The 134,275-nt window shown below is 36.9% G+C and overlaps 1 protein-coding gene and 1 pseudogene across 2 annotated transcripts; both read right to left on the minus strand.

The window, feature by feature from the left end:
- Positions 1 to 3,598: 3,598 nt before the first annotated feature.
- LOC124965392 (39S ribosomal protein L42, mitochondrial-like) lies at positions 3,599 to 5,491 on the minus strand (annotated as a pseudogene).
- A 32,219-nt stretch (positions 5,492 to 37,710) lies between these two features.
- Mbd2 (methyl-CpG binding domain protein 2) lies at positions 37,711 to 119,458 on the minus strand. Of its 2 annotated transcripts, XM_047526547.1 has the most exons (7): positions 118,828 to 119,454; positions 101,297 to 101,456; positions 83,106 to 83,243; positions 47,908 to 47,998; positions 46,495 to 46,672; positions 41,615 to 41,753; positions 37,711 to 38,182 (listed from the first exon to the last, which is right to left on the minus strand). In XM_047526547.1, the coding sequence occupies exons 1-6, from the start codon at positions 119,370 to 119,372 to the stop codon at positions 41,627 to 41,629; spliced, it is 1,239 nt and encodes a 412-aa protein (XP_047382503.1). In that variant the 5' UTR covers positions 119,373 to 119,454; the 3' UTR covers positions 37,711 to 38,182; positions 41,615 to 41,626. The 2 variants fall into 2 exon arrangements, 1 of the variants encoding a protein (XP_047382503.1); XR_007105193.1 differs by lacking the exon at positions 47,908 to 47,998 and having other exon boundaries at positions 118,828 to 119,458.
- Between the last annotated feature and the right edge of the window lie 14,817 nt (positions 119,459 to 134,275).

The following is a 134,275-nucleotide window of genomic DNA, read 5'->3' on the forward strand; positions in this document are numbered from 1 at the left end:
ACTTTGGCTTATATCAGAACATTAGTATTTCACCTTAGGAAAAACCTTAAATAGCTTTAGCTGTTTTACATACACACAACCAACTTAGTTACACACAGACTTGTTGAAACTTGCCCTTTGTTACACACAGACTTTTTTATCCAGAAACATTTTCTTTTCCTTTTTATTAAATACATTTTTAAACCCAGAACCTTTTATTTTCTCTTCCCTTTTTGTTGACCCCTTTTTGTTCACATTCTGAAACAACTCTTATGAAATTTCTGAATTTAGATAAATCACCCTATTTTAATAAGATTAAATATTTTGTTGTTTATAGTACTCTTAATTGAAACACAGTTGAAACTTTTGGGACCCTTTGTATATAGAATTTCACTTGTTAGGACATAACTCTTAGTAACCTTGTTTCTAGTTTAGTGAGGACATAAAGTAATTGTAAACCCTTTTTATTTACCAACCTATGAAAACACCAATAATGTTTAAGTATGTTACCCCATGTAATTTAAGGAGTTAAAAGTACTTGATGTTATTTAACAATTAGCATTTCAACTTTGTAAATTAACCAGACGTCTCTACAAACACATTTGAGTAATCCCATACATGTTAACTCCAATTTATTTATTTTATAAAAACCAAGATATCAGACAAGTGTCCTGAACAGGATCCGTTGCCTCTTTCCTGCTGAAGAAAAGTCCTAGAAGCAATTGATATTAGACATTGTTTAACATTAACATTTCATTAGTTTGACCACCTGGAAACTTGCAAGTTATTTTTAAAAATATTTTACTTTTATTAGTTTACCCAATTTAAATTGAACCCTTTTAAATCATGTGAATAAAAGTATTTGGATCCATTTTTAAATTTTAATTTTAAGAGCTCTCAGTTTTGATGCAGATAAGACATAACACCAGACAGTACGACATACAAATAACACAAAATCAAAGGCCTTGTAATTTATAGGTAAATGTTCATTGCAATGAAACAGCTGTTTAAAAACTTCAGTTGAATAAAAAATAGAACTGATCAAAAATAAAATCATTAACCTAGGTATGTAGGATTAAAATTATGAGCTCAAAAATACAGCATTAAAGAAAAAAAAACAAAACAAAACAAGAATCCTGAAGAATAAGTCAGTTTTTTGTAGCGGCCCAGGAGTTAAAACGGACACCTTTTTTTTTTTTTTTTTTCTTCTTTTCTTCTTATCTTTAGGTTACCCCCCTTTTCTCCTTGAGACGCTGTAGTTACATTCCAATGTGGCAGGGGGAGGGAGGATCACCCAGGACTTTTTAACCCCTTTTTTGCCTGGTTGAGAAATCAGGTTAGGTTTGAATGCAGAAAATCAGAAAACATTATTTTTTACTACTTTTAAGGAATGGAGCTGCTGAGCTCTCTGCCTAGGGGGACCCTCCCCTAAACTGATTTTTCTCTTTGTGCTCTGTTTGTGGTTTTATTTGTACTTTCTCCCTTTTTTTTTTTTTTTTTTTTTTTTTTCCACTGCGCCACTGCATATTTTTGTAAGCTCAACTCTTTTGAGTAACTCTTTTTTTTGTAACGCCTTTTTTTTGTCTTCTAGCTGCTGCCCTATGCCCTCCAATTCCCTTAATGCCTGTTGACTAATTGAACCAGCTTGAGAACACTTTGTTTCTTTACTAATTTTATTTAACTCCATCTCTGAGAGTCCCTCTTCGCTCTCATCAGAATCTGACTGAGTGCTAACAGAGCCCTTTTGTGACTCTTCTTTTACCTTTTCTAACACTTCCTCTCCCTGCGCAACTGCCTTTTGTAAAGCCTCCCGAGGGGAACGCAAACAAGTTCTGACTAATGACCAAACTGCTAACGTCCCTGGGAGCGTTACCGGACAGCGCTTTAAATCTTCCCCCGGGTGTTCCCACTGTGGGATAGTTAACAATCCTTCTTCCAGAAACCAAGGTGAAATCTCCTCTACCTGCTTTAAAAATGCCCAAGCAGTTTGTCTTTAAGGAAGTGCCGTTAACTTTAAGAATTTCTTTCAAGGGACCTTCCATTCTACATCTAGCAACCTCGTTCCCCATTTTTTGAGGAAACTTTCACCTCTCGTTCCTAGGAACTTTATCACAATCACAATATTATCGTCTCTAGGAAACCTCCCTGTCCACTGACAGATCTGGGTGCACACTTTCACCGATCCGTTGCTCACCTCACTCACCTCTCCGCGGCACGTAAGATTCCCGGGTTTCGGCACCACTTGTCGCTCCCGCCAGCAAGAACGACCCGGAGACGTGATGGGTGGCAAACTTCCCTATTAACAGCTGATTCTTCTTTTTATTTCTTCCCCTTCTGGGAAGTTATTGTCACTTATATAGGTTATATCAACTAATTAGAATATTCACGATATGTGGGGAAAAGATAGACGTATATGGGTATAACTTGAAGCACCTAAGAATCACGCAAGAATCATGCAGAGGCCTTGACCAATTACTGAGACTTCCTCAAGGTGAAGTTAATTGTATACGTGCAGAATAGCAGTTTTTCAACTGCACTGGCAGCTTGCCAGGCGCCATCTTGGCCAGGCTCCACCTAGGGCCAGGGGTCCGGCCGAAACCCCGACATTTTTTTACATTTTTTTTTAATAAAACAGATATAGTTCCAAATGTGTACAAGGGAGAATGCAGACAGAATGGACTTTGATCAAGATCCCGTGGTGCTATCTTAAGTGACAGGACGATTTTCCACTGAAGTGACCAGAGGTAAAAGAACTGAGCACCTCAGTGCTCACCTCTCCCTGCTCTCTGGACCCACAGAGCAACCGGGTTGTTTAATATGTCAGAAAGGCTTTGTGTAAATCACTTATAAGGCCCTGACATAACTCCAATAAAAGCTCCAAAACCAACACGTGTGTTTCAAATATTTGCTTTGAATTCCATTATTTGCTGCTAGACTTCCATTTTCCATTAAAAAAACAGTGTGACATTCATCATCATCATCATCACAGTTGAATATTCATGAAGTACTTCCCCATGCCTGTCATTCTTCTGATCGCTCTACGTTTTAACCCATTTGATTTTCACAGCAAGTAGATAAAACAAACGAAGGTGAGTTCCAAATGGGCAAAGATTTTTGTCTATTTTGTCCACGATTCTATATCCACCATTTAAAAGAGCATCTGGCACATAAGAGGGCTCAGAATATGTGTGCTGTTGGAATCTCCAGGACACAGAGGAGAAAAGTGGGGCAGAGAGAAGGCTCCTGCCCAAGGTGAGGAAGGTCAGAGAGGTTCTAAAATGGTCTATGACCCACACTTCATAGCTGGTAGTTTCATTCAGTGGTGACTTGCTAAATTAAAACCTAAATGCAAGGTTTTCCAAAACATTCATTTTAAAAATATTCAGGCATTTCTAGTTTTAAAGTTTTCATCATAGAAAAATTCGAAGATACAACAGAAAATAAAAAATTGTCCTTCACCCCACTATTAGGAAAAAAAAAAAAAACAGTTAGCATTTCTTTCTTTTTTGTTATTATTTTACTGTATAGCATAACAGTGAATACACCAGATGACATTTTCTCAAATGGCACATGAGCCATGGGGTAACAGTTCTGTTTGATTCTCCCAAGAATCTCAGTATCATCTGTCATTTGGAAGATTGAGTTTCTTAGGACATCTGTGATGCTCTCCAAGAGGATATTGACAATGCCTTTTAGTAAAGAATATTTTGCTAAGCTTGTCTATCACGGATCCTTGCTCAAGGTTTTCGCCTTTTTATTCTAATCTGTTTTTCAACACTTGATCATGTGCACAGGATCTGGTTGAGAGATAGGTTCTGTTTGTTCTTATGGGATGTCCACAGAAGGGGCGACAGCATATTATCATCCTACCCTTAGATGTCAAAGCCAGCTCTGCTTTGTAATTATAGTCATCTGGAAAAGAAGAATATGCAGATCTACGACAAACACCAGATAAAACTCTGGTTTGGGACTGGAAATAAATGCTTCAAGATAGTTCTCTTTGATATCACCCATATCAATACTGTGGCTGCCACAGTGTCATAAGATGATTATCAGGTGATACGATAAAAGATGTTTTAAAAAGAACCTGCCTTTGAAAACTGCTTCTAGGCACACCAATTTTTATTCCTGCACCAGATCACCATGTTGCTTCAATCCAGGTCCTACACGACACCACTCCACCCCAGTTAGCATTTTAGAGTGCTTCGAAATCTTTGACCAATTTGTATGTATTTCATTACTGGAGGGAAAGATGTGATCCCAAAAATTTGCATTGTGAACTTGGAATTGACATGACAGAGCATTCTGTCTGCATTAAAAAGTGAGAATATCTCTTTGTGGTTTTGACTTGTAATCCTCTGATGGTTAATGAAATCTGAGTGTTTTTTCATAAATCTGTTGGAATGGCTATTATCAAAAAGACAAAAAAATAAATGCTGGTGAGGGTGTAAAGAAAGAGGAGCTCTTATAGATTGTTGTTGGGAACATAAATTAGTACAGGCACTATGGAGAACTGTAAGAAATTAAAAACAGATCTACCTATGACATAGCTAGTCCACTTCTTGGTGTATGTCTATTTGAATTTATCCTTTGAAGAGGTATCTGTTCATATCCTTTGCTCACTTTGTATTTGAGTTATTTGGTTGATTTTTGTTGTTGAGTTTTTGAGTTCCTTATATATTCTGTCTATTAATCCTTTGTCATGTGAATAGCTTGCAAACATTTTTCCCATTCTTTAGGCTGCATCCCACTGTTGAGTATTGCCTTTGCTGTGCAGAAGTGTCTTAGTTTGATATAAACCCATTGGTCTATTTTTGTTTTTGCTTCCTATGCTTGAGTTCTTTTTTATTTTTCCTGCATGTACAACAGTTTATTTATCCAATCTCTCTCTCTCTTTTTTTTTTTTAGTTTGTCTTTGTTCTTTTTAGTTATGCAGGACAGTGGAATGTATTTTGACATATCATACACATGTGGAGTATAACTTCCCATTCTTGTAGTTGAACATGATGTGGAGTTATGCTGGTCATGTATTCATATATAAACATAGGAAAGTTATGTCTGATTCATTCTACTATCTTTCCCATTCCCATCCCCCTGTTCAATCCAGTGAGCCTCCACTCTCTCCACCCCACTGTGAGTCAGCATCTGCATTTCAGAGAGAACATTCAGCATTTGGTTTTTGGAGATTGGCTTACTTCATTGCTTTGATTCTTATCCAAAAATATATTTTTTTAATATATTTTTATATGTATAAAATTATATATATTAAATATATATAAAATAAATAAATATATTTTAAATATATAAAAATATATATTAAAATATAAATATATATATATAATTTATATATAAATAAATATATATTAAATATATTTATTTATAAAAATTATATATAATATATATTTTTTATATATATAATATATCACTGATATACCAAGGTCTTGAGGTGTTATCCCCATTTCCTTCTAGTATTTTCATAGTTTCAGGTCTTACATTTATGCTGTTGATTCATGTTGAGTTTTTTTTTTTTTTAAATAAAGTGAGAGACAGGAGTCAAGTTTCAATTTTCTGCATATGAACATCCATTTTTTTAAGAGGATATCCTTCTTAAACATATACTTCTATCATCTTTGTCAAGAATCAGTTGGCTATAATGGCATGGGGTTATTTTGGGGTGCTCTACTCTGTTCCATTGATCAGTGTGCCTGTTCTTATGCTGATAACATACCTTTTTTTTTTAATAACTGCAGTTTTGTTGTGTGTTTTGAAGTCAAATAGTGTGATATCTCAACCCAGTTGGAATAGCTATAATCAAAAACATGAGAAATGATAACTGCTAATGAGGATGTAGAGAAAAGGGAACTCTCACACACTATTGGTTGAAATGTAAATTAGTATGCTCACTGTGGAGAACTGTAAGAAACTAAAAACAGATCTACCATATGGTCCAGCTATCTTACTTCTGAGAACATATCCAAAGGACATATCAGCATTTCAAAGATTTTTCCTGTATGCCCATGTTTGTTGCTGTCCTAAACACAATAACTAAGATATGGAATTAAGTTAAATGCCCTTGGACAAATGAATGGATAAAGAAAATGTGTCATATTTACACAGTGGAATATTATTTGGCCATAAAAAGAATATGTCCTATCATTTACATTAAAGTGTACGGAACTGAAAGAAACTACATTAAATAAGTCAAACACAGAAAGACAAACAGCACATTTTTCTTTCATATGTTCTCATCAAAATGAGAATTTAAAAAAAATTTTTTTAAGTTTATTAGAATAGAAAAGTATGATTATTTAGGCTGGGAAGGATTGGGAAAAGGGAAGGTTGTTGACTACCCTGATTTGATCATTAAACACATATGAATGGATCAAATTATCACAACATACCACATAAATTAATTAATTTTAAAAGGCAGTCAATGCCTTGATCAGTGATGTTGAATAGATATATAGTTGTCAATGGTTTGCTGAATGTTCATTTGTAAAAGCAAAGTTCTTTTCTCTTACTGTCAACACAGTCTTTGAACAACTATTCATGTGTAGGAGCTGTTTTGTACAATTATTTTTATATGGAAAACTATTTTTTTTAGAAAATTCAAGTAATGTGGAAATGTTTTAAAGCCCTGAAGAAGGACCAGGAAGACCAGATAATATAAAGAGATGCCTTACAGATGAGATCATACTGGAACACACTTTTTGACTCCAGATGCAATATTCCTTCCCTTCTGTATTGCTTCACGTCAGTATAGAACCATAAATGCACTAAGGGAATGGGGCCTAGGTACATTTTGATGGGTATCAAAGAAGTCAAAAGTTCTAGAGCTTTGGGAAGGTTAATGAATGGCCAAAAACATGAGCAGAGGTCTGGGAAAGATTAAGGTAAAGAGGAGAGCTGGAGAGAACAGGGGAAATATATTGCTTTGTTTCTAAGCACTGATGGTCCTGAGCAGGGACCTGAAGGTACCTAGCAAATGAGCAGGATGCCAAAGTAACTTCCCAAGGCAGAGACAGCACCATGCCACATAGTTCAACTGACAAGGGCCAACCTAAGGAAGAAGAACTGAAATCGATTGACCATGTAACAGGATTCAAATTACCTAGACATTAAGTCAGTATCAAAATGGGCACCAAAACAAAAGAAATACATGATGATGCACAAGATCAGATCACCTGGGACAAAATCAAACTCGTGGTCTCCAGATTTCTTTTATTATTTGCCACTATCAGGAAAATATTTTTCAGCACATCCTTCTAAATAGAAGTATTTTTATTTTAATGTATATGTATGTATCACCGTATAATATAAACATCATAATCCATATGTACAAAACAGATGCTTTCAATGAAATGAAATCAGTTTGAAAAGAAGCATTTGCCTATAAAAATCATTTTTCCTTAGAAGTAGATTTTAATATGAAAGGAAAATGAGATATGAGCCCCTGATAATACAAAGAGAGAATGCTATAAATCTCCTCTAAATACCCCTCAAAAGGGGACAAAAATAAATAGAATGATGTCCTGTTGGTCAAGGTAACATATTTCAAGAGGAGAAAGTTTCAAGATTATCAAATGCCCCAAAGTGATCTTGGAACTTAGCACGACCTTATTTGTCCACTTCAAAGAGCTATCCTTGCCTTGAAAGCATCACCTTAATTTTGCTCTTGATAATTTTCAAATTACTTTTTTGTATATCTTTCTTATGCATTACTTTAGAATCCTGTAATCAGAATCATTTTACAGAATAAGAAACCTGACAGTGTTACATTATGTTATGACTTTAAGATTCAAATACTGAACTACTCATTCAGAATTCATTACTTTTCCTACCACAATCAATTGTATTTTACTTACAATGTTTAATAAATTTGCCTTTAGTTAAAACAAGTGATAATATTCTTTCCCAACTACCAATGGATCATTGCACACCCTGGATTATATTCCCCCTTCTATTGACTGATACAATGTGGGTGTGTGTTTTTGTTTTGTTTGTTTGGGTCACAGCTGAGATTAAACCCAGGACTTTACATGTACTAGGCAAGAGCTCCACTACTGAGCTGTACTTCCAGTCTTTGTGTTTAGTTGTTATGCCTGCTTCTTTCCAACTCATGCCATCTGTCTTAAGTGGCCTTATTCATGGTAGTAAGTGAAGTTTATTTTTCTTTTTTTCTGTTCACAACCTTGCATGCTCTAGAATTTTTTTTCCACACAGAAGTAAATTAAAGAGCTGGAGACATAGCTCGGTTGGTAGAGTGCTTGCCTAGTATATACAAGTCCCTGGATTCAATCCCCAGCACTGCCACCAAAAAAAAAAAAAAAGTAAATAAAAGACAAATAATGCCCAAAGCACTGTGCTGGATCACAAGTTCATTTCATATCATTCCCCTTTCCCCCAAATCAGGAGAAATTAAGAAATATTTCTTCTTTCACAAAGGAAAGAAATAAGTAATTAACTGCTGGTTCAAAGAGGCAATTCAAAAGAAAACTAGAAATAGTCAATCACATCATGAAAAGAATAGCCAAAGCAATATTGAAAAAGAACAAAGTTGGATAACTCATATGTCCCAATTTCAAAACTTACTTTTATGCTACAGTAATTAAGAAGTGTGGTGCTGGCCTAAAATAGAGGTACTAAGTATCTAACTAAGCATTCAGAAGCAAACCCTTATGTTTATGGTCAATTAATTTTCAACAAGGGTGTGAAGACAATTCAATAGAGAAAGAACAAATTTTTCAACAACGAGTGTTGACACTAGATGTTCACATCTCAAAGAGCAAATTTGGACCCCTCATACAAGATATGAAAATTAACTCAAAATGCATCAAAGGCTTAAATGTAAGAACCAAAATTATAAAAACCCTTTAAAATAATAGAAAGGTGTTTAAAATTACTAATAATCAAAAAATAAAAGTCAAAATAAAGAGAAACCATTTATCATATCTCTGTTGATGAAAGAAATTCTAAAGATGGGGATGGGCTACAATAAGTAAAAAAAAAAACTGAAGTACACTTGTGACCTTCACATAAGTTGACTCCTTCTGGGAAAGTCTGCAACATGAATCAGTATTGGAAAGTGCATACACTTGCCTCAATAATTCCACACAAAGGAAATTGTCCTTAACAATAGATAAGGACAAGAATACAAGCAATAGTAAGTGTTAGCGTGGATATGGGGAAAAAGGCACACTTCTACATTGCTGGTGGAGTTGAAAATTGGTGCAGCCACTCTGGAAAGCAGTATGGAAACCTGGAATGGACCCACCATTTGACCCAGTTATCCCACGCCTCGGTTTATACCCAAAGGACTTAAAATCAGCATACTGCAGTAATGCAGTCACATCAATGCTTATAGCAGCTCAATTCACAATAGCTAGATTGTAGAACCAATCTAGATGTCCTTCAACGGATGAATGGATAAAGAAACTGTGGTATATATACACGAGGAAATATTATTCAGCCATAAAGAAGAATCAAATCATGTTTTGCAGGTAAATGGATGGAATTGGAGAATATCATCCTAAGTGAAATAAGACAATTTCAAAAAACCAAAGGCCAAATTATTTCCCTGATAAGTGCATGATGATACATAATGGGGATGGGGGTTGGGGGGTAAGAGAAGAATGGAGGAACTTTGGATTACACAGAGGGAAATTAAAGGAGGGAGGGGACATGGGTGTGAAAGATGGTGAAATGAGATAGACGTCATTATCCTATGTACATGTATGATTACATAAATGGTGTGAATCTACATTGTGTACAACCATAGAAACAAAAAGTTGTACCCCATTTGTGTACAATAAATCAAAATGCAGTCTGTAAAAATAAAAATAAAATGGATAAGGATAAAAAGTTGTATATATAAAATTTTCCCTCTGAGTATTTTGAAGAAAAGCAGAAAAAATAAATGCCCATTAATTAGAGTTTGGTTAAAACAGATATATAATGGGTAATAATCAGAAATTAAAATTATTGATTTATATATATATTTTACTGCCATGAAAAAAGATTGAGAATTTATTAAGGCAAAAGAGTTAGGCCAAAAAATGGTACATTTCGTATAGACCCATGTTTATAAAATGACTGAATCTATCTAAAATCTCAATATGTTAAAAATGGTCACCTCTGGATTTAACAATTAAAAGTAATCTAGATACTCTCCACCCACCAACCTTGTGCTGAGAATCAAACCCAGAGCCTCATGCATGCTAGGCAAGTTCTCTACCACTGAGCTATATATCCCCAATCCCTAAATTTTCTTCTTCTACACATCTTGCATTTATTTAAACGTATGTTTATGTGTGTACATTTAAAAATTCATATATACATACACACATATATATTATGTATATATAAACACACAATATATATGTACATATGTATGGATGTCATTTGGAGAAAAATCAAGACCTTTCCTTAATAAATTGGTATACAGCTATACTATGTGTACATGTACGATAGACAGCTACTAATTCTTACTTGGTCCCATTTGCAAAACTAACATGTGATTGGAAATATCTCCCTAATATCAACTGAGCCTGAAATTTCTTTAGGAGGAGACAAGACCCTCGAGCTAGATATGAAAATAAAATTACATTTTCCCAGGAGAAGTAGCATACAACTCTTATTCCTGCCCATCCCTCTTAACCTTTTTTCCTTATACTTTGTTCACTGATTATCTATTAAAGAAATTAACAAACTCAACCTCTATAATCAATTTTCTAAAAACTGATTTTAGAAGGAAAACATGGGCAGAGCGCAAGGACATTGCATACCTAACACAAGAACAAAGAGAGACTCTGGCTGGGGTTGTGGCTCAGTGGTAGAGCACTTGCCTAGCACAGGTGAGGTGCTGGGTTTGATCCTCAGCACCACATAAAAATAAATAAATAAAATACAGGTGTGTCCATCTACAACTTGTAAGATCAGACTGGGGTAACTTAATCAGACCATGGTAACTGGAGAACAGACAGGCCAGATGTGAATCAAAAAGGAAAACTTTATTGGGACCAGTTCACCAGTCCACCAGGGTGCTGGGTTGGAGAAGTCATGCGTGGCCCCCAAAAGGCAGTGTTTTTATGACCTGGGGTGGGAGAGGGGAAGTTTGAGAACACCATGTCCTCCTGGGATTGGCTGGGAGCCTCAGGTTATTGCCAGGCACCATTAGGAGTCATGTGTCAGCGCCTGATTGGTTGCTCCTTTGGGCATGCACTGGCTACGTTGTTCTCTGCGCATGCGCAGGCTGCTTGATGCCCTACCCCCATCCAGTTGCCTTGAACTGCCTAACACAACAAAAAATCGGTTTTTTTTTTTAAAGGAAACAATAGAATATTAAGTATATGTTAAATTAATGAATGTGCATATTTTATTGTGATTAAATGAAATGTCTACAACTTATTATTAGAGTTAAAAAAAAAAAAAACTTAGAAATTCCACACAAGGGGAAATTAGCATCCAGTGGAAACATTGAGGTACTAAAGTTGAATTTTGTGTCCCTCTTTGCTTTTTCATGTATCAAACCTGTCTGTGGACTTTCTCCAATATGATACAGTTTGATTTTTCTCTTAAAAATATTTCCAGGAAGTACATCCTGTATTCCAATCAGTTCCTTGGATGGAAACAATCTGAACATTAAGACCAACAATTAAAGGCTAATGCAATAACTTTAGATTGGCCAGTAGACGTGGAAGCGTCGCAATGCATCATTACACAGTTTCTTCCTCCTGCTCTAGCCTGTGGCAAGAGGTTCTAATCTTTGGATAATTGGAATTGATGACCCTGAGTTATTGGATAATCCCAATGACTCTAAATCCTTCGATGCAAAAGAAATAATAGCCAACATTCTCAGCTAGCTGGTGGTAATCTTTTGTAGTATAAAACATGAACCAGAGAAATCTTTTCATGTCCACTCTTAGTTAGAACCCTCTGGAGATAGGGCCTTTCTGACCCAGAGAAGAGATATATTTATTCCTCCAAACAAGTTCCCTGGGGACAAGCATCTGTCAATGCAACTAAAGCCTAACTTACCCCAAATGGAGCAAAAATCAATAGCTTTTTTTCCTCTCTCCTTCAAGAGAGTGCTTAGAGCATTAAAACAGCCCATAAAAGATTAGAGATCAGCTATTTTATTACGTGTCAGCTGCTTGAGCTACATATCATAATTATTTTGGTCACATTTCCAACAGTCACATAAAAAGGTCCCTAGATGTACCACATTATACAGGTGTCCAAAGGATCAGGCAGCTTGTAAAGCCTCAGAGTTAAAAAAATAAAAATAAAAATGCCAAGGACTCAGTCACCTGTCTCAAAGCTCCCCTTTCTTTCCCCTCCCCACTTAGGCTACAGTGGGCTCTCTCACCAACTCTCCATCATCAGGAGAGCACAAAGGAACTGACATTCCAGAAACTCAGTCAAGTTCACTTCCAAAATGCTCAGTTAGATGTAGCTGTAAATAAAATAAAAAAAATATTTTTAAAGCTTGAGTATAGTGAATATTCTCATTGTTTCAGTGGGCTTTTTTGCTGCTGTGACCAAAAGACCTGACAATGACCATTAGAGGAGGAAAAGTTGATTTTGGCTCATGGCTTCAGAGGTCTCAGTCCACAGATAGCTGACTCCATAACTCTGTGCCCTAAGGGAGGGTGGAGAAAGAACTCAGGACATGGAAATCCGGAAGCAGAGAGATAGCTCCACTCACCAGGGACAAAATACAAAGGCATGTCCCCAGTGACCCACCTCCTCCTTTCACACCCTACCTGCCTGTCGTTACACCCAGTTAATTAATATCAGCAGACTAATCCACTGATTAGGTTAAAGCTTTCCTAACCTGATCATTTCACCCCCATATATCCTGCAACACATGGCAAGTGGCATATATCTGAGCATCAGGCTTTTCCCAAGGTGGAAGAGGAAGACTGCTTGCCATGTAATTCCAAAAACCACTAATGAGGATGCCTCAGCATTCCATTCTATCCCATGCATGAGAAATCTAGGGCTTCTAAGTCATTGCTTACACCAACTTGATCATCTTCAAAGATTTGCTGCATGATATTTTATCTTCTTCTGTATTCTGCCCTTTAAAAATCCTTTTTTGCCACCAACTCTATTTTTGAAATCCAATGGGATATAAGGTATGGATTTTTTAAAAGAGAAGCACGACTTACCAACTGCAAGCCAGAGAGGGAAGTATTTAATAAAGTTGCAATGGAAGCACCTGGTGCCAATGTTCTCTCTAACAGGGGATATCCTTTTTTTAGCCCTGACTCTAATCATAAAGTCACTTTTTCTGTCAACAATGATGGACGTGAGGAGTATTTTATGGGGAAAAAAAAAAGGCAACTAGCCAAAGTCTTCAGAACCCTGGAATAGAGGAGAAAAGAGCTATAGGAACAAATAGCCAGTTACCTGTTCTTGGGACCATGAAAATAAATAAGAGTCTTCAGAGCCTGCTGGAGGTCATAGGCTTCATTAAGAATATGGCGGACACCAGGTGAAGAAGCAAGAAAGCAGACCCTCACCAGACACTCAGTCTGCTGGCACCTTTATCTTGAACTGCCAGAACAGTGAGATACAGGTTTGTTATTTGTAAGTCAGGCAGTCTGGGGTGTTTTGTTGTTAAGAGAAGCCCAAACAGTTTAAGAACAGAGGAGCCCAGAGTCTGTGTATATTTGTAGGTAGGAAACCGACCGTGGTTGCTGAGGAAGGAAAAAGAGGGGACTTGCAGATGACTCTGGCTTATGACCACAGTTGAGAGGTAGAGTGACAGTGAGATTTTCTGGGATGGGACAGCCTGGAGGCCTGGCAGGGTCAGCACCACAGAAGACGTCAAAGTAAGAACTCTGCCTCCAGAGTTCTGGGGCCCAATCTAATGACAACTGCTGACCCGTTCTGCAGCCCAAGGGTTCCCATCCTTCCCGGACATCACCCCAATCTCTGCCCTCAAAACCAAAATCCCCAGGATGCTTAGAGGAAGAAGGGCCTTGGGTGGAAGCAGTGTTAGGAAGCAGCACTTTATTAACCCAAATATCAATTTCCTCCTTCTATCTTTGTATATTGTTCAGACAATATCGTTCAAAGTACCTTATCTCCCTCTTACTCTATAATAACAGGGTGGAGGAGATACAGTCATCTCTCTGTACCTGTGGGTTCTACATCCATGGACTCAACCAAACACCAAATAAAAATATTTGGGGGGAGCAGGACTGGGATTTTGGCTCAGTGGTAGAGTACTCACCTAGCATGTGTGAAGCCCTGGTTTCCATCCTCAGAACCACATAAAAATGAAATAAAGGCATTGTGTCCACCTACAACTAAAATATATATCCATTATATACACACACACACACACACATATATATGTATATGTTTATTTGCGGGGGGGGGGAATTACATTAGATTTGAACATGCACAGACTTTTTTCTCCTTGTCCCTATTCCCTGAACAATGCAGCATAACTATCTATGTAGGATTTACATTGTATTAGGCAGTGTAAGTAACCTAAAGATTGCTTAAACTACCTGGTGGAATGTGCATAGGTTATATGCAAATTCTACCTCCCTTTGTAAAAGGAAATCGAGCATCTGTAGATTTTGGTATTTGCAGGGTTCCTGGACCCAACCCCACAGATACTGAGGGAAGACTGTACTTCTTCACAGTTTTCATTTGAAGATGGAAACAAAGCTACATATGGAAAGCACTTTTCAGAATGCCTACAATATGTTAGGTATTAAACATACATTGGATGTCATTCTTAGCATTTCTTTCTCTTTCCTTTTTTGAGTAAATGTATTACCAGGCACAAATTTGTTGCTTATCCAGAGAATCTAGAAAGAAGTTTTGCTTGTCTTTAGCTCTACAGACTAGGAATGTGTTGTAGAACTGTAATTGTTCAGGTAAAGAAAAATCGTCCACCAGGAAAATAGGTATTCAACTGCATTTTGCCAAAGTACAAATGAAAATGAATGAAAACAAAACAAACAAAGAATATGGTGGAGATAGACTGTAGGTGAAAGGATATTTCGCCTCTTCATAAACACAAAAACTTAGTATTTTTTACCAACTGGGGCCATGATAAAAGCAAGTGAAATCTCCAGATACCACAGAATGGGGGAATTAAACAGGTAAGAAATTCTTTAGGCTAACCATACTTTTAATGGTGGAAAACGAATGGCCGGCCTCCACCAGAGCAGACCCTAATCTTTACTTGCACTCATCAATTTCTTAGGAAGAAGGAGGCATTTCTACCAGCACCCTAACCCCTATCACCTTGGATTTGTTGTGTGTAGAAAACTTGTGTGGCTTTCATTCCAAAGTAGGAGTTCGATCACACCAACTAGTAGGTCCTCAAGAATTTCTGAATTAAGGGCTATCTTCAAATAGCATGGAGGGGAGACTTAGAATATGGCAGACCCAAGCATCAGGATTCTAGTGCCTACAGGGGAAGGCCCCAGCTACAAGTGGAGCATCACATCACTCTATCATGTCACTCACCTCCTATTATGCTTCCTGGGCAGGTTTTCATCTGTCTGCAATGACTCTGTGTTAAGGTTTTAGATGACAAAGATGTGATTCTTTTTAAGCAAAACCTAGAAAAGGCTTTGTGTGTGTGTGTGTGTGTACTGGGGATCAAACCTAGGGACACTCTACTACTGAGGTATATCCCTAGCCCTTTATATTTTATTTTGAGACAAGGTCTCCCTAAGTTGCTGAGGCTGGCCTCGAATTTGCAATCCTCCTGCCTCAGCCTCCCAAGTCGCTGCAGTTACACCTGTGTGCCAGTGCACCCAGCAGTAGGGCCTATTTTTAAAAAGCTGATCTGTCTGTGCTAACAAGCAATGTTTCCAGCAGAGCTGAGTTCTTTGTGCTGACCTAAGAAGTGACTCAATTTACAATCAGAGTCAGCCTTGAAGATAAATAAGACATACAATGAGAGAGTCAAAGCATTGCAATGGAGCAGCCTTAGTTTTCTTTGTCCTCCTCCCCTTCCTCCTACTCCTCCTCTCTCTCTCTCTCTTTTTTTTTTTTCTATATTCTTTTAGTCATTGATGGACCTTAATTTTATTTATTTATTTATATGTGGTACTGAGACTCGAACCCAGTGCCTCACACATGCTAGGCAAGTGCTCTACTACTGAGCCACAACTCCGGCCCTCTCTTTCCTTTTGTTCTCCTCCCCCTCTCCTCCTCTTCCTACTTTAATGCTTCCAGTGCTTCATGGTTATTAATATTCAAATATAGCCACATTTCCTCAGCCAAATACTAATTTTTCTATCTGATATTTTGGATGAACCCTGTTACCACCGCATCTGTGAACAGAGATAACAGATTGGTGTTTCACCAGCTTTTTGTAGCTGCTTTGCTCAGATGTCAGATTGCTGCACCTTTCTAAAAGGATCAGTAATTGTGCAGCAGAGTTCTAAATTTTCCAACAAGCTCGTGTGAAATGCTGTGAGGTACTCCGCCCTGGGCACTTGGAAATGAGGAAAGCAAAGTCCCTGCCCTCCGCCAGCCCTTGTAGAGGCAGTCACAAGCACGGTTTGCATAACGGAAATGGAAGTATTGTAACAGAAATAGGAGCAAAGGCCGTGGGACTTGCAGAGGAGGTGAGGACAGTAATAGCTGTTCCCAGTGCAGTTCATCAGTGATAGATAATATCTGTGACCCAAGAAATTGTTCTGTCCTGTGACTCAGTGTTCTGTGAGAACATACCTACTTTCTCTGGCATGGTTTTCTTACCAGAGAGGATTTCACAGGCTCAAATCCAGCATGATACCACCCTTACTATTCATAAGACTGAAGGGTCCTTTTCCTAGAATTCGTCCTTAGATGTCTCCTTGGTTAATTCGAACTCTGTGAAGTCTTTGGCTTCATGGCTGTGTGAAGTAACAGCTTTAAATAGGTTGGTAGATGAATAAAAAGAAGTGATTCCAGATTGTAGACTTAGAAAGACGAGGATGGAATGGGAAAAAGAAATGAGGAGGGTGGTCAAGAGTTCTTTCAGAATTCTATTAATAACATGCCCAAAACTACTATCTGTGTAATCAATTTATGTATTCTATACCTTATATGCCTTCTTAAAAATTGAACTGTGAATCAACATTTGAGTCAAAATTCTATTTCAAATGTACCCCAAGGCAATTTAAAGAAATAATTTAGGAATTTTTCCTGTAAGCCAGGTCTTTTATAATGTGAATTATCTCTTTCTCACTTTCTGTCTTGTAAGTTGGATTTTTATCATGTTTGCTTAATGAAAAGCAAACTGCACCTTATATTATAATTTATATTAAAAAATAAGCAGTATTGAGAAAAGGGCAGTATGCTGGCTTACTTTATAGGTAGTTTTATTTTATCACTAGGTTCATGAGAAGAGTAATTCTAGTTTTGGATAACTTGCACCAGGTAGTCTAGTCGCCCAGAAAATAACCTGATTAGGAAGGGATGAACTCTGCTCCCTGGTTTAAAGAAATATGTATATCATCTAAGCTGACACTTCTCAAACTTTAACGCACATGAATCACCTGGATTTTGTTAAAATACAGATTCTGATTCAGAGGGTCTGGGGTGAGGCATGAAGTTCTATCTTTCTAATAAATTCTTAGTTGATGGTCCCTGGACCATACTTTAAGCAGCCAGGATCTAAGATAAGGTGCTGAAATAGGTGGTTAGACGCAGGTATTGTACTGTGTGGTTTCTCAGCAACTTGAATGTCCAGGCAAAATGTCTTCAAGGTCGCCAGGCACAGTGGCCACACCTGTAATCCCAGCCAGTCGGGAGATTGAGGCAGGAGGATCAAGTTCAAAGCCAGCCTCAGCAAAAGTGGGGCCCTAAGCCACTCAGTGAGAACCTGTTTCTAAATAAAATACAAAATAGGACTGGGGGGCGGCTTAGTGGTCAAGTGACCCTGAATTCAATCGCTGGCACTCCCAAAATTGTCTTCGAAGTCTCCAAATCTTAACACTGAGGGGGGAAAGATAGAAAAAAAAGAGGCTTTAGAGACAATATTCGTTGTTCTTCCTATTTCCTCCTAAACATGCCCATCCCTACCCTGCCTTTGCTGGGAGGGCTGTTGGCATGAGGAGTTGGCTCCCATACCATTTCTGGCACAGGCTTCGTATTTCATAACATCTGTGAAAAAGCAGGGGATACAGGGAATGGTCAAAGGTTTCAGCTTTGATCTCATGCAATATCGTGCCACTGAGCTATCCGTACTCATTCTTCACAGTAAAATCAATGCAACGCCTTTTATTCTCTTTTCCCTCTTGAGATGTCTCTAGAACAATAGTGAGGTGCCGGATATGTAAAGTTTTCCTTTGAACTGAGGCAAAGGGAGCATATGAGCCCCAGAGTACCTATGAGCTCTAAGCACTGTGTCAACTTTGAAACTATGAAACTCTAGTTCTGCATTTTTAGAAACACACATTTACAGAAAAATTGCGGATATGACATTGCACTGAAATTTTAAATGCCAGGCTGGGGTTGTGGCTCAGTGGTAGAGCACTCGCCTAGGACATGTGAGGTGCTGGGTTCAATCCTCAGTAGCACAATAAAAAATAAATTAAGTTACTTAAAAAATCTAAATGCCATGGCCTAAATTAAGGCACATGAAGAACTTTCCTTTTCCTGAGGCTTGGCATAATGTCTATACCTTGGTTTTCTAAATAGTCTGAATAACCCATAATAGGTTGTACCTAACATTGCCATTATAAGGTTTCCACTTCCACATGAGTTAGAGAACTCCTTAAAGCCACAAATCAGCCATAACATTCACCATGATTTAGCTTCCAATCAACAGAAATCAGTCAGCAAAAAGAATACTCAAAATCAAAATATTTCTACTTAAAAATTGCAGATAGCTCTTCTCCAAGCAGGGGAAGAAATCTTGAAGTGGGAAGAAAAAAAATCAGTGGATTCAAATTGTTCCTTCAAACTATATTAGGCAAAAGTAGCACATAAGGGAAAAATTTATTACAGATTAATTCTACATTTATTTCTTCTTAAAAATCCCCTTTTGTATGATAAGCTGTTTTTTTCGTCAAAGAAAAGTCAGGATATACCAAAGAATTTCTATTGCTAAATACCTTTCTGAATCCATAAACCCACCTTAAGGGAAAGTATAACTATTACAAGAACATATATATATTTGCTTAGGATATTAATATTATTTATACTAATAAAATGTAGCTGCTTTTAAGTATTAACACTATGCAGAGAAAAACACAGGAACATAATTTTTAGGTTCCATTTTTACTAATGTGGTCTTTATGTAGAACATACTCTGAGTGTATTGCAACAGACGTGACGTATCTGCCCTCCGCTGGAAAGATGGGATTAGCATTTCGGGCTGGCTATTCATGTTCCTGGAGAGAAATTTTCCTGCAAATGGAGAAACATCTCTGCCAAACTGGCAGAAGAGTATGATTCTTCCCTGACTGGAGATTACATTCATGATAGAAAGAAGACTCATCCGGGTATGTCTTTCAGGTTTGTTGGGTAGACACTGCAGAGATAAAGGTGTCGGAGACAGAGGGAATGTAGAACACTTGGGTAAGAACTCATCCTCCAGGAAGTCACTAGACCCATGTATTTGGTTGCATGACAGAGTCCTAGAACTCACTGGGAGGGATAATTTTGAGTACTATGGGTACCGTCATCCAGACTTCCACAGACACCATCTTTCTGTACTCCTCACTCCAGCAGGCAAGTGGGAGGAAGGGCCCACTGGGCCTTGCAGAGCACAGCTCTACACTTCTAGATTCCAGACATCTTTACTAGGGATTGGCCTAATACAAAAATATGACAAATAGTTTGTCATCAATGATGCTCATTCCCTCTTTCGGCACATCCGTTGCCTTCTTCAATATTGTTTTAGTCAGCTTTTTTGCTGCTGTGACTAAACAACCTGACCCCAGCACTACTGTAGAGGAGGAAAAGTTTATTGGAGGGCTCACGGTTTCAGAGGTCCTACTCCATAGAAGGCTGGCTCCATTCCTCAGGGCTCTAGGTGAGGCTGAACACCGAACGTCATGGTGGAAGAGTGTGGCAGAGGGAAGCAGCTCACATGGTGATCAGAAAGCAGAGAGATACTCCATCTCCAGATACAAAATATATACCCCAATTAACCACTTCCTCCAGCCGCACCCCACCTGCCTCCAGTTACCACTCAGTTAATCCCATCAAGAATTAATTCACTGATTAAGTTCAGGCTCTCAAAACCCAATCAATTCTCCTCTGAACCTTCTTGCATCGTCTCACATGTGGACACCTCATATCAAAACCATAACAATTATTAAAATAATTAATGAACACATGCCGTGTGCTGGACACTAGGCAATTCCGTCTTTGCCTCTAGGAACTTGGAGTCTAGTGGCAAAAAAGACACCCAAATAATCAAGGTGTACACGACACACACTTTTGAGACATATGTCATGTGCTAAGGGAACACCTAATTTCGATCAGTCTGCTTGGATGAGTTGGGGAAGGTTTCCCAGAAGTGACATTGAACTGAATGACCCAACAGAGAAATAGGAAGGAAAGGTACGACAAATAAAACCTCAAGAAAAATGTCCTGGAAACATCAACTAATTAACTGTGTACAGATCACGACAGTCAAGGCAGCTGGATGTGGGGGAAATGGAAAATACCTGGTTGGAAAGGTGGGAAAGGAGCCAGATAGAGTCTTGAATAACACGCTAAGAGGTTTGGACTTTACATTACGAACATGTAGAATTACAGGCTGGAAAGGGGGTGCTGGAATTGGGGCCTGTGTGCTTTGACTGAGAGACCTATCAGTGATGGGGGCCGGCAGGACTGAGAGAGAGAAGGAGCAAGAAGAAGGAACTGAAAAGACCTCTGGGACAGGAGCCAGGGCCTCAGGAAATTCCTAGTGTCTCCTCTCCCACACACCGCAGTGTCACCCAGGAATCTCAACAGAATTCCCCAACCCTGCCTGCCATTTCAGCGTGTCCTGTGCTTTTATCCTTCTTTCTCACGCACCTCCACACCAGGCCTAAAACTTAACTCCCCCTTTTTTTTTTTTTTTTTTTCCCATTTCTCAGAATTTTAATGTCAAGGTTTTACAGATTTAGGTTCAAGTACCTGTTTTTTTTATGTTATCTCAGAACTTTAATCCTCTAACCTTATATCAACACCTTCAGCTGAGTGGCTCCTTCTTCTAGCATTTTTCCTAATTGGAAACTAAATTCATCCTTTTTTTTTTTACGTTTACATAGGGTAATGATGTTTATTTTATTTTATGGCATTTGTAGGCAAATGGTCGAAATTGGAGAATATCATGCTAAGTGAGATAAGCCAGTCTCAAAAAACTAAAGGACGAATGATCTCGCTTAACTCCCCTTTGATAGCACAATGAAAGAAGTTAGCAACTTTCATATTTGAAAGACAAAGGCCGAAAGGGCCTAATGGGTAGGAAAAGAATTCATACGCCCCAAACCAAGGGCTCTAAAGGAAATGGAGAGAGCGTGCAGTTAGAGAGGTGAAATGACAGCAGGCCTTTGCCCACCCTAGGAGAACATTCTGGAAGGACAGTGGGAGGGGGCAACCTCTGAGGTTCAAACAGAAAAGGTAAAAAGCATATTTTAAAACAGCACTACCAGTGCTAAATTTCAAATTAGAGCTGCCTTTGATTGCAAATGTTTTAAACTTATATTAAAGGAAAATGGCCATCAAGGGGATTGCTTCTGAAGCCAGGCTCAGCATGAAGTAATAGGACGGTTCCCTCATTAGAAAGAGATGGGGACAAAGCTGTGATTGAAACCTTAACAATCCAACTCCGGCCCTGAGCATTTGGCCATTTTTTGCACTGCACTGACCCCTAGAGGTACTCCCTTTCAGTCACAATCAGCTCTGCACTTGACCCAGGCGAAAATAAATAAAATCTGGGACAGTGTGACTTCACTTTCTTACAATCAAAAGGAGTATGAAGAGGGAAACGTGATCCCAAGGCCAAGTGCCATCAATTAAAACCACCTTCATAGAAGCAAACTTGGTCCTGAATTCCTCAGGGCCCGAGTGCCAGCAGGAAAGCTTTTCACAATAGCAATCAGACAGATCGGAAACAAGAGCTCGCTCGCATTTTGAATGTGAATCTTTGATTTCCTCCCTCATGCCACAGCTGAGACCCTAGGCCCGCTGCCAACACACCCAGGCCCCTCTGAACACAGGGAAGGCAGTGGGAAGTCACAGTCCTGTCTGAAGCCCAGGTGGCTTAAATTGCTTTTTCACCTGTCACCTTACATCATTTCTTACCCAGAGAAGAAAGAGTCCCCAAAGTGCCCTAGGTCACATTAAGTTGAAACACAATGCTATGTGCATCACTGCTACAGGGTAGGGTTAGGTGGGCACAATGTGTTAGGTCCAGTCCTCACGAGAGTCTTAATGGCACACTCTGGCAATGAAAAGCTTGATTTTTAACTCAGAAGCCAACCTTGGATCTGCCTCCACATAAAGAGAGAAGAGAAAATCAGGCACAGGGAAGCTGGGGAAGCTGGGACACCCTGTCTGCAGGTGTGACTTGGGGGCAATTTTGAGGGTGGATATCTAGGATTGCATAAAAGACAGTTCAGAGCAGGAAACGGTCCAAAAGTTTCTGAGACATGTGCTCGAAAATTTAAATGGTCCACATTTATGGTCAGAGAGTCTGCACAATGTCACATACAGGGATGAAGGGAAAATGTAAAGGCCTTTGGAAACAAGAGCTCACCAATGATAGCTCTGTCACTCTCTAAATATCACATATCGCTATTTTTATCCTTGAAACAGCCAACCTACCTAAAGAAGCCTGGTGTCCTTCCAGGACTATAGCTCTGGCTTTGGAATGGCTTTGTTTGTCTGGCCTAGCATAGTGGCTCAGGGTTCCCTGAGTGGAACTGGATGAGTTGGCTGATGGTCATGGAAGAGACACCAGGGGCCATGAAGAGTTCACTGGAGTTAGTGGAGAAGCCAGCTGGTGTCTGGGCACCCCATACCCAGATGGCCTCTGAAGAGGCAGGAGTTTGCTGAGATTCCTCATGGATTTTCCTCTGGGTAGTAACAGTCTCACCTAAAAATAAAGCAACCCTAAAGCTACTTTCCTCTGTCATGGTAATCATTAAATCTCAAAGCCAGCTGGTAAGCCTGAAAAATACAAATTCAGGTAGATCTCTTTCTCTCGGTGGACTCTGGAAGAAGCATTTTTAAACCTGTATATGAATGGGTGAATATGCAACATTTTAAAAGTGAATAATGATGAGGACAAGGAGTTCAGTCTAATCTAGACATTTGATTTGACACCAAAAGTAAAATCATGGAATGTAATTCAATCACTCAGTCCTATGACTAAACCAGTTACCTGTTTCATGAAAATTATAGCTGTGCCTTAGACACTGACCCAACAATAACTTTTCTGGAATTTTTGGCCACCTTTACTGCCAATAATCCAATCATTGATTGGGTGGTGATCTGATTTAATGGGTGAGTTAGCTGAAATAATTGGATTGACAATTTCCATAGATGAGAAGTTCACTCATACACCATCTTTTCCCATTAGGATGTCATGCATTACTCCAATAAATTCAAAGAGCATCATAATTATTCACAAAATATTCCAATTTCCAGCTGCAGTTGTCACTCAGAAAGTATGCCAAGACGCTAAGCAAAAGAAATTCATAAATATGTAAGCCCCTGTCAAATGTTCCCCCCCACTGTTGGCAACTTCACTCTGAGGAGCTTCCATTTTCACTTACTTACGGAATTCTGATACAGTTCCAAAGCATATAGAACTATTTATGCCTTCAAATAAATCTTTTCCCCCACACACACATACTGAGTTTCAAAAAAGTATCAAGACAAATACTGGTTGCAAATTGTAAGACTTCATGTCTACATATGTAATTTCTGAAAAACTAGGAGAATACAAATCTTTTCAAATTACAGAAACTTGCTACTGGTATTCACTTTTCTTTTCAGCTGGGTTTTGTTAGTTAAGCAATTTTTGCCCAAGGGAATAAAATACTTCATGGTCTTCCTGGAGTTGGAAGGTAAAATTAAGTGGAGCAAAGGTGGCCCAGGAGCAGCAGTAAGGCAAGCAATGACTGTCTAAGCACTGTCACCACCCCAACCCAACACGAGGCAAGAGGAATTGCTCCTTCAATTTAATCATTTGATCTAGAAATGACAGAATGATCTATGTAAAGAAGTTCAATGACAATACTACAGTAGCCCTCGGTATACAAGTGGGATTGATTTCAGGACCCCTATAGATATAGAAAATCCAAGTTCAAGTCCCTTATACACAATGGCATAGTATTTGCATATAACCTATGCACATTTTCCTGTATAGTTAAAATCATCTCCAGAGACAAATAATACCAAATACAAGTAAATGCTATGTAAATAGTTGCTATACTGGATTGCTTAGGGATTAGTGACAAGAAACAATGTCCATACATGTTTAGTACAGACACAATTATCTTTCCCCAACATCTTTGATTCAAATAGTACAGATGCAGAACCACAAACGTAGAAAGCCCAGGGGAAAGCAAAAATTGTATTAAGAATTTATTTTGGGCTGGGAAGATAGCTCAGTTGGTAGAGTGCTTGCCATGCAAGCACAAGGCCCTGGGTTCGATCCCCAGCACCAAAAAAAAAGAATTTATTTTATCCCCCTTGAGATTTTGGGTCAACAGAAAGTGGCTATGACATTGTAGGAAGCCTGATAAAGTTTTAAAGATTGTTCTTTATATTATTAAAATGATTACTGGTTGTTATTCAATTTAGAAGCAATTACTATTGTCTATACTCTTAGTCAAGTGGAAGGGCTTAATTTTTAAAAGGTATGATGGTAGAAACACACAACATTTTTGACTGAATGGAGGGAGACAGTAAGCATGACCTGCATACACTGCAAAGGTTTTTATTGAACTTTCAAATTCTTTCTCAATGTAAGTTTTGAGTAAAAATGTAAGTTATGTCAACAATTGTGAAGATCATTGATTCTATAGGTGTGAATAACATGACTTGGAATTTTCATGCATAAGATGAGAAAGGAGAGTCAATGAAGGCTAGTGGTTAGTGCTCTTAAACACGATTACCTGGATATCAATTCTGGCTCTGCCATTTCCTAACACTATTTCCTAAGTTACTTAATCTTTGTATGCCTTGGTTTCTTCACCTGTAAATATTGTCTCCTTCACAGTGTCCATGTGAAGCTCAAATGAGTTCACATTGTGAAGCACTTAAAATAGTGTCTAGTACATTGGAAGAACTGTGCAATGAGAGAGATGATAGACATACACACGCACGGACAATTTATGTTGAACACACTGACAAACATTGGAGTATTCATTATTTATACAAAAGGCATTGTGAGATGAACAATAAGATAACACTTCACATCAGTATATTAGTCCATTTTCTGTTACTATAACAAAATACCTTAAGTTGGGTACTCATAAAGAAAAGATGTTTCTTTAGCTCACAGCTATGAAGGCCAGAAGTTCAAACAACATGGTGCTAGCTCTTGCAGGAGTCCCTTGGCTGCATCATTTCACAGTTCACGATATCATGGAGGAAACACGTGTGGGAAGGTGAAATGGGGTATGCACTGTGCATGTATCCTCTGATTTCTTTCTTCTTACTGCGTCAGCAATGTTCAATAATGGGGAACTCCCCCTCCGGACTTTTTCTAATCCTAAACATCTCCCAAAGTTGATTACTCTGATTAAGACCCTACCCTCTTATACTTCACAATGGGAATTAAACTCCAACTTGAGTTTCTGAGAAGACAAACCATATTCAAGTCATTATAATCAACCGTTAGAGGTTAACTTTTTTTTTTTCCACTGTAAACCTGTTTTAGTTAGCTTTTTCTTGCTGTGACTAAAAGACCCGACAAGAACAATGTAGAGGAGGAAATGTTTCCTTTGATTCACAGTTTCAAAGGCTCAGTCTATAGTCAGCCAACTCCATTGCTCTGAGTGCGAGGTGAGGCAGAACATTGTGGCAGAAGGGTATGGTAGAGGAAAGCTCTCAGGACAGGACGAGCAGGAAACAGAGACAAAATATAAACCCCAAAGACACACCCCCAGTGACCTACCTCCTCCGGTCACACCCTGTCTACAGTTGCCACCCTCTCATAACCTGATCATATCACCTTTGAACATTCTTGCGTTGTCTCACACATGTGATCCTGGGGGACACCTCATACCCAGACCATAACAGAGCCCAGAGGAAAAGTAGGTAGCTCATTCCGTAGATAGAACACAGGAAGTCTGGGAGGCAACTTCGGCACGTTTGTGGACTCCAGGTAATCCACGGGCTCTAGATAAGAAGGCTGGCATTAAACTGAAATCCTACGTGCAGTGCAAATATTCTGTCACAAGCAACTTGTATGTAAATTCCAACAAATGTCCTCATCTAAGATGTGGTACCAAGTATTTAGGATGAGTCAAATTTTGGTTCCCCCAAAATTCATAAGTTGAAGTCCTAACCCCCAGTAAGTGTGACTGTGTTTGGAGATATTTCATTTCTTGTGTCATTGTGGGGATCAAACCCAGGACCTTGCACATGCTCGGCAAGTGCTCTACCACTGAGCTACCGCCCACCCCCAGCCCAGAGTTAGGATCTTTAAGGAGGTAATTAAAGAAAAATGAGGTCATTGTGCAGCCCTAATCTGATCTTAGAAGAAGAGATTAGGACGCAGACAGACACTAAGAGAAGATCATGTGAATCCCCAAGGAGAAGCCAAGGAAGGAGGCCTCAGAACAAACCAGCCCTGCTGACCCCTTGATCCTGGGGTTGAGCCTCCAGAACCACGAGGAAATACATTCCTGTTGCCTAAGCCACCCTGGCATTCCTCCTCAGGGCAGGCCTAGCAACTCACGCCTAAAGTGGGAGCAAGGAAGGACATGTACCCGAGGGCTGAAGGGTACCGAAAGTGAGGATGGATGCTGTCCCTTTATGCTTGGAAGTGTAGCTACTGGGGGGAAAGATAAGCAGTAAATTCTACTGAAATTGCTATTATGCATTTAACTGCGACTTTGCTTTAAAACACACAATCCTAAAATATCACGCTACATTCCTAAAATATTAAAATGAGATAGATACCTTTGAGAATGTCCCAATAAGCCAACAATAAATACAAAGCTTTCCATCGCCTGATAAATTCAACCACGGGAAAGACTTCACAGGCAAGTCCTCACAGCATGATCGATGACGTAGGCACTGACACTGGTGGCTGCCCTTTTGTTAAAAATACTAGTCAGTTTTGACCAGAAAGCAGAGATTGCCTTTTCCTGTACAATATATTTTTTATTTTATTTATTTGGATCGCCACAGGTAGCTGAGGGTAAAGGCGGGCTGCCCCTTCAGGCCGACAGCACAAGAATGTTAAGGCCACATGTGGGATCAAGAAAATCATAACCCGATCCTGTGAGCCAACTCTGACTGCTGCGCCTCTCGGAACACATTCTGGAAGGAAGCGATGCTGCCATGGTGCTGGTGGATGAGGAAAGGAGAAAAGGAGAGAAAGAAGGAAGAAAGGGGAGGAGAAGGGAGGGGGAGGAAGGAGGGGGAGGAAGGAGGGGGAGGGGAGGGAAGGGGAGGGGAGGGGAGGGAAAGGCAGGGGAGGAGAGGAAGAGCATCCCCACCACATAGGGGCTGCCTTTTGATTCCACCTGGGCAATAATCGCATCCCAGGTCAGAAAAAGCATCAGGACAAGATGTCTGAAAGACTATGGTGAATTTAAATGGATCCTCAGAAGAGTTCTGTTAGAAACTCAGCAATGACTTTTTAATGGCTGCTTCTGGGAGCACATTTCATTTTTAAGTATTTCACGGACGTTGATGAATGAGCTCGCAATGCCCATCTTAAATTTTCTTGAATAAAAACAATTGAGAAACTAGCTTGCATACATTTATTTTATATTATTTTTAGGAAGAATGTAGCATTCAGGGAAGATATTAAATTGATGACTTATTCTTAAGAGTAGAGAAAGTTTCCCATTTGCCCTGCCTGGGTCATTACCTCAGCTCGGTCCGTCTGAACCTGAGCTACCCAGACAGCTGGTAAAAAATGAAGGTAATGAGGCTGCCCCTCCAAACAAAGTCGAGAAGTGAGCACTGCAGACACAGAGCAGGCCATCTAAGGGAGGACACAAAATGCTGAGGAAGCAATGTGTTCTAAATTATCTAAGTGTAGCCTCGTGCACCATGGGACTACTGTCCCTGTTTTCTTTCCAACACTGACACAAGCTTTTTTCTTGCATTTTATCATTAAAAAGAAACATTTTCATTCCAAGTCACATTTTCTCACCTTCTCATTCTTTCTCATTCCTGGTTTCCTCCATTTGCCATTGGCTGGAGATTACATTCTCTCTCTGAGTTCTGAGGTGTTTAGAAGAACAGTGCCCTAAAGGTTATTCTCACACTAACACAGCTCATCCCCCTGTAGGGTGACGGTGGTTCCCTCATGCAGTGTTTTTCTGAATGTACTAACCTGAGCCATGCAGAGACTGGAAGGGGAAGATGGGTCCTCCTGCATGGACCCTGGCACCATGATGCCTGGGGTCAAGCCCTTGCTCTGCTGCCCACCAGCTGAGTGGCTCTAGGCAAGGTGCACTAGGACTCAGTGTTCCCATCTGCAAAGGGGACAGAATAACCCTCCTGCGTAGGGTTAGCACCAGTCTAAGTTGAGATCCTGTATCTGTCTAGCATTATGTCACGAGTCAGCCTTCCGAGGCTCTCCAGCTTGGTGAGAACTGATGAGCCTTTGCCATGGAAAGAAATATGAGAGGGAGCAGCACCCATCACCACATTCCACCTCTAGAACTTTTCATTGTCCCAAACTGAAACTCGGTACTCACCGAACACTAACTCCCTGTTAGCCCTTTCCCTCAGCCCCTGGCAATCAGCTTCCTACTTTCTGTCTATACGAAATTGACTGCTCAAGATTCCCAAAAAAAGAAAGTGGAATCCTACAGTATTTGTATTTTTGTGGTTGTCTTATTTCATCTAACATTTAAAGTGCCACTTAAAAGTTAGAAATAAGTGCTTTTTGGTAGTGTTCTAGTCAGCTTTTTCACTGCTATGAATAAAAGACATGACAAGAACAATTTTAAGGACAAAGCGTTTATTTGGGGGTTCATGGTTTCAGAGGTCTCACTCCATAGAAGCTGGCTCCTTTCCCCAAGACTCGAGGTGAGGCAGAACATCATGGCAGAAGATGTGGTGGAAGGAAGCAGCTCAAACAGGAAGAGACTCCACTCACCAGATGTAAAATATATACCCCAAAGGCACACCCCCCCCATGACCTACCTTTTCCAACCACACCCTACCTGCCTTCAGTTAATCCGGATAGAGGGATTAATTCACTGATTGGGTCAAAGCTCCCATAACACATCATTTCATTTCTGAATATTCTTGCATTGTCTCACACATGAGCTTTTGGGGGACACTTACTATCTAAACCACAACAGGTAATATCTGCTTACCATTCATTTAAAAAATAATCTAGTTTCTCCTTTGCCAAGAATTACGTAAATAAAAATATGTTGTTTGGTCACTACAATTTTTTGAAAACGAGTCAAAGAGCTAGGAGTTGTAATGGGAACAAGACTGCATCGAATAACAACTTCAACAACCAGAATCGAAGCCACTAGTGTCATGAATAGTAGAGATAAGAAAAGACCAGAGTTGACTGGTTAAAATGCTAGCAATTCAGGAAGAAAGGCCTTAAAGAGTTGGTTAGTTCTCAGTAGAACCAAAATGGAGAGATTTGGGCCAAGGACTTGAGAAAACCAGTGCAGATGTAAAGGCAAGAGGGAGAAAAGAGGGGCCTACTAGGGATGGAGGAGTGCAGATTACTCAGTACACCCTGTGCTCCCACCCTCCGTCTCTGCCCTGCCCCGTGCCCCAGGACACCAGCCAGCATTTGGTTTTAACACTGTCGACATCCCTGCAAACAATCCCTTCATTGTGTAATTTTTACTTAATCCCATTGAGGATGACACCAAGTTCTGCCTGGCCCTTGGTGGTATGCTGGGATGTGTGTTGTACTTACAGAGTATTTTGTATTTTCTATGAAGGTGAGGGAATGCAACTCTCTAAAGCAAAATATAAAATGGTCAAATTGCTTTGCATGTGTATTTGACTTACACTGAATTTGAGGTTTCACAGTATAGAGAATATGAGGCTGCTCTTTTGTTTGGTCTTGTTAACAATAAACAAATCTTTTAAGATGCGTTGTGGTTATTGAGCTTCAATAGTAAAACAAAACACGTTAAGGTCCTTTAACAGATGAATGGATAACAGTGAATAAACAAACATTCATAGCAGTGAAAGAATGAACTTATTCTCAAACATTGTGCTAAGTGCAAGAAGCGAAATACATAAGCCTATAACTGTATGGTTCCATTCACACAATATGACAGAAAAGGTAAAATTATAGGGACAGAGAACATATCAGTGATTGACAAGAAGAAAGGGGTTTATCACAAGGAAATTGGAGAGTGGACTAATTTCTGTAAATTTATGATAGAAGATACATGACTCTACTCACTTGTCAACACTTAGAACAGTACACATAAAACACTGAATTTTAGTGCATATAATTTTTAAAAGACACAAAATTTTTTTAAAAAACAGAATGGCATGTTGGCCTTTAGGCATACAAGAGCACTTTAGAGTTTTGTACCCCTCGTCCCCCATTCATCTCTAGTGACTGACATTTACAAAGAAAATAAAATCCTCAGAAATCTCCATATGGCCTTACAACTACAACAACAACAACAACAACAATAACCCCTCTTTCTTTAGAACAGAGTTTTGGCAATATTGACATTTATGAGGGATATCCCATGGAGTGTAGGATTTTAGCAGCATCTCTGGCCTTTACCCACTTGATGTCAGTAGCAACTCCACTCCTCTACCTAATGGTGAAAAAACTGATTCAATATTGCCATGTTTTCCCCAGAGGGGAGGGAATATTACCCTAGATTGAGAGTCACAACCTTAGACTAATTTGAGAATTACTTTGTAGAGTTATATATGCCAACCTATTTATGGTGTACTTTATAGGAGCTCAAGAGAATTTTCTAGAATAATGTTGAACAGAAAGAAAGGGAAAGGGATTTTTTTTTCACTTCTATGTTGACTTTGAAACCTCAGGACTTCCAAGATATGATGACTTCCTAAGTGTGAAGACTCATTCCCCTGTCCTACAGCCCCATTACATTGGTTTATCCCTTTTATGAGTCAGAAGATCAGAACCAAGAAAGTTTTAATGCAATGTAAGAATTGGATGGATTTGAAAGGTCTAAAAAGTATTAAAGATAGGGAAGACCTATTGCTTTGAAATTGTTACAATAATTAAGTATCATTGCTAAGGTTTAATGGAGATCATTGCTTTTTCTTACCAGGAGGTAAAGTGTTTGCGAAATTACTCAGTCTATGTCCTTGTTGTTTATTCTTAAACCATTTATCTGCTCCGGATTAAGAAAAAAGAAAGCAATTACATCTTAATTATCTTATATAATTTGTGGTAAAAGGGCAAGAGAGAGATTCTCTCGCTTATTTTATGTGATGTCTGCAAGGAAGTATTCCTGCATAGTAAGAGTAGATTGAAGAAAGCTTCAGTGGGATGACATTAAATGCTAACTGCTCTTTACGTTTCATTATTCTAGAATAGTTAAATATTAATTTGATTATCAACAGAATTTTGCTGAAGGCCCTAGTAATAGCCAAGTTTCTATCGAATACCAAGACTTATCATGACGTGTATCTTAGAGAATTTGGCCCAAGGAGAGTACTGGCCTTTGCCCTTGACCTCTGGCTAGGTATTCTAGGTCATATCTCATAACGCAGTTCTTTTTAGGGTGAGGTCTGGTCACAGTGAATTTTAGAGAAGAACCAACCATATCTAAAAGTAATAGGGTGGGGGCTGCCTGCTCCATAAAGACCAACCCCCTGATTTAGGTTGAGGGTTTTGGGTTAAGTGCTACTAGTCAAACTGGAGACTGAGATCAATCACTTGGACAATCAATCAATCATACCTACATTGTGAAGTCCAGTAAGAAAACAAACAAATCTCTGGACCATGAAGCTCAGGTGAGCTTTCTGGGTTCACAAGACCCCACACATGGCCCACACTGGTGCCAGGAGGGCAGTGCTTTCTCATTCAACAGAGAGAACGGTGGATGTTTCCAGAAACCTCCCAGACTCTCCCTGCTGTGTGTTTCTTCAGTGGATGCTAATCTGTATTCTTTCCCTTCAATAAACTGTAACCATAAATATAAGAGTTTTTAATGAATTCTTTGAGTCCTTGTACCAAATTATCAAATCTGAGGATGGTTTTGGGAATTCCCTACACTTGACATCGGTACCATTTATGAAATGTGTTATCACATGGGGGAACACGCAAGTTCCTTGTTTGCTTTGAATCCTTAAATCAAAATGGGAAGTCAAGCTACAGATGATCTTGATTCGTATGTGGCGGCCTAAGCCAGAATATGCCTTTGTGAACAAAGTGAAATAATTAGACCAGCCTTCAGTGACTTGTTCTTCCTTGGGACACATTCTGTTTAGAGTTTTACAGACATTCTGGGTACTATACTGGAGAAGGGCACATGATCACAAAATTTTGCATATAATGGCAAGAAGTTGGCAGGCTCCTTGATTTCAGGGCCACAAGGATCCAAGATGAGCAGTCCTGCATGGAAACAATGGTCTTTAAACTCTTTTGGTAATAACCCTTTCAAAAACAAAAGCACAGGTCCTAAATTTATGGATATTTTTCTATAAATTATATATGTGGAGTACCCTACTAATAGATGCCTAATAAAACACTTAAAAATTAAGGATGATGTTATGGTTGGGATATGAGGTGTCCCCCAAAAGGTCATGTTTGAAAAAAATGCAGAAATGTTTAGAGGTGATGCATTAGATTATGAGAGCTGTAACCGAATCAATGGGTCAATCTGTTTGACAGATTAGTAACTTGATAGGGGATAACTGGAAGAAGTGGGTCACTGGGGTATGCCCTACCAGGAAGTTCTCTGCTCTCTGGCTAGCATGTCCTGAGCTGCTTTCCTCTGCCATGCACTTCCACCACGATGTTCTGCCTCATCTTAGGCCCAGAACTATTGTCAGCAAACCCTGGACTGAACCTCTGAAACCATGAGCTAAAATACTTTTCCTCATCTAAGATGTTCTTGTCAAGTTATTTGGTCATGGCAACATAACCTAACCAACACAGATGAGATGAAAACAAATATTAGAAGGTCAAGTATTTTCTTACTTCCAGTGAATGGGTGTATACATCCCCTATACATAAGCACCTTATTTTGAATATTCTTTCCCAGGGCCTCTGGTCCAGTTGCATCTTGCTACGGTGCAGGGGCACAAAGCTAAAAGTACTAAAATGGAAAGAGGATGCTTAAATGTCCCCTCAAATAATTCCCAACATTCTGTGATTAGGAAGGTACACATGTTCCTACCTCTTACACAAAATAATCTTTGTAAAGGATTTCTCAGCCGAAAAGTTTGCTGGAAAAACTTTTGACTCTTCATACATAAAGAATCATTCTGCCCTATTGAGGGTTTTAGGCCATAGCCATAATGTACTTGATCAACCAAACTGTGTTGCTCTCTGTACAGAAAAGCAGCTGAAGCCTGGGTGGGGGAGTATTGGCAGACATTCCAGAAACAGAAGACCTCTGCATTCAGATTCCCCTCTCTGCACCTTACTAGCTTGGATAGGTCATTTCACTTGTCTGGGTCTTTGGTTCCTTCACCTGTGAGGAGAAGAATATGTACTTATTGCATGGTTAAATTTCAAAGATGACATTAATGGTAAAAGTATTCTGAAAAGAGGATAATAAGGATATGTACATATTGCATAGTAAAATTCAAAGATGACATTAATGGAGGTAAAAGTGTCCTGTAAATTATAAAATAGTACATAAGAGGCTATGAAAGCTTTTATACTCCTGTCATAAAAATAAAGGTTATTGAAAAAGTAACTCTTACTACAAAAAATATATATAATCTTGTAGAGAAATCCATGTGCAAATTGAAGTTCACTCCGGATCCCTTGAGACACATAGATTGATCCCCCACAGCTCCAAGCCCCAATCCCATCCCACAGTGGTTCCTAGCTAATCCTGATGTAACTAACTGATGTAACCTGCCCTACATGGACTCTGGCAACTGAAGTATATTTTACGTAGGGGTCACGTATGCATCCCAGAAGTGAATGTGGGCAGAAAGACAGTTATGATAGCCATGCTGGAGACTGGGGCCTCATGAGGTCTAAGGAAACCTCCCCCTGATTCTGCGGAGGACCCTTTCAGTTCTTTATGTTCCTTAGGCTTGCCAGAAAAATGACTGAGCCGCTGTCTCTGGATCAATAAAAGTAGTGTCAATGGATATGCTCTGAAGGCTTTTGGGTCCTGCCTACAATCTCTTGGTTCTAGGAAAACCAGATCAAAGAGGTGCTTCATGAATTAAGTCACTGAAGATGACTTACACAAACATTTTTAAAGCTTCAAAATTTATTGCTGTACATTTTCTCATAGCATTTACTATGGAAATATTAATAGTGCAAATATTTATTTTGGATTTCGTAGCATTTGAAATCACAAAGCTTTTGATATCTTTTGCAATCATTGATGAAGATCTATATTATTCAATTCATAGTATGTTTAAATTTAAACAAGTAATTTTATACTCAGAGATTACATAATGCTCTTTAGATCTCCTTTCTTGAGGAAAAAGTAAGAAAAAAAAAAAAAAAAAACCCTGGAAGCCACCGGGCACTCCCCTTAATAATACATACATCTTCCAACAGTTTTCCAACTGTTTGTTCAATCACAAATTCATTCAGCAAACACTTATTGACAAGCTATCATGTGCCAGGCACTGTGCAAGGTCCTGGGGAACATTAGGATGTAAAGATGAAATCTCTGCTTCCATGGTGCTTACAGTATCATAGAAAACAGACATGCACAAAATTTACAATACAATACAATAAAGTGCTTCCACAGAGGTATTTACAAAGTGCAGTGGGAACTTGGAAGAGGGAAAAAGAACATCTGCCTTGGAGAAATTAGAGACAGCATCACAGAGGAGGTAGCCATCGAGCTGAGACTTGACCAATAATCAGGAATTTGCCATGGATGGGCAGGCAAAGGTTGTTTCAGGCAGTGGGAACAACAGGTACAAAGACACGGGGCCCAAGGGGAACTTCAAAGCACAAGTGATATGGCTCTTCTTGAGCCCAAAGTATAACAGGGATAGTGGCAGGATGAGGCTAAAAAGGCATTTATCAGACCATGAAGAGCCTTTTGCCCTAAGTTGAGTGCTTACTATGTGCCAGTCGCCGGGCTGTGCACTGGTGCTCTGGACAAGACAGACACATCCTTGCTCTCATGGAGCTTACATTCTAGTAGAGAAACAGACAAAAAAGTCAACAAATAAATAAAACACAGATTTAGAAATTTCCGACAAAGGAAATGCACAGGGTACTGAAAATAAAGTGGTATGAGTGTAGGGGTTGTTAAGTGTTATCAAGCCTCTTGGAAGTGACATAAAAATGGTATATGCAGGGACAATAACAGCATTCTCCAATGTGTGAAACCACTGTGCTAAACACTTTATACATGGTATCTCATTGAATCCTCACAACAACTCTCTGAGGTAGGCATTATTCCTATTTCACTGAGGAAGAACAGGCTCAAGGAGATTAAACTAACCTGACACGTCACACAAATGGCAAAACCAGGATTCTGACACAGGTTCCTAATTTCAAAGTGTTTGCTCTTAAAAATTACTCTAAACTGCATACAAAGTGAGAAATCTTGAGTGGAGAAGGGATTTGATCACATTTGCCTGTTTTGAGGATCACTCTGATGACTATATGGAGGAGACAAAAGAAAAATTGAGAGGGAAGGGGATGGAAAGGGGTAGTAGACAGGCCCAATAAAGGAAGCTCCTGAAAGAGAGAAGAGGAGTCACATGAAGGCAGTGGTAGTGGGAGGCAGAAGGACCTACATGTGAGAGGTGTGGAAAAAAATGGTAGTTCAAGTGGGACTGACAGATACCTTAACAGGTATCTCCAGCAAGGGAAAGAAGAACATCTGAGATCACTCCTGGGTTTCTGCCTTAGGCAACTGAGATGGTCTGCTTCTGCCCAAGTTGGGGAATGCAAAACGGTGGTAGGTTTGTGGGGATGAGATGATGAATTTAACTTTGGACACACCCTGCAGACATATTGGGAACATCCCAGCTTCAAGGATGGTCCCCAGTAGAACACCATGTAATGGCTTCTTATCTCATTCTCAACCTGAGCAAAGTATACAAGGGGAAAAACACAAAGTTTTATACCATGTATATTGTGTTTTTGCTTTCATAAATCTGTTTTGAAAGCACATATATCTTGATTTAAGTATTATAAAAAGAGTATATGCTCATCAAGGTGAAAATACCCCAATGCCTGATTGGAAATGAAGTCATGGGGTTGGGAGAGAAGGAAAAACACCTTTGGATATTCATTCTAACTAGTGTAATATTAGCTCTTAAAAATAAACTCATATTAACTCCTCACTCCCACCCCACTTGGGACACTTGGATGGCCCAGAGAAAGGACCCTCTGCCCACAGTCCTTCTAGAAACCACCAGTCTCTCTGCTCATCTACCAGCAGCACAAACTGTGGCCTAGAGATCAAACTCAAATATAAATCAGAAATTTCAATAAGTATTTACATAGTTTGGCAATAAAGGTCTGGAAACAGCAGCCACGTTTAGCCAGTCACATTGCTTTCATTAGCCTTCCTCTTCCCTCCCTTGGGGCTAGAGGTTCTGGTGATAAAATGTACAGGTGACACTAATGCAGAACTGGTGTTCACATCTTTGAACACATCATTTTGGGTCTAAATTGTTTAATTTTTATTGAATTTATTTATTTACCTATTTTGTGATGCTAGAGATCAAACACAGGCAAGTGCTCTATCAGGTCTACTTTTAAACAAACTCAAGAGTTAAGAAGTACATATACAATGACTTTATATCTGCTCCATTTCTCAAACTTTGCTTTAATTTGCTTATAAGCACTCCCTCCCTTCCTTGGCATTAGATTAATATAAATATGTTCTGATTTTAAAACTCACTGAATAATATAATGCCAGTTTTAGTAACCAGATATCAAGAAATTTAAGTGGTAATAAAAGTTTGGCTTATGAGCATCAACAGAAAAAATTCTTAGTACTCTGGGGGCCACATAATGATTAGCAAAGTATCACAGCCTGGTTTATGAAGCAACCCTGCCTAGAACCTTCTTCTCACTATGGCCAAGCTTCTGACCTGCACCTGTTCACTCAGTAACCTAGTGGATGTTAGACACAGCCAAAATTCTAGCAAAAACAACAAACGTGGACTTCAAGTAACACTGACAGGGCACTTGTATACCTAATGCATGCCAAAAGAAAGAAATAGCCTGGCTTTTATAGAACTATCAAAAGTACTAGTCAAAGGCAAGAAAAACATTGCACATGCTACCAACAGTGCAATGCTGCCGGTGAAAGCACCTCTTCAGGGGCAGTGCACTGCCCATGCACAAGCTGCTTTCCACCACCTCCAACCAAACCCAGGCCCAGGGATCAAGGCTGCGTGTCCGTAAAGGATGCTAATGAGGGGCTATTCACTGCGTGTGCTTTGACAGAAAAAAATTCCAATCAGTCTGTGAATATAATCATTTATTTGTCTTTACAGTGATGATGGAAGAATGTACAGTTGTCCTCTTTCAATAAAGTATAAAAATCTGTTTATATACAGTGAAGTCACAATAATCTTTAATTGGGAAATTTATTTGGTACTCCTGATCTGTTTATATTAAAACTGTGGGGAAACAAATATTTCACGTAAGTGCTACATTTCCAGTAGATTGCACCTGGCATCAAAAGCTCAGCTTCATCTTAAGGGTCCTGCTTGATATTACAAAAGACTAATTTTAAGTCCTAGGACTCAAAATAAACATCATTTTTTGAATAATAGATATATACATCAAAAATACATCTAAAAAGGCATTGGTTAGTGCTATGAAAAAGCTCTATGTGCTCGGGTACACTTTTTCTTACAGGCAAAACCCAGTGGAAACGTTTTTATTCAATTTCTAGGAATTTGCTCTTGGGGAAAGTCAGTCGAAAGTTACCTGGAAGGAAAAACAAACAAACTTAAGTAATTCAATGATTTCTCAGGTGAGAAGAAATTTGAAGTAATCAGAGCCTAAATTTCATTTAGTCATGTTTGTGAAGTCTCAATTAAGCATTTAGTTACAGTCCATTGTAAATAGTGTTCAACATATTCCCTCATTATTTCAAATGTTTTATTTTGATGATACCCTTTAATACCCATTTCATTTTCAAAGAAAGTATACGTATCCCTTTGCATACTAATGCAAATATTTTCTATCTACAATTAATTAAATCAGCATAAAAAAGGAATTGAAAGAGCATACAAATGAAAAATCATAATAGCAGCCAAATCTAAGCATATTCTGAGAAAACTTCTACTTACAATGATTTATTCTACTTCACAATGATTGATTTTACTTTAGAGCAATTATAGATGATAGATATGTACTTTTTTATTATTTATCCTTTTATCCTGAGTGAGATGGTACTGGGCAACTGCAGATTGAACTATTTGTCTTTGATATATCATTCATTCATAACTAAATATTTTAACACCTTTGTTTTTATAGTTATTTTCTTGCAATCATTCCTAGAATGTTTGATAACCTAGGTACTTCTCTATTGTTGTAAATTTTAAATAATAGTAAATCTAAATCTATTACTTAACTAACAAGCTAAATAAATAAAAGAAAGAAAGAAAGGTATGGTGGTGCACACCTGTAATGCCAGCTACCCAAGAACCTGATGCAGGAGGATCATAGGTTTGAGGCCAGTCTTGGCAACTAAGGGAGATTCTGTCTCCCTTAAATAAAATAAAAAGGGCTGGGGTTTTAGTTTCAGCTCAGGGGTAGACTGCCCTCTGTTCAATCCCTGAAACCACCAAAAAAAAAGAAAAGAAAAGAAATAAATATATATAAATAAATGCAGGTCCACCTAACAAGGAGCATTACAAAGAACTATGGCATGATGCAGTTGACAGGCCTGAAGGGGAACTACAGGTTAAAAGACTCAGGGTCCATCTCTTACCACCCACAAACCATGTCAAGTTGGACATCTCCCACCCTGTGCCAAACCAAGTTCTACCTATTTCACATGTTATTATGAGCATCTAATTAAGTCATGTGGCAAATGCTCCAGTTTCTTAGCATTTAGGTATATATAGGGCTAAATGAGTGAGATAAATGTAATTTTGATAACTAAGAAGTACTTCTAAATCTTTCACAATCTATACATCTAATGGCCTGATCTAATAATATTATTCTCAAGTTTAGAATATGACATAACATATCTCTCCCTACCTAACACACCAAAATAATTGCCAGTTTTAAGAACTGATCAAAGCTCTAATCAATCAACAATTAGTTTATTACTGCTACTACGCATTTGTATAAGGCAACAAGCAGGTGCCAGCTTCTATAAATTGAAAGTGACTAAAACACACACTTGCTTACATAGATTTGAGTGCTGCCTTGATATCAAAATGCAAAGTACTTTGCAAAGAAAGCACAGGTTTAGCCTGCAGCCATACCACCCTGAATATGCCCATTTTCTTCTGACCTCGGAAGCATTGTTTTTAGTAAAGCCTAGACTATATGGACCTTGGTGATCCCAAACTGATGTCAGGAGAAAAGGCTAAGAAAAAACAAAAGCTAAAAGCATAAGAAGGCCTCCCGAGAGTCTGTTTTGACACAATGGTGCAGACCTGGTGCAGGTGCAACAGTGCAGATTCTCTCACTGCACTCCAGAGACAACATGGTGGAGCCTCAGACAAAAGAAACCTGTTCAGACTTCTCTCTGACAAATTTCACAAATACGACATACATTCATTAAAGCCCAAACAACATATCCTTGCCAGTTTGGAAAACAAAATACCAAGTGTAAACACAGTGCCTTCCTGTCCTCGTCAGGAAATTAAAAAGACCTAAAAAGTGCTGAATTGAATTCAAACATTTCTGTATGATCAAAAAATTAGATGACAGAATGGTGCTGCTGTTACTGGACTTGCAAGATGTAAGACGCTATATCTCTTATTTGGTTTAGTTATCATTGTGTCATGAGTCATTCCTGAATTAAGGAAATGTACTCATGCAAAGGGAGGGTCAACGGTTACACTCATGACCCTGCCTCCCTCTGCTCCTCTATCACACAGGACTCCCTCTCTTCCAGACCAGGAAGCGGGGAATAACTCATCCTTTCCACTTTCTCAAGATTGCTCCTGATCAATCACCTGCTCACGCCAATTCTATCTTCAAATATATCTCAGATCTGCCCTTTCCTCCTCTCCTCCTTCCTCACTAACAACACCCTGGTCTTACTAGACTCACAGTAGCATCCTAGCTGGTTTCCCTGCTTCCAAACTGTCCGTAATCTATGTTTTCCTGTAGCAGCCTTGGGGATCTTGTAAATAAGTAAATTTGATTATGCTGTTGACCTTCAGTGGATTCCCATGGTATTAATGATCAAGTTCAAGGTCCTTAACCATGACCTACTAGCCCTCTGTCATCAGGTACACTGCCTATACACATTGCTCCTCCCTCTCCAGACATACAACATTCAGATTATGTTGATTTTTCTTTCTTCCTTAAAGAAACCAAGCTTCACCTTGCTGTCCCTTCTAAAAGGACCGCTGAAATTCCCCCAACATAATCCTACATATCTTTCAGATCCGATGTAAATGTCACTTCCTCAGAGAGGTTTTTTTGACCTTTCACACCATGTTAACTAACCTATCTCTTCTCAATTTGGGCTTCAAAGGAAACAAATAACTGGCTTATAAGCAGCAGAAATTAAAACAAGGGATGCCAAGATACAATATAGAAGTTGGGAAGCAAGATGCTACACTGAAGCCTTGAAAATTTGAGTGTAATCATCTAAAGAAAATATATACTAATGAAACACAGACCATGAACTTCATATGTGGGTTTAGAGTAAGGTCAAAATTTGTATCATATGGTAAATTATGTATTATACTTGTCAATGTCTTTCTTGTTCTCCCAGCATAGGAAAGTCTATATTAAAGAAAGTCTAGAAAAAGTGAAGAATTTTGTCTATATTGCTAACATAAATCTAAAGAGGGAACAACATACCCTAGAGGGCTAATGGGATGAGGATGACAGCCACCTTCCTCTACTATAGCCATTCCTCCCTACCTGACACAGTCCTTTTCTTTTCCTCTGCTTTTCTTAAATGATGCATTGGAGATTTTCCACATGATTTTAATAAAGGAAGCTAAAGGATCCTCTGGAGGTAGCTGCAGGGTTGTGAATGTCCTCACAGAATGAGAACAAACAGATGTAATAACTTCTATGGCCCTTAAATACAGAAGGGCCAGACAGCAGCATATGCATAACCTATGCAAAGTAGCAGTTTTTTCATTCACTGCTGAGGAGGCTGCAGACAAGAAAATAAACATTTGAGTTCCAAGTGTGTCTATGTCTGTGTTAGTTTACCTGATCATATTCTTACGCTTCATCTCCACTGTCCATTTCAATATCCATCTCTTCTGTGTCAGCAGCCCGGGACAGGATGTCTGCCATCAGTGCTTCTTCCAATTTTTTGCGTACTTGTTGTACTCGCTCTTCCTGTTTCCTTTTCAAATACGGAAAAAACACTAAAAATCTGGCATGTAATGAAAATATGAAATTGCTAAAAAAGTCCATCCCTACTTCAAAATCATTAAATTCCTCAGGAAAAAAATACACTTTCCTCTCCTCTAACTTTGCAAATGTTGTTTCTATACTCGTAAACCAAATATACTATAGCCTTGCCAAAAAGAGGGATGGTCAGTTATCTTTTGTCTCAGAGAGAATTCTGGAAAGAGTCACTTTACTTTAGTGACCTCTTCCTCAACTCCAACAATTTCAAATATGGGAAGAAGTAGGTTTATTCCTATAAAGAATAATTAGAAATAATCTGGAGGCGGGGATAGAAGGAGGAGGCAACATGAAGAATGAAGAAAACTGCCTTTCTAAATGAAGCACTGAGAAAGAAATGAAGCAGAGACCGGGTGCGTTGGGACTTGGTCTGGCATTCCCTGGCTACGCTGGGAGAGAGTGCTCTCCTGGGCTCCTAGGTCTGCAGGCAATGGGATCAGCACGGAAAAGCCAGCAATGCATAAGTCTGCATTACCAAGAGCAGACCAAAAAGCACCACTTCAACCAAGAGAAACTGAGTACATCAAGAACATGCCACAGGTTTCTTCTGTGTCTTGGTGATTGCAAGGAGGTCTCAAAAGTGAGAGTTAATAAACAAGGCTCTGAACCATCATATAAAGAGCAAAGACCAGGAGGAAAAGCTGTTAAAAGATACTTGGTCTTAAAAGCTCTGAGAGGGCAAGAGAGAAATTTACACCCAGAACCAAGTAGAAAGGCAAAAGTTGAAGAAATCCAAGGGAATAGTAAAGACTGGTAGGTAAAGGCCCTGGTGAAAGTAAGAAGTGAAGAGAGATGAAAGCAGAGGGTAAGTGTGTTAACTACCAATAGAGAACAGGTCAGGCCCTCTCCTGAGAGCAGAGGGAAAGATGGTCAGGATGGATGCAGAGTGGGAGAAGGAGCAGTGCAATGACCAGGAAGACATAAAAAGGAAAACAGGGTTCTACAGGCAAAAGTGATTTTCTAAACCAACAATTGAGGAAGATGAATTGTAGCACTGCCCGTCTAGAACAGCAGAAAGGTCCGAGCAGCATGTCACAGAGGATCTCCTCCACAGTCACAGTGTCCTCGCTCCCTGGGGGCTCAGCCAGCTGTATTCACATATGCTCTCCTCCAGAGCACATTTCTCTGGGTTCACTGAGAATATGTCCACGATAGGAGGTGATAAGGCAACATATACTATGTAGCCAAAAAACTTTAGATATCTTTATTAAACTCCAAAATAGCACTGACTTCTACTTTTTAAATAAATTTTCAGCTTAAGGGGCAGGCAGGGTGGTTACTGGTCAGTCGAAGCTCTATAGTTTCTGTCACATAAGAAGAAACTGGAGGTGACAGATTTTTATGTAATTTGGAAGGATTAATATAACATATCTGTTTATTTCTTATATAGTCAGTCTCTTCAGGCCCACTGACTCAAAGCTTATGCTAAATGACACATCGGTCTCACAGGCAGTGTCTCACTCTTCATAACAGACCACAAGAATATGTACAGCTACCCCGGAGCAATCCCACTAAGAAGACAGGGAAAATGGAGCAAATGGTGCTTTTGGATGAAGAAATCTATCTCTTAAAAGCTAACAAAGACCACTGATTTTCTTTTACCTTAAGCATTACTTCTCAACTTTACGATAAACGTTGACCTTAGAATGCCCATCATAATAGGCTGAGTTCTAGGATGTTCCCCAAGCCCTCACCACTCCATATACTAATGCCTACGTATTTTCTTCCCTGAAGATGGAGAGAACTTGCAGGTGTGATGAGGTTACTAATCAAATGCCTTGTGTTTTAATCAGTTTTTTCCCTGCTGTGACTAAATGATCTGACCAGCACAATTATAGAGGAGAAAAAGTTTATTTGAGGGCTCACAGTTTCAGAGGTCTTAGTCCATAGATGGCCAGTTTCATTCCTCTGGGTTTGAGGTGAGGCTGAACATCATGGTAGAAGAGTGTGGCAGAGATAAAGGGCTCACATTGTGCTCAGGAAGCGGAGAGAGACTCCACTTTCCAGACACAAACTGTATACCCCATAGTCATGAACCCAATGAACCACTCCCTCCAGCCACACCCCACCTGCCTCCAGTTACCACTCAGTTAATCCCATCAAGGATTAATTCACTGATTGGGTTAAGACTCTCAACACCCAATCATTTCTCCTCTGAACCTTCTTGCATTGTCTCACATGTGAGCTTCTGGGGGACACTTCATATCCAAACCATAACACCTTGAATTAATCAAAAGAAAGATTTATACAGTGGGTCTCACCTAATAAGAAGAGCCCTTAGTGAGGCTGAGTCTTTTCTGACAGATGCATTTAAGGACAAATGAAGGGGGCCATATGGCAAAGAATTTCAGGCCACCTTTAGGAGCTGAGAGTGGCCCATCTCCTATGCAACAAGAGAACATGAGTCTTAGCCCTTCAGCCACCAAGAGTGAATTCTGCAACAACTCTTTTTAAGGAGAATCCTAAACTCCAGAAGGGAAAGCAGTACAGCTAACATTGATTTTAGCCTTGTGAAACTAAGCAGAGAACCTAGGCTGCTGAACCACAGAACCATGAGCTAATAAATGGATCTTGCTTTAAGCTGCAAAATTTGTAAGCATTTGTTATCAAGTATTAGAAAGCAAGTACATGGGTGGATGAAAATATTATCAAATACACTGAAAAGATATATACTTATTATTAAGATCTTTAGCTGGAAGCTTAATATAAGAAGAATATTGGCTACATAAATCAAGAAAGAGTAACAATCATATTTGCTGTCATTTATTTCAAACCTATACTAATTCAACAAGGAATGTTTGCTTAGTAAGTTCTGCTTAATTGTTGTTATGACAATTAAATCAAATGAGTAATTTGATAGATAAATTTGTCTGAAAAGGAAATCATCTAGACCTGGCTTGGAGATGGTTTCCTCTACTATCAAATGATCTAATGTGGAAGCTGTTGTCATTCTCATGATACCACCTAGAGAACCTCAGTCTACAACCATGATGATCTGGTAGAATCTCTGCTAACTTGGTCCTCATTCCAAGATTGAAAAGAACTTATTTCCTTGAGTAGCTGCCTTCCTCAATGGTAAACAGTCCAAAAGCATGTTAATTATACTCAACTTGATTTTATATTTTGTTATTTTAACTTCTTCAGAAATAAAGTTGTTCATAAATCCCATGCAATCAAGGCATATATATGACTAGAACTTTGAGTTGTTTTATACCTTTGCAAAGGGAATTACTTTAAAACTCAAGAGCTCTCCAATATAAATATAGCTAGACTCATGCATTTAGAAATATTTTTGTCAACTTTTTATGATTTAGAAAAAACAAAATACCAATAGAAAACATATTTTTAATTTTATGGTTCAAAAGTGCCATCTGCTGGTTTTGTCTAGGAATAATACTCCAGTAAAGTTTTGATTTACATTGTGAAGACAGAAATAGTGAAGTATACATACTATCATATTTTTAAGCAAATATACTACAGTATCATTGTGATCATTATGTATCCTTAAGTAATGATGCCAAAGTTCATAAATATTAGACAAAAATTTCTTTGAGGTTTTACTATCCAGAATAGTTTTGTTTCTCCTAAGCAATAGTTTGTTCATGCTATCAATCTAAGTTAGAGGCTTTCCTTTTACTATTTGCTGCTAAAAACCCAATTTGTGGCACACTCTTAGAAACAGATGACTTAGAAAACGATGTTAATGGATGCAGCTATGTCTCTTATTCCTGGCTCTATCTTCTTCTTTACTCTGCTCAGTTTCCTCGTGTGCTTCTCTTCTTGCTCTCTTGTGTGTTTGTACATGTGTGTCTGTCTTTGGAGGCACCTTAAATCTTTACTGAAACAAAGTGAAACAGGTAAATAAAGTTCTAAATTGAGCGTAAGTGAGGTAAATACAATCAAGATAACTAAATCATACTTTAAAAACACAATTTAGCTTAATGCAGCATGGCTATCATTTGCTTTAGAGAGACCCTTATTTGCAGACAAACCAATGCAGGAAGCAACCATAAAAGTTATGTCTGAGAGAATGGGGTTTGTCAGAGCAAAAATTCAGAAGCCCAAATTACAAAACTAAAGATGATGTGTACAGGATGTCATTGTTCTGAAACCTGTCCTTTGGGCATGGTCATGATGATCCCCCTTCTACCTTTTACAAGCATGTATTTATTGTAACATTACTTTATCATCATCTTCCATTAGTTTCAGAAAAGCTGTGTTAAGAAAGAGAGAGAAAGAAAGAGAAAAAGAAAGGACTGATTTTCTAGTGAATTAACTTACAAGTTGAGGATCTTTTTTCTGAAATGCTTAGGACCAGAAGTATTTCAGACTTTTTTTGATTTTGAAGTATTTGAATAGCATAACGAGATATCTTAGGTGTGGAACCCAAGCCTGAACACAAAATTCGTGTTTCATGTATAACTTATGTACATAGCCTGCAGGTCATTTTATACAACATGTTTTAATAACTTTGTAAATAAAATGAAGTTTCATGGTATGGATGTTTTCACTCATGTTAGAGCTCAGAAAGTTTTAGACTTCCGAGTACTTTGGATTTTAGATTCTTGGATTCAGGATGATCAACCTGTACTAGACGTGACACTGAACCTAATGGGCAACATAAAATTTATCCACAGGCAAATTCAAGCTTTTTGGGTTATAATAAACCGACTTACCTAATGTCTTCATCTGTGACAATGAAAGCTTTGCAAAGGGGCTGAGATGTGTTAAGCCAAACAGCGGGGTTCTTTTCCACAGCAGCGGAGACTTGTCCCGTGATTGGTGCAGAGCTTGTGTGCAAAGCACTGGCAACAGCAGATAAAAGGGTCTCGTCATTACTACCTGGACCAACTCCTGCAATCAGAAATAAGCAATACTTAAAGGAAAATTCTCAATGTGCTGAGCAAATTATGTGACCTGAAACAATCAACATTTTTGTGTTCATACAGGATCATATGTTTAAAATCAACATGAACCAAAGCAGCAAAGGATGATATCACAAGGAACTGGCATTAAAGACATAGTAACAAGAGTATAGCATTTTAAGAAAACTTTTAAAATACATTTTCTAAACTTTTGAAGAGATGGCTACATTTCCTCAGGTAAAGTCAATTATTTGAACAATCTAAGTTTTTTATGAAGGCATTGTATTATACTCAAGTATCCCTATTAATGTATCCTGGAATAATTTCTCCTTATAGCTTTTAACATTAATTTCTAGTAATATTGCAACACTTATCTTCCTTGTTTCAGGACTTGAAAGAAAAAGTCAAAGCAAGCATGCTATATTTGCAGCTTTAACAGTTCTTTCAAATGTCTAACTAAATATCCAGATTTATAGAATTAATGACTACACACAGCAAAATTAAAATGAATTGCTTTAAGCTCTAAAATTGTTCAATTAGTTAAAACAATAATTCCCAAGAACACAGAGACAAAAGTTCAACAATAAATTATGAGAATTTCTGAGTAACTCATAATCAAGATTCATAAGCTGAAATTCTAACACTTGAAGGATAAAACTTCTCTCAAACGTGGAGTGGCCATGTGATCTGACAGGTAGATTGGCAACTGAGTTCTCCACCCACATGCCACTAGCTGGCAATATTGAACCAGCGTGCATGTTCTCCCACTGCTACTTACAGCAACAGTTTGGAGAGGGAGGGGCAGAAGAAGAGTTGTTAGTTTTTCTTTTGGTAAGAGGATAAGAGAAAGAACAAATATTGGGGCCCGATGCTGCTAGGAACTGGAGGCTTGCGAAATCCTATTGCTCATCTGCACTCAGTACTAAACACAACACACGTGTTAAATTAGATGAAGAACCCAATCTACAGCCAAAGCTTTTACACAGGAATAGAAAATCTAAAGTAATACACTCACAGAGGCATCCCTACAAGGTACAAGTCTTTCATGTATGTCCTCCCTGGATTTACTACAACATAAGGGGTATGCCGTCCATCCAGATAGACACATGATCCCTTAAAGCAAAGACCTGGTATCATTCAATTCTGAATCCACAGCATCTAACACAGTGTCTGGCACACAGTAGGTACTTAATAAATATCTGCTCAACTAAACTTAGATAATACCTTGAAGACCTTTAGGTAGTTCCATGGTTTTTATAATTTGTTCTGTTACATCTGATGCACTAAGTCCTTGTAGCCTCTTCTCCCAGAAAAGCTGTAAGGCAAAATATCACTGTTAATAGATACATTCTTGAGACAAGAAAGTAGCGCATCGATGCTGTTGAATAATGAAATTTAAATCATGTCGATAGTTTCCTACAATTTTCTCATTTTTTCCTTACAACAAGCTAAATGATATTCTAAACATGAATTATTTCAACACATCATAATTCTTTCAGATCAACATTACTCAAAAAATGTTTTGTTGTTTTATGCAAATTATTTATTTGTTAAATTATTATAGATCATTATACCCTGTATACTACATATATTTCTCTATAAGCTATCTTCCAAAGAATATAATTTCAATTTTTTAAAAATTCATTTGGCATGAAATTTTAATGTTAAAACTTATCAGGGGAAAAAAACAAATAATATTATATATTAGCCCCTTTATTCAATATCATTAGGGGAAGAGCTACTTCACATAATTTTTCTAAGAACTGATGTTTATTTAGTCCTTTACCATATTTAAGGGGGAAAAAGACATTTTTTTAATGGCTAAAATGTCTTGGTACCACCTTGGTTTTAAACTGGACATCACGTTTAAGAGTGACTTTCTTCCTATTGCACAGGGCCTGAATCACTGAGTGGCCCAGGTCACCATTCTGGGCAGCAGTAAGTATACTGAAAGGCTCTTCCTGCCTTAGTGGGCTACTGAGGTATGCAACTTATTCAAAGACTAACTGATCCCTGACAGTTATGCTCTTTTATTTAAATCCTTTTTTCCTTTAGTCTTTTTCCTGTTATTATTTCTCATCCATGCCATTCATCTTTTCAGCATATATTTATTGAGTTCCTACTATGTACTGTGGATGCATAGTCAGGAAGACAGACATTGGCCCTGTCCTTGAGCCTTATTTCTTTTCTAGTGTGCTTCGTAATTTCATATTTACTGCAGACAAAGAAAATAAGATTTTACAGGGCTCTCCACCTTTAATCCCAGATACCAGGGCCTTTCACATGGTACTGAAAAAATATTTGTGTTAATGCCCAAAAATGGGAAAAACTGGACTCAGCCTAAGGATGTGAAGGACACACACAAAACTTTATCAAAATCCAACTTTCAACAACCAAGAAATATACGACCTTTGACGTATTCTATAACCTTTACAGAAGCTTCAGTTTCTTCCTCTGCAAATGTGGGACCAATGGGTACCACATTCAATTAGTGTGTTAATTAAATAAGGCAATATATATAAAGCACCTGTCCTAAAATAGGCATAAAGTTCAGTGTATTTACTTTTAACAAATTGTGCTCACTCTCAGAGCTTTGAGGGCTATATTCTCAATTCAGTGTATAGGTAAAGTATCAGATGACTGTCCTCCAGACACAGGAGAAGATATGGTAGTACAACTCTATTTAAGACCAGAACAGTAACAGAATGCCTCTCTCCTCTGAAGACCTTCTTGGAACTTGGCAACAATTGCTATGTCTCCTACAAATCATATCATTAGTAGAATACATGGCCAATATGAACAAGTCAATAACAATAATAATTAATCATCATGGATATCAAGTAATTAGATGAGGTTAATAACTGGTGAATGTGATAAATGTCCCAAGACACCCTGTTTGATTTCTATTTACTCTGTAGTAGAAAAATATCATCTTTATTTTGAATATCATAGTTACAGTAAAAAGCAAAGAAAACAAAACTCAGTTAAATTTCTAATCAGTGCATGCAGAACCCACAGATATGTATAAGTGTGTTCATATACATACATATGTACATACATAGCTCTTTGTATCTCTGAATTCTGCACACACTGATTCAACCAACTAAAGATCAAAAATATTCAGAAAAAAAGTGTCTGAACTAAAAAGTTACAAAAAAAATTTTGCCATTGATCCCTGAATAAAACAGAACAATTTACATAGTGTTTAAAACAATTTATATAGTGTTTACACTGATATTTATAAGTAGCCTAGATGTGATTTTAAACATAAAGGAGAATGTGTATAGATTATATTATAAATGGGACTTGAGCATCTGTGAATTTTGGTATCAGAAGAGGATCTCAGAACCAATCACCTGAGAATACTAATGGATAACTGTATAACTCTGTGTGTGTGTGTGTGTGTGTAAATATTTTTAATTTGCAAAAATAAATTAAAACTAGAAAAAATAAAGCATGGAAATTATGGCCAAATTCATTGCTAATATTTTATATCTAAAAATTCTAATTCCATATATTAAAAGATAATTTTTGAACCTATCATTTTTAATTCTTAACTTTTAAATTTCTATTTATAAGAAGGAGAACAACACAAAAAATTAGAAAGGAAAATTCTGGAAAATAAACCTTGGATTGACACATGGGTATATGGACCCAGATTACATCAAGCCCTGGTTACACCACATGTCATCTGATAGTCCTCAATGTCAGCTGAAATCAGAATCTGATAAGCATGGACAAATTTGTACATGTTCTTTCAATGACAAAAGATATCATCTCCAGAATTCCAGGGCAGGAAAAAAAATTAAATGTGTATGCCATGAAAATGGATGTGTGTGTGTTTATCACACAGGATGGGGGGTAGTGAGTGGTCAAGGACACTTTCTCCCTATCTTTCCACCACTCACCCACTCCTTTCAGTGAGAACTGACAGAGTCCTCTTAAAGTAAATGTCTATTCACATCTCGGTATGTTCCTAACTTATTTCTTTCCCGACATCCATCTTCTCAGATTCTTCCCTGTTTTGTTTATTTAGGGTGGGAGTGGGGGTAGAGAATATTTGCATTTTAAAATGCACTTTAAATGTACATATAGCAGGCCTTATGCTGAGTGGGAAAAGTTAGTCTTCTCCATACCATGTGATTCAACTTATAACAAAAGATAAAGCTATAGGGTACCAGGGGCCAGGGGTTTGGGGTGGAGGAGGGTCTGGCAACAAAAGGTCAGAACAAGGCAGTTCTTCAGAGTGTTGGAATTGTACTCTTTGGTTTTTAGTAAACAAACTTTATCCAGTCAATACAATGACCGTGGTCTTTTTCTTCCCATGCCCATTCCCAAGGAATGACCAACACACCATCTTCCTTCCTCCAGGGCCACTTCACTAAATCACCCCAACCCCCTTTCTATCCAGTTTCTTCTCAATCTACTCTAAAAGCTAGTCAGTTCTTCTCCCCACATTCTATGATCCTTTTTCATTATCTTCGGCCACTTCATAGCCCTCAATGCTTTGGAGGGAGCAGGGAGAGGGAGAGGACATCCTCTGAATTTAAAATTTCCCAGCCTATATTATTTATCAACTCCAGATTTCCTAGGTGATTGTATTCACCTGGGGTTCCTTCCCACCCATCCAAAGCCCTAAGACAATAATATTCAAAAATGAGTCTCCAAACAACTACCATAGCTACCTAGTCTCTTCTAGCACACTTTATGAACACCACTGCTGTCATCAAATCCTAACCTACCTGCTGAAAACCTGACTTCACTTGCCTTATCTCATGGTTTTCTTAGCTTAATCTTCCTATGTGATGTGACATCAAATAGTCACTTAAAGTTTAAAAGTGACTTAATATTTAGAGAAAGCCCCTAAGCATGCAGTTATTCCATGCCTCTCTAATCCCCACAACCAGATCCCTTAAGTTCCTCTAATATGCTATTCTGTCACCCTCCAGAATATCAGAAAATTGGATAGCATCCACATGTGCATCGCCTTAGATTTTTTTTTTTTTTAATGTAGTGTTGGAGATTGAATCCAGGACCTCATACATGCTAGGCAAGCATCCTACCACTGAGCTACACCCACAACCCTGAATCACCTTTATTGCCAATGGCCCGGGCAATGCCCTATCCAAGGACTCAGTTGATTAAAGGGAGAAGCATAGCATAGGCACCAAAGTGCCTAAAATGTCAGCAAGGGTGCAATGTAACTTTGAAGAAAACATGAGCTCATCTCTGTATCTTTTCTCCCTCACAGTTCTCTTTACTAGAAGTACGTGTGGGACATCAGTGGAAGCACAATAGATGTATATCTATCTTAGCCTCCAAGAAGATAAGCATAAGGCATGTCACAAAAGTTGCTTTTTTAGTGAGAAAAGTGAGCAAATATATTTACTGGAAATACAACTAACACTGGACTGTAATTGTAGCATTTTTGCCTTTTAACTGCTGTGGATTTAACTTGGACTTTGGGGGATCTATTTACTTATTTTTTGAAGGATATCCAAGAATATGATAAGGAAGAACCAGGAATCACAGAAAAACTCACTCACTCATAGCCACTCCTATTCTGATGCTCTGGGAACTAAATCTGTTATTTTTTATCATTGTCTTCCATCACCCTGAGTTTATTAACACATACTCTGAACAGACCTGTTTTTTTCAAAATCAGAAGATAATTTATAAGGAAAAAGTAATTAAAGGATCAATTCCAATTCAATAATATTTTTTGTGTGCCCTTTATACACAAAGTATTTTGCTGAACACTAGAGATGGTTATTATTATAACTGGACATCACTGCCCTCCAGGAGCTCTCTATTTGCTGGAAAACAAGCAAAGTTCTTCGAGGCAGACTGCAATAAGGAAGACACAAAATTAACCTTGACTTGGAAAAATTTGGAAGGCTAAAGTCTTTGGAAAAGGTAGCTCTTGAAAAATATGTAATATTCCATAAGCATGCAAAAGAGGAAAGACTATTCCTATTATATAAGCAAAGAACAGTGTTTCTAAATGATTTCTTATAGAACAGTAACCAAGGTGGCTTACTCAATTAACTGCGTATCTGAAGGCTTGCCCTCAAATATTCTGTTACCTAGGTCTGGGGTTAATTAGTTTTCTTTCTTTCTTTTTTTTTTTTTTTTTTTAATAAGCATCTTAAGAGATTCAGATGCAGTTACAAGGATCCCAGTTTGAGTAAGACTGGCTTGGTTTGGGGAGAGTGAAAGATAGTGTATAATAGAGAAGTGGTATTAGTGATCACCAAGATCTCCAAATTTTAATCCCAATTATAAGAGAAGATTAAAAATTATTATTCTATCATCTTCCTTGTGGAATACTGGAGCATAACATTTGCCTTCCTATTATTTCCCTGAAGGAGGACATGTGTTAGGTTTAAAAGTCTTCCTAATTGTTTAGGTGTAGAGAAAGGGCTTACCCCAAGTTCTGTGGGGAGGGGAAGGAGGAGGAGGTGGAGAATAAGTAGGACAACTACCACCTGGCCATCAGGGCTTTTCCATAAGCCTGCACAGTACAAGAATTCAGTTACTCTTTCCTACAGCCTTTTGGAATATTACTCCCCTTTCCAGGTAAGGAAACTGAACCTTAGAAAAGTTAAATAATTTACCAGAGATTACACAACTAGTCAGTAGCACAAGTGGAATTAAAATCAGTCAGGGTTATTACACATGCCTGGCTTAACAGGAAAAACTGAAAGAGCATTTACATGTTTGGTTCTGTTAGATCACATGGTACAGGCCTCAGACCCCTCTCTTCATGACATCAAAGGCTGACAATAGAGCAATAATTGCTAAGAAAACTATCAAGTTATCCTTAATCCATGTAAGGATAAGGATCCAATTAAGGAACCTATGTTCAAATCCTTGCTTTGTTACTAAGTAAAAAGTATCATGTAACTTGTCAATTGTAGACAATCTGTGCCTAGTGCCTGCCTTCTCCTCATGCAGGATTAAGAAGCCCAGGGTTGTGATACATTTAGCTAAAACTGGTGTAGATATTTAAGAAGACACTAAACTGATTTGGGATAGTTCATTATGATAAAAAGCAAAAAATTGGTGTTACATGTATTCTCTGAAAATTAGCTTTCTTAGACTCCACAGCAAATGTCAGCCACATAAAACACCAAATTTTTATTCACTGGATGGAAATAAAAGATTCAGAACCCCCCCCCCTTCAAGAAAACACTTCCAGCTAAGTGACACTAACAATGTGCACAAGCATTTCATAAAATGGAAAAAGAGGGAGTGGCTTACTAAACATATGTAACAGGATTTTTTAATTTTGTTCTGTAAAAATAGTGTCATAGATTAACAGATTATATTAACAGCTACTTGTCATGACCACATTGAAAAGAATCTACATCAAATGTATCAGTTTTATTTTCATCTACCATTGCAATTCAATTCAAAAAGCACTGATATATCTGTACCGTGTTAAAAAAATTTACTAGAGATAAAGATACTGACCCTCCATGTTTACTATTGACCTCAACTTGACAGTCATCTCCAAGGACAGAAATATATGAGTATCAGAGTGAATGGGACTGGCCTTAGACTCAGATCAGTCTATGTTCAAATACTTGTTGTGTCACTAGTTTATAAACTTGGACAACTATCTTAACCTCTGTATAGATACCAGTTTCCTACCCTATGGAATGGGAAAATAAAAACAATCTCAAAAGGTTATGGAAACTAAATGAGAAAGTTTGTGTTTTTTTGTAGTTGTAGATGGACAGTACACCTTTATTTTATGTTTTTTTTTTTTTACTTTCTTTTGTTTTTACTTATTTTTACAGACTGCATTTTGATTCACTGTACACAAATGGGGTACAAGTTTTCATTTCAATGGTTGTACACAATGTAGATCCACACCACTTGTAATCATACATGTATATAGGGTAAAAATGTCTGTCTTAGTTCACTATCTTATGCGGAGCTGGGATCGAACCCAGTGCCTCACACATGCTAGGCAAGTGCTCTGCCACTGAGCTACATAAAGCCCCAGCCCCACAAGAAAGTTTTATAAATCCTTGTACATGCCAATACATAGCAACTATCAGAGTACTTTTTTATTTCACCTCTGGCTGGTAGCACACCATGGATCATACAACTGCACTGAATAAATAGCTGGTCATTCTAGTAAAATTATTTTAAGTACAAACGATGTGTTAATAATTGACTCTGAAAGGTATTAGCAAGTGAAGAGTCTGAGCACATACACATGAATCTGCCCATCTCTCCCAGATTTTCTGCTAGGGATTTCTTGCTATTCTAAGTATTTTGTAACTCTTCCTCTTCTCCCTCTCATCCAAGTAGACTGCCTCACAGCTGGGCTCAAAGCTGGTTGGGAATATTTTGGTAGCAGTACCAGCTACATAATTTGAAAGGCCAGCAGAAAAAAAAAAAAATGTGAGTACCCTTGCTTAAAAAGTATTAAGAAATTGAAAGGGACAACTGCAGAGGATTAAACCAGGTACAGGGTCCTTACTTCTAAGTGAGGGCTTTTCTAAGCACCAGGTCCTCTGCAACTGCACAGTTCACATGCCTCTGCAGCTGGTGTCAATGGTACAGGACAATGTGGAAATGAGGGAAGAGTAGAGCTTAGGGAAATGCCGTAACAGGGAAAATGATCACTGCAAAGCTCCACAGTACTGGTAAGGAAGAAAGGGAAGCCCAGGGGATGGAAAAATCATCCTGGGGAATAATGAATTGAAGCCTAGAAAAGATCAGAATTTGTTCTATTTCAAGTTCAGTGGCTAACATGGATAGCTTTTAATTACGATTTCCCAAAGCTATAATTTTCTTGTTATTTTTAGTCTATTTTCATGTTGTGATGATAGTAAAGCCCTTAGAAAAACCTCAAAAGGGCTCTGAGCTTGTTTCAAGAACAGATGATAGGAGAGAATCAGAGAAACAGACTATACTTCTGTGCTGTTGTGAATCAAGAAGAAAAGAAAAAAAAAAAAAAAAAAAAAAAAAAAAAAAAAAAAAAACCCTAACCAGCCCCAGAGGCTTAAAGCAGGATTTCTTAGTCTTGGCATTACTGACATTTGCGGAGTATTCTTAGCAGCATCTTTGGTTTGTGCATATTAGATGCTAATAGTACGATCCCAATTGTAACAATCAAAAAAAAATGTGTCTGGACATTGCTGAATACCCTTGGGTGTTAGGAAGCAGGAAAGGCAAAAGTAGGTCTGCTTGAGAACTGCTGGTCCACAGAGTAAGAAGGAAGACAGGAGGGTGGGACATACATAGTGGCAGAAGCCCAGACCTCACAACAGAAATAGAAAGGAGAGTCCTCCACTGGCATATGCCAACACTACAACCAGCGGTGCTCCCTTCTTTGAAGAGCCCCAACCCAGCTCCTCCTTTTTGGGTTCTGAGAGCCCCTTAAGTAGCCTGAACTTGATGCCTCTTTTCACTGCCAGACAAATAGGAACTGGAAGGGAATCCAACCAATTGGTCACTAAGGTAGACAGAATTAGGAGAAACATTTTTTACCTTAAATTGAAATTCAATGCATTTCCTGATAAAACAATAATTATTTATGATAATTCAGACATATTTTAAACAGTTATGGGAAATGAGAGGGAGGGGGGTATGAAAAATCATGGAATAAGGCAGACATCATTACCCTATGTACATGTATGATTACACGAATGGTATGAATCTACATGGTATACAACAATGAAAGGAAATGATGTGCCCCATTTGTGTACAATGAATCAAAATGCAGTCTGTAAAAAAATAAATAAATAAATAAATAAAAATTTAAAGAGTTATAGGCTGGCCTAAGATGAAAGAACCATATTGTTCCTATCAGAAGATGCAGAGTTCCAAATTCTGAAATATGAAATCTTATATCATAACCCCTAAGTTAGAAAGTGTATTTATGTACATGCATACATTGGTCTATATGAATAGATTTTAGAAAAGGCTCTCTTATTTACCATAGGATTGGGGATTGTGCACATGTGCCAGTCTGGTTTTGACTACTGAGAAAGGCAGAGCCCTGTGTAGAATGGTTGTAGGTGTTCAAGCACAGGCAGAGCAACAAAGCAGAACTGACAAGTTGGCCTCAAACATGCTGATTCCATAAATGCTTAGTATGTTATCAGTAGGCCTGGCTACTTCCAATCAAAAATCCCAGAGAAAAAGCATCTAGCCAAACAGTCAATGAAAAAGCAAAACTTGCCTTAGCCTTCATAAATCACTTTTGAAATTAAAAACTCCATTAGAACAAAAATAAATTGACCACACAGAAACACACTGAAGTTCCATAATGAAGCTAAGTAAAATTTATCTAAAATTCCTATATATTTAAACTTCTATTTCTTTTTGTTCATTTTAAACACCATAAACTGAATATTAGCAAGCCAACAGTTCATAATAATTGACTGTTGCTAACTAGGAACACCAGATGCTAAAGATCCTGAGCCTGTACAAATCCTCCCCATTCCTCAACTGTCCTCCTACTGCAGGGAAATAAATATTCTTCTGTTTTGCCAAGATTGTCCCCATATTTATGCTCTTGATCTCTCCTACTTCCTCCTGAGTTTCTTTAGTAATTCATAATTTCCATGTTCCCCCTTCTTCTCCTTGGGATTCTCCCCTTAAAGAGCCAAAAACACTTAAACACTGACCACCTAGAACATGTCCTTAATTGTATTACTTCTCCCTCAATCCATCTCTACCACTAGTAAAAATCCTGTCTTACTTCCCCACCTTCCATTCATTCTCTTCCTTTCAACCCAGTTTAGTCCCTACTATTAAATTAACACTGACCTTGCTCCAGGTTCCAGTAACCTTCTCATTACCAACTCTACCTAATTCCTGAGTCAAGCCTCCTCTGTCCTACTTCACTTCTGCATTCACTTGCTATGAGGAGACTTATGAAAATTTGCATTTTAGGTGGCTCTTTGTATATTTCAGTATTCTCTGCTACTGTTAAGCCACAAAGTAGAACATAGCACAGTAATTATCAGAGATAAGATCAGAAGCATTTTTACTTTCTAATGAAAAATACTTAAAATACATAAATTAATTAAGGGAAAAAGTTAATACTTTGTAAAACAAAACAAAAGTGGCCTTTAAAATCTCATTAAGGAGGGGGACAGGAATAGGAAAGACAGTGGAATGATTCTGACTTAACTTTCCTATGTACATATATGAATACCACATCGTGTATAATCACAAGACTGGAATCCTAATTAGAATAAGAAAAAGAACAAAATTTTAAAAATTTTTAAATTTGTTTAAAAAAAAGTCTCAAGAGTTTTATTCTGAATAGTTTCTATCTTATCAAGATAGACAAAGATGGGCTGGGATTGTGGCTCAGTGGTAGAGCACATGTGAGACCCTGGGTTCAATTCTCAGCACCACATAAAAAAATAAAATAAAGGTATTGTGTCCACCTACAACTAAATACATACATTTATATAAAAGAGACAAAGATGCTAACGCAGTTGCTAGCACAGCAACTAGCACATAGCATAGATGCTAACATATAGTTTGCACTCAAATACTAGTGGAATACATTTGTGATTCAGTAGAGGAAGTACAGTATGATAGAAAGAGCACTAGTTTGGCAGCTAAATGCTTTAGTCCTGGCACAACCATTGTATAGCTTTGTTGTCTTAGGCAAGTCATCTTATCCATCTGGATATATTTTCACTAGTAAACTAGAAATACTAATAAATATCACATCTATCACTGAAAGTTATCAAAACACTAATAAACTATGAGGATGTTATTTCAAAATACAAATTTTATTAAGTTGCTCAGAATTTTTTTCTAATGTCAGTATTATATAAATTCAACGAATATCTTTTTCACTTTCCTAAGGCATTTATTAGATCTAATCAATAATAAAGGATCTTGGGCCCACAGATGTAACTCCATGGTAGAACATATGCCTGGCAAACACAAGGCCCTGAGTTTGAGCCCCAGTTATGTAGAGAAAAAATAAAAAATAAAAAATCTTATCACATTCTTGTAGATAAAAGCAAATTCCAGGAAATGTGCATTTTACATTCACTGACTCTTGAAAAGAAAAGTATACAAGATACTAGGTTAGGGTATATAAATGAATGTTGTTTCTGCCCAGAGGGAATTCACTGTCCACTTTATAAACTGCTCTATTTCAAATTAACCCCAAATAATATCTTAGCTGTCTAGTTACAGTCAGCAAAACCAACTTAACTTAAATACCATGGAATGCAAACATCAAAGGTCAAACATGAGCAACCCTTTATTTTGTGTTGGTGTCCTAGAAAGAAAGGGCTAGATAATAACAAGAAAATTATGATGTAAACCTAAGCAAAGCTTGATTCATGTGGCTGTGCAAATTACAATGTAATCTCTTAGTAAGGCAAAAGATAACAATTTGGACTAAAGAGATGGAGGAACAAAGCAAAAAGCAAAAGTTAGGGTTGATTAAGATGAAGGAGCAGTAACCACCTGCTGTACCTATTTGTCTAAATTTCACCATGAACACTCTGTAACTTACAAGTAGTGGCATACAATATTAGTTAAATGCCTGAAAAGGTATAATTATCTTAAGATGACCAAGGTATAAGACTATATATAATTCACAGTGCCTAAATTTCTCATGTGTTACTCCCATAGAAAATGCTTCAATAACTTTTTATTAACATATTCATTACACAGTCCGCTTCATCTGCACTTTTCATTACTTGTAACTTGTCAGCATACTTGGAATTATTTGTTTAGTGCTTGTTTTGTTTATCAGATTCAAATTTTTGTGAGGGTAGGGTACAGGTCTGACTTCTTTATTTAAACAGGATCTATAAAATAATCAGCAATGTATGCTGTTGAATTCATGAATTATTTCAAAACCCACTCATCTTCAGGAACTTGGACTTCTAATAGATAAAGATCTTTTATTAGCTATTTGTCAGAGAGGTGTCCATCACAAGAGCTTACATGAAACTAATTTCAGTAGTTAAATTAATTCATAAATTAATTCCTAACTTTTTAATAGTGGAATCCTAACAAAATATTAAAAACAGTATACAAAAACAGTGACATAAGATCAAATAGATTCTAATGTCAATACTAGAGTGGTGTCATCAATAAAAGAAAAAAAAACCTTAGATCAGATCAGAAAAATAAAACTCAACCATTTTATCCAAGAAAATCTAATAGACTCAGCTAAAAATAAAAAGTAACAAAGAAATAGCAAGCAAATAGACATAAAAAGCAAAGATCCCAATATGTCTATAATTCAAGGCAATAAGTGTCAAGTCAAATTATAATCCATTATAATGAAATAATTTCTATAACATAAACATTTTCTTATCAATAAATTTCACAAAATTGGAATTTTCAAGGGCAAAATCACCTATATAAATTGAGTTTTAGCTAGGTCTAACATATCATTCCACCATTCAACATCAGATAAAAAAGTGTCACAACAGATACTAAAAACATTTTTAAAAATTACTAGAAAATATGTAAGTGGTCTTAAACCATTAACCTGAAAATTATGAAATGCATAGATTCCTAGAAAAACACATTATAAGAAGAAATAGAAAATATAAATATTCATCTATGCACCTATTAAGTGAACTGAATCTATAATAGAAAACTTTCCCAATAAAATATTAAGAAGAGATGACGTCACATTTAATTTTTTCAAAGAAAAATACCAATTTTACCAAACTCTTACAGATAATATTTGGGGAAAAAAAAATCATCTCCTAGCTCATTTCATAAGGTCAGGAAAACCTTGATACTAAGGTATGATTAGAAAAGAACAAGGGAAGAAAATTCAAGTCAATCTCCCTCATGAATAAAATGCAAAAATATTCTTAACCAAATACAAACAAATCTAAACAAAGAAAACAATGAAAATACATCCTAACCACACTGGATCCAGGAATTCAAAGTCTATTTAACATTCCGAAAAAACAAGTAGTAAGATTCATCTTACAATTCACTACAATTAACTGTATTAACAGAATAAATATAAAAAAATTATTTGACCACTTAACTAGGTAGAAAAAAGTTGATGATATTAAAAACCTATTCATGAAAAATATTTTAAAACTTGGATTAGAAGTTAATTTCCTTAAACACTGAAACATGGAGAAACATTAAAAATATTCTTTGGTATCATGAAACTAAGATACCTTTAACACCAATTCTATTCAAGATTGTATTGAAAGTTTTAGTAAAAGAATAGGGAAAAATCAGAAATTTAAGGATTGGTAAGAAAGAAATAAAATTTTCATTGGCAGATGACATGTTTATTAATGTATAACAGGATCACAAATGATTTACTAAGTGAATTTAGAAAGATAAATGAATACAGAGTCAATGTATATAATCAATAAAATCAATATATTTCTTCAGGGGAGAAATTTAAAAATCTTAGAATCAAGCAAGAATAATGATAAAAACATCAGAACCTCTGGGAACCATGAAGGCAGTTCTAACAGAAAAGTTTAAAGCTGTAAGTGCCTACCTAAGAAAATCAGAACGATCCCAAATAAACAACCTAATGATGAAGCTCAAGACCTTTGAAAAAGAACAAACCAATTCCAAAACCAGGAGAAAGAAGGAAATAATTAAGATCAGAACCACAATCAACAAAATTGAGGATGAAAAAAAACAAAGGACTGATGAAACAAAAAACCGGTTCTTTGAAAAGATAAACAAGAATGATAAACCCTTAGCCAAATGAACCAAAAGGAAAAGAGAAAAGACCCAAAATAATAAAATTAAAGATGAAAAAGAAAAAATCACCATAGACATCACAGAAATTCAGATAAGTAAGGAATATTTTGAAAACTTTTACTTCAATTAAGTGGAAAACCTAGAAGAAATGATACAATTCTAGACACACGCAACCAGACAAAATTGAATCAAGAGAACAACAAAAACCACAAACCAATTAGCAGTAAGACAGAGGTAATTAAAAATAAAATAAAACCTTAACAACAAACAAAAGACCAGAATCAGATGAATTCTCAGATGAATTCTACCAAACCTTTAAGGAAAAACTAATGCCAATGCTCCTCAAATTTTCCCATAAAATAGGAAAGTATGAAACACTTCCAAATTCATTTTATAAAGTCAGTATCACACTCATAAAAAAAAAAAAGCAAATACGAACCCATCAAGAAAACCAACTATAGACAGTATTCCTGATTAACTTAGATGAAAAAAATCCTTAATAAAATATTAGCAGACAGTATTCAATAACATATTAAGAACACTGTACATCATGATGGAGGTGGTTTTATCCCACAGATGCAAGGATGGCTGAACACACACAAATCAATAAATGTACTTCATTATATATAGAATAAGGACATAAATCAGTCATCTCAATAGATGCAGAGAAAGTCTCTGATAAACTTCTGCACCCATTCACAACAAAACAAACAAACAAACAAAAAACACTCTGAAGAAGCTGGTATGGTGGTACACTCCTGTAATCCAGTGGCACAGGAGGCTAAAGCAGGAGGACTCCAAGTTCAAACTCAGTCTCAGCAACTTACTAAGGCCCTAAGTAACTGAGCAAGAGACTTGTCTCAAAATTTAAAAAAATAAAATTAAAATAGCTGGGGATGTTGCTCAGTAGTTAAGTGCCCCTGGGTTTAATCCCTGGTATTTAAAAAAATAAATAAATAAAAATAAAAAAATAAAAAAACAAAAAATTAGGGACAGTAGGAATCTACATCAACATCATAAAGATTATATGTGAAAAACCCAAAATCAAAAAAACATAGTGAATAGGGAAAAACCGAAAGCATTTCCTTTAAAATCTGGAGCAAGACAAAGATGTCCACTCTTACCACTCTTATTATAGTGCTAGAAACTTTAGTCAGAGCAATTAGGCAACAGAAGGAAAGAAAAGGAATAAAAATAGGAAAGGAAAAAGTCAAATTATCACTATTTGCAGATGAGCTAATAAGCTCAGTAAAGTATCAGGTTATGAAATCAATATACAAAAATCATACCTTTTCCATATACCAATAATGAATCTGCTGAGAAAGAAATCAGAAAAACAATTTCATTCACAATCACCTTGAAAAATAAAATACCTAGGAATAAATTTAGCCAAGGAGATGAAAGATCTCTGCAATGAAAACTATAGAACATTTAAGAAAGAAACTGAAGAAGACACAAGATGAAAATACCTCTCATGTTCATGGATAGGCAGAATTAACATTGCTAAAATGGCCATACTACCAAAAGCAATATAAAGACTCAATGCAATCTCTGTCAAAATACCAATGACATTTTTCACAACACTACAGAAAAACAGTCCTAAAATTCATTTGGAAGAATAAAAGACCCAGAATAGACAAAGCAATTTAAGTAAAAAAAAAAAAAAAAAAATTGCTGGAAGCATCACAATATCTGACTTTAAACTATAATTACAGAGCTATGGTAACAAAAACTGCACAACATTGGCATAAAAACAGATACATACACTAATGGTACAGAATAAGGACAAAGAGACAAACCCACTCAAGACACATCATCTGATCCTTGACAAAGGTGCTAAAAACATACATTGGAGAAAAGACAACCTTTAAACAAATGGTGCTAGGGAAACTGGTTATCCATATAGAAAAATGAAAGTAGACCATTATCTTTCACGTTGCACAAAAGTCAACTCAAAATGGACCAAAAACCTAGGAATTAAGACCAGAAACTATGCAACCCTAGAAGGAAATGTTGGTCAACACTCCAATCTATAGGCATTGGCAAAGACTTTCTCAACAGAACCCTTAAAGCAGGAAATAATGCCAAGAGTTAACGAATAGGATGGCATCAAATTATAATGCTTCTGCACAGCAAAGTAAATAAAATGTTAAGAGAGAATCTACAGAATAGGAAAAAATCTTTGTGAGTTACTCTTCTGACAAAGGATTAATATCCAAAATATACAAAGAACACAAAAAACTTAGTACCAAAAAAAAAATGAATTAAGTTATTAAGTGAGCAAATGAACTAAACAGATACTTCTCAAAGAAATACAAATAGCCAACAAATACATGAAAAAATGTTCAACATCAATAGCAATTAGGGACATGCAAACCAAAACTACACCAAGATTTCATCTCACTCCAGTCAGAATGACAGTCATCAAGAATACAAACAATAACACATGCTGGAGGGGATGTAGATAAAAAGGAACACTTTTACACTGTTCATGGGATTGTAAATTAGTACAACCACTATGGAAATCAGTATGGAGTTTCCTCAAAAGAGTAGGAATGACCCAGCTATACCACACCTTGGTATTTATCCTAAAGAATTAAAGTCATCATACTACAGTAATACATATACACCCATAATTATAGCAGAATTCACAACAAACTATAGAACCAGCATAGGTGTCCATCAACAAACGAAGATAGAGGAAAACATGGCATATATACACAATGGATTTTATTCAGCCATAAAGAAAAATGAAATTATGTCATTTGCAGGAGACCATTATGTTAAGTAAAATAAGGCAGACTCAGAAGGTCAAGGGTTTTAAGTTTTCTCTTATATATAGAAGCTAGAGAGGAAAAAGGAAAAGAAAGGTGAGGGGTGAAGGGACACATCAGGAAGGAAGAAAAGTAGAGTAAAACAAAGGAACCAGGGGAGGAGGAAGGGAGGGAAAGAGGAAATATTGGGGAATGATATTGTTCAAATTATATTGTTATATTTGTGTAGGCACAAATACATAACAACAAATCCCATCAACATGTACAACTATAATGTACCTATAAAATATGGAAAGAAAAATTATTTGTAATATTGGCAAAAGATCATTAGAAAATAAAAATTTTATAACTTTGCCATTTATGGTAACATCAAAAACATCAAATATCTAGGAATCAATTAAAATGTCTAAGATCAATACATTGAAAAGTATAAAACCTTAATAGACCAAAATTTATAGATTATAAGTACAAGACTTAATGCTATAAAAATATTAACTCTCCCTAATTGGTCTAGATTCAAATCCTAGCAGGTTTTGTAAAATAAATGAGTCTAAAATTTATGTGGAAAATGCAGACAGACAAGAATGATTAAGATAATCTTCAATCAGAATAGCAAACCTTCAAAACTTACACTACCATTCATTTTAGACTTTTTGTAAAGCTGAAATAAGAAAGATGGTGCAGTGTTAGAAAAAGAATAAACTAACAGAATTTAACACAAGAGAAGAGAAACAGACTAACATGTACAAATAGATCAAAGGAAAAGAACAGGGAGTCAAAACATTAACTTTCACATACATAAGCATTTCATCTATGACAAAGTTAACAATATAAAGCAAAGGAAAAAGAATATTCTTTTCAATAAATAGTTCTGGGTCTGTTGGATATCCTTATGGAAAAAAATAATTCCACACATCAAAAACAAAGGTCAATCCCACATGGATTGTAGATCTAAATGTAAAACAAGCGTCCAGAAGATAACATAAGGGAGTATATTGATAATCTTGGAATAAGCATACATTTCTTAAATGTGTCACAGAAAAACAAAAGAAGAGATCAATAAAATATGTTCTTTACCTTTTGCAAATCTTCATCACAATGTTGCATGCAAAAATGTGCAAAAAAAAGTGTACACAGCTCACTAAATTTCACAAATAAACATGCCTGTGTAACTACCACCCAAATCAGAAAAAAGAATATCTGTAGCACTCCAGAAGTTCCCTCACCCTCCCAGTCTCTGTCCCACCTCTCAATTTGCTTCAGATTATGAGATCATATTTACCAAAAGACAGCATTAAGAAAGTAAAAAGGTAATCTGCAAATTGGGAACAAGCATTAGGACTTATAACCAAACTACCCAGAGAACTCCCGCAATCAAAGAGAAAAAGACAAATAACCTAATAGAAAAATGCACGAAAACTTGAACAGAACTTCATAAAAAGAACCTTTGATGGTCAATATATATATAATTAGTATCATTAGTTACCAAGAAACTGCAAGCTAAAACAATAAAGAAATAACCCAAAACACATATTGAAATGTCAAAAATTTTAAAGACTCATAGGACATGAAGCATATCCCAAAGACTCATGTGTTGAAGCCTGTTCCCAATGAAGCAATGTTCAGAGGTGGGGTTTTAGGGTAGTGATTGGATCATGAAAGCTCTGACCCCTCAATAGATTAATCTACTGATGGTTTAATAATCTGATGGCATTATGGGAGGTACTGGAAATTTGAAGAGGTGGGGCCTAGTTGGAAGAAATAGGTCACTGGGGGCATGCCCTGGAAGGGTATTTCTTATGCTTGACCTCTCTCTCTCTCTCTCTCTCTCTCTCTCTCTCTCTCTCTCTCTCTCTCTCTTTCTCTCTCTCTCTCGCTGTGCTTCCTGGCTACCATAAGCTGAGCAGCTTTCCTGCCATGCCCTTTTGCCATGATGGTCTCCCTCACCTAAGGCCCAAAGCAATGGAGCCAAATGACCTTGGAATGAAACTTCTGAAATTGTGAGCCAAAATAAACCTTTCCACCTGTTTGTCTCAGGTGTTTGTCAAATGACAAAAGGCTAACACAAAGATTGATGACAATACTGACAAAGATTTTAAGTAACCATATACTGCTGGTAGAAGTATAACTTCACATAATCAAGCGAAAAACTGGTAGTATCTAATACAGCTGAACACAAGCACACACTATGATCCAACAATTCTACTCCCAAGTGTAAACCCAAAATATGTGTTACAATGTTTTTACTGAAGCAATATCCTAATAGCCAATAGGACAGACAGAACCCAAAATAGTCAATAGAGAGAACAGGCAATAAACCTAACATCAAATAAAAACATCTTTGGGGGCAATCCAAGATGGCGGACTAGAGGGTGACTGCATCCCCAGTCGCTCCAGAACCCAGGAGTCAAGAAGGGGAGGCATTGAGAGACTTGGACAAAAATAGAGCCACGGGTGAGTCTGCCCACTAGGTGAAGCTCGGCCCAGGTGGCAGGCCCAGATAGAGGTGGCTTATCGGAGCAGGGCAGGGCAGCTGAGTCTTCCACAGGCAGCCCTGCGCACTCCGGTAGTGGGCCCCTCCCACACAGCCAGCTTCTCCAGGTTCTCGGAGCAGGCCCCCTTGTGAGAGCCTTTCTGATCAGAACAAGCTACAAGTCCCGGAGCCAGCGTGGCGTGCTCTGGCCCACAAGCAGCTTCAAGGACCAGGGCAGGGCAGCCAGAGACTTCCCTAAGCAGCCCAGCCCCCTGCAGTGGGAGGTGCCTTTCAAGGCTAGCTTCTCGGAGCAGACCGCCCAATAAGAGCCTTTCTACACAGAGCCAGCCACAAGTCCCCGAGCCAACGGAGAGCATTGAACCCGCAAGCAGCCTCTGGGATCAGGGCAGGGTAGCCAGAGACTTCTCCAGACAGCTCTGCCCACTCCGGCCACAGGCTCTTTCCACAGGGCGATCCAAGATGGCGGCCTAGAGGGTGACTGCATCTCCAGTCGCTCCAGAACCCAAGACTCAAGAAGGGGAGGCACTGAGAGACTTGGACAAAAATAGAGTCACGGGGTGAGTCTCCCCCACTGGGCGAAAATTGGCCTGGGCGGCAGGCACAGATAGGGGTGGCTTATCAGAGCAGGGCAGGGCAGCTAGAGTCTTCCCCAGGTAGTCTTCCACACTCCGGCGGTGGGCTCCTCCCACACGGCCAGCTGCACGGCGCAGGCCCACAGTGAGAGCATTTCAGCACAAAGCCAGCTCCAAGCTCTGGAACCAGTAGGGGGCTAGGGGCAGCTTTCTTCGGAAGCACTGCATTATCAAGTTCCTCCAAGACTTCAGGCTACTGAAGGCTGGGAGGTGATACACTGGAAATCTACCGGGACACTATAAGCCAATAGAGGAAATCTGCAATATCTCAAGGTCCCACTGACAGCTGACCAATATGAGAAACAAGGGAAGAAAATGTCCTAAACAAACCTAGATACTACATCAATAAAACCCAATGACAGCACAGCAGAAGAAATGTCAGAAAGGGAGTTCAGAATGTACATAATTCAAACAATCAGAGAAGCAAATGAGAAGATGAAAGAGCAAATGCAGGCATTGAAGGAGGAAAAGAAAGGGCAAATGCAGGAGTTAAATGATCGCACCAATCAACAGTTAAAAGACCAAATACGGGAAGCAAGAGATCATTTCATAAAGAGTTAGAGATACTGAAAAAAAAAAAAACAAACTGAAATCCTTGAAATGAAGGAAACAATAAACCAAGTTAAAAACTCCATAGAAAGCATAACCAATAGGATAGAACACCTGGAAGACAGTACCTCAGACATGGAAGACAAAATATTTAATCTTGAAAACAAAGTAGGCCAAACAGAGAAGATGGTAAGAAATCATGAACAGAATCTACAAGAATTATGGGATACCATGAAAAGGCCAAATTTAAGAATTATTGGGATTGAGGAAGGCTTAGAGAAACAAACCAAAGGAATGGACAATCTATTCAATGAAATAATATCAGAAAATTTCCCAAATCTGAAGAATGAAATGGAAAACCAAGTACAAGAGCCTTATAGGACTCCAAATATACAAAATTACAACAGACCCACACCAAGGCACATTATTATGAAAATACCTAACATACAAAATAAAGACAGAATTTTAAAGGCTGCAAGAGAAAAGAATCAAATTACATTCAGAGGGAAACCAATAAGAATATCAGCAGATTTTTCAATCCAGACCCTAAAAGCTAGAAGGGCCTGGAACAACATTTACCAAGCCCTGAAAGAAAATGGATGCCAACCAAGAATCTTATATCCAGCAAAACTTACCTTCAAATTTGACGATGAAATAAGATCCTTCCATGATAAACAAAAGCTAAAGGAATTTACAAAAAGAAAGCCAGCATTACAGAACATTCTCAGCAAAATATTCCATGAGGAAGAGATGAAAAACAACGATGCAAATCAGCAACAGGAGGCGCTAGCCTAAAGGAATAGCCAAATAAAGGAGAAATCAAATCATGTCAAAAAACAAAAATGAGTCAAATGCCTGAGAATACAAATCATATCACAATAATAACCCTGGATGATAATGGCCTGAACTCATCAATCAAAAGACATAGACTGGCAGATTGGATTAAAAAGAAAAAAATCCAACAATATGCTGCCTGCAACTCATCTCATAGAAAGAGATACCCATAGACTAAAGGTGAAAGGATGGGGAAAAACATACCATGCACACGGACACAGCAAAAAAGCTGGAGTATCCATCCTCATTTCAGATAATGTGGACTTCAAGCCAAAACTAGTCAGAAGGGATAAAGGACATTACATGCTGCTTAAGGGAAGCATAAATCAGCAAGACATAACAATCATAAATATCTATGCCACGAACATTGGCTCATCCACGTACGTCAAACAAATCCTTCTCAATTCCAGAAATCAAATAGACCACAACACAATAATACTAGGCGATTTTAACACACCTCTCTCACCACTGGATAGATCTTCCAAACAAAAATTGAAGAAAGAAACCATAGATCTCAATAACACAATCAACAATTTAGACTTAACCGACATATACAAAATATACCATCCAACAAAGAACGAATACACTTTCTTCTCAGCAGCACATGGATCCTTCTCTAAAATAGACCATATTTTATGCCACAAAGCTACTGTTAGCAAATACAAGAAGATAGAGATACTACCTTGTACTCTATCAAATCATAATGGATTGAAATTAGAAATAAATGACAGAATAAAAAACAGAAACTTCTCCAATACCTGGAGATTAAATAATACACTATTATATGATGAATGGATAACAGAAGACATCAGGAGGGAAATAAAAAAATTCTTAGAAGTAAACGAGAACAAAGACACATCATATCAAAATCTCTGGGACACTATGAAAGCAGTACTTAGAGGAAGATTTATTTCATGGGGCGCATTCAAAAAAAGAAGTCGAAATCAACAAATAAACGACTTAACACTACAGCTCAAAGCCCTAGAAAAAGAAGAGCAGACCAACACCAAAAGTAGTAGTAGACAGGAAATAGTTAAAATCAGAGCCAATATCAACGAAATTGAAACAAAAGAAACAATTGGAAAAATTAACAAAATAAATAGTTGGTTCTTTGTAAAAATAAACAAAATTGATAAACCCTTAGCCACACTAACAAAGAGAAAGAGGGAGAAAACTCAAATTACTAAAATTCGGAATGAACAAGGAAACATCACAACAGACACGAGTGAAATACAAAACATAATTAGAAGCTATTTCGAAAATCTATACTCCAACAAAACAGAAAACCTCGAAGACATCAACAAATTTCTAGAGACATATGAATTACCTAAACTGAACGAGGAGGACATACACAACTTAAATAAATCAATTTCAAGCAATGAAATAGAAGACGTCATCAAAAGCCTACCAACAAAGAAAAGTCCGGGACCAGATGGGTTCTCAGCCGAGTTCTACAAAACCTTTAAAGAAGAGCTCATTCCAATACTCCTCAAACTATTCCATGAAATAGAAGAGGAGGGAACCCTACCAAACTCGTTCTATGAAGCCAATATCACCCTGATACCTAAACCAGACAGAGACACATCACGGAAAGAAAATTTCAGACCAATATCCTTAATGAACATCGACACAAAAATTCTCTACAAAATTTTAGCAAATCACATACAAATATATATTAAAAAGATAGTGTACCACGATCAAGTGGGTTTTATCCCAGGGATGCAAGGTTGGTTCAACATTCAGAAATCAATAAATGTCATTCACCATATCAACAGACTTAAAGTTAAGAATCACATGATTATTTCAATAGATGCAGAAAAAGTATTCGATAAAATACAGCATCCCTTCATGCTCAAAACACTAGAAAAAATTGGGGTAGTGGGAACATTCCTTAACATTATAAAGGCCATCTACGCTAAGCCCATGGCCAATATCATTCTAAATGGTGAAAAACTGAAAGCGTTCCCCCTAAAAACTGGAACAAGGCAGGGATGCCCTCTTTCACCACTTCTATTCAACATCGTCCTTGAGACTCTAGCCAGAGCAATTAGACAGACCAAAAAAATTAAAGGGATACGAATTGGAAAAGAAGAACTCAAACTATCCCTGTTCACTGATGACATGATTATATATTTAGAGGAACCTGGAAATTCCACCAGAAAACTTTTAGAACTCATAAGTGCATTCAGTAAAGTAGCAGGTTACAAGATCAATGCTCATAAATCCAATGCATTTTTATACATAAGTGATGAATCTTCGGAAAGAGAAATTAGGAAAACTACCCCATTCACAATAGCATCGAAAAAAATAAAATACTTGGGAATCAATTTCACAAAAGAGGTGAAAGACCTCTACAATGAGAACTACAGAACACTAAAGAAAGAAATTCAAGAAAACCTTAGAAGATGGAAAGATCTCCCATGTTCCTGGATAGGCAGAATTAATATTGTCAAAATGGCCATACTACCTAAAGTGCTATACAGATTCAATGCAATTAAAATCCCAATGATGTACCTTGCAGAAATAGAGCAAGCAATTATGAAATTCATCTGGAAGAATAAAAAACCTAGAATAGCTAAAGCAATCCTCAGTAGCAAGAGCGAAGCAGTGGGTATCGCAATACCAGATCTTCCAACTCTACTACAAAGCAATAGTAACAAAAACGGCATGGTATTGGTACCAAAATAGACAGGTAGATCAATGGTACAGAATAGAGGACATGGACACAAACCCAAATAAATACAATTTTCTCATACTAGACAAAGGGGCCAAAAATATGCAATGGAGAAAAGATAGCCTCTTCAACAAATGGTGCTGGGAGAGTTGGAAAACCACATGCAACAGAATGAAATTAAACCCCTCTCTCTCACCCTACACAAAACTCAACTCAAAATGGATCAAGGACCTCGGAATCAGACCAGAGACCCTGCATCTTATAGAAGAAAAAGTAGGTCCAAATCTTCACCTTGTTGGCTTAGGATCAGACTTCCTTAACAGGACTCCCATAGTACAAGAAATAAAAGCAAGAATCAACAAGTGGGATAGATTCAAACTAAAAAGCTTTCTCTCAGCAAAGGAAACTATCAGCAATGTGAAGAGAGAGCCTACAGAGTGGGAGAATATCTTTGCCACTCATACTTCAGATAGAGTGCTAATTTCTAGAATCTATAAAGAACTCAAAAAACTCTACACCAAGAATACAAATAATCCAATCAACAAATGGGCTAAGGAAATGGACACTTCACAGAAGAAGATAGATGTATAAGCAATCAACAGATATATGAAAAAATGTTCAACTTTTCTAGTAATAAGAGAAATGCAAATCCAAACTACCCTAAGATTTCATCTCACCCCAATTAGAATGGCGATTATCAAGAACAATAGGTGTTGGCGAGGATGTGGAGAAAAAGGAACACTCATACATTGCTGGTGGGGTTGCAAATTAGTGCAGCCACTCTGGAAAGCAGTATGGAGATTCCTCAGAAAGCTTGGAATGGAACCACCATTTGACCCAGCTATCCCACTCCTTGGCCTATACCCAAAGGACTTAAAATCAGTATACTACAGAGATACAGCCACATCAATGTTCATTGCTGCTCAATTCACCATAGTCACATTGTGGAACCAACCTAGATGCCCTTCAGTTGATGAATGGATAAAGAAACTGTGGCATATATATACAATGGAATATTACTCCGCAATGAAGAATGATAAAATTATGGCATTTGCAGGCAAATGGATGAAATTGGAGAATATTATGCTAAGTGAGATAAGCCAATCTCAAAAAACTAAAGGACGAATGATCCCGCTGATAAGCGGATGAGGACATATAATGGGGGGTGGGAGGGGTTAGCATTAGGGTTAGGGTTAGGTTTAGGGTTAGGGATAAGGAGTGTGGTAAGAATGAAGGAAAGAAGGACTGTATAGAGGGAAAAGAGGGGTGGGAGGGGTGGGGGGGAAGGGAAAAAAAATAATGAATCAAATATCATTGCCCTATGTAAATGTATGATTACACAAATGGTATGCCTTGACTCCATGTACAAATAGAGAAACAACATGTATCCCATTTGTATACAATAATAAAAAAAAAAAACAACTTTGTAAGTAACACACAAAAAGAGTTAAGAGTTCATGTTAAATTCATTAAATGAGAACAGCACAATTTTACACATAAATACCATGAAAAAGTCACCAGAAATTTAAAATACAATCACTAAAATAAAAAATATGAAGAACTAGAAATTAAAAATCAAGACAATATCCCAGAAAGTAAAACAACAAGATGGAAAATACAAAAGCAGATAGGCAAATTAGAGAAAATTCTAAAATGATTAATACCAAATTACACAAAGAAAGAATGGAAAGTTAAGGTGTTCAAGAGAGAAGGGAATTATGAAAGAAAAGACACAAGAATTACCCAAACAAAGGACAGGAGTCATCCATATCACTCACTGAAACACTGAATGAAAAAGGATCTACAATACACACACTACTGAATTTTTTAAAATCATAAATATACTAACCACTCTCCCTGAAGGTAGAGGACAATGAAGTAAGGCCTTCAGAACTCTAGGGAAAATGATTTTCAACTAGATTCCCTTCTCTAAACTTTTTTGTGCAAGGTAAATAAAGTCATTTTAATGTGTGCATTCTCAAAACCTTTGCCTCCTATTATATTAGTAAGCTACTGGAAGATACATAACTAATTTAGGAAATATACCAAGATGGAGGAAGACAGAAATCCAACACAAACTCCAACACAGAAGGTCGGCAAAAGCAAATCCAGAGCTACAGCTGCATAGCAAGACCAGAGAACTAATCCAGACTGGGGTAGGAGCAAAGATGACTCCAGAAAAAGCATAAGGAGGAATCTCATAGATTTAAGCAAAAGGACTATATTGTTGATGGCAGGTGGCAGAAATTTTAAAGCACCAGGAAAGATTTACTATAATTATATAGACAACCCAGCATACAATTAAGATTAAAAACAACAAAGAATCATGAGTGAATGGAGTGGTGATGACAGGGCATCACTTTTCCTACCCACGAATATTTTCAGTCACTAGACTATAAGCCCTGATTATTTAACCCATTTATCTAAAACTGAGATATAACTATGTTAGGAGCATGATGGCAGAGAGATAAAACCACATACAAGTCTACCATTGCAGGATCTCAAGAAATAATGCCTAGAAGTAACAAATTAAGAAAGACATAGTCTAATAAATGTATCATTTAGAAATACAGAGGTAATTACAAAGGAATATAATAACTCAGAATAAATACTTTGAGGAAGCTTTAAAAAGACAAAAAAAAAAAACTGAAGTAGTATACTACCACTGTGAAAAATAAGTTTTTCAATACTTTTTTTTTCATCTATATTACTTTTGCTCAGAGAAATAAAAATTTTTAAAAATTCATGGATTCTTCCACATGATAGTCATCATTTTAAAAATGGATTAGAAAAATACATGATGATTAGAGGTGACAATGAATGAATATATAATGGATGCCTTAATTTTTAAAAATCTACATACAATGCTTCCATTGTAACTCCTACCTCCATAAGCCATCAGTTTATATCTTAAAATTCCCCCCCAACCCCCGTTTTGGGCTCCAACCCATCATCTTTTATACCTGGATATCCAACAATTAGTTTAAGAGTATAAATTTTCTAATACTGATTCATATTTTATTGTATTTTAAAAATACTCTTGAGGCAGGAGGATCACAAATGTGAGGCCAGACTCAGAAAGTTAGCAAGGCCCTAAACAAATCAGTGAGACCCTATCACAAAAAAAATAAAGTGTCTCTGGGTTCAATTCCCAGTACCATAACAAAAACTGAGTGACCCTGAAGTTATTTGCATATTTCCATCAAAAACAATAACATCGTTCTTCCAGTCAACTCTTCACCTGGCCCTGTCAGCTAATTCTAGGATCCTACACAGAGATATAGTTGATCAACTAATATAGTTTGTCAATTATACCACCATAAAACAAGCCTCATAACTTCTGCTTTACTTTAACTTCCTAGAATAGTTTCTTTGATGATCTTCTAGCCCTAAGTCAGTCCTCCCACATACAATAGCCAGCTTAAGGCTTCTAGAATACTCTCCCCACACTTCTCTGCTTTTGAAACCATACTCTCTCATTCTTCCATTTTTCCACTGCATTTATCACAACATGATACACTATAAATGCATTTGTCTGTCTCTCTCTCTCCCTAATGCAGTAGAGGGTAAATTCCACGAGAGCAGAAACTGTTTTGTTCACTACAGCATCCCCATTGCTTAGGAAAGTGCCTGGCACAAGTGAAAGGCACAGTAACTGACAGTTGGTTAAATGAATAAATTCATTCATTAATTCAAGAAATATATATGAACACTGACATAGTGGAGAGACTATGCACAAAGAAATGAATAAATGTAATACAAATGTAATCAGAAAAGGAAAAAGAAGAACACTGAGGAGGGTCTCCAAATCTGACTTGACAAATCAGAGGTTTTCTGAACAAAAATGGCATTTAAATTCAGTCTTCAAGGATGAGTAGGAAACAGTCAGTTGAAGATGAAAAACAGAACAGCATGAAATACAATCATGTTACGTAAGGATGAGGGGTGGGTATGAATAGCACATTGAAAAAGCTGAACAAGGGAGAAAGTGAGGTCAGAGAGATAAGCAAAAACTAAATCAAGAAGGACTTAGTCATGTTAAAGTGTTCTGACTTTACCCTAAAATCTAACAGGAAATATCAAGTGTTTTTAACGGAGTATTAATGTCAGGGTGTCATGTCAGAAGAGTGAGTGGCTGCAACATGAAGAAGGAAAACAGAAGGAAAAGAGAAAGATAAAAGTTAGTTACCTGGTGTAGGGATGGAAAAAGAATATTCAGGAGGTAGGGTCAACAGGACTCATTGGCTAAGTTAGCATGAAAAGATGGGAAGAATCAAGGATCACACTCAGATTCCTGGCTTGGGCCAGAACAACATAGTGAACAGTAGCAATTTCCTGGAATAAAGCACAAAGAAGGTTTGACAAGATGCTGAAGGAGTTTAGGAAGATGAATTAGAGGTACTGATGACAGTTCCAAGACAGCATTATTGGCAGATGGATTGATAGAAATAAATGAAACTGAGGATAAAGACACAGATTATGGATCATTAACATGAGTTATAACTAAAGCTGTAGGAATGAAAGAAATCATCCATGGAGGGGTTACATTACAGAGAAGAATGTATAATATAGTCAAGAAAAAGATAAAGAAAGAAGAACCCAAGATGGAGATTGAGAAAAACCAAGTACAAAGGAAAACCAGAGAGTAGAGTCACATTAAAAAAAAAGAAAAAAGGTGTTCCAGGAGTCAGGGTAGTCATAGCAGTGAATACTAATGAGGCAGGTCTAATAATTTTAAAACTGAACTTTGTCCATTCAGTTTAACAAAGATCATCATCCATCTTGATGAGAACTATTTCAATGGCATAGTAAAAATAAAAGGTGTATTTCAGAGATATCAAAATTGAGTAAGCCAGACACAGTGGTACATATTTTTAATCACAGCAACTTGGGAGGCAGAGGCAGGAGCTGCAAGTTTGAAGTCAGTTTGGCAACTTATGGAGACCCTGCCTCAAAATAAAAAATAGGGCAGCTGAAGATATGAATGCCCCTGCGTTCGATCACTAATACCACCAAAAACAATTTTTTTAAAAAATTAAAAATAAAATTAAAAATTGAATAAAAGGTAAATAGTAAACACATACACACAATGCCAAGAAGTTCTGACTATAAAAGGAAAAGAAGAATAAATCTAAAAGGAAGATGAGGAGTACAACGAATAAGTTTTTTAAAGATGGACAAGATTTAAATATAATTAAATGCTTTCAGGACAAAATCAGATTATAGAAGTTAAAGATAAAAGGTACTTGACTTAATCCATTGGGTGAGTTCTGTGAGAACATATAAAGGAATGCATCTTGGGAGCAGAGACAAGGGAATTAGCTTCAGGCCACGAGGAGATGCATTCAAGTTAAGTTCGAAGGGGTAATAAAAAACCTGCACCCTAGTTCGAAATTCTCTAAACATTTCTCATTTGCAAAGTTAAGCACAAATGTCTCAGTCTATTCAACTATACAAGTATTCACATAAATACAAATTTAAAATGAAACACCTCATAAGCCATGGAGTCACAAAAAAAAAGAGGACAACCAAAAAAGTATTAAGAATACACAATACCACAGAGGTAAATTGAAACTGGAATGCATGTAAATTGTTGGTAAATCTTTTAACATGGTATGACCCTTTGGAAATCCACTTGATAGTATGTACCAAAAATGATACTCACAATAGTTATATTTCTTGGAATTTAATCCAAAGAAACATTCTAAGATATAGAAAGAAACTTAGAGCATGAAGAAACTCACTGAAGGGTAGGAATGTAGCTTGGAGATAAAGTGCTGACCAAGCATGCATGAGGCCCTAAGTGCTATCCCAGTATCACACAAAGAAAAAGAAAGAAAAAGCACCAAACTACCACCTAAAATAATAAAATGGTTAAGTAAATCATACGTTAACACAGTAAACAATTGTTGGCACAATATAGAGTATAGTTAACTTTAAAATTATATAAAACAGATAAAATGTAAATAATAAAATGTGGGGTCAAAGTTTTTAAAACATATATACAGATAATTATTGTTGTTTCAGAAGAAGAAATACAACCAATCAACAAATAAATGAAAAAAAACGTACAACAGCTCTAGCAATTAGAGAACTGCAAACCAAAACTACACTGAAATTTCACCTCACTCCAGTCAGAATGGCAAGTATCAAGAACACAAGCAACAATAAATGTTGGTGAGGGTGTGGGGGAAAAGGTACACTCATACATTGCTTGTGGGACTGCAAATTCATGCAACCACTCTGGAAAGCAGTATGGAGATTCCTCAGAAAACTTGGAATGGAACCACCATTTGACCCAGCTATCCCACTCCTCAGTTTATATCAAAATTAGCATACTACAGTGATGCAGCCACATCAATGTTTACAGCAGCTCAACTCACAATAGCCAGTCTAGGAGTCCTTGAACAGATGAATGAATAAAGAAAATGTGATGTACACATACACACACACACACACACACACACACACTGGAATATTACTCAGTCTTAAAGAAGAATGAAATCATGGCATTTGCCAGTAAATGCATGGAACTAGAGAATATCATGCTAAGTGAAATAAGCCAATCCCAAAGAACCAAAGGTCAAATGTTTACTCTGATATGTGCATGCTAATTCACAAAAAAGGGGCAGGCGGGGGGCACCTAAGGAAGAATAGAGGTACTTTGGATTAAACCGAGGGAAGTGAAGGGAAGGGAGTTGCGGGGGTAGGAAGGACAGTGGGATTAATCGGACATTATTACCCTATGTGCATATATGATTACACAATTGGTTTAATTCTACATCATGTACAACCAGAAGAATGAGAAGTTATACACCATTTACACATGATGTGTCAAAACACATTCTATTGTCATATATAACTAATTAGAACAAACAAAAATAAAAATAATTATTGCTTAAAAATGCATTAAAATATTAAAGAAAACAAACAGTAAAAGAAAATATCATGATTTTATTAGAAAAATTAAAATATGGGTAATTTTTTCTTTTGCCTATCCCAAATATTAAAGAAAGCAATACCAAAAAAATAAAATAAAGAAAAGCAAATGATAGCATTTTAAAATCTTCTAAAGACTGGCATTTAAAGAAACTTCAACAACATGAACCACACCCTCAACTCCCACAATTTCCCATAAAAACTCTTTCTTCCAGTCAGCTTGTCTCCTTCTTCTTTGCCAATTTCCTAGTAACAGTTCTGTGAAATCTACTCTCCCAAATTGAAATGTCCTCTCCCTCTCAATTGCTTTACCAACTCCCCTCAATCTTCAAAGTCCAGCATGTGTCTCCTATCTTTTCTAAAGCTTATTCCAAACCTCCTAGCCACATTAACTTCAACACCTACAGCACCTGTCTACACTATTTATTTGGTAATTTGTACAAGGCAGGTTCCCAACATTCTCCAGAGTAATGCTTTTAAGAAGCACAGGACATGTCATCTATTTTCTCTGCCCAAGCGGTCAAATTTTTCTGTCAAAAAAAAAAAAAAGGAGTATAATATCCTTCATGGGATTCTGTACTTGAGCTGATCTATTTCTCAATCATAAAACATTAGGATGAGACTATACTGGACATAACTGTCAGAAGTTAGAAAGAAGTAAAGGTGCTGGATGGCCTGAAATGAATAGTAATTTTCTCAGTTAAAACAAGTACATACTGAAATATTTCACAGACTTTTCACATGCAATGTGTTTAAGGTTGCACATAGTTTTTAAATTTATCTTTCATCTGGAAAGTTTCTTCTAATATATTTTAAACCATTCTTTCTAAAAGAGAAGACTGACTTTGAAAGGGAGGAAAGGGAAGTTTCATGTCCTCTGGAACAAGGACTAGAAAACAAAATAAAAGGAAAAAAATCTAAGATCAAGTGGAAGATTCAAATAAGCTTTTTAACTGGCTTTAAATATTTACTCCTACAAAAAAAGAGAATATTTTAAGAAACATAATTAATATTCATAGATTATCAATAACATCAAGTCTATCAGCACCCTATAATTTAATAATTAAAAGGAAGAATAACTCAAAGATGAAATTTCTTTGATTTGAGGATAAGAATGAAAAAGAAGCAAACAAGAATCTGAAAGGCATCAAAGATGACAGTATCAAAGAAATTAAAACCTGAAATGTTTTTCACATATTTAAGGAGGTAAGCCAGGAAAGCCACCCTTAATGGTAAAATCACAATTCAAGCCCACTAAAATCTTGGGACATGTTTTAAGTATCTGAGTGAATAGGAGATTTTAGTGATCCTATTGTTGGGAATAACAATCTGACAGTTAGCAGAATTCCATCCGCTTCTTTTCAATCTAATGAAAAGATAGTATCAAATATGTTGATACTTTATATGAAAATTATTAGCTATTTATCATAAGTAGGAGTTAAAATATAATTTATACTTCACAATTTTAATTATGGGCAGAAATCACTATCGAATTCTGCACAGAATTCTACTTAATGTACTTTTCATATACTCTAATTTACACTTTAAGAGTTAAGACATTTTTAAAGAATCAATATGTTAAAAACTCATAATGTGTATAATTTACATTAGACTGCCATATAATACTGCCATATAATGACCTGGGCCTATGTGTCTATAAGACAACTACTTTTATGATTGCTTCTTATTTAAATCAATCACTTCAAACCTATTGAAGGTAAAATGTAGATTAAAATCCAGAAAACTAATCGACGTTCTGGGTCACGAAATTCAACACATCTTCTGAGTGTGGTCCTGGGGACTGAACTCAGGGGCACTCTCCCACTGAGCTCTATTCCCAGCCCTTTTATTTTTATCTCTCTCTCTTTTTTTTTTTTTTCTCTTCTTTTCTTTTGAGACAGTTGTCTCACTAAATTTCTGAGACCGGCTTCAAACTTGTGACCCTCCTGCTCCAGTCTCCTAAGGGGGTGAAAGTACTGGGGTGCACCACCACACCCAGCTTAATATTCAATACCCTTTCAGTGGGGGCAGGGGGTGTAAGGGCACTGAACTCAGGGGCACTGGAACACTGAGCCACGTCCCCATCCCTATTTTGTATCTTATTTAGAGACAGGGTCTCACTGAGTTGCTTAGCACCTCACTCTTGCTGAGGCTGGTTTTGAACTCATGATCCTCCTGCCTCAGCCTCCCAAGTCACTGGAATTACAGGCGTAAGCCACCGCACTTGGCTTAAAATTTAACATTCTTAAAGGAATTACAATACCACTAACTGGAATATCTTATTAAAAGAATGTGATGTTATAGAATAAAATATCTGCAGGAACCTCAAGAATAGAAACCTCATTGTCTAATTAATTTACTGTATGATAAATATAACTTCACCAAATGGGACAGGCAACTTAAAATTTAAGTAACAGGGTAGCAAAATTGGAAGAATCATTTTTGCCTATGTATATTTTGCTACTAATGGTTAATTAGCTGTCATCTGCCATACGTGTCAAAATAAAATTAAAATTAACATCTTTCCTTTACTAACAAACCTGACTCTAAACTGGAATAGTCAAGATGACAGATCATGATGTTAAAAGCATTAATACAAAAATTGTCTCTCTGCTACTTTCCTATACATTTTGGAATCCTATTGGTGACACAGTAGTCACATATTACCTTAATTTTTATGCTGAAGATAATGAAGGCAAAAGACAACCAATGTCTTAGTATAATCAAAGCATTCTATAAATATTGTCAGGTAATATGAAGATAAAGTGAAAAACATCCCAAGCTTTTGGAGAAGTAATCTGCCTTCCTGTCTACACAAGCTAAAAGGAAGACTAAACCTTCAAAGATCAGCATTAAAATGACATTCCTTTTTTGCTAAGAGAAAAGGGAAGGGGCTTAGCTTTTGTGACACATTTTTCATTTGAGAATAATCTCATAAACCATAATAAAAGAAGGAAAACTCGAAACTATTTAACATACCAAAGAAGAAGGAGCAATTATTCTGGCCTCTTCAGCTTTAATGTTCTAGGTTACCAATATCTCTATAGACAGCAACATATTAAGTAAATATAATTAGTATAGTTTTTAAAATCTGAGACTGAAATTAGGTGCAGAAAACAAATTACTGTCAGAATGACCAGAAGTTGCTATCCAACTGGTCTTTAAACAAAACATTTGGTTTTATAGAGCAGGCAAAGAAAAGATGAGGATAAAAATCTATTAAATGCTATCTAAGAAAACCCAAATTTCCAATGTAGAACAGTGTTACCAAAGATTATATTCTACCTTTACCTTTTGGGATTTTTGAAGCAAACTGTTTTACCCAATTATGTACTTTCAAAAATTTCAGTTAATAAAAATCTCTGTGAGGAAAATGATTTTTAAATCAACAAAAAGCGAAAGGACAAGATGTTCAAGACTTCAGACAGTATCTGAGAAAGAATACAACTAGGGAATGGCTTTACCTAGGTGAGCAAAGTTCAGAATAGCAGAATTCCTTCCATGTTGTAATGAATATTCTGAAACTACCAGTTATTTGACAACTATCCTAGGTGCAGTAGTAAAACAGAAGGGGAAAGCCTCACACAGAAAGCTGAATGGCCCAAAGAAAACCTAAGTGGTGACAAGAACCTAAAGGCACATGCAGGTACGCATCTTTTATATTGGATGTGATACACTTACATGGCCCCTGTTGAATCTCTTGGGGACCAACAGTAAAGCAAGTTTAGAACTTCAAATCTTGAGACATCTATAGCAAGATGCTGATCCAATGTGGCTCCAATTATCTTCTGTTTTCCTGGCTCACCTGAAGAGGAAAAAACACTACAGAGGATGTGGGAACTGAATTTCTTTATGTAGATTCTTCTAGAGCAACTGTCTGAAAGTTTTGGCCCAGTCCTTTGTGAAGTCTGGAGATGAGACATTTGAAGGACTAGTGAAAAACAAAATCCAAATGAAAGGGTGGAGTGAGATATCTAAAAAGGGAGTATGAGAGCAAAAGATAATTGTTGTAGGTAACTCAGTGTTCCTCATCCTTAGGTGGGAGGAGGCAGAGAAAGGAGAGGAAAACAATGCACAGACGCTTCTCCCTCCACTCCCTTACCCACTGTTATTGGAACTCCATGGAAATACCTAAGTTTTTGACCACAATTAGGGAGTGAATAAGCAACATTATGTAGAAGGTTTAGCATTTTGTCAAGTCTCCCTCCCCTGGCATTATATTCAGCAGGGAGGCCTTTCAGATAATACCATTTTTCTAAGAAAAGACTCTGGTGGAATACAGCTTGAAGCAATAAGAAAGAGAAAAATAAATTGAATTTGTACAAAAATGGAATTCACAAGACAAATACCATATTTACAAAATTTATCTGATTTTCAAAAAGGGTGGGATGGTTTTCATGAAATAAGAAATCAGAACCCCCCGACAAAAAAAGTAGTTTCCAAGTAATAGAAAATATTTTTTAACTAAGCAACACAGACTACATCCTTCATCCTTCTGTGCCATACTATCCCTAGAAAGATAATCTTTAAAAACTAAGATTAGCAGGACCAAGTCTGACATATTACCACACAAAAAGCATAATACTCTAGACCATGTTATTAATTAGATTCATTTTTAATAAACTTTTAAACTTTTTCCTTAAAATATTTACCTAAATCTTATAATAGTTATTCTCCTGCATTCATGTAGTACCCTAGGAAATAAAATATTTTTTTCCACATACATTCCACTTTAACCAGAATTTTCTTGAACTATGTCTGGCAAAAATACCAGAATTTTCTGGAAAATGAGACTGGAGGACAAATTAGGTCCTTACCTGGCGAGGCTGTTCGTTCATTCGTTGTGGGTCTGATTTCACTTTATTACTAGGGTGGTTTGTGACTTTGGTTACTGGTTGTTTGAAAATCGACGCTGTTTGTCTAATTGGCAAGGTTGTATTCAAGTCTGGTTTGCCCTGTGAATGAATATAAGTGTTTTCATTAATAAATATTATATAAAACATGATGATTTTTTCTAATTCAATGTTTATTACTTTAAGTCAAATTATTCTAAAATTCTCAGTCAAACTCAGCATTTTAAATACTCTGAAAGTGCACCTAAAATACTTTATATTGTAAAACAGACATGAATTTTTTTCTCATAACAAATGAAAATCTTTTTGTATACTTGTTTGTGGTACTGGGGATTGAACCAGTACCACAAAACCACTGAACTAAATCCCCAGCAGTTTCTATTTTGAGACTCGGTCTTACAAAGTTAGGGTCTCACTAAATTGCTAAAGCCTGGAACCTGTGATCTTCCTGCCTCCGTAGGTAATTCAGTGTTCCTCTTCTCCCCAGTTGCTGGGATTACAGGCACATGCAGGTACATTTTTAAGTGTAAGAAAATTCTCTGCATAAAATTCAAAATTAATTTGATATGTGAAATATTAAGGGTTTTTGTTAAAGTTATTAAATCTGGGTTATACAAAAGGAAGGAGAACTTTAAGGACAACAATCATTGGAATAGCAATCATTTCTACATTCTAAGAATAGAGAAAAATATTGGCACTAAATATACTTGGGTATTAAAATATAAACTACCTGATCAACAATTAGGAAGCCACCCATAAAATAACACAAATTAAACTTCCTTTTATATAAAAATGAAATAATTCTTAATAGAATTCAATTAAGAAAAATATGATAAAGTAAGGATATACGGGTTGAGCATGCCTAATTTAAATACTTAAAATTTGGGGGGTACCAATGTCATCATAAGTGGAAAATTCCACACCTGACTGCAAGTGACAGGTCACTGTCAGAACACAGGTTCATTAAAAATATTTATAAAATTACCTTCAGGCTACGTGCATTGAGTATACATAAAAAGTAAATTTCATGTGTAGATGTGGGTCTCATTCCCAACTGACATATCTCATGCATACATGCAAATATTCTAAAATCTGTAAAGAATGCAAATTCAAAACACTTCTGGTCTCAAGCATAGTGGATTAGGGATATTCAACCAGTATTCCTAAATTTTAACATATTCACATTTAGTCTTTTTACAGAGGAGATTTTAAATTGAAGCTTCAGAAAGTTACGTAACTCAGTCATCAAATTTTAACCAAGCAGTTAATAAAATGTGAGATGTGTTCTAGTGAGGTCAAAATGCAGCATAGGGTTGTTATTAAAATATTTTGCAATACCTCCCCCCAAAAAGGGAGAAAAATGCAATTTAATGATTATGCCGATTTTGACCAAAAAAAATTTCATATATATACACATATATATATATATATACACACGTACACACCTATACTTGACTATGTACCTTTAGCACATATAGTCATTTATATGAAAATATGTACTCCACATATTTATGAAATATCTTAGACAAATGTATAGGATATTTGATGAGTTTTTTAACATCTCCACATAGAAACTATAATATCAACTTCATATTCCCAAACAATGATTCTCAAACCCAAGCATGCATAGGGCTTGTTAAAACAATGTGGACTAGGCCTGATCCTCAGAGATACTGATTTAATAGAGCTGAGGTGGGATCTGGGAAATTGCATGTCTATGAAGGACTCCAATATGCTGATGCTGCTGATGCAGGGATCAAACTTGAAGAAGCAATACATCAAAACAAAGACTACTAATTTGTGATAGGTACACCAAATCTAAAAGATGGATGTGTGTTGTTTACTTTTTGATACCTTCAGTACATTAAGCCAGCATCTAAAAACCTGGAGTCTTCATATGAAGTCCAGAATTCCAGATCCTGGACTTTATCATGGAAAGGTATAGGAGAAATGCTAGACTTTGCTTGGCAACAATAGGCCCTGACTGGCAATAATTGCCCACCACAGATGTCAGGTTCACCTTTTGTAACATTTCTCAATAACTCTTATTACCTGCCTGAGTTCTATAGGCATGGAGTTTGTGACCACTGCTTAAAGAATATTAGCATCTAGGAAAGTATGGTAATTATTATAATTATAATATTTGGATCCATTATTAAATGTGCCCTCACCTCTTCCCCTCTATCCATAATACACCTTTTTCTTCTGTATGTATTGGACATTTTTGCCCTTCCTTTATCTCAGTTTTCCCCCAATGTATGTTTTTATCTTTATATTCATCTCAAATTATTCTAACCATATTATTTCTCTGGTATATATCTTTATCTTGATGGACTTTAAAAAAAACAAATCATCTGCAAATTTGACTGACAGGGTACAGAACCACCACCAGAGAATGCATCTTTAAAAGATATGAGGAGCAAGAGTGTACATTTTTGAAAGGTCCCTGGTAATTCTGTATACCACAAAAGGTTTGGACATCTCTGATTTATGCATCTAGAGCACTGTGAAGCCCTTAACAAGTCATACAACCTACAAAATGGTCAATATTCAATCCTAAAGAAGCTTAACATAAAAATGCTTACGGGAAATTGTTTCTTTTGCTAATTAGATATAATCAGGTAATTGTTTCACTAAAAAAATACCTTGCTTGGTTTTTACGTTTTTTGTTTTTTAATAAAGAACAATGTGCTCTGCTGGTGCTAGAAGAAAAGTAGTACCTGTTTGTAGGAGCAAACATATTGGAGCCTGAGATTATCATTGTTACAAAGGGTAACTAGAGGTAGCAGGGACCCTTCTAAACTGTTCTAAACCATGAATCCAATTCAACACAGGAAGTATGAACCACATAAAACTATTGATGAGTAAGGCTGATGTTTTCGCATTAACTTGTGCTTTTGGTGCACTAAAGAGAAATTAGGAAACTGGTTAAAAGGTTCAAGACATACAATTAACCTCTATTGTTCAATGAGACAGTTTATTCCCTGGTGGCAGAGAACAGGGGACATTATTCAAGCATGTAACATCATTCCTCTCTTAATCTCATTTGGGTTTTTACAATTGCTTCTCTCTTTTAACTGGCCTACAAGCTTGACAGAAATAATTTTTTACTAAATAACTTTATATTCCAAAAAAGTATGAAGTTGAGTCATCTATAAAGCTGAACTAACTGGTTTTCTCAGACTGTCACAAAAACAGTAAATTATATTATCACTCTCCCCTGAGGACTTGAGTCATCATTCACACCCAAATACATGTCAGAATTTCTCTAATTAATAACCAACAGGCCATAAACTTGGAAGTTAAAGAAAAAGTAAACTCTCTTGCATGGGACAAGTTTATAGCTGTCCATATATTTGAAATCTCTTTCAATATTCAAAAATAGCAAAGCAGTTCTTTATATTACAAAATGAAACTGGCAAATAAGCACATTGTAACATCAGAACTAAAAGTTTGCAAACTTTGTCAACTCTTGTCCATATGTGGGCAGGTCCTTGAATCAAAGTTTAATGAATTTTATAATAATGTGTATACTAGACTGAAAGTATTTAAGTTTCTGAGGACCTATTTATCCTCGTTGCTGAGGGGAAAATAAATTTTTATTTTAAAAGAAATTTCTTCTCTTTCCATATATGTGAGGTGGTTCTTTGTATACTCATGAAGGACAGATGTGCAATAAATATTTAATTTAAAAACAAGGAGAAAAAAATTCCTTTTGAAAAAGTTAACAGTAATACTAGAGCTGAGTGTCAAATGTGGATCTGAACTTTCCAGGGGCCTAGGCAAAAAGAAACATTCAATCATATAGTTATCATGGTCAGAGAGGAGGAGGTATACCAGTTAATGAAGAAAATAAATGTCCTGGTGCTAAATATAGAAGAAAATCAATAAAGGCACTCAACATCACAACAAATATTAAACAGATTTTAAATGAGTTTCTTTTTCCCTTTTGTTCAATAACTTTTCATAAAAGCCAAGAACATAAGACTCTAAGGACAATTCAGTGAGGGTGATTCTGAAAAGGACTAAACCAGTGGGACCTCATTATTGTGTAATCTTTCAGCGACCTAACTTGATTACTGAATAACTAAAGGGGTGGAAAAAGATCATGTTTCATAAACCAGTGCTTGTCTAATATTTTCTGTATTCCTACCCAAGAGAATTTTTAAAATATATATACTTCTCTCATTTTAAAGTTGATTATTAGGAATATTTCATATTTTAATTACAAATGATACTTACCAGAAGTATTTAAAATACTGACACTTTAATAATAAACTACCATATCACTCAATTAATACAGAAGCAAACCTTTTTCTCTTTGAATTAATAATTCCATTCCTGCCAGGCACGATGGTACATGCCTATAATCCCAGCAACTGGGGAGGATCACATTCAAGACCAGCCTCAACAACTTGGCGAGGCTCTAAGCAACACAGCAAGATCCTGTCTCAAAACAAAAGAATTTAAAAAGGGCGAAGAATGTAGCTCAATGGTAAAGCACCCCTGGTTCAATCCCTAGTACCAAACATAATTCCATTCCCACAATTATTTACTATTTTAACTTGAAATCTTTGATTATATTCATGAAAATTTCTAAAATTTTGTGACCATAAACCCTTAGTGATAAAATTTATTCCTGTTAGTATATAAACCACTAAAAATAATATATTACAAATTGTTAGTTTTTTAGAAAAAATATACATATATATAAAAGGGTTTGTTTTGTTTTTGTTTTTGTTTTCATCTTGAGACAGTCTGTGTTGCCCAGGCTGATCTTGAACTCCTGGATTGAAGTAACCCTCCTGCCTAAACCTCCCAAATAGCTGAAACTCCAAGCCTACATAGTCCACCGTGTCTGGCCCAAAATAAAATTTTTTCAAAATAACTTTATGGTCTTAGACAAATATTTAGATAAAAATTAGCATCAATTTTATTCCTATTCTTCATTTTTTACAGATGTAGGACTAAACAACCTTGATCACATAAATGAGCAGAACTAATTTTACTGTCATTTATGCAGCTGTCATATATGTGATATGTCATATGTGATATATGACATATATGTGATATGTCATATATGTGATGTCATATATCATAGCAAACCATCAAAAATGTTAATAATCAGGTGATGACTACATAAAGTCCTCCAAATTTTTTGAAAGCAAACAATTGTACTTGAAAAAATTCACTGTTACAGAATGATTGTGTTTCTCAACCCAATATTTCAAACTACCCCTTTATTGGTAAACAAATGTTTTGTACCACAGTAAGACAGCTGACAAATAAGAAGTGTGCTCATCTGTACGATGGGAGATTGATAATGAAGAATTGAGAGGAAAAATAACAGATACCTTTATCTATATAGGTACCTTTGCAGAACAACTGAAGGAAAGAGTACACTGTATATAGAACTTAAAAGGTATCCTGAAATGGATTTCTTTAAAACTATCCAGGTCAAACTTTCACATAACATATTCTGAACACAAGGGGCTTGCTGTGTATTCTAAATACTGCTTATCTCAGACTGGCTTTGAAAAAGGCTGCATGAAACAGTTCAACATTGTACATATTCTATAACCAAGCATAGAAAGCTTATTTTATCTTTAAAATTCATGCAAATTTTGCATTTCACTTTAAAAATTAGCCTTGTTTGTTTTAAGGTTAAAATGTTGTTCTACTTGGGCTTGGGTTGTAGCTCAGTGGTAGAGCATTTGTCTAGCACATGTGAAGCACTGGGTGCGATACTCAGCACCACATAAAAATAAATAAAATATATTGTGTCCATCTGCAACTAAAAATATATTTTTTAAAAATGTTCTACCTACCCAAAGTGTTCAAATAAAACTGATATTTCCAAATATCATTCAAGTATTATTTAATTCTGTGTTTTTATGTACACAACACAGAGATATTCATGCCCCAGTTTGAGAAACAAAGACTTTATATCTCAAACATCAATTTCCTTATCTGAAAGGAGGATAACAACTCTTGCAAAGATTCTCATAAGGATCCAATGAAGTAGTGCACATGTAATGTTGTTGCTGCTGCTACTGCTAATGCAGTTTTCAGTCAGTCACTAAACAAATACTGAGTGCCTACCGAATGCCAGGCATTGACTGCAAAATGAATATACAGTCATGAAAAAACCAACGTCAACAACAACAAAAACCAAACAACAAAAATCTCTGCATCAGAGCTTTTAATTCTGGGGGTAAGAAGAAGACAACGATTAGAAAAACAGGTTTATAGTTATCTTGGCACATAAATTCTTTTAAAAAAAAAAGTTCTCTCTTTCACATTAATTTCATATTGAGTATGCCTTTGAAATTTAGAAACTTAACCTGTTAAGCTTTCCCAGAAGGGAAGTCATCCCTTGGCTCACACACAGGTGTACCCAAGTAGTATCTTTAGATCAAATCAAGATTATTCTCAAAAAGACATTTCAGACTTGCTCAAGAATACACATAGCAGCCAAAAGTGAACGCTATTCCACAAAACCAAATGTCTCAATGCAAAGTGCCTGGCAATCTTTCATAACCTTTACAATTCAGATATAATTCACATACATAAAACTCGCCATTTCAAAATGGACACTTCAGCAGTTTCTAGAGTATGCACAGGGTTGTGCAGCCTTCCTAAGTTTTTTGCAAAAAGTAAAGTGTATCTATTATATCTATTATTTTGTATGGAAAATCCACTTACTCTAATATACTAAGTGAGGAATGAGATTTAAGGAGATCAATGGCATCATACTAAAAAAATTAATAATGGGTGAACTACATGTTGAGCTCATTTAAAAAGGTCTATATTTATATCTAACAGAAAAGTGGAAGGCTGAAATTCACTGTCAAAAATACTTTTTGAAGAGTTCTGCTTGAAAAAAATAATTTCTTAGAGATTTAAATAATATAGTCATCAAAGGATGTATTGCAAAAGATGCCAATGACTTTCAACCAGATATTTAGCAGCCCTACTTAAACTATGGTTGCTATTGTATGGAACCGTCTCCTTCAGATCTAATTCAACACTAGCTATATGTATTTGTCAGTCAAGTCCAGACCCTCTCAAAAGGATCTATTAAACTAGGATACATTTGAGGCACTAATACTATGATAAACTAATGTCACAATACAGAACCAATTATTCTTATCAGCAAACCTATCTGCTAACATGGCTAAAGCTCTTCTGTTTACTTTTTGTTTCCTAGCAATCTTTATCCAATTACCTAAATATGTGGTTCAAATTAGTCAAAAAGATGGAACAGCACTATAAACTAATAACCTATTATCTTCATTTATTAAAGATGATTAGCCAAAGATAAATGTCCTTTATTTATTCATTTATAAGGATATTTCTGTATATACCAGGAAACTAAGTTATTTGGACAAGAGAACACTAACTAGTTCTGGCGTCCTTTACTACATTCATTAAATGAACACTATGCAAGTCACCATCATACTGGACAAATACAATAGCCTCCTACCTGCCCCACCTATCCACCCACCAACTTCCACTGCTACACTTCTATAATGCATTCTTTACTTGCAGCCAAAGTAATCTTACTATCCCCCGCTTTGTAAAGCCCTCAACCAGCATTCATACCATTCTTTAGGCTGGTCTGCTTATCTATTTCTTAACCTCACCTACTATCACTCTCTCCCTCACTGAACTCTAGTACCCTGGCCTTCTTTCTGTCATTTTATGAGTGCATCCTGCCTTGGGGGTTTTGCACTAGTTATTCCCTCTGCCTAGAAGGCTCTGCCCTCTGATTTATTATAACTGATTCCATGTCATTCAGAAATCAGCCTAAAAATTACCCTCACAGAAACTATTTCTAGTCACTCAATCTAAAACTGCCACCCAGTCACTTTCCATCATTCTTAGTTCACTGCATGGCATTTACTATTTTAAAGTGTTTCAGTTTGTCATCTCACTAAAATGTCATCTCTACAAACACAGAAACTTCCTCTACTGTATTCACAGAATTCAAAATAAAGCCTGAACCCACAGAATGTGCTTTAAATTTCTGTGGAATAAGCAAATAAACAAAGTGCTATTCCATGTTAGGTGCTGTGCAATGCAACCCTGCCTGTCAGTCTCGTTTTCTGTCTTAAATTTACAGACACTAAGTGGTAGATATTATAATTAAATGTAGCCTTTTAGTCAAAATTATTAAGCCAAGAATGGAGTCATCTGTATTATCTGTCTCAAGCTTAATAATGTAAGAGAAATAATCTCTAGATTTGTTCCATATATTACTATTTAACATTTAAAGTTATGCTTATAGGTAAACATGGTCAGCATATTCCTCTGAGTCACACAGCCAGCCCTGCACAAGCATCCCATGGGAAAATAATCCAGTCTCCAGATGGTGTTTTTGGCAGTCACTGTCATCGATAGTGCTATTATATTATAAAATAATGGGAAATAAAGAGTACAAAGAATCTAAAGCTTAGTGGACTGACAAGAGATTAAGACATCAAAACAAGCTCTTGGGCTGGGGAGATAGCTCAGTTGGTAGATTGCTTGCCTCACATGCACAAGGCCCTGGGTTCAATCCCCAGCACCGCAAAAAACAAAACAAAACAAAACAAAACGAGCTCTCTACATTGGCAGGAGGCATACTAAGTTGCTCCCTGGAAAGCCAAGGTTCATAAAAATGTGTTTCTCAATTCTGAATCTGAAAACTTAGATCATTTCATTGTAGGTAATAAACCATAGTAACTTACTGTCTGTATAGCTAAGAAAATAACCCAAAATCTAGCACACTGATTCTACACAGAGGGAACTGGTATGAAGGTTAACATCTTGCTGAAAAATACAAAGTGTAAGGTCAACTAACACAATGACAGGGTTAAGTCATCAAGATGAAGCAGATCATTCCTTAGAGGAGTTGTACAGAAAGTTTAACTGGTAAAGATAATATCAACTTGGGAGATAAACAAGGGCCAACCAACCCTGGATACTATAAACTTTAAAGAGAATCAAACTTGCCCAAATAGTCAACTATTCTCCTTTAGAGAATTAGCAAAGTAAAAAGGAGCTCATCCTTCACTGAGTAGTTTTATTACAGATTACCATATAAAAAAAAACTAAGGATTAAAGTCAAGAGCAAAGCCACAAAGTCAGTGTTAGTGGAGCTCAGTGTTCCAGACAAGTCCTAGTTACACTAAGAAAGGTTTGTGTACACCACTCTTACAGTTACCAAAACTAATCCCATCACACCTTACATCTGTCTACCCAATAACCAAATGACCACATTTCCTCATTTCTCAGATCACACATTATCACTCACCACTCATCCATAATATTCTATACATCTACCTCAGATTTCCATGGCTCTCAAATTTCCCCTCCCTGCTTCGATGAGATATAGTTCACACCCAGGGCCTACTGCAAATCAGGAAAGTGTTCCACCACTGAGTTATACCCTCAGCACTTTCTCTCTTGATCCATTATAACCACACATCTAAGGGTCAGGAAGTAGAAAAGGTTTCCTCCTTTCTCCCCATTACTACTTTCAAATCATTTCTCCATTTTTGCTCCTTCAAAACAATAGCTCTTTTGAAGTCCATAGCATTTAGCTACCATCTGCCCCTCAGTTTTTTCCTTCACTCGTTAGCCTTGTTTCTTTTCAGCCATCCAATTAATCCCAATTTTTGTCCTCAGAGACCTCAATACTCATGTGGTCAGGAATCTTTTGACCTATTCCTCTACCCACCCTTGCTTACCTAACGTAGTCACAGGTTTGTCAATGCTAGTAACTATGCCATCTCAATTAAAGCACCCAACTCTGATTTCCACTTCCTTCCCTTGCAGCTCACTCAGGACTTTTTCATTTTTTGACCCCCTTCTACAACTCTTGTCCACTGACTATCCTATTTTCTCACTGCTTTTTACCCCTTTCACATTTTTCCCTACCTAGCACAGGTTGCATGTTCACATTATGATCATAATACTGCAAACATGCTTGGCTTTCCTGACTTCCATGGTTTTTTCACTCATGCTATCCATTTAACCAGAGATTAACCAAAGCAGTATCTCTTTCATCTACCATCTAGTACTCTTCCAGTACTAGAAAATTTTTTTTCAGTAGAAAAAATTTGAAAGAATTATCTGAATTAACCAATTTTATCTTCCATTTACTTTACCACCCATCCAATCTGGCTTCTGTTCCCACCAAAACTGTTTCAAGGTAATTAATCAATTTCATGTTCTTAAACTCAATGGAAATTTCAGTCTTCCTCTAGTTAACCTTTCAACAGCTATCATTTTTTTTTCTTTAACATTCTCTCTCCACTTTGCTGATTTATTCTACTTTAACCAAATTCTTACATTTTCTTCAGGACTTGGTCCTGGATCCTTTCCTGTAGCTGAGTGCTTTTCTCTAATCCATTGCTCAGAATACTATCTATGCCCTAATGACTTTCCGGCTCAGAACTCTCAGTTCTAGTACAGTATACCCAACTGCATACATGACACCTCCACTTGGATATTTACTAGGCACCTCAAATTTGCACATTCAAAATTGGATTTTTATCCACCCATATGTAGTATTTCCCTACAGTGATCTCAGTAAATACCACACTAATCCACCCAATCTAAAAACAAAGAGCACTTTTGAATCTTTTTGTAATGCTCCACACATAATTCATTAGCATTTGCAAAAGAGATCTAAAATCTGTCCAATTCTATCTCCGCAGGCACTACAAGTGTCTAGGCCATCATTATTCCTCACTGGACAAGAGCAACTTCCTCTTCACATCTACTCTGTTCATTTCATATCAAATTAACCGAAACCTAAACTCAATAGTGGTCCACACTTAACAGATGCCAGTAATCCCTGAGAAGACTTTCAAGGTCTACCAATGTTAAATTTATCACCTGTGATGTATTCACTTCCCTTTTTCACTTCCATGTAGAGAACAGAAGATGCTCCAATCAACAAGGCCTTAATAAACTGACAAGTAGAGCCCCTGTGTCTTCAGAAAATATTTCAACTACTTTACCCATTGGCCAGGAATGTTGGTAGAAGGAATGATGTCTTTCTATTCAGTTTGAATGGAAGACTACTAGGAAGGTAGACACCAAGAGGCAGTTCTTACCACAATATGCCCTACCAGGAGCTACTAATCATCATGTTCCTAACATAAGGCTCTTTAATGGTGGCTAATTGGTCATGGTATTCCTCAGATAGATATAAGTCAGTCCACTATTTCAATAACTAAAGTCAGGCTGGGGATGAAACTCAGTGGTAGATGGCTTGGCTTGCCTAGAATATGCAAGGCCCCTGAGTTTAATCTCACCACCACCCCCCCACACACACACACACACAAAAAATACATAGTCAAACAAAGGCCTAATTTGACCTACAGCAAGTAATTTGTTTCCTTACCTATTCCCCCACATCATCTGTCAAAGCCTGTTCCTTCTACTTTAAAGTCAGTGGTTATTAAGTTTTTCAGCTAGATTCAATAAACTCCCTTAGAAAAACACAAACAAAAAATATTGCACACAATTCGAAGGTCTTAAGAGGTCTTGCTGAGGCACAGACTTTTAGGTTGGAATCCCCATCACACACTTCTATACTGGTTCCTTAAAATCTGACCTTTGAAGCTTTAAAAGAAAAAGAATAATGTTCCTTATTGTACATTCTCTTCTGAATATTGTCCTGTCTGTTCTACCTGTTATTCAAGTTTCCTAAGAGGGTAACTTAACTATTTTTATGGAAAAGGGTCTTAAATTTTTTTTAATTTTTTAAAAAAGCTCATGTATGGGCTGGGGATATAGCTCAGTTGGTAGAGTGCTTGCTTCGTAAGCACAAGGCCCTGGGTTCAATCCCCAGCACCGCAAAAAAAAAAAAAAAAAGCTCATGTATAACATGCTTGTAGCTGCATAGCTCTGAAAACAAAGAAACAAAATAACTCATTAACAGTAGTTTCCTTCAGGCAACAGGACTTGTACTAAGAGACAGGAGGAAGAAAGACATTTTCCACTGAAAATCACTTTCACTATTTACATACAATACTTCACTAAATAATAAAACAAAATTTTAATACTCTTATAAAACCAGGAACATTGGGTTTCTAATTTCTCATCTCCCAGAAACTTTCTGGCACCAAAAATATGATTACTGATCCCTTCAGTCTATTGAATACTGGTTACACAAAGGTCACCTGTTCCTTTCTAATTCTGAAACCCCACTGATATACAAAGTCTTTATCCTCCTTGATCTCTCCATGGCATTTACCAAAAATCTTTTCTAGGATTTTGTCATACCACATTTTCTTGATCACCTATCTTTCTGGAAGGTACTTTTCACTTTCCACAAGATTTATTCATCTGTGAATACTTTTCTTCTATTTGCACCTACACTAGACAACCACAAAGATAAGAATTCTAAATCTCTGAGGATCCACAAGACCCTTTTAGAAATACAAAATACAAAATTATTTTAACTTAATCTTCCTCTCTCTATCCCCAAACTCATTCTTCTTCCTTTACCCTGATCCAACCCCAACCCCACCTACAAGTGACTGACTTGATTAGTTGTGTGTTATTAAACAAATACCCAAAGTCCAGTAAGTTATAAAATGAGAATTATTTGGCTCACAATTCTACTGGCTAGAGAATCCAAATAGCATGGTGTCAGCATACAGGTGAGGGCGCCCTGGCTGTATCACAATATGACAGAGCAGCGGTCCACAAGTAGAACATGTGCAAACAAGGAAGCAAAGTACCAGGCAAGGGCCGGCATACTCTTTTAATAACACAGGCGTGGTGGTGCACACCTGTAATCCCAGCAGCTCAGGGGCTGAGTCAAGAGGATCACAAGTTCAAAGCCATCCTCAGCAGCTTACCAAAGCCCTGAGCCACTAAGCCAGACCCTGTCTCAAAATTTAAAAACAAAAACAAAACAAAACAAAAAAGAAAGGGTTGGGGATGTGGCTTAGTAGTTAAGCACCCCTGGGTTCAATCCCTGTTACCAAAATAAATAAATACATACATACATACATACATACATAAAAACTACCCATTCTCCTGGGAATTAGGATAAGCTCCAACACATTCCACAAGACCAGCATTAATCCATTCATGAGGACAGAGTTCCATCACCTTATTACCTTCCATGAGGTCTCATCTTTTAAAGATTCTACTACCTCAACACCACTGTTCTGGGGACCAACCATCTAACACATGAACCTCTACAGAGCAAACCACATCCAAACCATGGAAGTGAACAAAATAAGAATTTTAGCAGATATTAGTAAAATTCCCTTTCTCTATAATCTTAGTCATCAGATACATTGAGTCTCCTACATCTATTGCCACATTAATTCAAGCCATCATTACTTTTTTGAACTATAACAGTCTAAGTCCCACTTCCAGTTTCATCCCTTCTCAAATCCAGTCTCAATAGTTCATTCCAGTCTATATCCATTACTCAATTCTGATTCAATCACCAACTTTTTTTCAAACTGTACAGGTTTGCCCCCAAGATATATCTGAGTTCCCTATAAAATTTTCTTTTAATTACTTAGTGAAGATAATTAAAATAAGTATCTTCTAGATAAATGGTTGAGAACCTAAGATACAATCATATGTAATATACCTTAAACAAAGATAATTCATGAAAAAATGAATAATGAGATTTGAAAAATTGACTGGAGAATATGATGCTTTTTATTTCTAAATATCTGTGATGAAACAACTGTCTTCCAAGCTTGTTGTTCCAAGCTATTAGTAGGCTTGTCAAGCCAAACTCAAATAAATTGTTCTATACCAAATTCATATCATGAACAATTTTTTTTAAATTTCTTCAGTTTTTGATAGACCTTTATTTTATTTATTTATTTATATGTGGTGCTGAGAATCGAACCCAGTGCCTCACACATGCTAGGCAAGCGCTCCGCCACTGAGCCACAACCCCAGCCCTCATAAGCAATTTTTAAAATACATCATGCATCACACTAACATTAGAAAACTTTAATTATTAGTTTTGTCATTTTAATTTATAAAATTTTCATGTTGTCAAGATCTGGAGATGCAAGGAATTTGGTTTATATTTACACATCTGAAACATTAAAATAAGAATTTTTATCAATAAAACTAAACAACTTGAAGTTCTCCAAACTTGTCTTGACTCAGAACCACTGTACTCTTCTTTATACAATCCTGGAGTGTCTTCAATTAAATTTCCTTAGAAACTATCATTTTGCCTCTCATCTCCACTTTCTTCCTAAAATATCAAGAGTTGTATCTCTGAAACCTTGAAACATCTACTCTTTGAAAGGTCAAACCCTACATAAATGCCTAAACATTATTTAGGTTTATTCACATTGAGAGGCAAAGATCTAGGAGTGTGCTCTACAATACTGTTGCCAAGACACATGGCTATTAAAGAAAAAACTAAAAATACAGTTTTTCAGTCACACTAACAGTATATCAAGTACTCAACAGTCATGTGTGGCTATTGTTACAAGATTTCCATCATCACAGAAAACTTCATTGGATATGACACTCTGTAACTTCTTCCTTGGAGTGTGCTCTTAGAAAGCTGCTAGCAACTTAGAATACCAACTGAGTTGATGACCTTGAAATCTTTCTGTAGTTTCTTCCATTAACCCAATGTAATACCTTTAGGAACTTTCTTGATATTTTAACCCGCTTTTTCAGTTGGTGAGATGGGGGTTACCTAGAAATAATTATAGCTTTGGCAACAAGATCAATAAGATATCACATAATAAAGAATGGAATTGATTTTCAGGATAAGCTTAAGATTGAGTTTCAGACTAGCAGAAATGGGTACTGAAAAACAGTAATATCTATTAATCAAAAAGCAATGCCCATTTCATCCCACCCCCCCATTCTAAAATAATTTAAAACCACTTTGCAAGATCTTCAAAAGGTAACTTTCCAATCACACTTGAAAATATTATTAATCACCAGTAAACTCACCTTTGATAATGGAAGATACATTAAGACCCCAGTTTATAATTATTCAACATAAACTATAATTTAGACTGTTTCACAATTTAGTTGTTGACTACATCTCTAATTCTTTTAAAAATATAAAGAAAAAAACCCTTGAAAAACAACACAATTAATAATGTACTTTGGTTAGGCTTACAACTATATAGGAAAACACTACCTCAGATCTCTGTTAATAACTTTAAATCTCCCAGTCTTCTTTATATTGTACTATCATAATTTAAAAAGACATTAGTTTATTTTGCTAAAAATATATTTTCTGCTTTATAAAGATGTTTAACATTGGTGTTACTCCAAAAGAGAGCTTATTTTAAAAAATGAAAAACTCCACTTTATGACTACTTAACTAAAATAAATTCATACGCAAAAATAAGACTATGCTCAAAAAACTCACATAGGAAGTTTCAGAAAACAATGAAAATGAAAGGCATTTCCAAAATAATGTCTGGTACATTAATTTATTTAATACACATTTATTACCACTATAAACTTCTAGAATGAGGGAGATATTAAACAAACATCAAGCAACATTTATTAAGTACCTACCGTGTGCTAGGCTTTGGACTACATTTACAAAAACAAAAACAAAAACAGACATGGTCCCTGCCCTCATGGAGCTCACAGTCTAGTTGAAGCAGACAAAGTCACGAATACAATGGCAAAGCACCAGGAAAGCATTATGGAAGAAGGAACTGGTTCTGCCTGGAGGATGCAGGGCAGGCTTCCCAGAGATGGAGACAATGGAGCTGGGCCTTGGATGAGGAGTTCACCAGATGGAAGGGAAGGGGGAAGCGCATTCCAAGCAGAGGAAACAGCATATGAGCAAGCAGAATCTTGAAAGTGCATGCCATGGTGCAGGATGATGAGTGGTCCAGCGCAGCTAGAGCAGAAAGGTGCACACAAACTAAAGAGATGAATTAGTTTTTGGTTTTTAATGAACCATAACTGTCAGGAAGTAAATCTTCATATTATACTAAGTGTAGCTAACCTGTGATTCTGGAAACAATAGGATAATTTGAAGACACTGTCTTCATTTCCTAAATATGTGAACCCCTTCCATAGTTTCTGTACTGTGGTTAGAATTTCCAAAAGGCAGTTTTAGAAATATAAATCTTATTTTCTTCTATAAATTTAAGAAGCAAAATAACCCCAGAATAAAGGATTTCATAAGCTGATTTCATAAGTAAATCACCTATATACATACATGGTCCCAACTTTTGCTGATTTGAGCTCCCTATAATCCTACCACTATCTTTCATCCTTCTTAACACCTTCATAACTATTAACCCAATTAACCCCACAGTTAAGCAATGCAGAAACAACTTAGTCTTCCCTTCCCATTCTGCCTCTCTAAACAAGGTACCTGACAATCCTCTATGGAAATCAATGTAATACTTCATGTGAGGAGACAATGTATTCTGACCTCCATACCAATTTTTAGAAATTAATTATAAAACAAACTATTAAGCTGAATTATGAATAAAAATAAGTATGAAGCAGAGACCCCATACTCTTCAGAAAAAGTTAAAAACACAGGAGGAAGAGAGCTTAGGTCAGAAAGTTTACTACGCTTGACACCAGGTAACACTGTTTGCCAACGTGGTTTAATGCTCAAGAAGATGGCAGCTTAGAGAATGGGCAATGGAGAAAGGAAAGGAATTAACATGGGTCAAATACTTGGCTAAATGTTTTTACACAAATGTCCACGTGTTTCTCACAATAATGCTAAGGGAAAACTTTCCTTAACTTGAATTTACAAATGAGAAGCCTAAAGCCCTCAGAAGTTAAGAAAGTTACCTATGCCTTTTTATCTGCTAATAAGGAGCAGAGCCAAGGTATGTAAGTCCTTTCTACTCTAGTACACTGCTTCTGGATTCTTATAATGAATAGAGCACTTCCAAGAGTCATGCAGAGTTTTATCAGTCACATCCAAAGAAAGTAAAACCTGACTTCTCCCTCCATTACTTGCATACCATTGGTGTGAGACAATGGTGGTGGCAACAAACATACATACAGATCTCTAAAATTTATAGAAAAACAATTTAATAACTGATAATCAACTTATTAAAATAGTTAAACCATCTACAATGGTGACTTCAATTCCTGGCTCCATACTGATGGAAGTAATCTGGTTAAACAATTTCAGAAAAGGTTGGGGGTGTCCTCAGTGATAGAGTGCTTCCCCAGCATGTGCAACAACACCCTGGGTCTGATCCCAGCACCACAAAAAAATAAAACAAGAAAAACAATCTCATAAGCATTTACACAAGTCAATGGGTCACTTGTGGGTTACACATGTTTGTAGTTGCTCTTGGAGGAAAAGAAAGATATTGGGTATTTGAATATAATTAAACTGATATCATAATTCTACTGTTTACATTGCTATACAATAAACTATCAATCAAACAGCTCAATAAAATTCAGAGCTAATGGAAAAAAAATCTCCAATCACAGTACTAGGATGAGGATATTGTGCCTAAAAGTCATCATCCTCAACATCGGAAGTAAAAATAAAAACTGCCCTTGCTCAAATTCTGAACCTGAAAATTACTAAGTAATTATAAAGTATATGGTAAGAATATTTCCAAACATTAAAATTTTGCCTCTTTTTAGGCAACAAGAAATTTACTGGGGATTTTTTTGTTTTTATTTTTGCGGTACTAAGGATTGAACCCAGAGGTGCTCTGCCATTAGGCTACATCCTTATCCTTTTCTATTTTTTGAGACAAGGTCTCACAAGTTGCCTGAACTTGCAATCCTCTTGCCTAAGCCTCCTGAGTTGCTGGGATTACAGGTGTGGGCTACTACACCCAGTTTTTAAAAGAAAAGAAAAAAACAAAAAAAAAAAAAAGGACAATACTAACAAAGAGATCTTCTGTAAACAGAATCCAAATGGATCAAAAGGTGTGATATATATTGGCCTAGAGAAATACTGAAATGTTTTCTACTTTGCATAATGTACTAGGTTGTCTCTCTGTAGGTTTTGCCAAATACCAGGAAAAAAATCAGATTTATAAGTCTATCAGTTTTGCTGGGAGAAAAGGGGACAAGTGTTCAGGTGGCCACAATTTCAGTGCCATAATTACAACATGAAATATTCTTTGGGGAACATAACATGTTTCTTTGAAATAGCTTATATATGCTATAATAAATTAACCAACCTTATTTTGATTGAGAGGATCATTCCGCAATCTCTGTTTGTTCTTCTGTAATTTACTAGGCATCATCTTTCCAGTTCTGAAGTCGAAACTACTGAGGTCAACAGTATTTCCCAGGTACCTTGCCAACTGAGGTTTGCTTCTGAACTTCTTACCACTTGGACTAGAAGAAAGATAAAGTTAATTGTACAAAGGCAGTAATAATACCCTAGATTTCTACATACATCTTTCCTTCATACTTTCCTTTCTGCCCCCCAACTGTTGCCACATAATAATTAAAAAAAAAAAAAAAGTTTCTTGCAACTTTCTAACTTCACTATAAGAAGAGATAATGTGTCATCCTAATGTAACGCTCCCTTAGATGTACCACTGGAGCATATAACAGATGTTGCTAAAGATTATCCAGCTAGTCACTCACTCAGTAACTGCCAGAGAACCCAAACAAGCTGCATGTATAGCACAGCATGCACAATGCAAATGTCTTCAAAATTATAAACTTTTTTTAACCTCTGAAAATGCTGGGATTTTTTCCTATAAGTATTACATATATATGATGCCAAAAGTAATCAGAAAAAATTTCTGATCAAATTCTGAATTCAATTACCCTTGTTGAACACCATTCACAACCTCAAGAACTCCATATTATCTGATTTGTGCTTGCAACATTTGTAACAGAAAATCCTTGAATTTTGACATTTTAAATATCCTCCTATAATTATTAAAGTGAAAAAAAAAAAAAACCCTCTGGCAAACATCTGTGAACCTGTTATACAATGCTAACATGAATTTTGCCAGCCAAACTCCTGCTTTGGGAGTAAGATATACTGCCAAAGCTAGAAAACTACAGAAGTATCAGAATTATGAGGAGGCTGAAACTAATCATTTCTGAATAGTTTTTCTTATAAGGCATTAATTTGGAAGAAATGTTTTATAGGAATGCCCCACCAAAGACTTATCTAATAAATTTCCTGAACAAAATATGATAGAATAAACTGTTAAGAATCAGTGTGGTAAGTCACCAGAAAAAAATAGTGAGAATTCTAGTAAAACTCTGAAAGAAGCCAGCATGTCATATTTAAAACCGAACCTTGCACCAACTGATCACAATAAAATAAAAATAATTCAACAGAATGACAAAAAGAAAAAACCCTGGGAAACCAACAATAATTTATTCCCCTGGAAAAATAAAACTCTCTGGGTCAAGTCTAAACCAGTACACACTATTGGTCACATTCTATGATATTCTGTCCTCACAAACTTTAAGACAAATGAAGATTTTTATGAACATTGCTTTTCCACAATTACATGACTATTCCTGATACCAAATTCAAGATATATAGAATTCAGTTAACACATAAAGATAAGAAGGGCTGGGAGTGCAGCTCAGCAGTAGAGCTCTTGCCTAACATGTAAGGTTCTGGGTTTAATCCCCAGAACTGCAAAATAAAAATAATACAAGTGGATGCAAATAACAACCAGAACATAATAGAAAAAAAACAAAGCAAGTAACAACCAAAACACACTAAGGGACAGAATATAGGATCATATATATTATAGCAAATCTCTAACACAGATTTCTAATATGTTCAATACCACAAAATAACAGTTTTCAATATTGTCTAAAACTTGAATCTTCTCTGCCCACCACATACTTCCACCCCAAAACCTGATCTTCTGCATTCCCCATCTTTATTAGCAGTATCAATGTCCACCCGGTACCTAATCCTCCACTCTAGATGGCCACATCACAATCCTTCACTGCCCATCCATCAGTCACATATCCAGTACCAAATTTAAGTTCTAAATGTTCAGAGACTCCTCAGTGCTAACAAAAGTTTCACATTCTTAATAAGACTTAAAAGTTTTCAATCTAATATTTACTTCCCAGATTCTCTTCCCACCAGTCTTAGTCCCTGATTCTAAAAAAGTCACCAAAATATGCCATATACCTTTGCTGTTCCAGTCACAACTTTCCAGATAGGAAGATGAGCACAATTAATATCCTGCTTGACAAAGGACTACTGTGTCCTTTAGGCCCAGCTAACATGTCACTTCTCCTCAGAAGCCTTCTGTTACTCTCCAACTCAAAAAATAAAAATAATTCTACTATCCTCTGTAATTCTTTTTTTTTTTTTTTTTTTTTAAGTATCGGGGATTGAACCCAGGGGCACTCAATCACTGAGCCACATCCCCAGCCTTTTTTACATTTTATTTAGAGACAGGGTCTAATTGAGTTGATTTGGGCCTCACTAAATTGTTGAAGTTGGCTTTGACTCACAATCCTCCTACTCCAGAGTCCTGAGCCACTGGGATTACAGGTGTGTGCCACCACATCCAGCTCACGAGTCTATTTCATTACAATTTCTATAAACTTCCTCCATGGTTGTTCTTCCAACAACCAGAAATTATGATGCCACTTTTTAAAACCCTCAAATATCATACACAGGATAGTGCTGAAAAAAGGTAACTTTCTGAGAGCAAGAAACCATCAACTGAATAAGAAAGGATGTGGTTTTCATTTGCAGACACATAAATCCTATGCTTACTTAAACATTATTCTGCATGAAATTTAAAAAATTGAACTGGAAAACATTTTCATGGTATATTATACTACATAAGAAATGGAATATTACTAAAGGATCCAAACTAATTTAAAAAGTTGGTGAAAATTACTCTGTTCTTAGGTCACTTACATAATTATAATTAATTTTAATTAAGCCAGAATTCTCATGTAGCCCTTATAAGCAGATGCTCAAGTTACCAGTAAAGAAGATTGATAAACTATTTGAAATGCTTTAAAAATGGGGGAAAAAAATCTCTCCACAAACTAAAATAACATTTCTCAATCAGGTTTCCCTCAAAAGATCTCTACAGTGCAATAAAAAGGTAAGCTCAGGAGTGGACCTTGATTCAACTGACAAATTTTCCAGAAAGAAACATTCAGGCAGCAACTTTTACCAAAAAGACAAGCACTAATGATTTTAGCATATAGCTGTAATAAGTAGTTTTTTATGTAACAGCTGAAATGTCAAGTACCTACTGCATCTCAAAACCTACTAGAGTTTCACCACGACAACACTGCTCTATGGAACAAAATTCAACTGAGACAATCCATTTTCGACACCTCTCCCTGAAGCCAAGAAAATGTAAATACCTAAGAACTCAAAGGCTATATTGGGTTGGAGACATAGCTCAGTGGTAACTTAGCACATGCAAGACCCTGGTTTGGATCTCCTAAATGAAAAAACAAAACAAAACAAAGGCTGTATTAATGAAATGTGATTCCATAAATTAATGACCAAAATTAATAGTTTAACATGGCTTAAAATCATTCCTGTGTTTATTATTTTTAAAAATATCAAGGCATTATTTTTTTTAAAATGCCTGATATACTCACAAATAAATTATCAATGAAGGGAAAAAGGTGCAAGTCAAGTTTTAACTACTGGCATATCCAAAAGCACTGGAAGTCTATGAAGCATTTGTATTGGACAGCTACAGTAACTTGTCATACATTAAACGCTGCCTTCAGAGAAAAACAGAACAAGCCAGGTATGGTGGCACATGCTTGTAATTCCAGCAACTCTGAAGGCTGGGGAAGAAGGATCCCAAGTTTGAAGCAAGCCTCAGCAATTTAGCAAGACCCTGTCTCAAAAAAAAAAAAGGACTGGGGATATAGTTCAGCAGTAAAACGCCCCTGTGCTCAATCATCTGCAGTACCAAAAAAAAAAAAAAGAGAGAGAGAGAGAGAGAGAGAAAACAGAACTAACCATTGTCTATTCTATGATTACTATAATTTGTGTACAGTGCTTTAAGAAGAATCAACCCCATTAATACTGACAACTCATGTTTTTATGTATCAGTTAAAACTGAATAAAAGAGAAAACAATTAAAAAAAAACAAGAGTCAACCAAGAAATGTTAAAACCAGGGACCTTGCCCTGAAGGAGAAGAGGAGAAGCAATAGAAACACAAGGCTCAGGGAATAGTAAGAAATCTACCCATGGAACTGGGGATGTAGCTTAGTGGAAGAGCACTTGCTAGCATATGTAAGGCATTGGGTTGGATTCTCAGCACCACATATAAATAACCACTGACAACTAAAAAAAAATTGAAAAAAAAAAAAAAAAAGGAAGAAATCTACCCATGAGACAGATCACCTGCACAATGGCAAACTGACCCTGGAAGTGGCAAACTAAGGACACAAGCTCTGGTCTGACCCAGAATGACTAAGTTTCCAACCAGCTGCCCCCCAAAATGACTGGTCTATGTCACTTAACAACTGATTGTTACTTATTCTAAAAGTATCAACTCATAACTTGGGGAAATTATTTTGTTGTTGTTTTTTTTAACTCTAGGAGATTGGCGAAGGATATTAGTCATTTTTAGCTTTCTCTGCCCAAAGTGATTAGTTCTAATCCCAGTAATGAAATACTGTTTCACTTTCAACCACAGAAAAATTCCCTGTCAACTGCCCTTTTGATATGCCATCCCTGAACTAACACCCTGTGATCACACCTTTAATTTCTCCTATCCATTATTAAAATACCCTAAAGACAAGGACTAATTAAAAATCAAAACTGAGTTGTATTTTTTCAGTTCATATAACATCTGAACCTTGCCTCCTTTCATTTCAATTAAACTGTTTAAAGCAATTCTTAAACTCAACTCCATTTTAGAGATCTTTAAATATAAATTCTCAAAAAGCATTTTATCTGATGTCAAACTTTCAGACCTAAAAAAATGCAACTAAGACACCAGAATACTTAAACTAGTCCCCTAATTTAGTGGTATTCACACTTTTTTCACACTGTAGACTTACTGTCATCATCACTGCCTGAGCTAGACAACTAAGCTTGCCAGTGTATGACTTAAAAAGTGTATCTTTAGAAGACCAGCTTTATATATGTGAAATGACAGTCTTTTTATTAAATATTTCTAGTTGTAGATGGACACAATAATTTTATTTTATTTATTTATTTTTATGTGGTGCTGTGGATCAAATCCAGTGCCTCCTGCATGCTAGGCAAATGCTCTACCACTGAGCCACAACCCCAGCCTGAAATGACAGTCTTAAACCACTCCTTAAACATAGCAGAACACATTTTTCCATGTTACTTTGATAATATGAATAATCATGATGTTTAACAAACTATTATGAAGAACAAACACAAGTATATCTCAAAACCAATTTCTAAAAAGAGGGAACTATGGGGGTGACAGTCATTAGAGTAGAATGCTAGGCAGTGACCTGTGAAAGACAAAGGGCATCAAAGATGGCAAAAGGTTAGTTTATGGTAAAAGGTGTATCATGACCAATTAATATCAGGAGGTACTTTGTGGGAAATAATAAAAGTTCCACCCTAAAAATACAGCAGTCGAAAAGTCTGAGACTAAAGAAACATCAACTTTCTAATTTTTTTAACCTCTTTAAGTGTTAAACCTTACATGTAGCTTACAAGTTAACTATTCAAAGAAAAGGTTTCTCTAACTTTTAACTAATAATTGACTCCGGAAATCAAATTTTACCTGTCATGAAAAATATGAAATTAAAATATCTTTTTGTACTTAAATATAAAACCTATAATCAGAAAACCATCAAATCAATAAAAGAATACATACCACTACTTCAAAACACACCCACAAAGAAAAAAAAAATTTAAAAGTCAGCTCCTCATTCCCCCTTCACAACTCTTTTCCTTCAAATGTATGGTTGACCTTTAAATGTATGGTTTTCCTAAAATAGACCATCCTAAGCCCTCTTTATAGAAGCCCTCCTTCTGACATATTTCTTTCTCTGTGTGTGTGTGGTGCTGGGGACTGCACCCAGGGCCTTGTGTATTTGAGGCAAGCACTCTACCAACTGAGCTATATCCCAGTCCTCTATCTGTTCTTATCTTTGTATGATTTATTTTATGTCATTTCTATCTCCTGTGTTGAATCAGTTATTAAATAATCACCTTTGGGCCTATCCTTCCTTTCTATTGTCACTGTCCAATGCAAGTCCTTATCATCTCAGGTCTAAATAAACCATGACAGACTAGCTGACTTGATATTTGCTAGACTCTTCACATTCTAAGCTATCCACACTGCTCTTCCTAAAATACCACTTTGACCATAGTTCCTCTTTAAAAAGACTTCAATATAAATTTGATTCTAAAAATACATGTATAATGTATGATTACACTACCAGTGTGACCCTGTACCATGTACAGCCAGAGGAATGAGAAGTTATGCTCCATTTGTTTCCACTGTGTCAAAATGCATTCACTGTCATGTATAACTAATTAGAACAAATAAAAATGTATGTATGATCTATTTGTAGTTTTTATATATCAGTTAAAATAAATTTAAATTTAAAATTAATAAAATAACCCTATAAGTATGTACAATTGTATATATTGATTAAAAATTATATTAAAAAAATAGCCACAGTGGTGCACACCTATAATCACAGCAACTTGGGAAACTGAGGCAGAAGGATCACAAGTTCAAGATCAGCCTTAGCAACTTAGAGAGACCCTGTTTCAAAATAAGAAATTAAAAACAAAGCTGGGGATGTACTTCAGTGGTAGAACAACCCTGCGTTCAATAACCAGAATGGCAAATAAATAAATAAATACCTTCAACAAACTTTACCCCATTAGTAAAAGGAAGCCAAATATCTTAGCAATTCATCTGAGATCCTTTTCCATCTGGCCTCCTTTTCACCTTTCAACCCTACTTTCCACTACCTAGTGACCTCTGCTCCAGTCATACTGATTTTTTTATTCACTCTATCCTGAATAGGTTGAATGGTTTGTAATGGTCTTTAACACAGTCCACAGTATATGACTTTACCTCCAATATCCAAGAATCCCAAAATACCAATCCATCTAATATCCTATCTCTACCAAAAAGCTTCCACAGAAACAAACAATAGCAATTCTTCCTACAGTAGGCAAATGTTTTCTAGTTCTGCAATAGAGCTGCATATGGTTACAAAGCTTCCACAAGTTTAAATCTCATCTTCATAGATAGCTATTGAAGTAATTTTTTATGAATGAAATTGTATGATCAGATTTGCTTCAAATACTGAAGGCTGGGTTGGGTAGTGGATTACTGGGTGAGACAGGGATGCAGTAAGATTGGCCATGTGCTGACCAACAGTTAGGCTGGGTAGGGCTCTGTACAGTTCTACTTTTGAATATACATTTGAAAAATTCTACAATAAAATGTTTAAATGTAAACTAAAAGCATGCAAGCTCTTTCCCCTGAAAATAGGAAAGCAGTTTTTAAAAATATCAAGACTTTGGACAAGTATATCTGATCATTAAACAATTTCCTTGGCTGTGGTGATGGAGGTGGAGAAGTATAAATTATTAATAAGGAAAAATTTCTTTGGTGGCTAAGATGTGACAGCATTCCTTTTTTCCTTCAACATGGATGTTTAAGGAAGTCACAATTTTACAAGATATAAAAGGCTTATATAAACCAAATTCTGTATCAATATCATTTCATAAAGTAGCACTTAATGTGACAAAAAATTACACGTAAACAATATATTACTGTAGCTATTTATGTTACCTCTGCATCTGATTTGTTAAGAAAGAAAACCAAAAGACCAAGGTGACTAAAATGTGAAAAATGAATAAATCTAGAATTCTAACTAATTTTATCGCACAGCTTTAAGGCTCTTGTTTTCTGAAAACAAAAAAGAAAAATACTGTTTATTTTGAATCTAGGATGAGACACTGCCATAGAAATGTCAGAAATTAAATGCATTTGAGAATTATTTCAAAATAGAGTTGGGGGTGGACAGAGATAAAACAAGATTGGCCAAGAGTTGATAACTGTTAAAACTGAATGATAAGCATAGGGAATTCATTATACTTTCCTGTCTACCTGTACCTATGTTTGAATTTTCCCATAATTTAAAGTATGTGTCTGAAAACACACACACACACACACAAAATACATACATATATGCACAGAAAAATGTACCTAAAAAAGTCTGAAAAACAGTTAAAATATTCACAGTGGCTCTTTGGGGAATAAGATGGTTGTCATTTTCTTCTCCATATTATTTGACAATTTCTCTATTTTCTACATGGAGCACAAATTACAACAAAAAAGTGTATTATTTTTTAAAGTCCTGATAAATGTTTATTACCTAGAATTTGCCTGAATCACAATCACACTTTAAAATATATAAAATACTATAAATATTCACATAATTACCAAATACATGTGTCTACTTAACTTGATGGGTTAAATTAAGTAAGGAAAAAGGAACTAACATTTTATTAACCTGACTGACCATCTACCAAATGCCCTACATGTATTCATTTAATCTCAAAACTCCATGAGGTAGAATTTTTACCCTTAATTTACATTTGAGGAATCAGAAGTTTATAGAAAAATTAAAAACATGTTCATGTTAAAGCAGTAAAGAACAATTCAAGTCCCACTCTTCCAATTCAAAAGTCCCCATTCTTTACTCTAAATCAGGGCTGATTGATGGTCCCCAAATAAGTACACAAGTGCAGGGGAAGCATTTAGAGACTGTGGTTAACTTGACAAGTAAACATATGACTGGAATCTAATAATAAAAAGTTGCAACATATATTTTGTATATCCACTTCTACATTTTTCTATCATTTTATTGTACATCACTCCACTTTTAACATACTATAACCAACACCTTCACAATTATAGCAAAAGAAATATTATCCTCCCAAATAATTCAAAAGAAATTTTTGATGATAGAAGTTTTTTAAGCAAAGGATAAAAGAATGCTTTTCTAATATTAAAAAGGAAATCGGAAGTTCTATAACTCCCTTCAAATCTAAAAATCTACATATATTGTATACCAATAAATACTACATACACACAAATTTAAAGAAAAATAGTATTTACTTCAGCTAAACAATATCTGTATAGCTGACTTAGCACAAGGCAGATGCTAGGTAGAGCAAGGGGACACAGGACAGCCTAGATAGTGTATGTAGTCAGTCCATCTACAGCCAGCATTCACCACCAGTCTCTCAGATTTAATACAGAAACATATTAATCATTTGCTTCATTCAGCAAGATATTACCAACCTTCCACATACCAGGGACCATGCTAGATAGAAGATACAAAATGAATCCAAACAAGACCCTACCAAAGGAGGTTCAGAATCTGGTAGATGACAAAGATCTGCTAACCAGTTGTTAAAGCAAATATAAGCATTAACAGAATTATACTCAAAATGCCATACGGGGAGCCTATTTCTCTAATAGTCTCTGGGAAAGACTTTTTAAAATGAACATATCCTGCTTAAAAAGAATTTTAAGGATATTCTTCCTTGCTTTATGGATTCTTGCAGTGTACAAAGAACAAAGGGAAAAAAACACACCAAAAAACAGCATTCAAAATGAAAAAAAAATCTTTAAAAGGGGATGTGGTTCATCATCTCACTTTTGTAAATCACTCATAATACTTCCTGACAAATTCTAGAGGCAGGCACAGTGGTGCACACCTGTAATCCCAGTCACTCGGGAGGCTGAGGCAAGAGGATCACAAGTTCCAGGTCAGCCTTAGTAATTTAGCCAGGCCCTCAGCAACTTAGTGAGACTCTGACTCAAAATAAAAATCAGAAAGGACCAGGGATGGAGCTCAGTGTTGTAAAATACCCCTGTGTTAAATCCCCAGTACCAAAATAAATAAAAATAAATATGACATATGCTAATAAGTTTTTAAATCTAATTTTAAATTTTATATGCATAGAGTTTATGTACATTACATTCCCAAACTGAGTTTAAATTTATATTATAATGAGGAAGATGACAGCAAAATCATGATATCCACAGATAAATTTTATTCTACTCCATACTTTTTATTTTCCTTCATGGGAAATTTAATTTTGAGAAGTTCTGATGAAATTAAATAAAAATCCACTTTACAATTTTCCTAGTCAATTCTCAGTAGAAATGGCTCAGGGCAATAAAAGAACAATAAGAAAGAACTACAGAGTATTAATTTCAGGCCAAACAAGAAGTCCATAAAATAAGAGTTGCTAGTTTATTTTAATTTACCATGCAGGTCTTTAGAAATTCTCAAGCATGAATTTAAAAGTTAAGAATTATTACTCCCTACTAAATTTCTTTTTAAAAATCAGTTTCATTTTGCAAATCACCTGCTTGTTATGATAAATTATAAAAAATTATGACTACATATCAAAAATAAAATTTTTAAAGTAATTTTAAAAATCATCTATCAATTTCAGTTGAAGATTATTTTTAGAAAGCATATGCATCAGTTCCTTTGAGCTATGTATTTCCTCTAATACAGGTATTGTGGGTATTGTGGCAGATGAGATTTTGCATGTCAGATTCTAAAAATCAGATGTAGGACAGGTGGCAATGTTGCACCTCAATGAAAATTCCTCTAGCATATCACAAAAAGATGTGCTGGTACAGCCGGTGGAGAAGCAATAGAGCATAATTCACACCACACTCCTATCTTTCATTTATGGACCCAAGCCTCAATCACACAATATCAAGAGGAAAAGAACAAAAGCATGCCAAACTGTACATTATAAAACAAGCCTGTAATAATATTTGATTCCTTTCCTTTCTCTAAATAAAGAACTTGTCTAAAAATTGGTTTTAGGCCAGGTGTGGTGGTGCATGCCTGTAATACCAGTGGCTTGGGAGGCTGAGGCAGGAGGATTACAAACTCAAAGCCAGCCTTGGCAACTTACTGGGGCCCTAAGCAACTTAGTGAGAGTGTTCAAAATAAAAAATAAAAGGGGCTGGGATGTGGCTCAGTTGTTAAGTACCCATTAAAAGATCTTTAGGGTACATTTCAACTTTATCTCAACTCTAAAAGCAGTAAATGAACTTCTTCAGCAACCATATAAAACTATTTCATAAGTTACATTTAGTCTACAAGTAACAATTTGGTTTCTTCTAATTTAAATGAAAGCTTCTGAAATGAAAAGCTACAGCTTGTTCTTTAGGGTATGTGTTGCCTATCTGAATATCTGAGAAATAATAGTGTTACTCCCGGGTTGAACATAAATCAGAGACAGAATATTTCTAAACAAACTGATTATACATATTACCCAAAATATTTCTTTAATTATGTTAAAATACTACTAGTTTTCCTTTTTTTTTCCTCCAGTACTACATAGTTGGAAGGTAATCCTTTGGTACAATGGCTTCACTATCAAATTTTTAATTTGACATCTTCAGGATACAAGTATAATAGTAAATAATACATTATTCTAGCTGCACGCTAAGCTCAATAAAGTAGATTGGACATGAGGTGTTCCAATGTTTGAGAATATGAGTAGAGAACTAGGAAGTACAGAAAAGTATTTAAGAATTCTGGGGTTAAAACACCTGTTTCAGGATTTTAACTCTGCATTTACCTTCAGTACAACCTCCAGCATATTACTTCACTTCCCTGTGCCAACTTCCCGTCTATAAAATGGAGGTAATTGTACCCATGCCTTCTAGAGATACAAAGATCCAATATAATTCATGTAAAATAATTCTAATGAAAATACTAATTAATAGTTGACAAAAATTCATAGTGTAACACAGAATACATAAGAGCTAAGGCACACAAGACACTTTGGTATTATACTATACTATACAAACACTGATATTTTGTATCTGTGTACTCTGAATATCCTATTTGTCATTTTCACAATATCCCAAATACTTAATATCCCAGAAAGAGACTCTCTGTCCTTCTACTATACCTTCACATTAGTGATGAAAATTAGAAACTCAAAAATGTTAAGCCATAATAAAATTCCTCAAAAAATTTCAGCCCAACACCATAGGCAAAAACTAAGAAGTCATTTAAGGCTTGTTTCACAAAATTTGAAGTGCAATATCAACAGGTAAACACTTATTTAGCATCTATGTGTTCAGCATCGTGTTTAGGAGGAAGGAACACAGCTATATGAGAAAGTCGCAGGTTCCACGGTAACGAATAAGAAAGTAATCCAGTAAGTGCCAGGTTTAACTGTAAAGGAATTACCAGAATAAACTGGCTAGGCAGGCACAGTGGCACACACCTGTCATCACAGCGACTCAGAAGGCTGAGGCAGGGATGATCAACAAGTTGGAAGCCAGCCTCAGAAATTTTGAGAGGCCTTAACCAACTTAGCGATACAGGCTCCCCACCCCCCACAAAAAAAAAAAAAAAAAAGGTTTGAGGATTTAGCTCAGTGGTACAGCACCCCTGGGTTCAATCCCCAGTACTAAAAACAAACAAACAAACGAAAGAATATATAGGCTCTTATCCAAAATGCTAAAGACAAGAAGTATTTCCAATTTTAGATTTTTTCCGGTTTTGGAGTATTTGCATATACAATGATGACATATCTAAGGGATGAGACCCAAGTCGGAACATAAAATTCATTTGTTTCATATACACCTTATACATACAGCCTAAAGATGATTTTATACAATGGTTTTAGTGCATTTTGACTGCAATCTATCCTATGAGGTCAGGAGTGGAAATTTCCACTTATGCTGCCTTGTCTGCAATTTTCAGATTTTGATACATTTCAAATTTCAGATTTTTGGATTAGAGATGTTCAATCTGTAATATGAGGAAGGGCTTTTTATTGAAACCCAACATGATTTTAATAATGATATATAAGAATTATGACAATTTTCACATTCACTTCCCTGGTTCATTCAACCAGTTTTCTACAAATATTACCTAGAAGACTATTTGGATTTTTGTTTTGTTTTTAAAGACAAAAGAAATGATGAAAGTTTTGGTTAGACTTTGACATCCTTGCTGTTTCACAATTTCGACCTTCAAAGCATCATACCAATCTTTAGAAAAAAGTGGGATATACCTATACAATTTTTAAGCTTTTATCAGTCCATACAACTGAGGTTAGCTATTGAATTGTTTTCTTAATCAGTCCTTAAACATATCTAAACCTTCAAAAGATCTACAAATTTATATGAGGTACAGGTAACAATTATAGTCATCTTACAGTTATCAAAGGTGGCACCAGTTGTACTGAGAAGTTGGAGTACCAACTCCACACCCCTTAAGCCCTAGGCTCTGCTGCCTTCCCTAGACTCCTACTTTTTTTATTAAGATCACTCATGGGGCTGGGGTTGTGGCTCAGTGGAAAAGCACTTGCCTACCATATGCAAGGTACAGGGTTCAATTCTCAGCACCACATACAAACAAATAAAAAATAAAGGTTCATCAACAACTAAAAATATATTTTAAAAAATTACTCATGATTATATAGATTTCAATAATATCTGCATCCTCTTTCCATATAAAGAAGGTGAAATCATTTTAATTTTTCTTCTTATGCCTGTGCTCCCTGCATTTATTTAATTCTCTGGTTCCACTGGACCTTTTTTTCCAGAGAAGTGATCTTGTACAAATGCACCATAATTTTGGTAAGAGTCAAAAACGTTTTCAATACCCAACCAGATGATATTTTGTGACAGCAACCACAAGAGTTTATTATGACCCCAGGTCTTTAATCCCAGTTACAATCCAGAGTCTAAAACAAGTTTAGACTTGATTTTAAAAAAGGCAAGAGAGAGTTATTCAAGGATTCTATGAAAAGGAAAATATTTCAAAGCTACCAATCAGGAAGTATTATACAGGGAACCCAAAACTAAAAATGACAGGATCTAAGAGAACATTTAAAAATTACTTTTCAAATGATGGGTTCAAATGATGGCAATGAACTTTTTTCAGAAACTATACCAACGGGCTCAATAATTTATCAAACCACACCTTTTTAAAAAACACTTTGGATGATATGTATGAACTGCCATAACACTATCAAGAATCCTGACAGAAGGCATTATTATATTGCTTAACTGCCAACCAGAGGCATGCCCTCCAATTAGAACTTGGCAATTTTAAGAAGCAGCCAAAAAATATTCTACTAAAATGTGAAGCTTTCTCCATGAGCTTAAATTCAGTCCAACTAACAAGTGTCAGCCACACCCTACGTTAACAGGCAAAGATTAGTTTAAATTAATCTCCCCAGGAGCAGGTTAATTCAGGGTTAGCATTATTAGAAACTGTGTGAAAAACTGGGTACAGGTGTTTACATTACCAACAACAGAGTTTACTTTTAACCCATCTATTTAATATGGCAAGGGCTTTCTGATCTATTGTTTTTTGGTTTTTTTTGGTTTTTTTTTCCAAGAGCGGGGTGCACATGGGTGGGGACACTAGTGTGCAAAGCATGAACACTGTGAGCTGAAAAATAATGTGTTGGGGATGGGATTGCAGTTCAGTGGTAGAGCGGGGTGCACATGGGTGGGGACACTAGTGTGCAAAGCATGAACACTGTGAGCTGAAAAACAATGTGTTGGGGATGGGATTGCAGCTCAGTGGTAAAGCGCTTGCCTAGCACATGTGAGGCCCTGGGTTCAATCCTCAGCACCACATAAGAAAATAATTAAATAATATAAAGGTATCATGTCCATCTACAACAACAAAAAAATTTTTTTCTTTAAAAAGAAAAAGAATTTATCCTCTTTTAAAATAAATAGGGGGCTACCATCATTCATCACAGAAAGCTAAAGTTACAGTAAAAGTAAAGTCACAAGTAAAAGTAATTATGGTACTGCTGTCATACCATGCTACATATTATCCTACTGTTTCAGAATGTAACCTCTCAGACAAAAATTAAGATAGGGTGTTGACAATTCTGCTGAGTGACTAAGACTTTGTAGACAGTCAATAAACTATAGACAACTCTCTTTCTATCCCTGAACTAAACACAAGTGGCACAACTCTGTTCAATGGGTCCTTTCCATGTTGCAAAAACAAGTAAAAAGCAAATTATTCTGCAGCATCTCATAAAAGACACTTGGAAGACTGGAGTTGTCACTCAGTGGTAGAGCACTTGCCTAGCATGTGTGAGGCTCTGGGTTCAATCCTCAGCACTACATGAAAATAAATAAATAAAATAAAGGTATGTGTCGATCTTACAACTAAAAAAGATTCAAAAAAAAAAAAAAAAAGACATTCGGTTTATACAGTAATTATCACTAAACTGGTTTTTGATTTGCCTTAAAATGAATTTGCTTAGAAAGTTTGTTTTAAATTGATTCAGATTTTTCTGCCATAAAATATTTACCAATTTTGTAAAAAAATTTTAATATTCAGCCAGGCAGGGGGCACATGCCTGTAATTTTCAGCTACTCTGGAGACTGAGCAGGAAAGTTCAAGGCCAGCCTGGGCAATTTAGCAAGATGCTGTCTCAAAATAAAAATAAAAATGGTTGGGGTGTACCTCAGAGGTAGTTAGAGCCTTTGCCTACATGTTAAAGATACTGGGTTCGATCCCCAGTGTCCCTCTCAAACCCCCCCCCCAATATTGACAACACATTCAGGAAAATGTTTTAACCACAATTTGAAATGTAAACTAACAACCTTTTTATTTTCTTGCAGTGCTGGGAATCAAGCCCAGGGCCTTGAGCATGCTAGACAGCACTCTACCATGGAGCTATCCCCCTAGCCCCAAGTTCTAGTTGTGTTATTTTAGAGAAAGGGTCTGGCTATGTTGCCCAGGATGGCCTTGAACTCCCTGGCTCAAAAGATCCTCTGTGTCAGCATCCCAAGTATCCCAAGAATCTGTGACTATAGGCACGTGTCACAGCACCCCCATAGAGGGCAATGGGAGGGAAGAGGAGGGGAGAGAAACACTGCAATAACCAAAAGTTAGTTTGAACAAATACGTCACCCCAAACCAAACAAACTACATCCCAGGAGAACTGCCACAGGAAGTGAAATTGAAAGTTTAAGATGCTCAACTGAGACTAGACCCATTCCTCACGGAGTTCAATTCCAAATACAGAATATTCTTGTCAAACATAATTGCCTACAAGACATCAGCCCACAGTTCACAGAAGGTTATGCAGACTGCCTACTTAGAAAATAGAATGTGCTATAAATGAAAGAACATGCAAAAATGAACAATTGTGAATAGCACTAGAGGAAACAAATGAACTTGGGAAAAGAAACTTTTTTAACTACAAAAACTTCATAGCATTAAATCAAATATTTAATCATAGGGAAATTCAAAATAATCACATATGCTTTAAAAATAAGTTTTTCATTTCATCATTTCAGACTTCAAGATGAATGGTCTCAAATTAAAACAAGTTTTAGTGCAACATGACTTTTTAATTTTTTTTTTAACTTAAAGGGGTGAAATAAATTTACAGAAATTACTCATCCATATATTTGACAGCCTTCAAGAATATGTTCAGGGACTGGGTAGACAGTTCACTTGCCTATAGATGCCAGAGGCCCTGGGTTTGATCCCCAGCACCACAAAAAAAAAAAAAAAAAAAAAAAAAAAAAAGTTATCATTCTTGTATGTACATCTGTATAGACATTTGTGTAATCTATTTTAAATCTGAGAATCTGCAATTCATAAACATTCTGTGTATATACACATATACACATTTTCCCAGTAGAATGACAGAAGGGAAATTATTCATAACATTATTCTAATGGCTAACTGGCTCCAACCTCAAACACATTCCCTGAAAAAAGCTTCAGTCCATAAACACGGTCCTCCAAACCACTAGATACAACATGTTAATACCGTCTTCTATAAATGGAAAGGCTTAAAAGAAATTCCAAAAATTTGTTTATAAGATAATTCCTCTGGTATCAATAGCCAGTTTTCTGAGTTTTCTGTTAGACAAACTAAGGACATGAACATCATAACCACAGGACTGCAAGACTACAAAAGGTGGAAAACAATAGTATTCAAACCGGATTTCTCAACCTTACCCTGGTAACATTTGGGGGCAAATAACTCTTTACTGCGGGGGCTGTCCTATGTATTTTAGGACAGCATCTCTGGCCTCTATCCGCTAGATGCCAGTAGCAGCCCCTCCCCAGGTGTGAGAACCATAAATGTCTCCAGACATTGCCAAATGTTCCCTGAGGGGCAAATGCTGATCTAGGCGTCTAACAACTTAGTACAGTGTTTCCGTTGTCAAAAGAGAACACGTTCTGCAACACCAAGGAGCTCAAAATAAAAAAGAAACTACAGTCATTCGAAATGGCTACTTCGTATGAAACTTTCCTGGGTCCCACGAAAGTAACTGAAACCTTGTTCCTATAGATAGCTAATTCTTCTACATGTGCATGATTAAACAACTCTTGCGATGATGAATCTAGGACAGGCTGGGACAAGAGCCAACGGTGACTGTGTTTTATAGTTTCGATGAATTACACCTTCTTTTTAACCCTTCAATGTACTAACCATCCCTGCCAGAGTAACCCCTTCTTCAAAACTATCTTCCCTGACGCCTCGACAAAAGACGTCCCTACGTTTCAGACACTGCCTCTCACTACGCTGGGGTCAAATCTCATCCAAGGGTCCAGACACTTTCCACTACCAGACCTGCCTGTCCTTGCCACATACCCCTGGGGCCCCTGCTCCCATCTTGGCATCACCCGACCTGGCCAGCTCTTGACCCTTGACCCCGGCCTGACCCCGTCGCCCCCTCCCCGCCCTCAGGGGGGTACCTGAAGTAGTAGACATCGCTCTTGCCGGCACTGAGCCCAGATTTTCGGATCACTTCCTCCTTCTTCCATCCGGGGGGGAGGGCCGGGCAGTCCATCCTCTTCCCGCTCTCCGTTGCCCGGGGTCCCCTGGGCCCCGGCCCCGCGCTCCCCGACGGGAAAGGGACCGGCTCCCGCCGGGGGGCGCCGCCGCCACCGCTGCCGACGCCGCAGCCGCCGCCGCCGCCGTCGCCGCCAAGGCCGCTGCCGCCACTCGGGGGACGGCCGCGGCCCCGGCCCCGGCCCCGGCCCCGTCCACGGCCACGGCCACGGCCCCGGCCACGGCCACAGACGCCGCCGCCCCGGCCCACCTGCTTCCACCGCCCCCGGCCACGGCCGCCGCCCCGAGCGCCTTCCCTGCGCACGCCGCTCACCGGGGACGGGGCGAGCGCGCTGCCCTGGCCCCCCTGCTCTATGGCGGAGTCGCCGCCAGCGCCGCTGCCGCCCGCCGCGCTCTCCCCCTCCTCCTGCTCCGGGCAGCAGCGGCCTCCCCCCGGGTGCGCGCGCATCCAGCCCCCTCCCCAGCCGGCGCTGCGCTTCTTCCGTAACCGAGCCCTTGGAATCCCGGAGACCCGCCCCGCCCGCAGCGCGGCGCGCGGGGGACGCGCGCAAGCATCATAGAGCGGGCGCGCACAGAGCGGCCCTCCCGCCCGGGGCGTGGCCCTGGCCACCGCCTCTTAGGTCCTCCAAGAGCTCGGGCGGCCATGTTGTCTCCGCCTCCTCGGGGACACGCCCCCGGGCCCCGCCCTCTCCGTCCCGGGCCGCGCCCTTCCGGCCCCCGCCCCCACGAGGCTCGCGGAGCCCGGAAGGCGGGTCGCCGGAGTTGCTAGTGACAGTGTCTGGAAGAGGGTGGTTACAGTGTTTCCAATACGATTAACCTCCCCCGTTGTTTGGTATTACCGGTGTTTGCTTCCCCATTATTGAACAGCAAGCAAAATAGATCCTACTTTGTATTTACTAACCCAGCTGTTCGTTTAACGGATACTACGGTCCTCTAAAGCCAAGGGTTCTCGGGGAACTCGGAATGAAAGAATGAGGAAGTGTCCTCCAGAGCCCGGCTTCAGGGCCCTTGACCGGTTCTCCTAGGATTTTATAAGTTCGTGGGAAAGAAAACGATAACTTGGAATATTCCCTCCAATCATGGGGTTTACTTCTAGTTTCTTAAAATGACTAGCATCTCTGAATCCATCTAAAATTTACCAAATATTCTGGGATCTTAATTTAAAACTTCTTTGTCTTAACACAAAAATCAATGGCCTTTGACTTAGTAAATACTCCCTTGTGTTGAAAGTCCAACTTTATCACCAGCCTTTAGGAATCTATGTAGAATTCATCAGGGTTTGCTAACTCGTCATTCAGGAGTAGTTATTCAAGAGTAATGGCAAATAGATTAAGGAAACATTTAAAATTTACAGAATTTTAGAATTTTGTTAATTTAATATTTGTAGAAATTACTGAAATTCAAGATATGAAATATTTGGAAGACTGAAAAGCATAAAACAATCAGATTAAAGATAAACAAGGGTTTCTTTACAGCTAGGAACTAAAAGTTGAAGACCAAGTATAATGTATAGAAATAATTAACTAAGGCAATGGAAAATTGAAATTTGATTTGTCTCTATTTGTAAAATCTGGTACACACAAACTTGTCTGTCTTTGAGCAAGACATTCAGTGTCCTTGATTAGTGATTAATTGGGTTGGGGATATGGCTCAGAAGTGTGCACAAGGACAAAGGTTTGAGTCCCAGCAACACCCGCACACAAAAAAGGAACACTTATTAGAAATATAGTAAGAACTTCCTATAGGAAATCTGTCTGGAAACATGGTCAACAAAGAATTAGATGTTAAAGTCAAGTTATCAGGACAGAGGTTATAACTGGAAATGTGTGCATTTAGGAGTCGTTTATGAAAGTGACAAAGGAGAACTTGCAAGTAAATAAGCGCTCTAAAGAAAAGCTTGCATAATTAATTGTAATATAATCATAATAATAATAATAGAGGATAAAAAAACTGAATCTTAAGGAATAGCAACATTTAAGGCTCAGGTGAAAGTATAAAACTTGGAGAAAAATGAAATGAGTACTCTGATTTCATTCTTAGTTAATATTGTAGACTAAGCATGAGCATAAAATCTTTGTAGAAACAATAGTTGAGACAACAGATGGGAAAAAGATACTTTTGGAAAATTTTACCATTCTATGTTGCATCTAACAAGGTTATATATCAAATATATAGCAGATATAAGAGCATATTTGAAGGAATAAGTCACATGAATTTAGGGCCATTACTTTGACTTCTATTACTAGATTTCATTTGCCAAATCCAGTAAAGTTTGATGTTCCTTCTATTATGAAAAATCTCATTTAGGTATTTCAAAGCTTTTAGGTCACACTTGAATTTTTTTTTTTTTTTTTTTTTTTTTTTTTTGCTGCAACACCACAGAGCAAAGTATAAAAAGGCGGAGGGGGGGGTGATTTATTCACCCATAAAAGAAGGAAATATAGAGTGATTACCTAAAAGCATTGAGAACAGATGCTAAATGCCTAAGAGACAAGCCCCTTGTTTTTCTTAAAACAACAAATAATAAATCTTTTCTAAGTCTAGGTAAATGCATTTTACATCACTTCTCAAAGCACAGCAACATTGTAAAGTTGTGACCAGATTTTTCAATTTATCTCACTTCCAATGGAAAAGGTCTTGTTGACTTATTTTATGGAAAAAGTGAAAGATAAAAGCAAGACAGGATTATGCATGAAATCTTGCCCATTAAACAAACAATGGAGATTTAACCTGATCACTGCCTCCCAGAAAGACAGGTGCTAAAACACCAACTGTCACCCCTGAAAGATGATCCATTCTTTCAAGTATTTTTCCCTTCATTGCTTAGCACATAAAGCTAAGCTTAAACCATTAAATAAAAGTCTTTTCAAGAAAAATAGGTGTTGTATTTTTATTATGGAATATAGAAAAGATTCAGGGAATAAAAGTTAGAAGAACTGTTAGGACGCAATGGCTGTTTTTGAGATGTGCACATTTTATTGACAAATACATAACCTATCTTTGAATCTTTGAGTGTGATAAAACACCCAATAAGAGAAAGATTTAAACATTGGGAAACCTTACTTTTTCCAATAAGTATATGTGCATCAAGTGATAACAGAGACATCTGTATCCCTCTGTTACTGAGTCCAAATAATAAGGTCAGAATTTACCAAGACATGATATAGGAGTGAGGACACAAGCAAAAAAACATTTTCCAACTCTAATTAGCAGGTTTTATGATTCACTGTTGGCCCAACTACTGTTCACCTAATTCCCAACTAAAACCAAAATTCTGCTGGCACAGCATGTCAATGGGCCAAATGACACTTTCAAGTACATGCAGTATTAAAAAAAAATTATAACCTTCTACTTGGAATAACTACAGAGGAATCTTGTACTAAATAGCTCCGACTAAATAGAAGAGTTAATTATATGAAAAGCAAGCAAATACAAGAAGAGGTAAGTTTTGAACCAATGGGATTCTTTAAAGAAGTGTTGGACTTTTCAATTTTCTGCTAGTTGTAATACTAGTTTGGTCATAAGTAAATATTTAGGTTTAAAAGATAACAGCAATGTTTACTTAATTCAACTCCTTAAAGATCAAAAACACAATTCTACCAGTAGGGGTTGGGGGAAAAAAAAAAAGTCTTTAGGTTTCAGAGCCCTAAGGTACCTCTTTATATGCTAAACAGTGGTTTTAAACCATAATCCTGACTACAAAACGCCAAAATGTTAGGACACATGATCCATGAGAATATGGGTAGACTATGACTGCTGTGCCCAAGCTGGGGGTCTTAGCAACAGGATAAGTCAGGAAACACATCTCACCAGAGTCTTTGTGCCTCTAAGTGATGTTCCCATCATCTCTGTCTCACAAGGGGCAGAACTAAGTCCAAAGTCAAATCCTGACCCCATGTTCAGAACTTTGTCTTCTAGGCTGCTTGAATGGGCCCTACTTTCTTTCTCTGGTTTCTTCACCCTCACACTTTATGACACCTAAGATGAACAAAAGCTTGTCTATTTTCACCCCCGCCTTGGTCCCAGTGCCCTCTGTTAGGTGATTCCTGCTTATCCTTCCCATCTCACCTTAAACATTTCTTCATCCAAGGAATCTTCCCTAACCAACATCCCTAGCACCCCAACTCCTGCACCAACACCCCAGGTATTTGTGCCGCAGTATAGTCAGGTATTTTCTCCATCCATTATTGTGCTTTATTATGGTTAGTTAATTATCTTTTATATCCAAAAGCCCATAAGGCCCTTCTTCACTTTCACCATTGCAACCCCGGTACCTGTTGTTAGACCTGCTCCGTAAATGGGAAAGATTTTTAGATACCCGATGAATAACTCAAATTAATACATCTTGTAAAAATTGTCTAGTCTTGAAATAATGCATAGCATAAAATATGTACAGCATATTTACTTTTCAATGTGCCATGGATGACACAAAATTAGAAACTGCAAGTGGGGCAGCAACTTGGGAGACTGAGGCAGAAGGATTGCCAAGTTTTAGGCCTGCCTTGGCAACTTTATGAGACTGTCTTGAAAATTAAAAAAAAAAAAAAAAAAAAAAAATGAAAGGACTGGGAATGCAGCTCAGTGGTAAAGCACCCCTGGATTCAATTCCTAGTACAAAAAAAGAAAAAAAGAAAGTAAGTTGTGGATCGGTTTTCATGCCCCAAGAAATATTTAACAAATAATTTGATTTAATCATAAGTAAAAATGAGACTTAAATTCAACTTACAAATCTTTGATTATAAGACATGTTTTCTTTAATCTTTTCTACATCAACTTTAACTTGAATTCTTCATCGGTCCCTCAAAAATATTGTAGAACACATATCCTAAAAAACACTCGTAAAATGAAACTACTTTAATTAATTGTTCCTGAATTCAGATATTTGCACCTGTGTTCCTACTTTTTGACTTCAAATAATTTGAGTCCCTCCTTTTTAAAAAATATATTTTTAGTTGTAGGTGGGCACAATACCTTTATTTTATTTGTTTGTTTTTTAAATGTGGTGCTGAGGATTGAATCCAGTGCTTCACACGTGCTAGGTAAGCACTCTGTCACTGAGTCCTGAGTCCTCCTTCTATTCTCTAAAATTATATACAAATATCTATTTCAACATCTTTTTATTTTGGAATTTCTTACAAATTTCTTCTGAGTATTTCTTTTCTGGCTTGGCTAACTTCTAATTTAACCTTCATCTGCAGTGCTTTTTAGCATCACTTAGAAAACAATAGCTCCTACTTTGGCTCAATGTTCCCACTTGGAAACACTTTCCGACCTTACATCTCTTTCACCTATCTCAAGGCTCCCCAACAAGTTAATCACAATTGTACATTTGTACACAATTATACACAGTTGCTTCTTTCCAGGCCTCTGTCTTCATTGTCACATATTCTTCCGTGTAGCTTGGCAGTCTGTCCTCTGAGATGGAGGATGGGAACAACAGTGATTCAGCAACTCTCTCTGTCACCATCTGTGGCATACATGTTGCTTGGCATAACCTAAAACCCACTACCAATCAAGTCTCCCTTGCTACCTCACTATAAGAACTAGAAAATGGAAACACTCTCCCATTGTAGCTTAGGTGAGGACACAGGAGAGGTGGGAATGGATCCAAGAAAGCATTTACTTTTTATTAAAAAAAAAAAAAGACATGATTGGCATTGGCACTACCCTCTTTCCTTTGTTCCTGATGGAACATGGACTTGATTTTTTTAACACTGTGATAGTCATCTTGCAACTATGAAGCAAAGAACACAAGATAAAAGGCCAGCATTCTAAGAATAGCAAAACCAGCAGATGAAGAGTCTGTGACATTATTGAACAGGGTATTAAAACTATAAATCTCCAGACTTCTTATGCATGAAAACCAGACCATTTTGGATTAAATCACTGTTGGGTTTTTTGGATACTTGCAGTAGAAAGCATTCTTTACTGAGATACAATTCCTTACCCATTGAACTGTATACATTTTGCTAGAATTCCGGCACCTTTCAGGCTTGAGACCCTTGTATAAAAGACTGCAGAGGGAGTCAGGGAGAAATTAAAAGAGAGCAATGCAGAGTGGTCAGGAGGCTTTTCCCTGGCCCTTGCCAACCAGGAGAGGTCTCCCTTTCACGCCCTGACAGAAGGAAAAGCATTCCAAGAGACCACCTCTGCTCTTCTCTAATCCCCTTGCTTGGCACAGTGAAAACTCCAGTTCCAAAGAATATAGTCCACTAAATTATCTTTGAATTTGATTATTTCACAGTCGCTGTCCTATTCTCTGAATAACAGGTAGGGGGAAAGAGAGCCTGGATCATTGTTTCTACAGATGATATTTGTACTCTACAGATGTTTCTACAGAGATATTTGTACTCAGTTTGCCAATTCACTACCAAAAATTTTAACCTGAAATTTTCATTACAATAATAATGCTATTTGGTTCACAATTCCTAACATAATGGACTGCCTGCATAATCATCTGCTATCCGAGTCATGCCACATTAGTACACTGCCCAAGCTTGATCTAGTTAGTAACAAGCATGCTACTTTAAATGATATGGACTAATGAATGATAAAAGAAGATAATATGTAAATAATAAAGTTGTGCCAGGTGAAGATCAAATATGTTTAGGTAGGGCACCTTGAACAAAAATTTTGCAAATATTCAATCAGAGAAAAGTGGTGGGAAAACTTAGTCGTCCATAGAAAACAGTGGAATTTTTAGGCTAAATCCCAATCAACTACTGGCAATTTAGATCGTATTAATTTTGGGATCAGTTATTTGCTTTCTTGGATGAAATCATCCATATCAGAAAAGTTACTTAATTTGACTACTACTTGATAATTTTACTTATACTTAACTTCTGAATTTGTTCAATATTCATGATTATTTAAGAGCCATAAACTTAATGAGGTCAAAACTAGTTTTATGCTTTCACATACTTAAGAAACATCAGAATAATAATTTTACTCAACACTGGGGGAGGGGGTCTTGGATAACTATTTTTCTTGTAAAAGGAGTATGTACTTTTCTCAAATTTGAGGAACAGTGCCCTAATTTGTACTCTCACCATCAAATCCTTCCTTTGTAAGGAATGAGAATTCTGAGAAATTAATATTGTGGCCCTTACTTCTCAAAATGTTTTCCTTTCTTTTCTTATGAGACATTATTCTCTTCTGATTCTACTTCACCACATCCCTCTCTGTCTCTCTCCATTATTTTTCAGTTGTCTTTGGTATACCTTCTTTCTGGAGTAGTTCCTCAAATGATAATGCTCTTCCAAGCTCCATCTTTAGGGTCCTGGTCTTCTCATGCCACATGGTCTCTCTTGGCAATGCCACCTTCTCACCAGATCTAGCCACGGGAACAGCCTCCTGCCTCCTGGTGACAACTTGGCTTAGGTAACCTTGGCGAGATCATACTTTTGTAGGCACCTTATAGTGATGTCTCAGATAAAAAAGACAATCACATTCATTGGCTACTGTTGATGTCTTGAGGAAGTCCAAAGTCTATTACCCTTCTCTCCCTCTTGAGCAGTGAATCTAAGACGTAAAGAAAGGAATAAGAAAAATGCCATCCAAAATATCTCCATCATTGAGAAAGGGTAGGTTAGGGACTATCACACAGTGAGAGCTAAATGGGCTTCTCATGGAATTGCAGTATTTAATGGACTAACCTATCTGATTAGGACTAGACTATGATCTCTCCACTCACCTCCAGGGTGGGGGTAGGGCAACCTTTACTCTTAAGTTTTGCAACATACTTATACTCAAGAATAATCATAAACAAATGGGCTGGACAAGCAGGAAAATGCAAGAAAGGAAGAGAAGAGAAGGGATGGAGCTACAAAGATCCTTTCTTTCCCAAATTCACCACTCTTCAGAGTTGAGTATTAACTGGGAATATGAAGAAGGAAAAAGAGTTCTACGTTTAGAAACAAAAGAAAAGAGACATTCCCCTCTAACAGTATCAGTTGTGAGCATTGAAAATTGTCCCTTTAAATGTTATGTTTCAAAATCATCTTTAGCCAAGTGTGATGGCGCACACCTGCAATTCCAGCAACTCGGGAGGCTGAGGCAGGAGGATCGCAGGTTCAAAGCCAGCCTCAGCAATGACGAGTTGCTAAGCAACTCAGTGAGAACCTGTCTCTAAACAAAATATAAAATAGGGCGGAAATGTGACTCAGTGGTTGAGTGCTTCTGAGTTCAATCCCCAGTACCTACTCCCCCACACCGCCCAAAAAAATCTGTTAAAGGGCTGTGGTGTGTGTGTGTGTGTGTGTGTGTGTGTGTGTGTGAGAGAGAGAGAGAGAGAGAGAGAGAGAGAGAGAGACGTTTGGAAAACAGATAATTAATACTAAACTAGAAAAAACAGATGATAATGTCTGAATGGTCCCATAAAATAGAAGGACAAGATACTGCCATAACATTTCAGTATAAAAAGTGGGTTTCAATATGTCTATTGCAATGTCTAGGGGAACATAAGGAAAGTCAGTAATGTGATTTAAAAGAAATATAATTTTACTTAAGTCTAGTTTTTTCCCAACTTTGCTTTAAAATGAGGCTGTTGAGATAAGGGAATAATCTCTGAACATGCTTTCAAAGGGGATCCTCTTAGGATCCTCTTGAGAAAGTGGAAATTTTCTTCACATAGGAAATATTGTTTTAGAGTATGTGCTGTTCAATCTTTTCAGATCCACCTAAAAGGAGCCCCTACCTGGACAACAGGCCCAGAGAACAATATTCTACACAGGAGGCATACCTCTTAGGGAAAAAAAAAAAGATGATTAAGTATCTACTCTAATGGCTATGCAGAAAATTATATTTAAAAGCTCTTAGAGGAAAATCAGTGATAATTAATAGAACAATAAAATTATTTTTAAAGAAATCATCCTTAACTTCAGGGGGAAAAAAGGAAAGAACTATAATCATGGTCATAATATTGTGATACTTTGTAATATGTAATATGTATTAATAATTGAATGATTTAACCCAAAATTGGGAAGATGAATCTACACTAGAGGAAGTAAAGAAGCAGAAATTTGTCACTTCCAGGAAGTAAGGCAGAAAAATAGAGATGGGCCAGGTATCACAAAATTTCCTTTAAGATTTTAGTATTATTTAACTTTCTAAACCAGGTGCACATGCTATTTTAATAAAATATCACAATTTTTTAAACATATAATGTGGCTTTCCTTTTGGCACCTTCTCTCAACAACCTCATGATGTTAAGGATAGTTACTGTTTTGTCCCTAAGTGCCTATTACATGCCAGCTCTTGTACTGGACACTTTTCCTGCATTATATTCAGTCATCACAACACCCTGCAAAATAAATATGATTATTGTCAATTTACAGACAAGGATACCAAGACATTGAAAGGTTTAATTACCCATCAGAGTTTACACAATTGGTAAATAAAGCTGGAATTAAGCCTAGGTTCATTTCATTTTATTTGTGTGTGTGTGTGTGTGTGTGTGTGTGTGTTCATGTTTTATACCGGGGATTGAACCTAGGGGGGCTAACCACTGAGCCACAACCTCACCCCTTTTTATTTTGAGACAGGGTTTCACTAAATTGGTTAGGAACTCCCTAAGTCGCCAAGGCTGGCTTGGAACTTGTCATCCTCCTGCCTCAGCCTCCCAAGTTACTGGGATTACAGGTGTGCGCCTCTACACCTGGTGTCCATCTGATTTTAAAACCTGGCTTTAAAACCTGAACTCTTTTGATTATACAGTGTACTAAAATGCAGCTCTAGCTTTGTTAATATGTAATTTTAATGTTGACATATATTAACTAATTATTCCCTGTGGGAGTATTGTGTGTGTTTGGGTCAGTTTTGTCTATTAGGCTGTTGTTCCTTAAATCAACCTTTTCAGCATTTAGCTTTCTAACTTCCTAAGGTTCCTAGAATATAATCTGAAAGGGCTCTTCATATATATTTTTTTTTCTTTTTTTTTTTTTTTTAATTTAGTTGGACTATGTTTGAGAGATTGTTCTCAGCTGTGATTCTGAACTTACAGGGAAAAAAAGTTCAGCCCTGAATGATAGCCCTCAACTGTTCACAGTAATCTTGCATAAGTCTGATGTGCAGGGAGAAGTGCGAGTAGGAAAAGGTGATTTGCATTGACAAAAAGCAGAGTTTCTGTAGGTCAGTGACCAAAGAGCCCAAGATTACAGCTGCAGCCCCAGGAGAGAGAACAAAGCAAGCCTGCTCCTTGAGTGACAGTTAGTCCTCAGTTCTTTCCCTTCATCTGTTAATCAGGGGGTAATTATTTCAATGTAGAAGTTTCATGAGAATAGCAATTAATGAAAAGATAAATGTCCAAATTTTTAATGGGAAATATTTTTTCTTCAAAAGACATAAACATAAATATTTATAAATTTTTCTAAATATGTAATTTGTCTAGAGTTATTAATATATATATGAAGAAAACACTTTTGGAATCTAGTAACAATGAAAATAAATGATATTTGTATATCTAATAAACATTAAATGACATTTGTACATCTCAAACGAATTTGCTGTTAGCCATTACAACTTATAGTAATATAGTTGTAATATAGTAATTAGTTGATCCTGAATAACAAGTAGCACTCAATGGTGCATGAGGAAAAATTCAAACTAATTTTAGAGAGAAATGTAGAATTAATAAACAGATGAACATATGAAAAGAGACATTTGTACTTATTTTAGCCAATATCTTCTGGGTACCTTTCAGAGTCTATGATTATGCAAATCACAATTGATCACAAAAGAAACAAATGATTAGTGAAACCACAAATTTAAAAAAAGGTAAATTTTAATTTTTAAGATGAATAGGAAAAATTGTGTGGTTGCCAAATAAATGAGATCATTTTCCTAGCATTGTTATGTATTATGAGAAAAAGTAGAACAGACTTTTATAATAGTGCTTCATGGGAATTACTTCTGTGGTTACCTAAATGCATACTTTTTAAAAGTCCAAATAGTAGTTTGTATTTGTTTACTTTTTTTTTTTTTTAATCTTTTTCCATACTGGGGATTGAACCCAGGAACACAACCGCTATCTCACATCCCCAGTCCTTTTTGTTTTTTTATTTTGAAACAGGGTCTCGCTGAGTGGCTTAGGACTTCCATAAATTGGTGAGGATGGCCTCAAACTTGCGGAACTCCTGCCTGTGTCTCCAGAATCCCTGGGATCATAGGCACACACCACCATACTCACCCTTTTACTTCTTATTTTAAAACCATCTCGAACTTCCAGAAAGATTGCAGTAGCATCTTTCCCCTCATCATTTTAAAGTAAAATTCCCAATATGATGTACTACCCTGCCAAAGACTTCAGCGTGTAATTCTTACAAACAAGGACATTCTCCTCCTCAGCAGCTGCAATGCAGCCATCATATCCAAGAAGTAACACCGAGGTATTAACACAAGCCTCAGCCCCCATTCAAGTTCTGCCAATTGTCCCAGCATTGTCTTTTACAGCAAAAGGATCTGGCCCGTCTTTTTAGTGTCCTTCAATTATGGAACACTTTTTTTTTTTTTTTTTAAGTTTTTCTTGCCTTTGATGACCTGGAAATGGTCAAGAGGTTACAGGGGAGTTATTTTGCAGAATGCCCTTTGATTTGAAACTGTCTGATGTTTCCTCATGATTATATTCAGTTTTACATCTTTGGCAGGAGCAATGCATTCCTCTCATTACATCTTTTTCATTGACGCAGGATTTCAATTTTTTCCATTACTGGTGATATTAATTTCCATCACCTGATCAAAGTGGTGTCCCCCCCCACTGTAAAGTTATATGTCTCATCTTTGAAATTTATTAGTATTTAAGCATATAGTTTCTAAAATTAAAAAGTTAAAAATGTATGCTAATATAATATAAATCAACTTTTAAGTCATTTTATATTGCTACTTTAATATCTGTAGAGAGCTTTAACATACGGTTTACAACCTCAGGCTCTTAGTGGATAATGTTGAATAACTTACGTTGTTCTTTTCTCTAGTTGACCTGAATTTTAGAGATTCCTCTCAGGTATAATTATGAGCTTAAGGAAATTTTAACACTGAGTGATAGCCCTGAACTACTCATTGTTCATTTGCCTAGGAATAGGCTTCTGTTTAGTTTTCTAAACAGCACAAAGTTAGCAGCTTAAAGTGGCATACAGTTATTATCACACAATTTCAGCTGGTCAAGAAAGTGAACATGGCTTAGTTGGGTCCTTTGCTAATGGTCTTAGCTCTGAATCCTCTGCTCTTGGGTGTATTAAAGGCGTTGATAGGGCCTAGGGTCTCATCTGAGACTCAGGGCCCTCTTCCGAGTTTGTATACTTGTTAGCAGTGTTCATTGCTTGCATCTGTACAACTCTCGGTGGTTTGTGTCTTCAAGAAGGGCAGGAGAGTCTCAGATTTCTTTTTTATTTTTCCCTATATTTTTCATTAATGCATTATGGTTGTACATAATGGTGGGATTTGTTGTAACATACTCACACATGCACATGAAGAGTCTCAGATTTCTTGAGTTCCTTTTTTAAAGGGTTCATTTGATTAAGTTAGGCTCACCAAGGATAATCTGCCTTTTGACTAACTTAAAGCCAACTAATCAGGGACCTTAATTACATCTGTACCTTTACCATCTGATATAACATAATTATCAAAATGACAGCTCATCACCTTTGTTATATTATATTGGCTAAAAGTAATTTAAAAGTTCTTCCCACACTTAAAAGAGAGGGGATTATACAAGACCATAGATCTTTTAGGGGTCACTTTATAAATCCTGACTACCACAACTTTTCAGCCATCTGGATTAGTATGCTTAAACTTCTTGTATTACTTCATTGGTTATTGAATCTGTTCTGACTCAGATTTTTTTTTTTTTCCCTTCTCTCAGTATTGAGAGAAGGAAAGGTTTTTACATGTCTGGACACAATTGTCAAGTAAAAACACCATTACAACATGTATTGCTTTGTTGCAAAATATCAGACAAAGCACAGGTATGTCTGCATATCAAGGAGTAAAAAGTTCATAAGGAATGAAATTAGCTTGGAGATATTATTAGTAATTTAACTTGGAAGTAAACACTTATTACCATCCTCTCAAGCTTCTGGGTCAGTTTAATTGGTGAATGCCGTATCTATTTCCTGCCACTCCGACACTTGACACGGTTCTGTTAGAGTAGAGGACTCAACACTTGACACGGTTCTGTTGATCATCCTCCCTTTTGGGGGCCATAGGCATGGCATGTCTCCATGTGTAGTTGCTTTTTAATATTAATAATCAATATATCATTAGAAACTTATTGGAAAAACATTGGGAAGGTTTTACTTTACTGGGACACAAAATAGTACACAATATAAATTTAGTAATAATACATAGATAAAATATATGAAAATAAACAATTGTAGCCATGCTCGAGTTAAAAGGAACCTATGATTGCTTTAGTATAATAATTTCTAAATATCGATGGATAAAGAGGCATTCCTCTGAGACTGGATGTGGTGTTTAGCCTTTGTTGCTTTCCTAGTTTTAATAGTTGATTCTAGAAATACTTTACATAATAAAAATATTTAGGTTAGTCATAAATATAATTTGGGTTTTTCCTATGTTTAGTCTAATTCTTTGAGAATCAAAATAAGATTGTAGTCTGCCATTAAATGAAAAAGAATAGACTAAATATTAACTGTAAGTTGATTTCTTTGCCCTTTGTTAATAACAGTAAAAGCTTTTTACTGTTAAACCCTGGAGTTCATGGTGGGGGTGGGTTTCTCAGAAAATCTAGTGACGTGTTTGTTCTGAAGGTTGAAGGCTGGCAGATCATGGTGCCCTCAGTTTAGCTGGAAGACAAGGGTGTTTTAATCTAGCTGGGGGACAAGGTTGTTTTACTCTAGCTGGTAAATAAGGTTGCTTTGGTCTGGGCTGTCATACAGAGGGAATGTGTACTTTGAGAAGAAGCATAGATTGTACTTTTGAAGGTTTTTCTTATTTTAAACTAACCATAAAATGATATAATCATTACTAAAGAAAAATATCTATAAAAAGACTGGCAGAAAAATAGAGAGATTCAGCCTCAGAACACTTGGTGTCTCTGCGTGCTGTTTCTCCAGTGCGCCAACGCCTCCCATCCACCTAGGACCCCGACAGCTGCTAGGGCTGGACCCCTGCAGATGAGCACACTCACTTTCCGCAGAGCTCTGATTAAAAAAAAAAAAACACCAATTGGGGGCTGAAGGTGTAGCTCAGTGGTAGAGTACTTGGCTGCCATTCACCAGACCCTAGGTTCAATCCTCAGCACCACAAAAACGAATTAACAACAAAAAACATTTGAAACAGCTTGTCTGTGTGATCCAGAATTTCCAAAGAACACAATCCAAACAAGATATAGAAAAGGGTCCTAGCTGGGTGCAGTGGCATGTGGCAGTGGTCAGTGGAATGCCTGTAATCTCAGCAGCTCAGGAGGCTGAGGCAGAAGGATCACAAGTTCAAAGCCAGCCTCAGCAATTTAGTGAGGGCCTTAGCAACTTGGTGAGACCTTGTTTCTAAATAAAGTATAAAAAAAGGGCTATGGATGTGGCTTGATGGTTAAGTCTCCCTGGGTTTCAGTCCCTGGTACCCAAGAAAAGAAAAGGGTGCTGACGCTAATATATCACCAACCATCATTCATAGACCCTATTTGACAAATCCTGTAGTCAATATTCTCTAGTTGCATATTCTTTTTGATTATGACTTGAAAAGTAAACTTAAGCAGGGTGCAGTGGCACACGCCTGTCATCATGAGATTCTACTTTTATTTGCAGCTAAGGTGGTGATTGAGACGGGTGTGTTTGAATGAGATGTTGCTTAATTAAACGGTTTATTGTTTTTTAAAAAAGTTTGAAATCCACAAAAGAATTTGAACAATAATATTGAGAAGCATGGGTCTGCAGCTAATTAATAAGTCTAGGAAATTCAGGAGCCTCATCTGGCAATAAACTAATTCTTCCTTTAATGGAACTTATAGAGCTATCTTATAATTTGATCCTATCCACAAATTCTGATAATAGGATTTTTCTTTTTCCTATACTGGGTATGAAACCCAAGGCCTCAGGCCCATGCTAGGCAATAGCTTTGTGGCTTTGCCACTGAACTACATCCCCAGGCCTGTAACAAAACTGTTGACCTTACTTCTTTGAGTTAAGAGTTCATTGCACCCTCTTGACTTCTGTGCTCTTCTACTATTATATATATGATAACCCATTTTGTGATAGTCAAGTCATGTATCTGAATCAATAACTCCCCTACCACTAAGATCTGGCTATATTTTTTTCTGACAGTTTAAATTATAATTAACTGTAGGCCTCATGAAGTCCATGAAACAGTTTTCTAAACACAGATTTCTTAATATTCATA

Source organism: Sciurus carolinensis, chromosome 15, assembly GCF_902686445.1.
Source record: "Sciurus carolinensis chromosome 15, mSciCar1.2, whole genome shotgun sequence".
Lineage (NCBI taxonomy): Eukaryota > Metazoa > Chordata > Mammalia > Rodentia > Sciuridae > Sciurus > Sciurus carolinensis.

Coding starts and splice junctions, on each gene's coding strand:
- Mbd2 (XM_047526547.1), bottom strand. CDS start 119,372: ATGCGCGCGCACCCGGGGGGAGGCCGCTGCTGCCCGGAGCAGGAGGAG. Junction 83,244..101,296: donor ATCCTCTCAATCAAAATAAG/GTTGGTTAATTT, acceptor ATTCATTCACAG/GGCAAACCAGACTTGAATAC. Junction 41,754..46,494: donor GTCACAGATGAAGACATTAG/GTAAGTCGGTTT, acceptor GTATTTGAAAAG/GAAACAGGAAGAGCGAGTAC.